At 42.1% G+C, this 144179-nt stretch overlaps 1 protein-coding gene, 2 long non-coding RNA genes, 1 other non-coding gene and 1 pseudogene across 4 annotated transcripts in view; 2 read left to right on the top strand and 3 right to left on the bottom strand.

Moving 5' to 3' along the window:
- LOC131273088 (uncharacterized) overlaps positions 1–61276 on the bottom strand; it is a 61828-nt gene extending 552 nt beyond the window's left edge. Inside the window, exons 1-2 of the long non-coding RNA XR_011645563.1 lie at positions 61137–61276; positions 15290–15389 (exon numbers count right to left, since the gene is read on the bottom strand). This is a non-coding gene — a long non-coding RNA (uncharacterized lncRNA). The remainder of the gene's footprint in view (positions 1–15289; positions 15390–61136) is intronic.
- LOC101433223 (lysine--tRNA ligase-like) lies at positions 34482–38440 on the top strand (annotated as a pseudogene).
- Positions 52801–52933, bottom strand: LOC111762334 (small nucleolar RNA SNORA1). Its single transcript, XR_002795464.1, has one exon. It is a non-coding gene; the product is annotated as a small nucleolar RNA SNORA1 (small nucleolar RNA).
- A 17863-nt stretch (positions 61277–79139) lies between the features above and the next one.
- On the bottom strand, positions 79140–130895 carry TRAF5 (TNF receptor associated factor 5). The gene is made up of 11 exons (XM_058275163.2): positions 130735–130895; positions 105164–105390; positions 104161–104218; positions 100902–101003; positions 98378–98542; positions 97673–97750; positions 97259–97333; positions 94915–95007; positions 91563–91703; positions 89542–89710; positions 79140–88913 (listed from the first exon to the last, which is right to left on the bottom strand). Exons 2-11 carry the CDS (start codon positions 105379–105381, stop codon positions 88336–88338), a joined length of 1677 nt encoding a protein of 558 aa, XP_058131146.1. The 5' UTR covers positions 105382–105390; positions 130735–130895; the 3' UTR covers positions 79140–88335.
- On the top strand, positions 115217–116444 carry LOC131273087 (uncharacterized). Its single transcript, XR_009180233.1, has 2 exons — positions 115217–115472; positions 116122–116444. It is a non-coding gene; the product is annotated as an uncharacterized lncRNA (long non-coding RNA).
- Positions 130896–144179: the final 13284 nt, after the last annotated feature.

The following is a 144179-nucleotide window of genomic DNA, read 5'->3' as shown; positions in this document are numbered from 1 at the left end:
AAGCACATTAATGATTGTTTTAGTTGAAAAAAGACACATAGACCTTTTCTATGTAATTACATTAATTACATTCACACAGTTCAAAATTTAAAAGGTAAAAGTGTCCTTTCCACTCCTCTCAACTAGCCATCTAATTTTTCCCAAAGGCAATGACAAATATTACTAGATTCTTGTGTGTATTTTCAAAGATATTTTATGCATTTACAAACTAGTAAGTACATTCTTCCATCTACTATCACTTTTTCCATATTTTACACTCTATGTATACAACTTGAAGGCAATTCCTAATTAGTGTGCAAAGGATTCCTCAATATTTTTATGACTGCAATGTATTTCATTGTATAGATGCACCAGACTTCACTTAATCAGTCTACTATTAAAGGACATTGATATCATTTTAAATCTTTTACTATTACCAACAATATTACTACAAGTAACCTGTACATGTGTCATTTCACATATACGTGAAAACATCCATAGGATAAATTACTAGAGGTGGAACTGTTGGCATCCTGCTGTCTGTGTAAAACTGTCAAGAGGCACCAAAGAGTTGTCAATTCTTTCCAATACAGGTGTCAGGGTCGCCAACAACAGTATGACTCACACTGGCACTGGATGGAAAAACATTTACTCATACAGCGAAGACAAAGTCAGCTTTACTAGCAGGTGTCGGTCTCCTATGGCCAGCAGTTCTCAACCAAGGCCAATGCAAGGAAATGGTTTATACACACATCTTTCCTAGTAGAAGGAAACCACTATCTCCCTGCCAGGAACAGCTACACTAGCAGGGGTAAGCTGGGTAACATACAACGGACATACTTTAGCCAGACTGTCCTCAGTGAATGTTTATGTAAGTGCAGGACTAAATGAGAAGACATGTGCCAGCAGTCTACTATCTGCTAGGGGATATGTTTTACCTCAAGGCACTCCAGAGAAAGGAGGCAGCCTGTACTTATCATCCTGTTCTCGGAGCCAGACTAACAGTCCCAGGCACAGGGTTTATTTGTGGGTCTCAGGAAAAGATGGCAGAGTATGCTCCCACTGTCCCCTACCACAATATACATTTCTAATTTTAATAGGTACTGTCAGATTGTATCCCAAAGAGGTTGGATCAGCTTTCTTCATTACCAGCAAAGAAAGTACCTGCTTCCCCAAACCTTTATAAACACAGTATGACAAACTTTTGAATCTTTGCTAATCTGACAGGTGAAAAACATTTTCAGGTAATTTTAAACCACATTTCTCTTATGAGCAAGTATGAGCATCTTTTTCAAGAGTCATTTGTATTTTCCTTTTTGTGAGTTGTCTGGTCATATCTTTTGCACATTCATCTATGGCATTATAGGGCTTTTCCTTATTGATTTAAAGAGCTCAATTCAAATTTCCTTAATTTCTTCTGTGATATGAGTTCCAATTTTTCCCCCAGACTCATTTTTCCTTGAACTTTCCTTATAGACTTTTTAAAAATGAGATTTAATAAATACAGAAAAGCACATAAAACATATGTACGGTTTCATAAGAAATTATTTAAAAGCACCACTCTGACCACCATCCAGGTGAAAAAAGAGACTATTGCTGATATCCCCAGAAGTGTCCCCACATGCCCCTCCAATCACAATCCCTCTTTGCCTCAGGAAATCACATTATCCAGATTTGTTTAAATAAAACTCTTTTTGCTTTTCTTTGTAGTTAGAGCAGAGTTTTGTTTTGCTTGTTTCTGACTTTTATATAAATAGACTTATACTATATATGTTCATCAAATTTTTTTTCATATATTTTAAAAATTATCATTTGTATTTTTAGTATCAGTTTTGACTATTCAATGTGATACAATCAATTCCTATCAAGTTATTTAATTTGATACTCAAATTATTTTACTAGTGAGAGCCCTTTAAGCTGGCTCTTGTGGGGTTTTTTAAAGATTTTATTTATTTATTTCTTCCCACCTCCTTGTTGTTTGCATTTGCTGTGTCTGTTTGTTGTATGCTGGTCTTTTTTTAGGAGGCACTGGGCACCAAACCTGTGACCTCCCATGTGGGAGGGAGGTGCCTAATCGCTTGAGCCACCTCTGCTCCCTGCTTTGTTGTCTCTCTCTCATTACATTTTCCTCTGAGTGTCTCTTGTTGAGTCATCTTGTTGCATTAACTCACCACATCAGCCCATTGCATCAGCTCACCACATCAGCTCACTGCCTCAGCTTGCTGTCTTGCTCATCTTCTTTAGGAGGCAACAGGAACTGAACCCGGACCTCCCATGTGGTAGGTGGGAGCTCAATCACTTGAGCCATATCCGCTTTCCTCAAATATTCTTTTGTGTTTTGCTTCTTTTGCTCAAAATGTTTGAGAACCATCTAGTTGTTGTGTCTGTCTACTTTCATTGCTATGTGGTATTACACGGTATGCCCTATACCATAATTTATTTATTCATTCTGTTGTTGACAGATTGAGTTGTTTCCATTTTTTTTACTATTATGAACAATGCTCCATGAATATTCGTGTATAGGTATACTGATGCAAAATTGGATGAATTTCTCTTGAGCATATATCTAGGTATGGGTCTGCTGGGATTTGGGGCTCATGATACATATGTATGTAATTTACAATGTTTATTTCATGGCTAATCAGTTTTATGACATATACAGAAAGACACCTTCCCCACCCCCCCATGACTCTGATCCATCTAGAACCTATCCTAATATAAAGTTGAGGTATGGATCCAGACTTATTTTTTTCCTAGATAGCTAGTTTCTAAACACTACTATTTAAATAAGTGAGCTTTTCCCTATTGGTCTGAGATGACTCCTTTATTTTATATCAACTCTGGATGCATTGGGGTTTTTTTTTCTGTGCTGTTTCATTGATCCCTCCATCTAACCATGTGCCACCAACTCAATTTGTTATTTTATAATATTTTCCAATATTTGGTATGACTAGTTCCTCCCTTATTAGGACTTGCTTTTCTTATTTTTATTAGAACTTTAGAATAAGTTTACTAGTTTTCCCTTTAAAATTCTGTGATTTTTTTTTGAGATTGTATTTGTATTAAATGGCTTTAAAATTTTACCATCTTCATGATGTGCAGTATTCCTATCCAAAAACAATAGTACATCTTTTCATTTTATTTCAAGTACTGCTATAGCATATCTATGTTTAATCATAATATTTTGCGTATTTCTCGCTTATTTCTGTTTTTCGAATTTCCATTGTAGGGAAATGGATGTGGCTCAAGCAGTTGGGCTCATGGCTACCATATAGGAGGTCCAGGTTTCGATGCTGAGGGCCTCCTGGTGAATGCAAGCTGGCCTGTGTGGTGAGCTGGCCCACGTGGAATGCTGCCCCGTGCAGGAATGCCGGCTGATGCGGAGAGCTGGTGCAGGAGGATGATGCAACAAGAGACACAGAGGAGAGACAATAAGAGACATAGCAGACCAGGGAGCTGAGGTGGCGCAAGAGAATGATCGCCTCTCTCCCACTCTTGAAGGTCCCAGGATCAGTTCCCAGAGCTGCCCAATGAGAATACAAGCAGAAACAGAAGAACACACAGCGAGTGGACAGAGAGCAGATAACAGGGGCGGACAGAAATAAATAAATCAATCTTAAAAAAAAATTCCATTGTAAATGGGATTTTCTTCTCTATAATATCTTTTAACTGGTTGTTGTATGTCTAAAGATTATTGATTTATAAATACAAGTTTCATATAGAAATCTAACTGAATTCTATTTTTTAAATTCTTTAGACTATTTTTAGAGTAGTTTTAGATTTACAGAAAGATTGTGCAGAAATCACAGAAGTCTCATATATCCTCCTCCTCTGCAGTTTCCATTAATGGGGTATATTTTTTATAATTGATGAACCAATATTGATACATTACTAACTAAAGTCCATAGTCTGCATTAAGGTTCACTCTCTGTTACAGTGTTATGGGTTGTGACAAACGCATAATGACATACAGCCACCATTATGGTATCATACAGAAGTTTCATTGACCTAAAATGACCTGTGCTCCACCTATTCACCCTGCCCCCACTTGCACACCCAAACCCTGACAATCCCAGCACCAGTGATCTCTTACTGTTACTGTAGTTTTGCCTTTTCCAGGATGTCATATAGTGGGAATCACATAGTATGTAGCTTTTCCAAACTGGCTTCTTTCACTTAGCAATATGCATTTAAGGTTCCTCCATGTTTTTTCATGGCTTGGTAATTTTTTACTGTTGAATAATAATCCATTATAGGGTATCTATTCACCAATTAAAGGACATCGTAGTTGCTTCCAATTTTAGGCAATTGTGAATAAAGCTGCTATAAACATTTTTAAAAAATTTATTCATTTCTCCCCATCCCCTTGTTGTCTGCACTTGCTGTGTCTGTCTTCCCTGTTTCTTTAGGAGGCACTGGGAGCTAAACCTGGGACCTGTTATGTGGGAGAGAGGTGCCTAATCACTTGAGCCACTTGTGCTCCCTGCTTTGTTGAGTCTCTCATTGTTTTCCTCCCCACATCTCGTTGCATCATCTTGCTACGTCAGCTCAGCACGCCTGCCTGTCACGACAGCTCGCTATCTTCTTTAGGAGGCACTAGGAACCTCGGCTCCCTGCTTTTCTTGTGTCTCTCATGTTTTTTCTTCTTGTGTCTCTTGTTCTGTCATTTTGCCACACCTGCCTGTTGCGCCAGCTCAGTGTCTTCTTTAGAAGGCACTGGGATCCAAACCAGCGACCTCTCATGTGGTAAGCAGGAGCCCAGTAGCCTCAGCCATATCTGCTTCACTGCTATAAATACTTGTGTGCTGTTTTCTCGTGTGCGGACATAAGTTTCAACTCATTTGGGTAAATACCTAGGAACATGATTGCTGAATCATATGGTAAACCTATGTTTAGCTTTGTAAGAAGACAAACTGTCTTCCAAAGTGGGTGTACCATTTCATATTTCCACCAGCAATGCATGAGCGTTTTGGTGTTAGTACTTTGGATTTTAGCCATTCTAACAGGTGTATAATGGTATCTCATTGTAGTTTTAATTTGTAATTCCCTAATGACATATGATGAGCATCTTTTAATATGCTTATTCGCTATATTTGCTATCTGTATATCTTCCTGATGAGGTATCTATACAGATCTTTTGCTCATTTTGTAACTGGTGTGTTTTCTTATTGTTGAGTTTTAAGAGTTCTTTGTATAGTTTGGATACAATCCCTTTGTCAGATATATGCTATGCAAATATTCTAAGACTGTGGAGCGTTTTTTCATTCTCTTAACAATATCTTTCACAGAGCAGTTTTAATTTTAATGAAGCCCAACTTTTCCATTTTTTCTTTCATGGATCATGCTTTTGGTGTTTTATCTGTAAGTCATCACCAAACACAAGGTCACCTAGATTTTCCCTATGACGTCTTCAAGAAGTTTTATAGTTTTGTGTTTTACATTTAGATTTATGATCCATTTTGAATTAATTTTTGTGAAAAATGTAAGGTCCATGTCAAGATTCATTTTTGTTCTGCAGGTGGTAGTCCAGTTAAGGCACTATTTGTTCAAAGACTATACTATCTCCATTGGAAATCCTTTGCTCCTTTGTCAAAGATCAGTTGGCTATATTTATGTGGGTCTATTTCTGGGCTCTCCATTCTGTTCAACTGATTTTATTTGCCTATTCTTTCTCCACTAACATGCTGTCTTTATCACTGTAGGTTATAGCAAGTCCCAGTAAGGTAGTGTCAGTCCTTTTCCTCAGTATTGTGTTGGCTATTCTGGGTCTTTTGCCTTTCCATATGTAGTTTGTCCCTCCACAAAACGACTTGCTAGGATTTTGACTGATAATGTGCTGAATCTATAGATCAAGTTAGGTAGAAGTGACCTTTTAATAGTAGAGTCCTTCTATTCAGGAATATGGAATATCTCTCCATTTACTTAGATTTTCTTTTATTTCTTTCATCAGGTATTTTGTTGTTTTCCTCATATGGATCTTACACATATTTTGTTAGATTTGTACCTAAAGTATTTCATTTTTTGGTGCCAATGTAAATGGTGGTTTTTTTGTTTTTGTTTTTCAAGGAGGTAGTGGGGATTGAACCCCAGTTCAGTCCCAGGAGGCAGGAACTCAACCACTGAGCAATATCTGCTCCCCAGTGAGAATTGTTTTTTTTTTGTTTGTTGGTTTTTAGGAGGTACTGGGGATGAACCTGCGACCTCGTACATGGGAAGCAGGTACTCAACCACTTGAGCTACATCTGCTCCCTGGTGTTGTGTTTTAAATTTCAAGTTCTAATTGTTCATTGCTGGCATATAGGAAAGAAGCTGGCTTTTGTACATTAACCTTGCATTCTGTAACCCTCTATAACAGCTTATTAGTGCTAGGAATTTTTGTTGTTGTTGTTGATTCTTTAGGGTTTCCTATATAGACAATCATATCGTCTGTGAACAAAGACAGTTTTTTTTTTCTTTCCAATATGTATACTTTTATTTCCTTTTCTTGTCTTACTATATTAGCTAGGACTTACCTTGTTTCCAATCTTAGGGGGAAAACATCTAGTATGATGTAAGTATGATGTTGGCTGTAAGATTTTTATAGATGTTCTATACTACGTTGGAAGTCTCCCTTTATTCCTAGTTTGCTGATAGTTTTTATCATGAATCAGCATTGGATTTTGTCTAATGCTTTTTCTGTATCTATTGATATGATCATATGATTTTTATTCCTTAGACTGTTGGTGTGATGGAATTCATTATTTGATTTCCAAATGACCAGTCTTGAGGACCTGGAATCCCATTTGGTCATGGTGTATAATTTTTTTATACACTGTTGGATTCAAGTTGCTAATATACTGTTGAGGATGGTTGCATCTATCTTTACTGAGAGACACTGGTTTCTAATTTTCCTTTCTTAAAATGTCTTTTGTTTTGGTATTAGGGTAATGCTAGCCTCATAAAATGAGAAGTGTTCACTTTGATTCTATTTTCTATTGTAGAGAAATGGTATCATTTCTTCTTTAAATGTTTGGTGGAATTCACCAGTGAAACCAACTAGGCCTGGTGTTTTGTTTGGGGAGTTTACTATTGACTCAATTTCTTTAATAGATATAGGCCTACTCAGATTATTTATTTCTCCTGATTTAATCTAGGTTATAATATTTGTGGGTACAGTTTTTCATAATATTTATTATTCTTTTAATGTTCATGGGATCAGTAGAGACATTCCTTCTTTGATTTCTATTAGTCATTTGTATCTTGTTTTTCCTTGGTTAGTCCTGGCTAGAAGCATATACATACATATATACATGTTTCTTAAGATGGAAGATAAGTAATCTTTCTTTTTTTTCTATAAATTTCCATCTGTATTAGCCAGGATTCTCCAGGGAAAAAGAACTGACAGGAGAGATATATGTATGTATATAAATATTCTCAGATTTATTATAGGAATTGGTTTACATGACTACGGGGATTGGCAAAGCTAAATTCTGTAGGGCAGGCTGCAAGCTGGGAACCCTTACGAAGGTTTCAATGAATTCTCCCAGGAGAAGGTGAGCTGAAGTAGATATAAAAATTCTTCTTTCTGACTGCTGAAATACTCAATTCTCTCTATAAGGCCTTCACTGGTAGGATGAAACTTCTTTCATTGCTGAAGACATTCTCCTTTGTTGATTTTAGATGTAATCACTAATAGATGCAATCAACTGATTAATGACTTAAATCCACGAAATATCCTCACAATAACAATCATGCCAGTAATTCCTTGACCAAACAACTGGACCCCATAACCTAGCCAAACTGACACATGAACTTAACCATCACATCATCTATGCATGGCTTTGTGGCATCCCACAAATTTTGATTAGTTGTATTTTTATTTTCATATAGTTCAAAATATTTTAAAATTTCTTGTGAGATTTCTTTGATCCACGGTGTCATTTAGAAATATATAGTTTAATCTCCAAATATTTTGGGATTTTTCATCTGGCTTTGTTATTGATTTCTAATTTAATTCCAATGTGACCTGAGAGCATACTCTATATGATTAAAAATTTTTTTGTTAAGTTTTGTTTTATGACCAAGGATGTGGTCTGTCTTGGTGAATATGTTCCATGTAAGCTTGCGGAATGTGTACTCTGCTGTTGTTGGATAAGGTATTGTATATATATCAATTAGATCCAGTTGATTGATGGTGCTGTTCAGTTTAACTATATTCTTACTAACTTTCTATGTGCTGAATTTATCAAATACTGACAGAGAAGTGTTGAAGTCTACAACAGTGGATTTGCTTATTTCCCCTTGCAGTTCTATCAGTTTTTGCCTCATGTCTTTTGATGCTCTGGTGTTAGATGTGCACATATTAAGGATTGTTATGTCTTCTTGAAAAATTGACCCTTAATCATTATGTAATGTCCTTCTTTATCCCTGATAAATTTCCTTGCAGAGAAATCTTTGTCTCAAATTAATAGTTACTCCAGCTTTCTTTTGATTAGTGTTAGCATGGTGTAACTATCTCTACCCTTTACTTTTAATCTGTCTCTTTATATTTAAGCTGCGTTTCTTGTAGACAGCATATAATTGAGTCTTTTTTTAAATCCATTTTGATAGCCTCTGTCTTTTAACTGATGTATTTAGACCACTCACAATTAAAGTAATTATTAACACAAAAATGTCTATACTAATCCAATTGTAACTTCTTTTCTATTCATGGTTCCCTGTCAATTGTGCCACCTCAGTTCCTGGTCTCTACTGTGCTTCACCTTTGCCTCTCTCTTGTTGGATCATCATCTTGCTGTGTGACTCATTTGCACAGGCACTGGCTCACTGCACGGTCACTTGGCTTGCTGCGTGGGCAGTTGGCTTGCCGTGTGGGCAATGGCTCACCACATGGGAACTTGGTTCACTGTGCAGGCACTCATGCGGGCACTTGGCTCACTGTATGGGCACTCATATGGGCACTTGGCTCACTGGTGGGCATTTGGCTTGCAATGCAGGCACCCACATGAGCCCTCAGCTCACCATGTGGGCACTCAGCTCGCCACATGGGTGTTGGCTCACCATGCAGGCATGCTTTCTCTTCTTTTTCACCAGGAGGCCCCAGGGATCGAACCTGGGTCCTCCCATATGGGAGGTAGAGGCTTATCTCTTGAGCCACATCTGCTTCCCTAATGGTATATTCTTTTTTTTTTTTTAAGATTTATTTATTTATTTAATTTCCCCCCCTCCCCTGGTTGTCTGTTCTTGGTGTCTATTTGCTGCGTCTTGTTTCTTTGTCCGCTTCTGTTGTCGTCAGCGGCACGGGAAGTGTGGGCAGCGCGATTCCTAGGCAGGCTGCTCTTTCTTTTCACGCTGGGCGGCTCTCCTCACGGGCAAACTCCTTGCGCGAGGGGCTCCCCCACGCGGGGGACACCCTTGCATGGTACGGCACTCCTTGCGCGCATCAGCGCTGCGCATGGCCAGCTCCACACGGGTCAAGGAGGCCCGGGGTTTGAACCGCGGACCTCCCATATGGTAGACGGACGCCCTAACCACTGGGCCCAAGTCCGTTTCCCCCTAATGGTATATTCTTAATCCACCTCCTTCATCCCTTATAATATTGCTGTCATTCATTTCATTTATCCATAAACTATAATCATCTAGTATATTGTTATTGTTTTTGAACACTTATCTGTTAGATTGGTTAGTAATAAGAAAAAGAAAAGATTTTATTTCACTGTCATTTATTCCTTTTTAAATGCTCTTCCTTTCTCTACATGTATCACTGTATCATTTTCCTCCTCTCTAGATTCCTCTCACAAATTTTCTTACATTCATAAGGCAGATCTACTGGTGAAAAATTCCTTCGATTTTTGTCTGAAAAAGTATTTCTCCTTCACTGTTTTTTTCTATTTTTTAAAGTGTTACGTTCAAAAAATATAAGAGGTCCCCACATACCCCCCACCCCCTCACCCCACTCCTCCCACATCAACAACCTCGTTCATCATCGTGGCACATTCACTGCATTTGGTGAATACATTTTGGAGCACTGCTGTACCATATGGATAATGGTTTACATTGTAGTTTACACTCTCCTCCAGTCCACCCAGCAGGCCGTGGCAGGACTTACAATGTCTAGCATCTGTCCCTGCAGTACCACCCAGGACAACTCCAAGTCCTAAAAATGCCCCCACATCATATCTCTTCCCTCTCCCTACCATCAGCAGCTACTGTGGCCACTTTCTCCACATCAATGCTACCATTTCTTCCATTACTAATCACAATAGTTCCATAGTAAAATATCAGTAAGTCCACTCTAATCCATACTCTATTCCTCCATTCTGTGGACCCTGGTATGGTTATGTCCACTCCACCTCTATATTGAGAGAGGGTTTAGATTCCACATGGATGATAGATGCAATTCTACTTGCAGTTGTAGGCACTCCTGGCTCCCTGGTGTGGTGGTTGACCTTCTTCACCTCCCTGTTCGCTGGCTGGGGTAAGTCCAATAAACCAGAGGGTAGGAGTTGCAAGTGTCCTGAGGCTCAGGGCCTGGCTGTCACATAAACAGTCCAGAGATTCAGGTCTCCTGAGTATACACCAATCCCAGCGCCAACTACAGGTTCAACAAAAGTGACAGAAGAGGCATGTGTAGAAAGGTCATATCTGAGTCCAACTCCATCACACTCAGGAACACAAACTCCAAAGAGGGCCAACTGACATGGCACTGAACTCCAGAGCCATCTGTCATAACCATAGAACCTGTGGGTCTCTATGTAGCCCTCAGGAGAACCAGTACCTGGGGTTGTATCTACTTTGGCTGTCTCTGGGACCCTGCTGAGGCGTGGGTAAGCGCAACCCCTCTGATGACCTCCCAACTCTTTTTTGGAGACTCATAGCCATAGAAACTCGTAATTTTGCTGAATACAGAATTCTAGGTTGGTGGGGTTTTTCCTTTCAACACTAATATTTCACCCCACTCTCTTCTTGCCTATGTGATTTCTGTAAAGACATTAGATATAATTCTTTTATTTTTACCTCTATAGGTAAGATCCTTCCATCCTCTCCCTCTGGTCTTATTTTCAAGATTTTCTCTTTGTCTTTGATTTACTGCAGCTTGAATATGACATGCCTACATGTAGTTTTTTTGCTATTTATTCTACTTGGTGTTCTGAGATTTGTGGATCTGTGGTTCATTGTCTGTCATTAAATTTTGCAAAATTCTCAGCCATTATTACTTCAAATGTTTCTTCTGTTTCTTTCTTTTTTTTTTTCTCCCCCTTCTTCTGGTATTCTAACTTACATATATGCTTCAATTTTTATAATTGTCCCACAGTTTTTTTGACAGGCTGCTCTATCTTTCATAATTTTTCCTTTTGCCTTTTAGTTTTGAAATTGCTATTTGCCTATCTTCAAACTCACTAATTCTTTCCCCAGCAGTGTCCAATATACCGACAAGTCCATCAAACACATTCTTCATTTGTTAGTACTTCTGATTTCTAGCATTTTCTTTTGATTCTTTCTTAGAGTTTCCATCTTTCTGCTTACATTACCTACCTATTCTTGCACTTTTTCCATTAAAGCTTTCAGTATATTAAACATAATTATTTTAAATTCCCAGTCTGATTATTCCAAAATATCTGCCATATATAAGTCTGGTTCTTTCTTTTTTTGAGATGTCAAGCAAAGACTTTTATTATTTTTATTTTTTTAATATATATACATTTAAAGATACTTAGATTACATAAATGCTACATAAAAAATATAGGGGATTCCCATATGCCCCACCCTCCACACCTCCCACATTTTTCTACATTAATAACACCCTTCATTAGTGTGGTACATTCACTGAAATTGATGAACACATTCTGGAGCACTGCCACTAAGCATAAATTATAGTTTACATTGTAGTTTACACTCTTTTCCACACAATTCTGTACATTATGGCAAGATATATAATGACCTGTATCTGACATTGCAAAGTCATTCAGGATGATTCCCAAGTCCTGAAAATGTCCCTGAATTACACTTGTTTTCCCCTCTCCCTGCCCTTAGAACCTCCAGTGGCCACAGCCTCCACATCAATGATATAATTTCTTCCATTGGTAGAATTACAATAAGTCTACAGTGAAATACCAGTAAGTCTACTTTAGTCCATAGTTCATTCCCCAGTACTGAAGATTCTGGGATGATGATGCCCACTCTCCCCCTAAATGAGAGGGGACTGTGATCCCATATGGCTAATGGATGGGACTCTCTTAAAGTTGTAGACTCTCCTGGTTCCTTGGTATGGCAGTTGTCCATCATGACCTCTTTGTTAGTTGTTCTGGGTGAGTCCAATGAACTGGAGAGTAGGTGTTGCAACTCTGTTGAGATTCAGGGCCCAGCTGGCACATGGACAGCCCAAAGATTTAAGTCTCTTGGATGTACACTTGCCAACTCTAGTACTAATTATAGGTTCAAATAGAAGGGACAGTAGAGCCATGTGTAGGGGAACCACAACTGAGTCCAACTCTTTCACACTGGGGAACATAAGTTCCAAAGCAGGGTCCACTGGCAAGGCACCAAACTCCTGAGCTACCTGTCCTGACTATGGTGTCTGGATGTCTTCAGAGCCCTCAGGAACTCTGCTATTTGGGGTAGCATTTACTTTGGCTGCCAATGAGATCCTGCTGAGCTGTGCCTAAGTATAACCTCTGGAATGACCTCCTGACTCACTTTGAAATCTCTTAGCCATATAAACTCATTTGTCTTTACCCTTTTCCCCTTTTGGTCAAGGTCTTTTTCCAGGTGTATTGCTAGCTGGTGCTTGTTAGTAATCCCTCAGTGCCAGGGAGGCTCATCCCCAGGACTTACGTCCCACACTGGGGGGAAGTTAATGCATTTATATGCTGAATTTGGCTTAAAAGAGAGGCCACATTTGAGCAACAAGGAGGTTCTCAGGAGGTAACTCTTAGGCACCCTATAATACTGGGCTAAGTTTCAATTTCAAGAGTAAAGGTTCATAAGCACAGTCATAAATATCAAGGGCCTTTTGATGGACCATCCTTCTTTACTAGTCATTGCCCCTGTACTTGGGGGATTCTTGCTACTCCATTAGAGAATGAGGCAGAGCTCCCCAGGATGGGAATTTGATTTCTTTTGGTTATTGTGTGAATCTCCATCCACTGTGACAATGCCCCATGAATATATGAACACATTTATATGCCTTATATGTACACCCAGGTGAACTCCCTCCCATGTATGCCCCATCACTGACACCCTGCATCAATGATCCTCCCCTGCCACAGTTGTAACCCTTCTGTGATCCAAAACTTCAAAAGTGGAGCCAATAAAATAGCCAAATACAATTAATAGGAAAATGAAATAATGATAGTTTTAAAAATAAGATATAAAATACAAAAAAAATTTACAAATAAAAAATAAAAGTAAAAAAATTTTTGGATAATAAAAACTAGTGAAAAATATATACTTTTTTTTTTTACATTTTGGCTTTTATCACTGTAAGATCTGTTGTACAGTATAAGTCTGGTTCTTATGCTTGCTCTTTCAGACTGTGATTTCTGCCTTTTAGTAGGTCTTATAATGTTTTGTTGAAAGCCAGCCGTGATCTACCAGATAAAAGGAACTGATGTAAATAGGCCTTAGTATGAGATTTTAACTGGTTGTATTTACTGTTTGATGTAACTGAATGTGGCAGAGACTAAAATTTCTTCTGGTGTCCTTGTTTGTTCTGCCCTGTTGTCTTTGGGTTCCATATTCTTAAATAAGGTCTGGGCTTCGTAGTTCTTTTCATTGTAATCCCGTTATTATACAGTACCCCTATCGATGTGGTGGTAAAGCGTTGGGAGTAGGGAAGCATTCTGTAATTCTATGATTTGGCTCAGTCTTTTGTAAGCCTGTGCCCCTGTGCTGTGACCTGTACAAGTGCTTTGTTTTTTATTCCTACCCTCCACTTAAGTTAGAGAGTATGGTAGATCAAACTATGCATCTCAACAAAAAACACATCCCTAACCTTAAGCCATATTCCTGTGAATTTATTTGTAAATAAGGATCCTTTCAAGATGTATTATCGGTTAAGGTATAGACTCTTGTAAATCAGATCTTCTAAGAGCCTATTTAGGTGCAGTCAAATGGAATGAGGGTGGACCTTAATCCATATCGCTGTAGACCTGATAAAAAACCAGAGGACAGAGAAAGACACAGGAGGAGACCAAGGACATTGCTATGTGACAGAGGCAGAGATGCTGGCCAAAGAACCCCAAGAATTGTGGCAAGCCAGTATCACAACACTACCGACTTAAGGGAGAAAGCATACCTTGCCAAAACCTTGATTTTTGACTTCTATCAATATTTTCCTGATGTTAAGTCAACACACTGTATTGTCATAGCATCCTGGCAAAGTAAGACAGCCACGAAGCCTAAAGGGGCTAAACTTGGATATTTCCCTTCCTCCATGCTGTTTAGGTTCTGATAAAACCCAAGTCAGTTAGGCTATAGTAAAATAGTCTTTTGAATGCAGTCTTTTGCCAAGGAGAACAGAATGTTCTGGACAGGTTCAAAATGGCCACTTTATTCCCTTCCCCTGCTGGATGCATAATGGGATTTTCCTCCAATATTCATGGTGAGAAACTGTGGCGCTCCTGGACGTAAACTCACAAAAGCTTGGCGACTCACATCCCCAAGACTAGGTTTTTCTAAAATGAGTTGGGAACTCCTTCCTCCTCATTTTCTGCATAAATTTGTATAGTACTGGTATTATTTCTTCCTTAAACAGTACATAGAATTTGCCAGTGAAGCCACTTAGGTTTTCCCTTGTAAGATTTTTAAATTACCAATTTCTTTACTTGTTATTGTTCTATTCAGATTTTCTATTTCTTCTTGAGTCAGTTTTGTTAATTGAATTTTTCTATTAATTTGTCCATTTACATTTTCTAATTTGTTGACCTAAAGTCAATCATAATACTGTCTATAGTCCTTTTAATTTCTATAAGGTTGGTAGTGATGTCTTATCTTTCATTCCTGATTTTGGTATATTGTCTTTTCTTTTTGACCTGATTAGAATAGCTAAGGCTCACCAGTTTTGTTGATCAAAGAAAAATTCCTTTTGTTCAAAGAGTCAACCTTTGGTTTCACTGATTTTCTTTAATTGTTTTCCTATTTCATTTATTTTGGCTCTGATCTTTAGTGTTTCTTTCTTTTTGCTTGCTTTGGGTTATTTGCTCTTTTTTCTTTTCGAGTTTATGTGACCTGGCTTTAAACAGCTTTGCTTTAGTCTCCAGCATGGCAGTGAGGAGATTATGCCCATGTTCCTACATAAGATGTGGAAGTAAGAGAGCGAGAACCACCATACCTGAAGCAACCAGATGGGTAAGAATGAAGACATCTCACTGGCAAGTAATGTGTATTGATGACTGAGGACCAAACAGAATGATGGATGTTTCAGAAGACACCTGCATGTACAAATAATATTGAGGACTAGGTAAGTACCCTTCCATCCCCACCATGTTTTGTAATATAGAGAACAGCCTCCTCATTCCCTGAAATTAGACTCAAAGAAGTAAACTCAAAACTGACTGAAGAAAGAAAATTTTTTAAAAGACAAAAATAAAGATAAAAACAACAAAAACAAAAATTAAAAAAGGAACAAAGGAAAAAAAAAACACTGATAGATCAGATTTCCATTCCTCTCCAATGAAAAAGGGTTTCAAAATGAAAATGAGATAAATTATAGAAAAATATATTTCTTACACAGCTATGTATGGACAGATTCATATGTACTCTATTAGCACAGAACTGTTCATATTATTCTCTGTAAGTTTTTAAGACTGTATCTGTTGATGTATTTCTATTTTCCTTTTGTTTGTATATCCTTTGTTTTTTAAAGTACATGTTTGACCAATTTATTGGGATTTTTAAAAATCTAGCCTGGTTTTTTTCCTGTTTTCAGAATTCACTATGTTTTTAACTTTATTCCTTTCTCCTATTTTCCTTTGAGTGGTGTTTTCGGTGTTCTTTTTTCTAACTGCTTGATTTGAAAGCTTATTTTGTTTCTTTCATATTATTTTTAAATAACAATAATGTTTACACTTCTGACTTAGGGGGAAAATGTTCTATGGAGTTTAAAATTTATATGAGGAAGGCATAAAGGTCATAGGACTGTAATAGAGTCAAAGTATTCCAAAGTCCTTCCTTTATCTAAGATGAAGGAAAAAATGCCAATTAACATTACTCTTTGATAAGGGAAGAATATATGTTGTAATTTCTAGGAAAGGGAATACTAAAAGAAGCCCAAATTGCAGAAATATCAAAAAGAAGGCAAAGAAGAAGGAAAAACAGGAAATATGAACTAAGTGGAATATACAAAAACACATTATAGAATGATAGATTGAAAATGAAATATGAAGGTAATGATATTACATCTAAATGTCCAGATAAAAAAGTGAAGATCATTAGACTGGATAAAACCCTAACTATAAACTGTTTCCAAGAGGCATCTAAAACTAAGGATACAGAAAAGTTTAAAGAAAGAGAATAGAAAAAGATATACCAAGCAAACACTAACCCCTTAAAAGATGATGTAGCTATATTATCAGCAGCTAAAATTGACTTTGGGGCAATAAACATTACTAGAGATAAAAAAGGTCATTTCATAATAATAAAAGATAAAATTCAAAAGAATAATTAGCTAGATATACCTAATAACATAGCTTCAAAATATAAGAAGCAAACATTAGAAAAATTATAAGGAGAAATATACAAATCTGCAATCATAATGCAAGATTTAAAAATACCTTTTAGTAATTGATAGAAAAAAACAGACAAAATATCAGTAAGACTATACATGTTTGAATAAACAAATTAAATGTATCAGACAGGATCATTTGTATTATAGTAACAAACAACCCTAGAATTTTAAGCAGCTTTTATTTATTTATTTATTTTTTTATTTAATCCCCCCCCCCGCCCCGTTGTCTCTTTTCTGTGTCTTTTTGCTGCGTCTTGTTTCTCTGTCGTCTTCTGTTGTTGTCAGCGGCACGGGAAGTGTGGGCGGCACCACTCCTCGGCAGGCTGCTCCCTCCTTTGCGCTGGGCGGCTCTCCTTACGGGGTGCACTCCTTGCACGTGGGGATCCCCTATGCGGGGGACACCCCTGTGTAGCACAGCACTCCTTGCGCGCATCAGCACTGCGCATGGGCCAGCTCCACACGGGTCAAGGAGGCCTGGGGCTTGAACTGCGGACCTCCCATGTGGTAGACGGACGCCCTAATCACTGGGCCAAAGTCCGTTTTCCCTTTAAGCAGCTTTTAACCATGACTGTTTATTTGCTCCCTCCACATATCCATTGAAGAATTCAAGGAAGGTCTTTTCACTACTTATTCAAAGACCCATGTTGACAGAAGCACCACTCCATAACCACCTAAGTAGGGTTTCACTGCTGTAGGAGTATAACCCCTTTGGGAGATAGTTTGTCTTTATCTAGTAAAGCTGAAGATATGCACACTCTATGTATTCATCAGCCAAAGAGGTGCTGATGCAAAGTACCAGAAATCTTCTGGCTTTTTTAAAGGGTATTTATTTGGGGTAAAAGCTTACAGTTACAAGACCCTAAAGAGTCTAACTCAAGGATGCTTTCTCATCAAAGTCAGCTGCCTCGTGTTAAAGCAAGTTGGAGGGTGATTTCTGCCTGGTCTCCATCCTTCTTCCTCTTAAGGCTCCATGGACCCAGCTTCTTCTGATCTCAGCTGTAGGCTGACATAGGGCCAGTCTCTCAGGGCTTCCTATACCAGTCTGGCATAGACCTTGTTCCAGGCTTTCTCAGCTGCTCAACTGCAAACTATCAGGTGAATGGAACATGACAGAGGTCTATCCTCTTCCGTGTGTCTTCTTGAGTGAGTTTATATCAGCCCACCAAGGGGGCGGGGACTCAATCTGAGTCATGCCCTACTGATGTGGTCTAGTCAAAGCCCTAATTTTAGCAGGTAATATAATCAATACATGTCAGCTGAATTTAATATTCAAAGAGTATCACACCCAGAGGAATAGATTAGATTACAAACATAATCTTTCTTTTTGGGATTCATAAATAATCTCAAACTGCCAAACTCCACCCTCTGAATCTCCAAAAGACATTACAATACTCAAAAAACCTTAAATCCTTTCAGTTAGCAATGCTAAGTACAAAATCACATCACAGTTACAGAAATACAGTTTGTCTGTCTTGGGGCAAAGTCCCCTCTGGCTGTAGATCAGTGAAACTTAAAAAACAAGTTATCTGCTTCCAATATACAAAAGGACAAACATAGGATAAACATTTGCATTACCAAAAGAATTTGGGAGGGAAACATGCTTCACTGGTCCCCGGCAATTCTGAAAACCTGCAGGGCATACTTCATTAGACTTCAAAGTCAGAGTCAGTCTTAAGATGATGGTTTTTTCTTGGGGCCTACCTTTTTCACAAGCTTGCCCAATGCCATTTTCTTGGTTCCACCCTCATGAAGCATCTGGGTGATGAATGAGCTCCAGTCCTCGCCCCCCCAAGAACACAGGGGTGATGGTCACTCTTTCCCCAATCTCTGGGGTACAGTCTCAACCCGCTTAGTACAGTGAGGTGGTGGTAACATTCTCCCTAACCTCTGGGATATAGGCCCAACCTTCTCAGAACAGTGAGGTGGCGATCTGGCCTTCTCTAATCTATAGGAACTGTGCTCCACCCTCTCTGTAGCCTGGGGCGGCAAAAACTCTCCCTGAACCACGCCTGGAACATCTACCCTATTCAAATGCTGGAGTAAACTTACTCTCTCCCTACATGTGGGTGGGGTCCCTCTCTTGGTCCAAGGAAATGTCTTAATTCCAGACCTCAGCTTCCATGGTTTTCCTCTTAAAGCTGTTTTTCTCTTCCGTCTGTCTCCTCCATGTCCCTTTTAGTCCCGGCTGACAGTGGTTTTGTTCATACAGAGCTCACAAAGCTTGTTGGTTTAGCATGCAGGAAGCAGGGGTTCCAAGCCTTCAGGCAGTAAGAATTTCTACAAGTCTTTCCTGGAAAACTGTATTTTCAATCTTGACTTACAAGTTCCATGTTTAGTTAATTCCTCAAATAGGCAAATAGGGCACTAATATTTGGAGGCTTGATTTCCAGAGGTATGGAAATTTCAGGAATCAGTTTCTGGTTTCTTTGTACCTAAGAATTCAGTAATTGGCTTATCTCTTTCTTCTAACATTTTGCTATAAGCTGCAAGGAGAAGCCAGGCTTTGGCCTTGAAAGCAGCAACTTCTTGCTTTCTGATGTCATACAAGAGACCTGGAGAGAGAGTGCATTTTTTAATTTTTCCCTTGTTTTCCTTTTTTTGTATGTGTGTGTGTATTTGTCTGTTGGTATATCTCCTTTTCTGTTTTTCCCCTCTTGTTCTCTCTCTTTCCTTCCTTCCACCTGCCCCTTTTTTCCCTTAGTCTTACAGACTGAAGAATGAGAGAACTAATATTTCCAGAGTGACCAGAACTTAATATTTAGAAAATTCCAGTTTACAACAAAAAATTTACCAAACATACAAGGAGATAGGAAAGTATAGCCCAGTCACAGGAAGAAAAAAGGAATTCAACAGAAAATATTTCCAAGAAAGCACAGTCTCTGAAGTTACTAATCAAAGATTTTAGAACAACTCTCACAAAGAGGATCAAAGAACTTAAGGAAAACATGGACAAAGGACTAAAGGTAACCAGGAAAACAATATATGAATAAGATGAAAATTTCAATAATAAGACAGAAATTATAAATGAAGAACCAAATGGAAATTCTGAAATTCCAAAGTGCAATCTAAGAGCAGACTGGAGAAGGCAGACAAAAGGATTGGCAAACTCAAAGACAAAGCATTTGAAACAGTCCAGGTTGAGGAGAAAAATGAAAAGAAAAAAAAAAAAGAACAGATCCTTAGGAACCTGTGGGACATATCAAGCATACCAATACACACATAATAGGAGTCTCGGAAGGAGAAGATAGATAGTTAAAGGGTCAGAAAAAATTTCTGAAGAAATAATAGCAGAAAACCTACCAGGATTTGACCAAAGATATAAACATACAAATCTGAGATGTTCAATGAATGCCAATCAGGACAAACCCAAACAGATCCTACACTGCAATATGTTATGATCAACTGCCCAATGCCAAGGACAAAGAAAGAATCTGAAAAAAGCAAGAGAGAAGCAACATATCACATATAAAAGATCCTTAGTAAGATTAATATTTGATTTTGGAATAGAAATCATGGAGAACAGAAGGCAGTAAAAACATATATTTATATATGTATACTATGTATACATAATAATACATACTATTACCCAATGTTGGCAAAGTTATCCTTCAAAATTGGGGAAGAAATTAAGACATTTCTGGACAAACAAAAACTGAGGGAGTTTATTACCACTAGATCTGCCTTACAGGAAATGCTAATGGGAGTCCTCCATGTTGAAAGGAAAGGATACTAGAGAGTACCTTGATGCTACATGAAGAAATAAAGATCTCTAGTGTCAGTAAGAATATGGATAAATGTAAATGCCAGGATTATTTCATTTTTTATTTGTAATGCTGTCTTTCACTTCTAATAAATCTTTGTTACTGGGCACACAATGAATAAAGATGTAGTTTGTCACATAAGTAGCAAAAAAGGGAGGGCTGGAGGGATGTTGGTACTGTGTATATGTAGATTACTGAAGTCAAGCTGGAATCAACACAAACTAAACTGTAATAGATTATGCTAAATGTAATCCCCATGATAACCATAAAGAAATTTTTAAAACCTTATGCAAACAGAAAGGATACATAATCCAAAGTGGCCCATTATAAAAATAGGAAAAAATCACATGATCATCTCAACTGATGCATAACAGGCATCTGACAAAATCCAGCATTGTTTCTTTTTTAGATTTTATTTTATTTTTAAAGAAGCTTTAGATTACATAAATGTTACATTGAAAATATAGGAGATTCCCATATACCTCACCTTCTCCCCCTGCCACACACACATTTTTCCCCATTAACAACATCGTTCATTAGTGTGGTACATTTGTTACAATTCATGAACATATATGAAATATTGCTACTGACCATGGTCTATAGTTTACATTATGGTTTATACTTTGCACTGCACAGTTATAGGTTTGGACAAAATGTATAATGGCCTGTATCCATCATTACAATGTCATGCAGAACAATTCCAATATCCCAGAAATGCCCCATGTTACATGTATTCTTCCCTCTCCCCTCAGAACTCCTGGTGACCACTGCCTTTATATCAGTGTTACAAGTTCTTCCATTACTAGAATAATAATAATTCTACTTTGTCCATAGTTGCATTCTGCCCTTATGTTTGTATATCCTCAATCTTGAGGTTTTGGGGATAGTGATGCCCATTCTGTTTCTGATCAAGAGGGGGGTTAGATCCCATGGGGCAGATGGATGGCACTGTCTTGCTTTTAGTTGTAGATATTCTCTTTTTTGGGATGTGAAGATATTCTGTTTTTAGTCTTGCTTTTAGTTGTAGATATTCTCTGTTTTCTGCGATCATCATCCTTTTTAGTTGTCCTGGGTGAGTCTGATGAACCGGAGAATAGGTATTGGCTGCAACTCTGCTGAGATTCAGTGCTCAACTGGCATAAGAACAGCTAGAAGATTTGCATTTCCAGGACATATTTTTAACAAGTATAGTGCTAATTATAGGTTCAGAATCAAGGAGCACAAGAAAATTATAAATGAGTCTAACTCTTACACACTGGGGAGTGGTTATATATTCCAAAGGAAGGCCCACTGATAGGTTGCCAAATTCCTGGGATTGTCTTCCCTGCCTATAGTGTCCAGATGTCCTTAGAGCACTCAGGAGCACCTTGGCTTGGGGTACTGTTTACTCCAGCAGTCAGTGAGATCCTCCTTAGACGTGCATAAGTGTAACCTCTGGAATGACCTCCCGACTCTGAAATTGCTTACATAAAAACTCATTAGCATTTAATATTTCTCCCTTTTGGTCAAGGTCATTTTCCCAATGCATTGCTAGTTAGTGCTTATAATCCCTTGACACAAGGGAGGCTGATCCCAGGGAGTTATGTCCCACACCTGGGAGTCTGCATTTTTTATCCTGCCATGTGATAAGGTTCAAACAGCTGAGGCCTGGGGAGAGATGAGCCATTTGTCTGTTTGCTTACAGCTGAAATTGGGAAGAAAGCAACAGCTGAGACTGATATACGCAGCCCAGAAAGAAACAAGCCCTACAGCAGAAGAGAGAGGACTGCAGGATCACTTAAGCACAAAGCCTCAAGAGAAGGGCCCACAGAGCTCAAGAGGAAAAGGTGAGCCTGGAGAGGAAGGCTGAGATCTGGGCAGAGATTGGTGGTCATCCTACTATCCTACATGGCAACATGCCGGAATCTACAGTAGCTGACTTTGGTGAGAAAGTATCTCTGATGGTGCCTCAGTTTGGAATTTTTATCCTGGAACTGTAAGCTATTACCCCAAATAAATCCCTTTATAAAAGCCAACAGATTTCTGGTACTTTGCATTGGTAGCCCTTTGGAAATCTGAAACAGATGGAAAAAATCATTTCATGTAAATAGTGATCAAAAGAAAGCAGTGTGGCTATATTAATATCAGACAAAATAGACTTAAGAACTGTTACAAGAGACAAAGAAGGATATTACAATATCAATGAAGGGGTCAATTCAACAAGAATATTTAATAATTATAATGATATATGTACCTAACAGCAGAGTACAAAAACATATGAAGAAAACATTGACAGAACTGAAGGGAGAAATAAACAGTTCTGCAATAGTAGTTGGCAATTTTGAACACCCCTTTAAACACCAGATAGAACACCTGAACAGATCAGTCAGGAGACAGAGGACCTGAACAACATTATAAACGAACTAGCTGTAACCAACATATATAAAACATTTCACCCAACAATGGCAGAATACACACTCCTTTCAAGTGCACACGGATCATTCTCTAGGATAGACCATATGTTAGGGCACAAGAAAAGTCTAAATAAACTTTAAAAGTAACCTCTCTGACCACATGGATGGACGCTAGGAATCAATAACAGAAGGAAAGCTGGAGAATTTACAAATAGTAAAAAATTAGACAGCATACTTAACCACCAATGGATTAAAGAAGAAATTACCAGGAAAACTAGAAAATATTTAAAAATAAATAAAAACAGACACAACATTCCAAAATTTATGGGATGCAGCAAAGGCAGCACTCAGAGGGAAATTTATAGCTATGAATGCCTAAATTAAAAAAGAGGAAAGAGATACCTACCTGAATGAAGGGGGGCAAGATGGCAGCAGAGTAAGGAGCTCCAAGAGTTAGCTCATCTACAGTTCAATTAGTAATTAGCCAGAGTTATCTAAAGCATCTGTCTGGGGAGCCCAGGAGACCAGAATAGCATCCTGAAACATCCATGTAAGTACAGGAGGAGGAGACTGCCCATCTGCGTGAAGATTTATGAGCAGAACACTCCACACTGCAGAGGTCAGTGCCCATCCCCCGCTGGTGGCACAAGACACCTTGGGAGCTATTCTCTGACTGGAGTTGGAAGCTCCATTTCAAAACAATGGGGGAGGAAGAGATGGTTGGGCACCAATTTCAGCTACTCATTAGTAAATTCAAATGGCTAAAGTCCAATCCTAAGAACAGCTAAAGTTTGAACCTAAAACAGAAAGAGGCTGGTAGCCTCCATTTAAACTCCATCCCCAGCATGAGGGTAAAGAGGAAAGCAGGGCAGATTGAAAATCACAGTGAAGGTAAGGACTGGCTTCTTTCCACTCAGGATGGATTGCAGCCCCAGCCTAGGCTGCAGCCTCTGCTCCAGCAGAGAGAAAGTTGAGGGGACATGTATCAGCCTCTCCAGGCAACTGCAGGTGCTGCTGACCCATCTGGACTAGACTGGTGTGCAAACCTGTAGAAATATCTCCAACCACAATAAGATAGGAGGGGGGCAGTGTTTCCTCAACCTCTCAGGACAGCTTCAGGCACTTTTGGCCCACATAAACCAGATTATTGGAAACATTTGTGGCTCCATTCCCACCCCTGACAGAGCGGGAGGAGGGACAGTGCTCCCTCATCCTGCCCAGGCAACTACAGTTGCTTTCAGCCTGAAGACTAGATTGCTGGGCACATCAGAGGCTTCATCCCTGCCCCAAAGAAGGATGCAGCATGGAGATTTATCAGTCTCTCCAGGAAACTACAGATGGTCTTGGTCTACACATTTTGGATTACGGCATGTGGCTGTGGCTCCATCCCAAACCTTGGCAGGGGAGAAGGGTGGGAGAAACTTAATCAGTTCCTGGGGCAATGCAGGCAGCTTCAACTTCCATGGCTTACATTACCAAGTGCATCCTTGGCCCCTATTCCACACCAACAAGGGAGAAAGGGCAAGAAACAGATGAAAAAGAGCTGGAAAAATTCAGATTGGCTAAACATAAGCCACTATATAAGTTTCAAATTAAGTTGAACCAAGTATCAAAGAGACATTGTAGCAGAAAGCCAATCAAATAGGAAGCCCTCGACTAAAAAGACAAAAGGGGCCAAGAATAAATAAATCTAGCAAATCAGATGCCAAGATAACAAAAAATTACAGTCCATACCAAAAAGAAAGATATGGCCTAGTCAAAGGAAAAAAACAGCCTCCAGATGACATAAAGGAGTTAAGACAACCAACCATAGGTGTTCAAACAAATCTCCTTAATAAACACAATGTGATGGCTAAAGAGATTAAGGACATCAAGAAGACACTGGGTGAGCACAAAGAATCCGAAGGCATCTGTATTAGTCAGGGTTCTCTAGACTCAACAAGGGATATCTGTCGATAAGAGATTTATCAGAGTCTCTCATGTAGCCGTGGGGATGCACCAGGTTCCACAGGCGGGCTGCAACCAGGACCTCTGATGAAAGTCCAGTGAAGATTCTTGACAAGTCATCTTGCTGTGTCAGCTCTTCATGTGTGCATCACCACTCCTGGGCAGACTGCACTTTTTTCGTGTGGGGTGGCTCTCCTTATGGAGCACACTCCTTGTGTGTGGGGCTCACCTATGCAGGGGCCACTTCTGCGTGGCACAGCACTCCTTGCACACATCAGCACTGCACGTTGGCCAGCTTCACCACACAGGTCAGGAGGCCCTGGGTTTGAACCCTAGACCTCCCATGTGGTAGGCAGATGCTCTATCAGTTGAGCCAAATCCACTTCCCTGATCCTTTCTTCTGCCTCCTCAAATCTGTTGTTATATGCCTCCACAGTATTTTAATTTCATTTATTGTGCCTTTCATTCTCATAAGAATGGCTGTTTTTCTATGGGTGCTGTGATGGTTAGGCTATTGTGTCAACTCAGCCAGGCAATTGTGCCCAGTTGTTTCCTCAAGCAAGCACTGGGCTAACTGTAATACAAGGGCACTTACGGACTTTAGTCACCATTGACTTTACTGCAGTGGTAAATCATAGATAGCTCGTTATAATTACATCAGTCAGGGAGATTGCCATCAGCAATGAGTGATGCTTAACCCAGTCAGCTGGATCCCTTAAAAGGGGAATTGATTCCAGCATTGAGTGAGAATTTCCCAGCTCATCTTCGGACAGTCAAGGTAAAATCAGATCGTGATTCTATAAGTAGAATGACACCTAATGTTTTGGTGCTCTCATTTCTTGAGGACCAATAGCAGATTTGACGACAAGTGTTGGCTTGAGGTCTGATTTTTTTAAAGTAGAATTCAACCTAATGATGTAAGTACACAAGTTTGTATGGGAAAAACTGTACGAAAACGAAAACTTAGATTGAATAGTAATCGAAATCTTATTGTGATAGAGAATGGGAAGTTTTGGTGCCATAAATTCTCCCTTCATGGTGGTGAACTTAAATCAGTTGAAAAGTATTTCTGTACCACAACTCACTCTTCAATAAAAGTTTGCTTTAAGTCATTGTAACATTTAAAAAAAAAAAGTGAAGGTTGGGAGAAGATATTCCATGCATACAGTAACCAAAAATAAATAAGTAAATAAATAAAAAGGTGGAGGTAGCTATACTTCTATTGGATGAAGTACACTTTAAAAGCAAAACTGTTATTAGAGACAGAGAAAGTCATTATAAACTGATGAAAGGGCCAATTACCTGGAGGAAATAATCATAAATGTATATGCATTGAACAAGGACGTCCCAAATTACATTGAGCAAATACTGGCAAAACGGAAGGGAGAGAGAAGCTGATGGAGCTCAGGTGATTGAGGAGGTCTTGGGTTTGGTTCCCTGTGTGCCTCATGGAGAAGACAAGCAGGACAGCAAGCTGGCATGATAGGGCTGGCATGGTGAGCTGATGCAATAAGATGATGTAACAAGGAGACACAGAGGAAAGACAATGAAAGACACAACAAAGCAGGGGGAGGAGGTGGCTCAAGAGATTGAGTGCCTCTCTCCCACATGGGAGGTCCCAGGTTCAGTTCCCAGTGCCCCCTAAAGAGAAGATAAGTAAATGCAAAGAGCACACACTGAATGGACAGAGAGCAGACAGCGAACACAAACAAGGGGGAGGGGTCCTACATAAAAATCTTAAAAAAAAAAAACAAAAAAAAACTGAAGGGAGAAACAGATATCTCTACAACAATATTTAGAGGCTACAATACACCACTCTCATCACTGGATAGATCACCTGGGCAGAGGATCAATAAAAAAAGAGAGTTTGAATAATATGTTAAATGAACTAAATCTAACAGACAACATTACACTCTCAAACAGGGGGATATACATTCTTCTCAAGTGGTCCTGGATCTTTCTCCAGGATAGACCATATGTTGGGTGACAAAGTAGATGTAGATCTCAATAAATTTGAAAAGACTGAAACGATACAGGGAAGTGGGTGTGGCTCAAGTGAATGGGCTCCCGTTTACCATATAGGAGGTCAAGGGTTCGATTCCCAGGGTCTTCTGATGAAGGCATGCTAGCCTACGTGGTGAGCTGTCCCAAGCAGAGAGCTGGCCAGTGCAGGAATGCTGGCCCACATGGAGTGCTGGCCAGCATGGAGAGCTGGTGCAGCAAGATGATGCAACAACAACAACAAAGATACATAGAGGAGAGGCAATAACAGATGCAGCAGACCAGGGATCTGAGGTGGTGCAAAAAATTGAGCATGTTTTTCCCACTCCAGAAGGTCCCAGGATCAGTTCCTGGTGCCGCCTAAGGAGAAGACAAGCAGACACAGAAGAACACATAGTGAATGGACACAGAAAGCAGATAGTGAGTGTAAAACAACAAGGTGGGAGAGAAATAAATTTTTTTCTTAGGATTTATTTATTCTCCCCTGCCCCCCATTCTCTGCTCTCTGTGTCCATTTGCTGTGTGTTCTTTCATGTCTTCTTGTATTCTCATTAGGAGGCTCCAAGAACTGATTCTGGGACCTTCTGGAGTGGGAGAGAGGTGATTACTCTCTTGCACCACCTCAACTCCCTGCTCTGCTACGTTTTCTAATTGTCTCTCCTCTGTGTCTCTTGTTGCATCATCTTGCTTTGCCAGCTCTCCACATTGGCCAGCCCTTCTGTGTGGGGTGGCTTTTCATATGCAGGGCGGCACTCCTACATGGGGTGGCATTCCCATGTGGGCCAACACTCCGTTGGGCCAGCTTGCCCTCACCAAGGGCCCTGGGCATCAAACCCTGGACCTCCTATATGTAATGGGAGCCCATTTGTTGAGCCACATCCATTTCCCAGAACTAAATCTTAAAAAAAAAAAAAAAAAACTATACAAAGCACTTTCTCTGATCATAATGGAATAAACCTAAAAATCAAAAACAGGCAGAAAAAGGGAAATTTCACAAATATATAGAAATGAAACAGGTATATTAGTTAGTCAAAGGGGTGCTGATATAAAATACCAGAAATCAGTTGGTTTTTATAAAGGGTATTTATTTGGGGTAGAAGCTTACAGCTACCAGGCCATAAAGCTTAAAGTTACTTCCCTCACCAAAGTCTGTCGTCACATGTTGGAGCAAGAGCTGCAGATGTTCAGCCTTCCTTTCTCTCTTAAGGCTCTATGGTCCCAGCTTCTTCCAATGTCAGCTGTAGGCTGGGATAAGTCTCATCTCTCTTCCAGGGCTTGTTTCTCTCGGGGCTCAGCTGCTCTTTTCTCTCCATAAGATCAGCTGTAGACTACCAGGTTCTCTAGGCTTTGCCTCTCTGCTGGGGCTCAACTCTCTCCTGTGTGTTCACTTCCCAGGCTCTGGCTCAAAACTCCCAATGCTGTCTTTTGCCATGTCTTATCTGTGAGTTGCCACCCACCAAAGGGCCGAGACTCAGTGCTCTACTAATTTGGCCCAATCAAAGCCCTAATCATAATCAAATAAAAACCTCAGGCAGACCAGTTTACAAACATAATCCAATATCTATTTTTGGAATTCATAAACAATATCAAACTGCTACAATGGTACACTATTAAATAATCAGTGCGTCAAAGAAGAAATTGCAAAGAAATCAATAAATATCTCAAGACAAATAAAAACAAGAACACAAGATATCAGAACCTATGGAATATAGCAAAAGTAGTGCTGAAAGGGAAATTTATAGCCCTCAATTCTTGGATTAAAAAGGAAGAAAGAACTAAAATCAACAACCTAACTACACAGCTGGAGGAACTAGAAAAAGAACAGCAAGCTATGCCCAAAGCATGAAGAAGGAGTGAAATAAAATCAGAGCAGAAATAGATGAAATTGAGAACAAAAAAATAAGAGAATTAACAAAACTGAAAGTTGGTTCTCTGAGAAGACTGACAAAATTGACAAACCCTAAGCTAGACTGACAAAGAAAAAAAGAGAGAATATGCCTATAAATAAAATCAGAAATGAAAATGGGAACATTACTACTTACTCCACAGAAATAAGAGAGATCATGAGAGAATACTATGAACAACTGGACACCAACAAACTAGACAATATAGATAAAATGGAAAAGTTCCTAGGAACATACAACCCACACTGATCCTGGAAGAAACAGAAGACCTCAACAAACCAACCATAATCAGAGAGATTGAAAGTTATCAAACAACTTCCTAAAATGAAAAGCCCAAAACCAGATGGCTTCACAGATGAATTCTACCAAATATTCAAAGAAGATTTAATTCCAAACCTACTCAAATGCTTCCAAAAAATGAACAGGAAGGAACATTACCAAGCTCATTATATGAAGCCAATATCACCCTAACACCAAAACCAGGTAAAGATATTACAAAAAAAGAAAATTAGGGAAGCAGATGTGGCTCAAATGATTGGGCTTCTGTCTACCATATGGGAGGACCCAGGTTTGATCCCAGGGGACTTCTGGTAAAGGCATGCCCACGCGGCAAGCCACGTGCCTGAGCAGCAAGCCACACAGCCAGATGATGGCACAAAAAAGAGACAAAGGGGAGAGTCAAGGGGAGATGCAACAGAAACCAGGAACTGAGGTGGCACAAGTGACAGGGGACCTCTTTCCACATCAAAGGACCCCAGGATCGAATCCTGGTGAATCCTAGAGGAGAAAATGAAAAGAGGAGACAAAAAGAGAAAGACACAGAAGCTCACACAGCGAATGGACACAGACAGCAAAAACAGCTAGGTAGGGGGTGGAGGGAAGAAGGAAAAAACCATTAATTCAAAAAATTTATTAAAAAGGAAAAAAAAAGAGGGAAACGGATGTGGCTCAAGCAGTTGGCCTCCCATCTACAAGGTCAACGGTTCGAGGGCCTCCTGGTGAAGGCAAGCTGGCCTACATAGACTGCTGGCCCAAGTGGGAGTGCCACCCGGTGTGGGAGTGCTGCCCCGCATAGGAATGCTCCCCTGCACAGGAGTGCCAGCCAACGTAGAGAGCTGGTGCAGCAAGATGACACAACAAAAAGAGACACAGAGGAGAGACAATAAGGAACACAGTAGTACAGGTTGCTGAGGTGGTACAAGAGAATGATCACCTCTCTCCCACTCCAAAGGTCCCAGGATTGGTTTCTGGAGCCACCTAATGAGAATACAAGCAGACACAGAAGAACACACAGTGAATGGACACAGAGAAGAGACACCAAGGGGTGGGGGTGGGAGAAATAAATAAATACATAAATCTTAAAAAAAAAAAAAATTAGAGACCCATTTCCCTAATGAATGGTAAGGGAAAAATCCTCAACAAAATACTCACTAATAAAACCCAACAACACATTAAAAGAATTATTCATGATGATCAAGTGGGTTTTATCCCAGGCATACAAGAGCAGTTCAACACAAGAAAATCAATCAGCATAATACACCATATAAATAAATCAAAGAAGAAAAATCACATGATCATCTCTATTGATACAGAAAAGGCATCTGATAAAATCCAGCATTCTTTCTTGATAAAAACACTCCAAAATATAAGAATCAAAGGAAATTTCCTCAACATGATAAAGGGCATTGCATTAGTCAGCTAAAGGGGTGCTGATGCAAAATACCAAAATTGGGTGGTTTTTATAGAGGGTATTTATTTGGGGTAGGAGCTTAAAAATACCAGGCCATAAAGCGTAAATTATTTTCCTCAGCAAAGTCTATTTTCACATGTTGGAGCAAGATGGCTGCTGACATCTGTTATGGTTCAGACTTCCTGGGTTCCTCTGGGCTCAGCTCCTGTTTTCTCCACAAGGATAGCTGTAGACTATGAGGTTCTACAGGCTTTGCCTCTCTCCACAAGGTCAGTTGTACACTATCAGGTGAATGGCTCTCTCTCTTTCTCCGGGGCCCAGCTTAAGACTTCATCATCAGACTTCCGAATCAAACTCCAACATCAAAACTCCAACATTAAGAACCCCCAACTCTGTCCTTTGCCATGCCTTTTATCTGTGAGTCCCCACCCACCAAAGGGTGGGGACTCAATGCCCTACTGACACAAGAGATTTACATAATTACTTAATCAAGTAAATCCAATATAATCTAATATGCCCAGAGGAAAAGATCAATTTACAAACATAATACAATATTTCTTTTCGGAATTCATCAATAATATCAAACTGCTACAGGCATATATGAAAAATCCACAGCTAACAATGTACTCAATAGTGAAAGATTGCAAGCTTTCCTGTTGAGATTGGGAACACAACAAGGATGCCCACTGTCACCACTGTTGTTCAATACAGCACTGGCGGTTCTACCTAGAGTAATCAGGCAATAAAAAGAAATAAAAGGTATCCAAACTAGAAAGAAAGAAGCAAAATTTTTGTTATTTGCAGATGATATGATCCTATATCTAGAAAATCCAGAAAAACTACAACAAAGCTACTAGAGCTAGTAAACAAATTCAGCAGGGTGGCAGGATACAATATTAATATGCAAAAGACAGTAGTGCTTCTATACACTAGTAATGAGATAGCTGAGGAGGAAGTCAGGAAAAAAAATTCCATTTACAGTAGTGACAGAAGGAATAAAATATTTAGGACTAAACTTAACCGAGGATGTAGGCACTTGTATTCAGGAAACTACAATGCATTGCTAAAATAAATCCAAGAAGACCTAAATAAATAGAAGAACATTCCTTGTTCATGGATGGGAAGACTAATTATTGTTAAAATGACAATTCTACCCAAATTGATATACAGATTCAATACAATCTCAATAAAAATTCCAACAGGCTTTTTAGAAGAAATGGAAAACCCAATTATCAAATTTATTTGGAAAGATAAAGGACCCCAAATATCCAGAAACATCTTAAAAAGGAAGAATGAAGTTGGAGAACTCTCACTTCTGGACTTTAAATCACATTACCTAGCTTTAGATGACATTTTATTTTTTTATTGGTAGAAAAAATAAAAATAAAAATAACCCCAGCATGGTACTGGCATAAAGACAGACATATAAACCAATGGAACCTTACTGATGGTTCAGAAACAGACCTCACATTTATGGTCAAGTGATTTTTGACAAGGCTGTCAAGCCCACCCAGCTGAGGCAGAACAGTCTATTTAAAAAATGGTGCTGGGAGAACTGGATACCCAATCAAAAAGAAAAAAAAAAAGAACCCTATCTCACACCTTATACAAAAATTAACTCAAAATGGATCAAAGACCTAAATATAAAAACAAGAACTATAAAATTCCAAGAAGAAAATGTAAGGAATCATCTTCAAGACCTGGTGGTAGGTGGTGCATTCTTAAACCTTATACCAAAAGCAGGAGCAATGAAAGAAAAAATGGATAAATGGGACCTATAGCAGTTTGATATGGTTATGAATTCTAAAAACAGATATTGGATTATGCTTGTAATCTGATCTGTACCCAGGCATGATTGAGTTATGATTACATCAAGGGGTGGGGACTCACAGATAAAAGACATGGCAAAGAAGAGAGTTGAGGGTTTTCTAATGTTGGAGTTTTGATGTTGGAGTTTGATGCTGAAGACTTAAACTGGAACCCTGGGAAGGTCAGCATGTAGAGGAAAGAGAAGCCAGCCCCAGGAAGGAAGGAAACTTGAACCCAGAGAAAAGCAAGCCCCAGGAATGTGGGAACCCAGGAAACCTGAACTCCTGCAGACGTCAGCAGACATCTTGCTCCAAATAGACTTTGGTGAGGGAATTAACTTATGGTTTATGGCCTGGTAACTGTAAGCTCCTACCCCAAATAAACACCCTTTATAAAAACAACAAATTTCTGGTATTTTGCATTAGCACCCATTTGGCTGACTAATATAGGACCCCTTCAAACTTAAATACTTTTGTGCTTCAAAGGACTTTGTCAAGAAGGTAGAAAGGAGAAAATACTTGGAAACTACATTATCTGATAAGGGTTTGATTTCTATGCTATATAAAGAGATCGTACAATTCAACAACAAAAAGAGCAAGCAACCCAATTTAAAAATGGGCAAAAGGCTTAAACAGATATTTCACCCAAGAGGAAATACAAATGGCAAAAAAAGCACATGATAAAAATGTTCAATATCAATAGCTATTAGGGAAATGCAAATCAAAACTACAATGGGATATCATCTCATACCTCACAGAATGGCCATTACTAAAAATAAAAATTAAAAAAAACAGAAAAAACAAGTGCTGGAGAGGATGTAGAGAAAGAGGTACACTCCTTCACTGTTGGTGGGAATGTAGAACTGCCATAATTTCATCAATTCCTCTAGTAGGAACATATGCAGAAGAAGTAAAAACAGTGTTGTGAACAGACATTTTCACACTCATGTTCATGGGGGCATTATTCATTTTGCTAAAAGATGAAAATAGTCCAAGTACCCATCAACCAAATAATGGAAAAACAAAATGTTGTATATGCATATATGGGATACTAAGTTGTTATAAGAAGAAAGGAAATTGGGATGTATATGATAACATGGATGAACTTTGAGGACATTATGCTAAGTGAAATAAGCCAGATACAGGAGGGCAAATACTGTATGGTCTCACCAACATGAACTAAATATGAAGAAAAAAACACATGGAGTTAAAACCTGGACTACAGGTTACTAGGAGATGGGATGAAAACTGAGAAGGGGTACTCATGCTTAGTATATGTAGAATTTTCAATTAGCTTCACTGTAAAAGTGTGAAAATGGATAGAGTTGATAGTAACACACTACAGTGAGTATAACTAACAAAACTGGTTTATAAATGAGATTGTAGCTGAAAAGGGTAGTTTAGGGATGTAAATGTCAATTGAAAGAAAGCTAGAGAATTATCTGGGGACTGAATAAAGCAGTGAATCCATAGGTAGATGAGGATTGTGGTTAATAGTACAAATACAAGAATGTTCTTCTATGAACTAGAACAAATGTGCCTCACATAATGTGATGCATGGGAAAAATACAAATAATGTAACTTATGGACTATAGTTAACAGCAATATCGTACTAATATTGAACAAAGTCAAACATACTATATCAACATTAAAGGTCAATAATGGGGGTATGGGATTTTTTCTTTTGGACTAAGGAAAACGTGCAGAGGTTTACTGAAGGGATGACTGCACAACACTGTAAGGAAAGGGAGAGCCACTGAGTGTACACTTTGGATAGAATGTACAAGACAAGGGACTGTATAACATAATAAACCATGTGGTGGAAGATGGACGTGGTTAACAGTACAATTATGAGCGTGTTCTTTCATGAACTATATAACAAAGGTACAATAATAATACATGGTGTTAATAATAGGGAGTGTATGGAAAAATATACCAAGTATCCACTACAGACCACAGTTAGTGGTAATTGTCTGATCATGTTCTTTTATAATCTGTAACAAATGTTCCACAACAATGTAAGGTATTGGTGGAGAGGTCACGTATCGAAATTCTGCACATTATACATGACTGTTTTGTAAGCTCACAACTTACCTAATAAAAAAAAAATAGTACCTACATGACAGGGCATACAATAAGTTACCTTTTATATTCATTATAAAAAAAATTTTTTTTTAAAGGAAGGAGGCCTTTGAGAAAGCTGGCTGCAGTGCAGGGTGCCAAGATGAAAGTGGATGGCAATAAGCTGAAATTGAGCAAGAAGCAGTGGTAATCAGGTCCAGCGTATTTTGCCATGTTGACACAAGCAGCTGTAAGGCTTATGAGGGAGTCCCTGCACCAAACCTCTTGGGCAAAGTGGGGTCAGAGGGAGCAGCAAGTGGGTCAACTTGTTCCTTACACAGCACTTAACAAAGACAAGACACTTTCTGATAAAAGTGAGTTAAAGGGATGCCTGAAAGCTGAGAAGTAAGTAGCAGAAAAGGAGGCCAAATAGAAGGACTTAGTGAGAAACAGCTAAACCAGGTGGCTGCTGCTAAGACCAACTATACCACTGATAATGGTGTGGGTACCAAGGAGGAAAGCCTGGACCCAAATCAATATTACAAATTCCACAGTCAAGCAGTCCACCAACTAAAGGTAGATGGAAAAGACTTGTACCCATATAAGTTCCATGTGGACATCTTACTCTTCACCCAAGAGTACCTGCAGCCTGGGGACTACCTGACAGCTCCTTAAAGATGGACATAGTATCCATATGAACAGTTTCTGGGGGAAAGCTCATCTTCTACAACCTTCGAGGAGAGCAGATCAAACTGCAAGTCATGACTAATTCTAAGAATTATAAATCAGAAGATTTATTCATAGTAATAAATAAACTGCATCAGTGTGACATAATTGGAGTTCAGGGGAATCCTGGGAAAGAAGGGTAACCTGAGAATCATTTCCTATGAGCTCACAATACTGTCTCCCTACGTATGTTACCTCATCTTCACTTTGGCCTCAAAGACAAAGAAACACAGTATCATCAGAGATACTTGGACTTGATCTTGAATGACACTGTGAGAAATTCATCATCTATTCTATGGTCATCATATATATAACAAGTTTATTGGGTGATGTATTAGTCAGTCATAGGGGTGCTGATGGAAAACACCAGAAATTTGACCTTGAATAAAAAGGGGAAATGGCAACGACAAATGAGTTTATTATATGGCTAAGAGGCTTCAAAAAAGAGTCGGGAGGTCATTAGAGGGGTTGTGCTTATGTACACCTCAGCAGGACCTCAGAAAAAGCCAAAGTAGATACAACCCTAGGTACTGGTTCTCCTGAAGGCTATGGAGATCCACAGGGTATATGGTCATGGCAGATGGATTGGAGTTCTGTGCCATGGCAGAGGGCCTTACTTTGGAATTTGGGCTCCTGAGTGTGATGGAGCTAGACTCAGATGTGACCTTTCCACACATGCCTCTTCTGTTACTTTTCCTGAACCTGTGGTTGGCGCTAGGGATGGTGTATTCTCAGGGGACTTGAATCTCTAGACTGCTCATGTGCCAGCTGGGCCCTAAGCCTCAGGAGAGTTCCAACTCCTATTCTCTGGTTTGTTGGACTTAAACCCAGGTCAGCTAACAGGGAGGTGAAGATGGTCAACCACTACACCAGGGAATCAAGAGTGCCTACAACTGCAAGCAGAATTGCATCCATCAGCCATGTGGAATCTAAGCCCCGTCTTGATCTAGAGGTGGAGTGGACATCACCATCCCAGGATCCACAGAATGGAGGAATAAAATGTGGATTACAGTGAACTTACTGCTATTCTACTATAAAAATATTGTGACTAGTAATAGAAGAAGTTGTGCATTGAGGTGGAGAAATTGGCCACAGTAGTTGCTGAGGGCAGGGAGAGGGAAGAAGATATGTGATGTGGGAGCATTTTGGGGACTTTGAGTTGTCCTAAATGATACTGCAGGGTCAGATGCTGGATTTTATATATCCTGCCATTATCCACTGAATGTACTGGAGGAGAGTGTGAACTACAGGGTAAACTATTATCCATGTGGTGCAGCAGTGCTCCAAAATATGTTCACCAAGTGCAATGAGTATGCCACAATGATAGGGGAGGTTGTTGGTGTGGGAGGAGTGGGTTGGGGAGATGGGGGGGTATACAGGAACCTCTTATGTTTTTTAATGTAACATTTTTTGAGCTGTATATATCTTAAAAAAATACAATTTACAAAAATGATGGGGTGGGAGGTGGGGAGTGGGTTACATGGGAACCTCATATATTTTTTAATGTAACGTTCTTTGTGATCTATTAACTTTAATTATAAAAAGTGTAAAAAAAAAAAATTCCAAAAATTAGTTGGTTTGTATAAAGGGTATTTATTTGGGATAGGAGCTTACAGATACCAGGCCATAAAGCACAAGTTACTTTCCTCACCAAAGTCTATTTTCACATGTTGGAGCAAGATGGCTGCTGATGTTGGTGAGGGTTCAGGCTTCCTGGGTTCCTCTGGGCTCAGCTCCTGTTTTCTCCAAAGCGGTAGACAATGATGCTCTCTAGGCTTTGCCTCTCTCCACAAGGTCAGCTGAAGACTATCAGGTAAATGGCTCTGTCTCTTTCCCTGGGGCTCCAGCTTAAGACTTCAGCATCATTAAGAACCCTCCAACTCTGTCCTTTGCCATGCCTTTTATCTGTGAGTCCCCACTCCTTGGTGGGTGGGGACTCCATGCCCTAATGATGCAGCCCAGTCAAAGCACTAATCATAACTCAATCAGGAAAGCGGATTTGGCTCAATGGGTAAAGCATCCGACTACCACATGGGAGGTCCAGGGTTCAAACCCAAGGCCTCCTGAACCATGTGGTCAGCTGGCCCACTAGCAGTGCTAATGCACCCAAGGAGTGCCCTGCCATGCAGGGGTGTCTCCCGCATAGGGAAGCCCCACATGCAAGGAGTGCGCCCCGTAAGGAGAGCTGCCCTGCGCGAAGAAAGCGCAGCCTGCCCGGGTGTGGCGCCACACACACACACAGCTGATGCAGCAAGATGATGCAACAAAAAAAGAGACAGATTCTTGGTGCCACTGACAAGAACCAAGTGGACACAGAAGAACACACAGCGAATGGACACAGAGAGCAGACAATGGGGTGGGGAGAGAGAAATAAATTTTAAAAATCTTTGAAAATAAATAACTTAATCATGCCCAGGTACACACCAGATTACAAACATAATCCAATTAACTATTTTGGGAATTCAATACCATATCAAACTGCTACAGATGGGTGGGGATTCTTAGAGATCGAAATTCCCATGATGATTATTATCCTAGGAGGACCTGTGGCCAAGCCTTTCCTCACATACCACAATGAGGTAAATATAAACTTATATATGAGAATTGCTCCAGAACTCTACCATTAGATGCTGGAGGTTGGTGGCATTGACCAGGTTTATGGTTCCAAAAAGAAGGAACTAATTTGACACATAATTCTGAGTTCACCACCTGTGAGTTCTACATGGCCTATCCAGACTATCATGATCTTATAAAATCACAGAGAAGATGATTTCAGGAATGGTAAAGCATATTATAGGCAGTTATAAGGTCATTGACCATCCAGATGGCCAAACCTAGGAGACTGACTTCACCTACCATTCCACAGTATCAGTATGGTAGAAGATTTTGAAAAAGCCATGGAGGTGAACCTGCCAGAAACTAACCTCTTCAAAAATGAAGTAACTCACAAAATTCTTGATGAATCTGTGTGGTAAAGATGATTAGGATGCCCTCTATCTTGAACCATAGCCAGGCTCCTTGACATGCTTGTCAGGGAGATCCTGGAGGTGATGTGTATCAATTCTACATTCATCTGTGATCACATGCAGATAATAAGCCCTTTAGCCAAGTGGCATCACTCTAAAGAGGGTTGAACAGAGTGTTGTGAGCTATATGTAATGAATAAGAATGTGTAATACGTACACTGAGCTGAACAACCCCATGTGGCAGCGGCAATTTTTGAAGAACAGGTCAAAGCCACTGGTGATGATGAAGCCATGTTCAGAAATGAAAACTTCTGTACTACCCTGGAATATGTGCTGCCCCCAACAGCTGGTTGGGGTATAGGCATAAACCACATCACCATATTCCTCACACACTCGGATAATATTAAAGAAGTGCTTCTGTTTCCTGAAATGAAACCCAAAGATAAGAAGGAAAACCACTGATAGACTAGAAAATACAACAGTTGGCAGGTCAGTATAAAAAATAATTTCAAGTCATGTAACTCCAGCATCTTTGCATTTCTGCAAAAGGTCAAGGTCTGCAAGGGAATTCTTGTGTGTTGCTACCTATTAGATGATCTGTTCAGTTCAGAGAAGAGGAATTAAAAATTCATTTTTACTAAATAAAGCATTTGTCTCAAGAAAAAAAATAATCTAACTTTTTATCTTGAGGAACTACAGGAGCAAAGTAAACCCAATGTTAGCAGAAGAAAAGAAATAATTAAGATTAGACTAGAGATAATGAAGTACAGAATAGAAAACCAATGAGAGAATAAACAAAACAAAAGGTTGGGTCTTTGAAAGAAATCAATACAATTGACAAACGTTTAGCAAGATAGACAAAGAAAAAAAAGAAAAAAGAAAACATGTAAATAATTAAAATCAGACAGTAAAATGATGATATCACTAATCACAGAAATAAAAAGGATTATGAGAATACTATAAACAATTGTAAGTTAACAAACTAGATAATCTAGAAGAAATGGAAAAATTCCCAGAAATATATTAAAAAGGAACTGACTCAAGAAAAAATAAATAACATCAACAAACCTATAATAAGTGCAGAGATTTAATCAAATATCAAAAAATTCCCAACAAATTCTTGTTTTAAAGAAGAATTAATAACAATAATTTTCAACCCTTCTAAAGAATTCAAGGGGAGGGAACTCTTCCTAATTCATTCAATGAGGCCATCATTACTCTGATAACAAAGCCTGATAAAGAAAATTATAGACTAATGTCCTTTATGAATGTAGATGCAAAAATCTTCAACAAGATACTAGAAACCAAATCCACCTACATGTTAAAAAGGTTATATACAATGACCAAGTAGTATTCATCTCAGGAATGCAAGGGTGGTTCAACATATGAAAATTGAATGTAATACACTACATAAATGAAATGAAGGGGAAAAAAACATGATTATCTCAAAAGATGCAGAAAAGGCATTGGACAAGATCCAGCAGCCTTTCTTGATTAAAAAAAAAAAAAACCACTCAGAAAAATAGAAATAGAAGGCAACTTCCTCAACATGATAAATACCATTTATGAAAAACCCAGTTATCATACTCAGTGGTAAAAGACTTAAAACTTTCCCCCTAAGATCAGGAATGGGATAAGAATGCCCACTTTCACCACTGATATTCAATACTGTACTAGAAGTTCTTTCCAGAGCAATTAGGCAAGAAAAAGAAATAACACTAGTAATGAGCAATCTCATGAGGAAATTAAGAAAAAAATCCAATTTACAATAGTATCTAGAAATAAATTTAACAAAGGATACAAAAAGACGTGCATACTGAAAAACTACAAAACACTGCTGAAGGAAATCAAAGAAGACCTAAATAAATAGCAAGGCATTCCATGTTCATGGATTGGAACAGTTAACATAGTTAATATATCAGCATTACCCAAAGCAATATACAAATTACATGCAATCCCTATTAAAATTCCAACAGAAATAGAAAAACTAATTCTCAAATTTGTGGACGTGCAAGGGACCCAAAATAGCCCAAACAATCTTGATATAACAGGGTTGGAAGACTCACACTCCAGGACTTCAAATTGTATTACAAAGTGACAGTAATCAAAACAGTGTGATCCTGGCACAAAGAAAGAGATATCAATGGAATGGAATTGAAAGTACAGAAATAGACCCACACATCTATCGTCAACTGATTTTTTTTTTTTTTTTTTTTTTTTTTTACAAAGGAGCTAATTTTATGCAGTGGGGAAATAATAGTATCTTCAACAAAAGGTGTTGGGAAAACTGGAATATGCACGCCATGGTCGATCTCCTACCTCACACTATATACAAAAATTAATTAAAAATAGAGCAAAGACCTAAATATAAGAGCTAAAACTATGACACTCTTACAAGGAAACACAGGGTCAAATCTTTAAGACTTGGAATTTGGCAATGGATTCTAAGGTATGACACCAAAAGCATGAGCAACAAAAGAAACAATACATACATTTGATTTCATCAAAATTTAAAACTTTCGTGCATCAAGTTTATCAAGAAAGTCAAAAGATAACCTACAGAATGGGATAAAATAGTTTCAAACCACATATTGGATAAGAGTTTAATACCTAGAATATATAAATAACACCTACAATTCAAGAACAAAAAGACAAATAACCCAATTTAAAAATGGGCAAAGGACTTGAATGGACATTTCTCCGAAGATATACAAATGTCTAATGTGTCCAATACACACATGAAAAGATGGCCAACATCTTTAGCTATTAAGGAAATGCAAATCAAAACCATAATGAGATACCACAACACACCTACAAGGATGGCTTTAATTTAAAAAAAATGGAAAATAACAACTGTTGGAGAGAATGCAGAGAAATTGTAACTGCAGTGCATTGTTGGTGGGAGTGTAAATTGGTGCAGCCACTATGGAAAGCAATGTGGTGGGGTTCCTCAGAAAGTTAAATACAGAATTACCATTTGACCCAGCAATCCCACTTCTAGGTACCCAAAGCAGTAAAAACAGGGCACAAACAGATACTTGTACACCAATATTTGTAGCAACATTATTCACAATAGACAAAAGCTGAAAACAAACCAAATGTGCATCAACAAATGAATGGATAAACAAAATGTGGCACATTCTCACAATGGAATATAATTTGGCCATAAGAAAAAATGAAGTTATGAGACATGCTGCAACATGAATGAACTTTGAAAATATTACGCTCAGTAAAATGAGCAAGACACATAAGGACAAATGTTGTATGATATCACTTATGAGACGACTAGAAATTGTGAATCCATAGACATAGAACGCAGATTAGAGGTAACTGGGGGAGGAGTGAGGGCAGAGGGGGAAATGTGGTGTGTTTGTAAAAACAATTTTTTTAAAATAATAATGAACTCTAGGTTTTGCCTGAGAAACTGGGTAGAAAGCACTTAATGCCAACATTAGTGAAGGAATATATTTGGACTATATTCCAGTAATATATAGAATAGATAATCAAGTTCTGTTTCAGGTCATGCCTGAATAATAATACAAATAATAGATTCCTATTAAATATCCAAGTAAGTATGTCATGTACTTAATGTTAGTAAAGATGATATGAATGGAGAAAATGCTCTGTCATTTAGCACTGGAAGTATAAATTTGAGAGTCTTCAACAGAGTATTCAAAGCAATCAGATTGAATGAAATCACAAAATAAAAGAACACAAATGGAGTGTTAAATCCTCAACTTTCATAATTAAAGTCAAAAGATAATGTTATGGTAATGGATGGTAGTATTGGTTGTACAACATTGTGAAAACTATTCACACCAATGAATTGTGTACTTGAAAGTAGTTAAAATGGGAAATTTTACGTTTTATATAGGTTACCACAACAAAAATTTTAAAGAAACCCATAGTAGTACCGTACGATACACTGAATGAACCCTAATTATGGGCTTTAGTTAATTATATAATTATAATGACATTGGTTTATCAATTGTAACAAATGTACAACAGTATCACAAAATGTCAATAGGAAAAACTGTATGTTGGGGTGGGATGAGATAGTATGGGAATTCTGTACTTCCTGAAAAATTTCCTTAAACTTAAAACTACTCTAAAAAATATAGACTATCCAAATAAAAGATAATATCTAAGATGCATAAGTTAGGAAATACCAGCATAAACATATTATTTAGAAATATGTAGGTATATCAACAGAAAAGAGCTAAAAGAATTGAAGGCAACTGCCCGTGGAGAGTGGGATGGAATATTATATTTGTAATTTTTTTATATGAGAAGAAAGTATTGTTTTGATAAAAATATAAAAGTTAAATAAATCCCTCCTCTCTTCAAAACATACAATCAGTGAATGGGGGCCTCTCATTTAAGATGGCAGAATTCCCTTCTAAAGTCATATTAAAATGATAGTTAAGCAATAAAAAGTTATACTTCTATTACAGGAAAAATAAGAAGGATCCAAGAAGGAAACATGTAATTCAACTTAAGTCTGAAAGTCAGAAAGCAGATTCAAGGGTGCTGATACAAGAAACTAAGAGTGGTGTAGCCCAGAATATCCGAGAAAAATATTACAGTAGGGATGACCTGCCTACCAGCACCTGGCAGATGCTTCTTTGATTTAGAGAGCCTACAAAGGTTGGGAATAAGAAGCATTGCTGAAAACAGAAGGATTATCCAACATCTGTTTTTGTGTTTTTTTTTTAAGATTTATTTATTTACTTAATTCCCCCCCCCCTCCCCCGGTTGTCTGTTCTCTGTGTCTATTTGCTGCGTCTTGTTTCTTTTGTCTGCTTCTGTTGTCGTCAGCGGTGCGGGAAGTGTGGGCGGCGCCATTCCTGGGCAGGCTGCACTTTTTTTGTGCTGGGCAGCTCTCCTTACGGGCACACTCCTTGCGCGTGGGGCTCCCCTACGCGGGGGACACCCCTGCGTGGCAGGGCACTCCTTGCGCACATCAGCACTGCACATGGGCCAGCTCCACACGAGTCAAGGAGGCCCGGGGTTTGAACCGCGGACCTCCCATGTGGTAGATGGACGCCCTAACCACTGGGCCAAGTCCATTTCCCAAAACATCTGTTTTATACCACCGAACAACTCATTGAATACTCTCAAGCAAAACTCCAAAGGACTGCTGAAAGAACGTGAATGAAACATATGGAGCATTCTGAGGCAGCAAGTACTATTTTTGATCACTCAGAGCAATGCCTTCTTCAGTCCCATTTTCAGCTGGCTCCCTAATGAAACACACAACTCCATTCCATCTTTCCTTATTAATAATACTGAGCATTAAATAAGTATTTTCTATGTCAGGCACTGTTCTAAGCACTTTGCACACATTATTTCATTTAATACTTGCAACAAAACAATATTGAACAAAAACAAAAACAAAAAACAATATTGAACATATCACTATATCATTTTTTCAGATGAGATACCAAGTCAAGTAATTTGACCAAGATTACATAGCTACTAAGAGGCAGGGTCCTAGAAGTGAACAAGCTGTCAGTTAACAAACTTCATTCATGTATAAAAAGATCTTGTGGGAAGATGGCAGAGTAGGGAGCTCCTGCACTCAGTCCTTCCACCAGAACTGCTATTAAACAAGCAGAGATTGCCTGAAACAAATATTATAAAACTCTGGAGGCCAGAACACTGTACAGCATACAGGGAAGAGCTGGAAGAAGAGGCTGATATATTATGGTAAAGAACAGTAAACTGCCCTCTCCACGTGGTGACTACGGGTGTCCATGCCCCACCCTCACAGCAGGCGATAGTGAGGTCCAGCCCTGGCTGGCTCACTGGTGACAGAAAAGGACATAAAAATCCTCTTCCCCAAGACTAGTGATGGGCATGGCTGATCACTAATCACAGTTCTCGATTAGCAACTTGGCATTGCTGGTGGCCTGGCTCTGAGGGCAACCATTGTTTCAACTTGCCCCAAAGTCAGTGGCAGCCATTGTTTCAACACCCTTCAGAGAGGGTGTTGAAAGAGCGAGGCTAACTATACTAATATTGCATAAAATACACTAAGTAAAAAACAGAGAGACAAAGAAGGACACTATATTAATAAAAGGGTCGTTCCACCAAGAAAAAAAAAATCAAATATTTATGCACCTAACCACTATGCCCAACAATATCTGATGCAAACACTGGCAAAACTGAAGGGAGAAACAGACACCGCTACAATAATAATTGGAAACTTCATTATACAATCTTATTAACAGATAAAACATCTAGAAAAAAGATAAATAAGGAAACAGAGAACTTGAATAATATGATGAACAAACCAGACTTAACAGACATTTACAGGACACTGTACCCCAAAACAGCAGGACATATATTTTTCTCAAGTGCATACAGATCATTCTCAAGGATAGACTATCTGCACCAGTTGGATCAAAAAATAATTTGATGCTGGATGGACCCCAGAAAATCATGTCCTTGGAGCTAATGCATTCCTGTAGGTATGAACCTATTGTAGGTGGAACATTTTGATAAGATTACTTCAGTAAGGCATAGCCCAGGGTGGGTCCTAATCCTCTTACTTCATCCCTTTATAAATGGGATGAATATGGAAAGAGAAACTCACTGGAACTCAGTGAGAACCCTCCAGAATCTGAAAGTGAAAGACTTGAAGCCAGAAGATAAAACAAAACCCAGAGAAGGGAAGAGAATATCAAACATCACCATGTGCCCTGCCATGTGCCTTGTCATATGACAGAGGATTCTAGGATTACTGACAATAGTCTTTGGGAAAGAGTATCTCCTGATAATGCCTTGGTTTGGACACATTTTCAGTCTCAGAACTGTAAGCATTCAAGTTATTAAATTGCCATTGTAAAAGCCAACCCATTTCTGGTATATTGCCCTCATCAGCTTAGCAAACTAAAACACAAGTCTCAATACATTTAAAACAAAATTATACAAAGCTTCTTTTCTGACCATAATAGAATGAAACGGGAAATCAATAACAGAGAAATGGAAAATCCACAAATACATGTAAATTAAATAACACATTCAAACAATCAGAGGGTCAAAGAAGAAACTGCCAGAGGAATCAATAAATATTTTGAGATGAATGAAAATGAGAACAAACATATCAAATTTATGGGATACAGCAAAGGCAGTACTGAGAGGGATATTTATAGCCTTAAATGCTTTTAATAAAAAAGAAAAGCAGGGAAACGGACTTGGCCCAGTGGTTAGGGCGTCCGTCTACTACATGGGGGGTCCGCGGTTCAAACCCCGGGCCTCCTTGACCCGTGTGCAGCTGGCCCATGCGCAGTGCTGATGCGCACAAGGAGTGCCCTGCCACGCAGGGGTGTCCCCCACGTAGGGGAGCCCCACGTGCAAGGAGTGCACCCCATAAGGAGAGCCGCCCAGCGTGAAAGAAAGTGCAGCCTGCCCAGGAATGGCGCCGCCCACACTTCCCGTGCTGCTGACGACAACAGAAGCAAACAAAAGAAACAAGATGCAGCAAATAGACACAGAAAACAGACAACTGGGGGGGGGGGGAGAGGGGACTTAAATAAATAAATCTTAAAAAAATAAATAAATAAATAAAATAAAAAAGAAAAGCAAAAACCAAAGACCTAACTGTCCACCAGGAAGAACTAGAAAAAGAACAGAAAAATAAATTCAAAGCAAGTATAAAGAAGGAAATAACAAAGATTGGAGCAGAAATAAATGAGATTGAGAAAAAAATAAAGAAAGCATTAACAATACCTAAAGATGGTTCTTGGAAAAGATTTTAAAAATTGACAAAGCCTTAGCTAGACTGAAAAAAAGAGAGGAGACACAAATAACTCAAATCAGAAATGACAGAGAGGACATTACTATGATACTATTTAAGTAAAAAGAATCATAAAAGGATACTATGAACAACTGTATGCCAACAACACAACCAAATGAAATGGACAAATTCCCAGAAACACACAGGCAACCCACACTGACTCTTGAAGAAATAGAAGATCTCAATAAACCAATTACAAGTAAGGAGATTGAATCAGTCATCAAAACCTCCCAACAAACAAAAGCTGAGGACCAGACGGCTTCACAGGTGAATTCTACCAATCATTCCAAGAATTAATACCAATCCTGCTCAAACTCTTGCAAAAAATTAAAGAGGAAGAAACACTATCTAACTCATTCAATGAGGCCAACATTACCCTAACACCAAAGACAGATAAAGATGCTAAAGGAAAAGATATTTAAAAATCAATATCTCTAATGATATAGATGCAAAAATCCTCAAAAAATGCTTGTAAATCAAATACAACAACACACTAAAAGAACTATACACCATGATTAAGTATGTTTTACCCCAGGTATGCAAGGGTGGTTCAACACAAGAAAATCAATGTAGTACACCACATTAACAAAATAAAGGGAAAAAAACCACGATAATCTCCACTGACATGGAATAGGCATTTGACAAAAAAAATTAATAAGAATAGAAGGAAACTTCCTCAACATGACAGTGGCATATATGAGAAACCCAAAGCTAACATCACACTCAATGGTAAAAGACTAAAGGCTTTCCCTCTAGGATCCAAAACAGGGCAAAGATGCCTACTGTCACCACTGTTATTCGACATTGTGCTGAAAGTTCTATGACATGATCCTATATATAGAAAGTCCCAAAAAATCTACAATGAATTTGCTAGAGCTAATAAATGAATTCAGCAAAGTGGTGGGGGTACAAAAGCAACACACAAAAGTAGTGTTTTTACACACTAGTAACTAGCAAGCTGAGGAGGATATTAAGAAAAAATCCATTTACAGTAGCAAATAAAGAATCAAATATCTAGAAAAATTTAACCAAGGATGTAAAGGACTTGCACACAGAAAACTATAAAACATTGCTAAAAGAAATCAAAGAAGACATTCCAAAGACATTCATGGATTGGATGACTAAATATTCCTAAGATGTCAAGTCTACCCATATTCATATTCAATGCAATCCCAATCAAAATTTTCCAACAGCCGTCTTTGAAGCACAGAATAGCCAAAAATATATTGAAAAAAAAGGAGGACTCATACTTCCTGACTTGAAAAGCATATTACAATATGAACATATCTCAATAAAATCACTTAATAAATAAACAATTGTGCAAGAATAGCCAGAAATAGCATCTTTGATCAGCAGGAGAAGCATAGAGAGACTGAGAAGTGAAGAATTTTCTTGTCTTTTTTGTTTATTATTATTATTATGGAAATAATGAAAATAATAATGACTGAAGTGATGAGTGCACAACTATTGTGATTATTCCAAAAACCATTGATTGTACAGTTTGGATGAATTATATGCTTTATTAATATGTATCAATAAAATTGATTTGTTAAAAAATACATTTTAAAAAAAGCATATTACAAAGCTACAGTGGTCAAAACAGCATGGTACTGGCACAAAGACAGACATATTGATCAATAGAATAGAGCTGAAAATTAAGAAATAGACCCTTACATCTATGGCCAATTGATTTTTGACAAGGTTGCCAAGTCCACTCAAATGGAAAAGAATAGTCTCTTCAACAAATTATGCTGGGAGAACCGGATATCCATAAGCAAAAGAATGAAAGAGGACCCCTATCAAACACCATACATAAAAATTAATTCAAAATGTATCAAAGACCTAAATATAAAAGCCAGGATTATAGAATTCCTAGAAGAAAATGTAGGGAAGCATCTTCAGGATCTTGTGTTAGGCAATGGTTTCTTAGACTTTACACCCAAAGCACGAGCAATGAAATCACATGTCCAATAAGGGTTTCATATTCAGAATATATAAAGAAATCCTACATCTCATCAATAAAAAAGAAAAACCCAACAAAAGGGGGAAATCTAAAGGACAAATGAGTTTATATGGCTATGAGTCTCCAAAAAAGAGTCGGGAGGTCATCAGAGGCGTAATGCTTACGCAGGGTCCTAGAGACAGCCAAAGTAGATAGAAGCCCAGGTACTGGTTCTCCTGAAGGCTACAGAGACCCACAGGTTCTACAGTCATGGCAGATGGCTCTGGAGTTCAGTGCCATGTCAGTTGGCCCTACTTTGGAGTTTGTGTTCCTAAGTGAGATGGAGTTGGACTCAGATATGACCTTTCTACATATGCCTCTTCTGTTACTTTTACCAGACCTGTGGTTGGCGCTGGGGTTGGTATATACTCAGGAGACCTGAATCTCTGGACTGTTCATATGACAGCCAGGCCTCGAGCCTCAGGAGACTTGCAACTCCATCCCTCTGGTTTATTGGAGTTACCCTGGCCAGCTAACAGGGAGGTGAAGAAGGTCAACCATCACACCAGGGACCCAAGAGTGCCTACAACTGCAAGCAGGAGAATTGCATGCATCATCCATGTGGAATACCCCTCTTGATACAGAGGGGGACTGGACATAACCATCCCAGGGTCCACAGGATGGAGGAATAGAGTATGGATTAGAGTGGACTTACTGGTATTCTACTATGGAACTATTGTGATTAGTAATGGAAGAAATTGTAGCATTGATGTGGAAAAAGTGGCCATGGTAGCTGCTGAGGGTAGGGAGAGGGAAGAAGAGATATGATGTGGGGGCATTTTCAGGACTTAAGAGTTGTCCTGGGTGGTACTGCAGGGACAGATACTAGACAATGTATGTCCTGCCATGGCCCACTGGGTGGACTGGGGGAGAGTGTAAACTACAATGTAAACCACTATCCATGTGGTGCAGCAGTGCTCCCAAAATGTATTCACCAAATGCAATGAATGTGCCACAGTGATGAAAGAGGTTGTTGATGAGGGAGCAGTGGGGTGAGGGGGGTGGGGCGTACATGGGGACCTCATATTTTCTTAATGTAACATTAAAAAAAAATAATGAAGGAAAAAAAAGCACATGAAAAGATGCTCAACATCACTAGCTATTAGGAAAATGCAAATCAAAACCACAATGACATATTTCATACTTATTAAAAAGGTGACTATCAAAATAACAAAAAACTACAAGTGTTGGAGAGGACAGGTGGGGAAATAGGAATACTTATCACTGCTGCTGGCAGTGTAAAATGGTGCAGTAACTGTGGAAGTCAGTTTGGCAGTTCCTCAGGAAGCTAAGTATAGAATCATCATATGACTGGGCAATCCCACTATTAGATATACCCAGAAGTGTAAGCAGGGACTTGAACAGATATTTGCACTCTGATGTTCATAGCAGCATTAGTCACAATTGCCAAAAGATAGAAGCAACCCAAGTGTTCATCAACCAATGAATGAATTAAAAATATATGATATACACACACAATGGAATATTATTCATCCATAAAAAGAAATGAAATCCTGATACATACAACAACATGGATGAATCCTGAAGACGTCATGTTGAATGAAATTAACCAGACATAAAAGGACAAATATTGTATGATCTCACTTATTTGAAATAATTAGAATAAGCAAACCCATAGAGTCAGAATCTAGAATATGGGTTACCAGGAGATGGGCAGGGATATTGTAAATTAAGACTTAAAATGTATAGGGTTCCTATTTGCAATGATGGAAATGTTTTGGTAATAGATGATGGTGCTGGTAGCACAACATTTTGAACTTATTTAATAGCATATATCACAAAAATATCTAAATGCAATTAAAAGGGGAAATGCTAGATTGCATGTCGTAACAGAATTTTAAAAAAATACATGGAACTACACTATATCAAAAGGGAACTCTAAGTTAAACCATGAACTAGAGCCAATAGTACAATTATAAAAATGTGCTCTCATCAATTGTAACAAATGCAACACATCAATGCAAGGTGTTAATAGGGTGAAATATGGGAATTCTGTACTTTATACATCTTTGTTCTGTAAACCGACAACTTTTCTAATTAAAAAATTCCAAAAAAAAAATCTCTAAATCATCCTTCTTATTCTCTCATTCTTCCATATGATGACCAAAGTACACCAGATAGTTTTTTGAAAACCTACAACATAAAAAAGACCAAGATAAACAGAGAAACAAAAATATTATGATCTAGTCCTTTGAGAGGTTTAGAGAACATTGTATACATTACATAAAAATAGGACACTAAGAAGGAACTGCTCTCAGAAACTAAGAGCAAGATTTTTAGAAATAAAATATTATTCAGAAATAAACTTAAAAGAGGGCATAAAAGATAGTTAAATTTAAAAAATGATAGAAAAAAAATCCAAGAGGCCTATTACAATAACAATTACAGAGTTAAAAGAGATAATGGAGAGGAGGAAAATCAAATAAAAATTGGAAAATTCTCCAGAGCTGAACAAGAAAAGAACTCAAGTTGAGAGAATTCACTGCCTGCTACACAAAATGAAAGAAAGAAAAAAACTAAACCTAGAGACATCATGGTGAAAATTTAAAGATAAGTTCCTAAAAGCTTCCAAAGGGGAAATGGCCACAAAGAAAAAGACTCAAAATAGCATGTCTTTTAATTAACAACCCTGATGGCAAAAAAAAATAAAGACTTTCATAGTTCTGGGAGGAAATTATTTTAAATACAGAATTATATATCTAGCAGGGTATACCAAAAATATATAAAGGTAAAATCAAGCCATGCAAAGATTTGGAAAAGTAGTTCCCATGCACCCTTTCTGAGAAGATACTTGAGTATGTGCTCTAGCAAAATAAGAGTGAAAATTAAGAAAGCACAAAATAAGGAATTAAAAAAGTATGGAATACCCCAGAAGTTCAAAATCTCAGGAAACGAGTTATCCAAAGGCCTAAAAAGCAGTTGGTCCAATTTAGAACAAAATGTAAGTTTTACGAAAAATATTCTCTAGAACGAATTAATGCTAGAAACATTATCCTAGAAACCTGGCCCTGTAACATACAAGCACATTACTAGGACTTGCAGTGAGCAATATTTACAAAATCACAATAATAAAAATGTTCTTATTGTTTTCCAACTTTTAAATACAACTTACTGAGGAAAACAAAGAAGTTCTAAACCTAGTTATAGAATAGAAAATAATTTATCCAATTATAATGGTATAAATGAAAAGGAACAGCAGAGAGAACATGAAAATGGCAGAGGGAAAAAAAAGTGGAGAGAAAAGCAGAGGTGCTAATATCATCCTAGAAAGTCAAGAGATACCGAGAAAAAGTTGTTGGAACAAGAAATATATGTTCAAACATATTAAGGTTACAAGGGTAAAGAGAGGAAATAAAAAGAAATTTTTAAACTGTCAAATCCAGGGAGAAGAAAGCCAGCATAAGTAGAAGGTGGTATAAGTAGAAAAATCCTCATCTATCTTAGCAGAAAGTCAGAAATAAAAAGAAAGTCATTTAAATTTCATTAATCGGGCAGCAGACTTGGCCCAGTGGTTAGGGCGTCCGTCTATCACATGGGAGGTCCGCGGTTCAAACCCCGGGCCTCCTTGACCCGTGTGGAGCTGGCACATGTGCAGTGCTGATGCACTCAAGGAGTGCCGTGCCACGCAGGGGTGTTTCCCGCATAGGGGAGCCCCATGCACAAGGAGTGCACCCCGTAAGGAGAGCCACCCAACGCGAAAGAAAGTGCAGCCTGCTCAGGAATGGTGCCGCACACACGGAGAGCTGACACAACAAGATGACACAATAAAAAGAGACACAGATTCCCGGTACCGCTGACAACAGAAGCGGACAAAGAAGATGACGCAGCAAATAGACACAGAGAATACCCTTAAACCTTGGCAGCCACTGATTACTGTCCCTTACTTTTGCTCTTTTCCTGAAGGTCAAAAAATGAAATCATACAGTATGTAACCATTTGCTTCCTTGGTATAGTACCACACATCTGAGATTCATCCAAGTTATTGTGTATATCAATAGTTCGTTCCTTTTTATTTCTGAGTACTATTTTTTATTGGATGCACCACCGCGTGTTTATACATTCACCCACTGATGGACATTTGGGATGGTTCCAGTTTTGGGCAATTATGAATATTGCTGCTATTAACATTTGTGTACAGATTTTTGTGTTAACATGTTTTCATTTTTCTGGGATAAACACGTAGAAGTGTGATTGCTGGGTTATATGTTAAGTGTATGCTTAACATTATAAGAAACTGCACAACTGTTCTCCAGATTGGCTGTACGATTTTGAATTCCCAAAGCAATGTATGAATGGTCTGGTTGTTCTATATCCTGCCGATACTAAGTTTTGTTGATTTTTAAAATTTTACCTATTCTAATATGTGTGTATTAGAATATCTTGTGGTTTTAATGTGCATTTCCCTAATGATTAATTACACTGGGTTGTTGCCTTTTTTACTGGGTTGTTGCCTTTTTTTTTTTTGAAGTTGTTAAATTTTTTATTTTTTCTACAGAAAACATCACAGAAACTTTGAGCCAAAAATACATTGATTTTCTACAGTTTTAAGAGTTTTTTTTATTATGTATAGCATAAAGCAATAAGTCAATAAATTTTTATTCAAGGAATTCAATATATTGTGATCGTTCCACTGCTCATCAAAGTCACCTTGGTTTCCCTGAAGCTTGAAACAAGATACATCTTCAAGTTAGCCCTTTTAAGAAGAATCCACAACTGTTGTCATTCAGCCCTTTTAGATGGGCTTCTCTTCATCTCCACTTGTGTATGGACACACTGATGTATATACTTCAGAAATTCTCTGCCTATTTACCAGAATTCTTGGAACCTAATATCGTCAAATTATTCACTTTAGGTCTCTAGAAAGAGTATAGTTGTATTTTGGCAAATGATCTAAAATGCACCAGCCTTTAAGTTGTTTCTAATTTTGAAAAATCTTATTACATCCATTCTGTTACTCATGACTTCAGCAAAAAAAAATATATATATATATACTTATATATATATATATATATATATAAAAAGTTTTTACATATATATGTATTACAGGTCTCACTGTCACCACTACAATAAATTTACTGTGATGGAAGAATAACCTATGTCTCAATTTAGCCACATTAACAATTTCTGACAGCCTGGTCAAGTGTGCCCATTCTCATATGGAAGAGGCTACTTTGCTTTGCTTTGTTTTTTTTTTCTTTTGAAACTTTTTATATTGAAATAATCTAAAACTTAAAGGACAAAAACAATACAAAACCAGTAACTATAGCTTCAATATACCTCCTCCCCACAAACTCAGATTTACCAACTTTGAACTTTTTACCACACTTGTTGTATCATTCTACCTACCTAAACATAAATTGATCTATATATCTACCAATCCACTGATTAATCTATTTTCTAAACACTTGAGAGTAGGTTGCAGATATCATGCTTTTAAATACTTCCATGTATATTTCCTAAGAACAAAGGTGCTCACTTATGTTACCACATTAAAGTTACCAAGTTCAGGAAATTTAATATTGATATAAAGCACACAGTTTATATTCCAATTTTTTCAACTGCCCCAATAATCTTCTTTTAGGCATTTCTCCTACATTATTAGATCTAGTCCACATGTACATACCTTGCTTTTGTCACCATCTCTTTAGTCTCTATCTTAAAAAAAAAAAAAAATGCAACAAAAAAATGCCCCATTTTAACTACTCTTAAACATACAATTTAGCACATTCTCATTGTTGTGCTACCCTCACCATTATCCATTGCCAAAACTTTTCTATTACTCCCAAAAGAAATCCTGCACACATTATGCATTAACTCTCCATTCCCCCTTCCATTCATCCCTGGTAACCAGTACTGTACTTTCTGTCTCTACGAATTTGCATATTCTAGTTATTCCATATAAGTGGATATGCCCTTTTGTGCCTAACTTATTTTACCCAACATGATGTCTTCAAGGTTCATCCATGTCATAGCATGTACCAGAACCTTCATTCCTTTATAGAGCTGAAAAATATTTCACTGAATCTATATACCATGTTTTGTTTACCCATTCATATGCTGATGGACATTTGGGTTGCTTCCACCTTCTGGCTACAATGAATAACATCAGTGTGCAAATATCTGTCTGAGTCCCTGTTTTCAATTCTCTTGGGTATGTACCTGAACGTGGGATTACTGGTTTATATGGCAGTTCTATGTTTAACTTTTTGAGGAACCACCAAACTATTTTTGCAAGTGGCTGTACCATTTCACATTTCCACCAACAATTCACATATAAAGTAACTTCTGATATGTAGGTCTTAATTCTGCCATTCTGCTCTTCGGATTTTGCTTATCTTATTTTTTTGTTCCTCAATTGTTCCATTACTGCTTTTATTTTTGTATTCTGTAGAATGAACTCTTTAGAATCACTTTTATTTCCTTCTGTGTTTATTTTTCCAATAATTTTCTTTGTGGTTACCATGGGGCTTATATTTAAGGTCCTAAATCTTTAACAATCTCATTTGATTTGATACCAATCTAACCTCATTAGCATATGCAAATTCCATCCCACCTTTATGTTGGTCTTCTCACAAATTACATATCTATACCTTAAGAGTCCAAAAATTTCGATTTATCCATTGTGTTTAATGCTTTCGCCTTTAGATTCTGTAAGAAGTAAAAAGGTGGAGTTACAAACTTAAAATACTAGTTATCCCTTTCATGTTGTGACTCTCCCCATCACATTTCAATATATTGAGGGTTGGCCTGAGAAACTAAATGGGAATTTTCTAGGAATTTTGCAGAAGGCACAGATGACACACGAAGGCCAGCAGACGACACAGAAAAAGTTTAAAAACTCAGAAATGCATAAAATATATGTATTGTATAATATCAACACATATTATCTTTTAATACCATAAATATACCCAAATTTTACAATATGGTACTGTAAAGACCCCACGAAAGAAAAAACTCAGCCTTCTTCTCTGGTATGAAGGGGGGGTTAAAAATTTTACATGGATTTTCCAGACCATGGGGGCATCACACCCCAAAAACCCTTGATGTGGAAGGGATTACTATACTAGCATTTATATTTACACATACCATTACCTTTACCAAAGATCTTTATTTCTTTATGCAGCTTCTATCTACTGTCTAGTATCCTTTCCTTTCAACCTACAGAACTCCCTTTAACATTGCTTGTAGAGCTGGTCTAGTGGTGATGAACTCCCTCAGTTTTTGTTTATCTGGCAATGTATCAGAATCTCTCTATTTTTGAAAAACAGTTTTGCTGGGTACAGAATTCTTGGTTGGCATTTTTTTTTTCCATTCAGCATTTTCCTAATGAGAAACTGACACTGATTCTTGAGTTTTCCTTGCACATGATACATTGTGTCTCTCTAGCAGCTTTCAGGTTTGGCATTCAACAGGTAGATTACAATGTGTCTCAGTGTGGGTCTGTTTATCCTGTCTAGAGCTGATTGATGTTCTTGGATGGGTATATTCACGTCTCTCATTAAATTTTGGAAGTTTTCAGCCTTATTTCTACAAATACTCTTTCTGCCCCTTTCTCTCTTTCTTCTCTTTCTGAGACTTCCATAATTTATATATTGGTATGCTTGATGGCATCTCACAGGACTCTCAGGCTCTGCTCAATTTCCTTCACCCTTTTTTTTTTTGTTCTTCAGACTGGGTAATTTCAATTTTAAAAATTTTCAGATTCACTGATTCTTTCGTCTGCCAGCTCCAATCAACTGTTGGGCCCTTCCAAGGGATTTTTAATGTTACTGTGATTTTCAACTGTTAGGTTCCTTTTTATGATTTTCATCTCTATTGATACTCTTCGTTCATCTGTCATTTTCCTGATTTCCTTTAGTTCTTTGCCCATGTTTCCTTTCACGCTGTTTTTTGTTTGTTTGTTTGTTTTTAACACCTTTGTCTGGTATATCCAAGGTCTAGTCCTCTTCATTAATGGGTCTAATGTTCTATCTTGCTACTTTGCATGGGCTATCATCTCCTGTTTCTTTGTATGTATTAAGAGGTTTTGTTGCACACTGGACATTTTTATATTTGATGTATTATCTCTGGAATTTAGTTATCAAGGCATCTGTTCCTTAAGGCTGATCCAGCTTGTGTTATAACAAATTTCCTTGAATGCCAGGAGCTAACAAAAGAAAAAAGAAAACACCTTTCCCAGTCTTGGCACATTGGCTTGTGCAAGTGTTCTACAGAGCACAGCCATCATACAAATGGGTCTAATGAACAGCCATCATACAAATGGGTCTAATGAACTTGAGGCCAAAGTTAAGAGTCTTCTTGGTCTTTTCTGAGTATGCATCTTGCCCTGGGCACGTGTACATAGTTTTTGAAATTCCACCAGTTACATGGATATGAATGCTTCCTTTTCCCCTAAGAAACAGTTTTTCCTACTGTACTAGGTGCTACAGTATGTATTAAAATTGCGAATCCTCTGTCCCAGGCCAATGCAATTTCATTGCTTACTTACAGTGTATTAGTTACTCTGTGGGTTACCTTTATGTGCTAGACAAGTTCTGGGCTTGTGGACCTGTGATAAATATCTTGTCTTATTCCTTCAAACTCCCACCAGACAGATTGGTACAGACATAGATATTCCCCTGTATGTATACTAGGGTTACTAAGCTCCTCTGGAACCAGGACCAGGGACCCATCCTGGGAGCACAGCCTAGCTTCTAAGAAGGGAAGAAGAGCCAGCAAGGGTGTCATGAGGTTTTCATACTGTTTTTAATTTTATTTTTAATTTATTATATTTTTTTGAAGACAAAAGATCACAAAAAATGTTACATTAAAAAATATAAGAGGTTCCCATATACCTTCCCACACACATCCCACTCCTCCCACATCAACAACCTCTTCCATCAATGTGGCATTCACTGCATTTGGCGAATACATTTTTGAGCACTACTGCACTGCATGGATTATAGTTTACATTGTAGTTTCCACTTTCTCCCAGTACATTCAGTGGATTATGGCAGGATATATAATGTCCAGCATCTGCTCATGCAATATCATTTAGAACAACTCCAAGTCCCAAAAATGCCCCCACATCACATCTCTTCTTCACTTTCCCTGCCCTCAGCAACTACCATGGCCACTTCTCCACATCAGTGCCAGTTTCTTCCATTACTAGTCACAATATTTCTATAGTATTTGTACTCTTTTTAAACCTTTAATAATTTCCCAGAGCTCTGAGAAAGATGGTTCTGCCAGGTTTTTTGCTGTCTTTTAAAGCTTCGAGAAGTGGTGCAAAATACTGGAGTATCTATCTATGCCATCTTGGTGACTGTCACTCTGCTTGCTTACATTTTGAAAGTTATTTATTTTGGATACAAGTCCTTTGTTGGATATGTGATTTGAAAATATTTTCTCTCAGTTTATGGCTTGTCTTTCATTCTCTTTACAGGGTCCTGCATATAGCAAAAGATTTTAAATTTTATGAAATCGAGTTTACCAGTATTTTCTTTTTTTAATTGTGCTTTTAGTGGTGTATCTAAGAATTCTGTCTAATCCAAAGTCACAAAGATTTTCTCCTATGCTTTCCTCAAGAGTGTTATAGTTTTATCTCTTATATTTAGGTCTATAGTCTATTTTGAGGTAATTTTCATATATGGTGTGAGGTATAGCCAAGGCTCATCTTTTGCATATAGATATGCAGTTTTTCCAGCCCCATGTGTTGACAGGACAACCCCTTCTACACTGAATTGCCTTTGTGCCTTTGTAAACAATCAGTTGGCCTTATTTGTATGGGTTTATTTCCAGACTATTCTGTTCATTGGTCTATGTGTCCATCCTTTTATCAGTCCACACTGTCTTGATTATTGTAGCTTAATATGTAAACTTTAAAATCAGGTAATGTGAGTCTTTCAACTTTTTTCTTTATTTTCAAATTGCTTTGCTATTTTAGTGTCTTTAGATTTCCTTAAAAGCTTTAGAATCAATAAATCTTTATCTACAAAAACCCTGCAGAATTTTGATGATTTTAATTGGAAATGCATTAAGTTCATAGATCAAGTGGGGAAAAACTGATGTTAACTATACTGAATCTTCCAATCCATGAACATAGTGTTCTTTGATTTCTTTCATCAGGGTTTTGTAGTTTCAGCATATAGATCCTGCACATAGTTTATTAGATTTATAATAAATATAATAAATTTTGTGGGGGAGGGAAATGGGCTAGTTTCCAATTGTTCATTGATAGCATAGAAATATGATTTTTATATGTTGACCTTGTATTCTGCAATATGCTAAATTTACTTATTAGCTCTAAAAGCTGTTTTGTAGATTTCTTGAGATTTACTATATAGGTAATTATGTCACCGGAAAACAGGGCTAATCTTTCTTTCTTTCCAATCAGAATGCCTTTTATTTCTTTTTCCTGTGTTACTGAAGTTGCTGGGACTTCCAATAAAATATGAAATCAGAGGAAAACAGTCATCCTTGCCTAGTTGCCAATCCTTAGGGGAGTATTCTTTCACCATTAAATATGATGCTATCTACGGGTTTTTTTGTTTTGTAGGAGCCTTTTATCAGGTTGAGGAAGTTCCTTTCTATTCCTAGTTTGCTGAGTTTTAAAAATCATGAATGGATACTGAATCTTTAGTTAAATATCTTTTTCTCAATCTACTGATGTGATCATATAGTTTTTCTTGCTTATTTACGGGTGCTTATACTGATTAATTTTCAAATTCTGAATCAGCCTTAAATTCCTGGGATAAAGAATTGATCACAATATATTATTCTTTTTATATTTACTGAATTTAATTTTTTTTTGTTTTTTAGTTTTTTTGCATCTTTGTTAATGGGGGATATTGATTTGCAGTTTTCTTTTTGTGTTATCTTTGGTTTTGGTATCAGGATAGTACTGGCTTCAAAAACGGAATTGGGAAATTATCCTTCCTCTTCTATTTTTCAGAAGAATTTGGTAGAACTATAATTATTTCTTCCTTAAAAGTTTGGTAAAATTTGATGTCATATAATGAAATTAGCTGGGCCTTCAATTTTCTATGTTTTTATGGTTTTAACTACAAATTCAATTTCTTTAATAATTATAGGACTTTTCAGCTTATCTGTTTTTTCTTGGGTAAGTTTTGATAGTGGTCCATTTCATCAGAGTTGTCAAATTTATGAGTAAAGAGTTGCTCATAGTGTTCCCTTATCTTTTTTAATGTCTGTAGGGTCAACAGTGATATTCCCTCTTAGAGCATATGCTGTAAGAATGATATAGTACAATAAAAACTTAAGACAAAAGAGAGAAAGGGCAAAACTAGCTATACTGATCTCAAATCTTGTTTATCACTGACTTTTTTCTATTTTTCAATTGCATATCCAGTCAAATACAAGTTCTTTTGATTTGTTCTTGCCAATGTTTTTTGAAATTTACCCCCATTTCCAGTGCCTGGCACAGTTCTTTAAGATCTTCTATCCAAGCTCTTCCACCTGCCACCTAATTAGTCCCACTGCCTTTTCCTACTTAATTTCATCCTTCACATTGTGGTCAGTTTTATCTTCTTGGCCCTCTAATTATTTTCTACTGCTTATAAGATAGAAGCCCTCTACCTCTGGCTCAGTACTGTCTTTTGAATTTTCACTTTATTTCTCTAAATCAGAGATTTTTAACATTAAAAAAAAATTTTTTAACAGGGATGGTGTTGGTACTGAATCCCTTAAAACTCAGTATAAAATAGTTCATGAATGTGCGTTCTAATTTCAGAGCAGGATCTGTAGCTTTTATCAGATGTTCAACATGATTTTAAAAAAACAACAAAAAAAGTGCTAGATGAAACCTTAATCCTTATCTCTTTATCAAGAACACACGACATTGCCTCCCTTCAACAGTTCCCACTTCAATACAGTGATCACTCCTTTCTCTGAACTTAGATTCACAAAATGATCTAGCCTAACTTTAACATTTTATAGATAAGGAAACAAATCCAGCACTTATTTGTCCAAAGTCTCTCCTGTAATACTTATTTACTGTGCAAATGAGTTGGTATTTTATCTGCTATTTTATGTAGTCTTTTTAAAGTAAAGGACATGTCTTTCCTTGAGGTCAGGAACTAAATCTTTGATGTACCAATTATCATCGATGTCCTACATAACCTAGATGCTCAAATGTTTGCTAAGAACAGTGGTGATGATAATGAGGGTCATACTGAGGTAGGGGAAGGGGACTACTCAGTGGGTACTGGGTTAGAGGTACATCCTCAAAGAAACCCAAGTACATCTGAAGATGCAAAACAGTAACAAGCTCAGAGCTTAGGACAGCTGAAAAAACACGCCATGGTCTGTGTGAGGAGAGCACTGAGAATTCTAACGCAGAAGCCAAATATACAGAAACAGGGACATGATGAACAGCATTCAGGAAAAAATTTTCAGGAGAAGCACATAAAACGGGATGTCTAGAGTATTTGAGAAAGAGAAAGGAATGAAATACTATCAACTCTGGAGTCAGCTCCACAGTGAATTCAAATATCAACTCCGCTTTATCTATGTTCCCCTGAGAGCTTTCCTGGAGGTTCTAGCAGGCGAGCGCAGCTACCCGTACACCCTGGACAGAAGAACGGTCCTCCTCGAGCGGGGAAGGTCGCCCTGCGGGACCGAGCGCGCAGCTTCGGGAGGGACGCACAGCAGCGGCCACGGAGGCAGGGGACACGCGCCTCGCCGGCCGCAGCAGCGAATCAACCCTGGCGATCCACGGGGTGAGATGCCGCAGGCAGATGCCCTCACATCCATCCTTGAGCAAATTATTTAACGTTCTGACGCCTCGGTTTTCTCATAAATGAGAATAATAAAAGGATCTAACCTCAAGATTTGTGAAGATTAAATAATGCGTGTAAAGCTTTAAGTCAGTGCTTTACTTCTCAGCCACTCTTTAGTTAACTGTCATTAATAAAGGAAGCATTTTTTGTTTGTTTTAAAGTAAGGGGAGGAGGATCGCTGAGAGAGATGGTCCCTGGTGGAGATTTTTGTTAGAAGAGGGAAGATTCTGAAATATACAGGGAGGGTATAGTCCCAAAGGAAGTTTCGAGAAGTGGTTGGCAGGCAGTCATTTGCACGGTGTTGTCTGCGGGACGGATCACCACAGTGGGGAGAGCGGAAAGAAGCGGCAGCCCGAGGACACACCCCCGCCAGAGAATATACACGAAGTTGGCGGTCGTCTAAGACGAGCAAAACGTTTTAGAGGAAGGACATGGGGAAACCTTTAAGCTGGGCGCGGCCTTACGTGGGAAAGAGAGGAGGCGGAGGGACCCGACCGGGGGTGGGCGAGGTAGGAAGAACTGCAAGCGCTGCTTCTACCGGCTTAACCTCTCACTCTTTCTAGCCACAGCCCCGCCTGGGAACGTCACTTACTGGAAACCGAAGCGGAAACAACCTTTCTCGCGGGGGCCCAGGGCCCCCGCCTGAGCCTGCTGAAGATTGCCGCAGCACCCGGCAGCCGAGCGCGCCGTGACGGGCGGGCGGAAGGAGACAGCCGAACGCGCGCCTGCCAAGCCGACGCACACGCCCCGCCTACGGCACGGGGGGGCGGGGGCGGAAGGGGCTTTTCCGGCCGCGCGGGCCTCGAGAAGCGGCGGCAGCGTGGGCTGCTGGGAAGGTGGTGGGTCCGCCCTCGAGCTTCTTCCGTGGCGCGGAGCGTTCCCACACTCTGAGCAGGAACGCAGGCCCTTGGGCTCGGCTCTGTAAAAGGCTGCAGCCAAATGGCAAAGTCTTAAAGAGGGGCTGGGGTTGTCCTCGGCAGGGTTCCTTCCCTCGTGGTCTTGGTGGTATGGACAGCACAGTCACCGAACTAGGCTAGGAAGGAAAAGAGGATTTATTCGCTGGCGGGAGGCCGGAGATATACCATCTCAACCCAGTCTCTCAGAACTGCAGGCATTCTCATATTTTATACCATTGGCGTGCTGATGGGTAATTGGGGCGAAGCTGGACACAAGTGCTTTCAGTAATACACATTAAAAGAGGTTGAAAATGGTGAGGTAGGTCCCAACCCAGCATGCGTTAGTTGCAAGGTTACAGTCATTAGCAGAGATCAAGATTCTGAGGCAGTAAAGTGTAAAGTAGAGGTTAATTAGGGGGCGTTCCGTATGGGTAACAAACAGGAGGTTATATACACAAAGGAGAGGTTAAGTTTTTTTTTTTTTATTTAAATTTTTTTATTTTTTATTGACTTTGTAATAATATTACATTAAAAATATATACGTGAGGTCCCATTCAACCCCACCCCCCCACCCCCCCTCTCCCCCCCCCCAACAACACTCGTTCCCATCATCATGACATATCCATTGGATTTGGTAAGTACATCTTTGGGCACCTCTGCACCTCATATACATTGGTTCACATCATGGCCCATACTCTCCTCTATTCCATCAAGTAGGCCCTGTGAGGATTTACAATGTCCGGTGATTAAGAGGTTAAGTTTTGAGTAACCACAAACAGGGATGAGGCTTGTTTAGAATGACCGTTGTAATAGTAGGTCTAGGTTAAATCCAGCCAGTTTCAGCAATTTCAGATATTAACCGTTTGCTATTTTTTATTATATAAAGGCATCTATATAATTAATAACCCCTGTTACAAAGGTTCGGTACAATCCCTCAATATTTAAGCTACACTGGGTTTTCTAGTACTACAGTCTTAGCCGGGTTTGTAGATTTCCCCAGATTTGATACAAGTACAAAATTAAGACTTCATTTAGGGAAACAGACTTGGCGCTGTGGTTAGGGCTTCTGTCTACCACATGGGAGGTCCAGGGTTCAAACCCCGGGCCTCCTTGACCCTGTGGAGCTGGCCCATGTGCAGCGCTGATGCGCGCAAGGCGTGCCCTGCCACGCAGAGGTGTCCCCCGTGTAGGGGAGCCCCACTCCAAGGAGTGCACCGTGTAAGGAGAGCCGCCCAGCGCGAGAGAAGGTGCAGCCTGCCCAGGAATGGCGCCACCCACACTTGCCATCCTGCTGAGGACAACAGAAGCGGACAAAGAAACAAGACGAAGCAAATAGACACAGAGAACTGGGGGGGGGGGGGGGGCGGAATTAAATAAATAAATCTTAAAAAAAAACACTTCATCTATGAATGTGGTTACTTTTCCCGTTAATTCAAGTCTTCCCTCCTTCTTCAGGCGAGGTCTTGCTGTTTTCTTCGTGTTTTGCACGTTTTTTATTGTTTTCCATAGCTATTTTTGTTGCTATTGTAAGGGCAATTTTTTTCCGCCTAATGTGCTATTACTGTACTTCATATACCTCTGTCTTTGGTATGGTTTTTATCTGGTCGCTTTCTGAACCTTTGTATTTAAAAAATTTGATGGATAATTATCTTGGGTTTTGTAGATGAGAATTCATCTGTAAATAACAATTTTGCCTTTTCCCAAGAATCCAGTACAACTAAATACTCTCAGGGCTACTTCCTGGAAAGAAAGTAGTCTCAAGGGTACTTCTTGGAAAGAAAGGGTATTTCTTTCCAGACATTATTTGGAATGTGTCTTGTGTTTCATTCCTGTGTTCAGAAGGCTTCTGGTATATATTTTTTAAAAATAAAATTAAAGGCAATGCATTCTTTTCTTAGTTTGCCAGGCTGTTTTATTGATTCTTAAACTCAGAAATGGAGGCTGAATTTTACCAAATACTTTCAGTATTTTGAGATAATCCTATGACTTTTCTCCATTATGCTACAATAGAACTACGATGAGTTTTCTAATGTTGAGCTATCCTTACAATCCTTCTATGTATTTTTTCAATACATTGCTGGATTAAATTGCTGTGTATTTTAGTTATGGTTTTTGTATCCATGTCCATAAGTGAGATTGGCTTATGGTTTTCTTTTGCAGTCCTTGTTTAGTTTTTTCTTTTTTAAAGATTTATTTATTTCCCCCCACCCCCACCCCATTGTCTGTTCTCTGTGTCTATTTGCTGCATGTTCTTTGTCCACTTCTGTTGTTGTCAGAGGGACGGGAATCTGTATCTCTTTTTGTTGCATCATCTTGTTGTGTTATGTCAGGTCTCCGTGTGTGTGGCACCATTCCCGGGCAGGCTGCACTTTCTTTCACGCTGGGCGGCTCTCCTTACAGGGCGCACTCCTTGCGCGTGGGGCTCCCCTACACGGGAGACACCCCTGCGTGGCAGGGTACTCCTTGCGTGCATCAGCACTGCTTGTGGGCCAGCTGCACATGGGTCAAGGAGGCCCAGGATTTGAACCACGGCCCTCCCATGTGGTAGACAGATGCCCTAACCACTGGGCCAAGTCCACTTCCCGCTTATTTAGTTTTGATATCAGATTGTGGTAGATCTCAAAATGAGTTGGATAGATTTTTTTTTTTTAATATGCCCTGGAATAACTCAGCATGTAAATGATCCATTCCTTAAAGGTGTGGTGGTATTTTAAGGAATATATATCTTCCATGGTTATTGATCTAGCACTTTTTGTGTGTTTTCTTGGAACAATGCCTGAATTTCTAGAGAAGTATCCATTTCATCAACATTTTCTAATATTGGTATAAACGTATACATGGTATTCTTAAATTTTTTTGAAATCATATTGTTCTCATTCACATATATTCTAAGAGTCTTTTTTCTTTTTCTTGATCATATTTATCATAGCAGCTTTTTCCTGATTTTTGCCATTACAACAGGAGTTAATGGGTGTTATTGCACATATCTTGGACACATGACACGAATTTCTCTAGGATATAAGTCTAGAAATGGAATCACAAAGTAGAGGGTTTGCACAATTCACTTTATTTTATATTATCAAATTCATATCCAGTTTACTCTTCAACCAGCAGTGTATGAGTATCTGTTGTTCCTCATCCTTGTCAACACTTAGCATTTTCAGATTTTTACATTTTTGCCCATCTCATGGGTGTGAAATGGTATGTTACTGTGGTTTAAATCTGTGTTTCCCTGATTACTAGTGAGGTTGAGCATGTATTTTTTGTTAATTTCCTGTTCATATCCTTGGACATTCCCCCTTGTTAATTTGGTTTTTCTTTATCATTAATCTGTATGCTCTTTGTGATTATACTAATCCTCTATGTTATAAATATATTTTTGCATTCAGTGACTTTTCATTTTACTCGAGGTATCTTTCGATGAACAGAAGTTTAAAATTTTAATGTAGCCAAATTTATAAATCTTTTTTTCCTTTTATTTGGTATTTATATCTTGTTTGATAAATCCTTCCTTAGCTCAAAAAGATGTTTTCTGTTTTATTCTAAAATATTTAAAGCCATTAATCCCCCTGGAATATGTTTTTGTTTGCTATGATATAGGAATCTAGTTTCTTTTCTCCATGTGCTTTATTCTTTTCCAACTGGTTGAACTGTTCATTCTTCTGATTGTCAGTGCCCCTCCATTATATATCACATTTCCGTGTGTGTGTATCCCTTTATGGTCTGTCTCTTCTGTTCCATGGGTCTACTTGTCTATCCCTGCACCAATGTTACTGTGTCTTAATTATTATAGCTTTAAAATAATGCTTAATGTTGGGTCACTATGTCCTCTCATCCTGTTCTGTAAAAATTCTTTATCTTTCAATCATGTTTTCTAATAAATGCACTTAAATCTATACATTTACTTAGGTACAATGTATAGATTTATATCCAAACTGGGGAGTTTGGCTCCAATTCCCCAGTTAGGATATAAAGTGCTCTCATCATATTTCAGTTTTAACTAAATTGTAATTTCAACTTTCATTTCCTCTTTAACCAGTTGTTTAGAAAGGTGGCATTTCTAAGTGTTTAAATTATTTTTCCCCTATCTGTTGTTTCTGACCCTTCAACATCCCTTCCTCCTTTAATTGAGCCTTGTTTCCCATAGAAATACCTCTTTCCCATTCTCAATCCTTGTGCTTCAGATGGAGCTAACTCCCACATGCTGGCCAGTGAGAGAACTACCACCTGCTGACCAAGGTACTGGTCTGAGCAAGGACCCAGGACCCAAGCAGGAGGGTAGGTCTGTCCCAAGACTTGAAGTTATTGAGTTCTCTTTCATCTGGGGTTGCTGGAACTGATAGGACATAAATCTAGAGATCTGCTTGCCATCTTGCTTTTGTGAGGGGACGTGCTTCTGAAAAATGAAGATAATACAAGGAACATAAAATCAAGAGATGGAGAGTAATATTCCTGCTGATATCATTTAAGAAACTGGACTCAGCCATACCTGCAGCCAGTTAAAGTGAATTTTCATTTATATGAGTCATAAATTTTTCTTCCTCTCACTTCTCCTTTATTTCCTTCTTTTTTGTTACAGTTGTCATGTTTAGTATTATTTGCAACTACTTCTAATTTAATGGCACCAGGAACACAGAATGTGTCCTCTATAATTTCTCCTATTTGGAATTTATTGAAATTCCTTATGGATTATGAGGCGATTTTTATGAATGTTTCATATGTGCTTAAAATGAATTTTCTTTTTTAACTGGTTCTCAATTAAATGCAAATTAAGAGTTATTTAAATATTCTGTAGTCTGATTTTTTTGTCTGTATTATGTTGCTTTATGAGAGTGATATTAAGTCTAACTATGATTGTGGGTATATCAGTTTTTCCTTGATTTTTGTGAAGAATGTTTTAGGCTTTCTATATTTTAATATATTACAATTCATTGCAATAATAACTTCTTGACCAGTCCTAACTGAGCCTTTTATCATTATAAAACATTACTCTGTCCCTTTTCCTTTTTTTCCACTGAAATTCTCTTTGGTCTGATATTTACAGGTTTATACCAATTTCTTTCTGTTAACATTTTGCCTGGTATATCTTTTTCTTATCAGAAGTTTATTATGAAATGTTTCATAAATAAATAATATGACAATGTATATACAGTGCCCCAAAATAGTAAGTGCCCAGTACAAGGTTCTTTGAAACTCCTCTCTTTACCTCATGAACCCCATCCTCTCAATTTTGTATTTGTCACTCTCTTGCATCATAGTTTGTTATATATATAGGTACGCCTAAACAACATATTCTTGAGTTTTGTTTGTTGCTGTTTATATAAATAACATTGTATGTGTGTGTGTGTATAAATATATATATATATATATATATATATTTTTTTTTTTTTTTTTTTTTTGAGGTACTAGGTCCAGGGATTGATCCAGGAACCTTGCATATGGGAAGCCGGCACTCAACCACCAAGCCACATCAGCTCCCCCGAGCTGGCTCCTTCATTTGCTTGTTTTGTTTTTTTTCAGGAGGCACCAGGGACTGAACCCAAGTGGGAAGCTGATGCTCACCCCCTTGAGCCACATCTGCTCCCCTGACATTGTACTTTATATATTTTTTCCTACTTGATTTTTCATCCAACATTATGAGTACAACAATCATCTATGTTGAAGGGAAAAACTGAAGTTTATTTCTTTTAAATGCTGTCTAGTAGTCCATTGTATGGATAGATATTTGTAGGATTTCTTTCCTCTAGTTTTTGCTATTACAATCAGTGCTGCTAGTAAACTTTCTTGTATTTGTCTACTGGAGCACATGCGCAATGTTTCTCTCTATATACACCTAGTAGAGGAGTTGTTAGCTCTGTTTTGCTCTAGATATATATTTTTTAAAGATTTATTTATTTATTTATCCCTCTTCTCCCCATTGTCTGCTCTCTCTGTGTCCATTCACTGTGTGTTCTTGTGTGTCTGCTTATCTTCTCTTTAGGCGGCACTGGGAACTGATCCCGGGACCTTCCAGAGTGGGAGAGAGGCAATTACTCTCTTGTGCTACCTCATCTTCCTGGTCTGCTGCATCTCTTATTGTCATTCCTCTGTGTCTCTTTTTGTTGTGTCATCTTGGTGTGCCAGCTCTCTGCTCAGGCCTGCTCACTGTGCCGGCCAGCACTCTGCATGGGTCAGCTCTCCACTTGGGCCAGCCTGCCTTCACCAGGAGGCCCTGGGAATCGAACCATGGACCTCCAATATGGTAGATGGGAGCCTAATCACTTGATCCACATCCACTTCCCTAGATAAGTTTTTTAAAGCATATTCATGTCTGCCCCCTCTCCATTAAATAGTTTTGCACTTTAAATAGTAAAATTTATCTCGCATTTATGTGCTTGGACTTATTTCTAAATTGTTATTTCTATTTATCATGCTTCCTGTTGTTTTCTGTCTTTGGCTTAATGGATTAAAGTTTCTTTTTCAGTTTTTTTCTCTCTGTAGTAGTTTCAAAATTATACTTTCTATTTCTAGTCAAATGGTTATTCTTACATTTTTAACTTATTTACCTCTTAATACAAACATGTAGAGTTGAGTGGCCATATCAGACAGTCTTGCATTGTGTTTAAGAGTAGAGGCTCTTCTGCAACAAATGATGCTGGGAGACCCAGATATCCATATTCGAAAGAATGAGAGAGGATCACCATCCCACACCCTTTACAAAAATTGACTCAAGATGGATCAAAGCCCTCTTAATATAAAAGCCAAGACCATAAAGCTCTAGAAAGTGTAGGAAAGGGTTAAGTTTAATTTTCACAAAGGGGAAGCCAGAGATGGCTCTGCCATCAGAGGAGGGAGGGAAAGGGGTTCTAGCAGCTTCGGTGTGCCAAAGAATTTAAAAGTGGCACTGAAATGAGGGTGGTGCCAAAGCGAGAAGAGTCAATGGTGAAAAGTGGGAGCAGGGCCAATAGTGAAAGTGGCACCAAATTTGAAAAGTACCCAGGAGTGAAAGCTGTTCTGAGCCCGCCCAGCCTGCTGGAGTGTAGAGAGCATGGGAGCAGCAACTGAGAGTGGGAACCATGTAACTTAGATGTTTCGGAAAGGCTGTAACCCCTGAAGTACCCAATCAATGGGGAGCAGGGGAAGGACATGTGTGTTAGATTTAGATTATAAATATCACTGTTTCTTGTTTGGCACACTGGCCATTTTATCTAGGTCACACACCTCTTTTTGCAAGATCATTAATAAAATTCTTTTCTCCTCCACAATCGGATGAGCTTTTGTTCTCTTACAGGTGCAGCATTCTTTCTAACAATCTTGGGGGCTCATCCAGGATTCAAACCTTTGGAGGGGGACTCCCATAGTGGACAAGGGGAAGGCATGCCCCACTCATCCAGCTGTCTTGGACTCCGCCACTGGGGGCCTGCCTTTAACAGCTGGAAGGACCAGAGACCAGACGCTTGGATCTGCCAATTGTGGACAAGAAAAGGGGAAGGGAAAACCTGCCTCATTGACCAGGCAACCCTGTGCACAGGCCAAGGTAAGAAAAGGGATATTAAGTATTGCTTTAGTGATGGGGAAATACTGATGAGTCTGGGTTTGATTGTGTGACGTGCGACATACTACACGAAGTGAGTGCAGAGTCCTAATTAGCATTTCCTTTCTCCCGCGAGGGAAAGGGCCGGAGATGGACAAAGCGGAAAGATCTGAGAGAAAGAAACCCAGACAAGACCCAGAATGGGGAATAGAGGCAGTCGGTCAGCCAGGGAGGAGATATCTGTAAGATCACCTAGGAACATTCCTCCAGATAGTCCATTGGGAAGATGTTGAAACAATGGATTGATAATGACTGGACCAAGGGAAAGGAAATGACTACCCAATGTTTTCTGGCCAAAATACAGGGCAGATGAGAACTGGCTCCATGCCAATCTTCCTTTCATAATTCTTTTTGTATTTTACTGTTTGTTCAGTGTATGTTTTAATACTTCTGGGTAGTAATATTAAATTGACAATGAAAATTCTTAAAAGAGCTCTATTTGAAATGGCTAAAATCTTTTAAAAAGCACATATATTAATAAATTATGGAAATTTTTGAAATGCCAAATTTGAGATGAATAGTTTATTCTTTTTTCACAGAACAGAATAAGGGATATGAGACTTAAGTAGATATAGAAAGGCATATAAGGTTTGTGGGAGTGCTGACTAAAATTTGATGAGTTGTTTAAAATAATGTTTTTTTCCTAAGATCAGATAGCTGGTTTTCATAAAATCAGGATGGAAGGATGTAGGACAAAACTTGAATGCATATGGCAAACTGTAGAAGGTAGCATTAAGTAAGGGAATGTGTTTTGTGAATGCAGAATTTGTCTTGATATGAAGCAACTATTCTCTGTGTGGTTGTGGATTGTTTTAAGAAGTTTGTAGAAACAATGTTTAAACCATAATATTTGAATGGCTAATTCTAGTAATTAATTATTAAACAGAAACTGAATTGATTTTAATAACAAAAAGTAGTTTCATAACAGGAAAAACTGTCAGAGTCCACCTCAATCTGCATATTAAAGTGGTAGTAAAGGAAGATAATCTTGATTCCATTGGACACCTGTATTGCTGAAGTAAAATACTTGTTAATTAATGTCATCATGGTCAAGGTGTAGAATTAAAAATCTCCATGATGCTGAAGGATGCTATGCACCAGGCTGGTGGAATACTGGAGCCTACCATCCTAGCTTCTCTCTAGGGTCAATGGTGCTGCAGCATGCTGACTGTGTGAAGGGCATGTAAGTGGAGCAGTGATTACCAGAGTGCTGTGAGTAGAACTTAAACATAATTGGCATTATGGCCTGTTCCCACATAGAGACAACTTGTATGGTGTTGCAAACATGGAACTTAGATCTATTGCAACTCAAAAAGAAATGTATGCATTCATTAGTGCATTGATTGGTATTAAGTACTGTACCTATCTCTCTCCTATTTCAGATATATACTTGATGATTATGGTGATATCTTTTCTAGATCATATGCAGAGGGATACTGAACATATTAAAAGGTTCTGGTAAACTTCATTTTCTAAGTAGTTAATGAACATGCTTAATCCAAGTCTCCCTCCTAGCCCTGTCCCACTCACATCCTGGGGAGGATTGGCAAACCCACATGCCATCCTGCCAGGGCTAAGCATTTTCCCACCAGGAAGGAAACAGTAAATGAGGTGGCTGGGATCCACTTCAGCTTAACCCCATCCAGATAGTCTATGGGTAACCTTTCCTCTCCTAGGACCTGGAAACCAATTTCTGATGAAAACCTGCAAAATAAAGCCCATTAACTTTGAGGAGATGCAGCCTTTAGGCACCTGGCCTTTTCTATTTTTAAGGCCCAGCATCCCTTCAGTGAACCCTATATCCTCAAAATTCTAATTAAGGTTATTTATTCCATGTTGTTAACCATACAGGGATTTCAGCCAGTTTCACCCAGGAGGCAATAGTCGTCTTCCTCCAATCATGATAGAATAGCAGAAGGGTTTTGTACCTTGTCAAGTAAGGCCTACTGCCCCTAACTAGTGGGAAGCAGTTACAAAAGAGTGACCATCATCCTTCAGCACCCCTTTAAGAATGAAGGTGTCAGCTCTCAGGGGGAGATTGAGGCTTTAGAGGGACTCAAACAGGCACTGGGTTGGGTGCAGACCCCTGTTCTAGCCCTGCCTTCCCTTGAGAAACATTTCCACCTGTTTATTATGGTAGATAAAGGGACAGCCTTTTGGGTTCTGACCTAAATCTGGGGAGGTCAAAGGAGACCTGTAGCCTTCCTTTCCAAGATTTTGGATCCTGTCTCCAGGGGATGACCCGGATGCGTTCAAGCTGTGGCAGCAACTGCTCTCCTGGTAGAAGAGAGCAGGAAGCTGACTTTCGGGGGAGCCTTAGTCATTAAGCATCCCTCATCAGGTCAGAACTATTCTGTCTCAGAAAGCAGTAAGGTGGTTGACTGATTCCCGAATTCTGAAATATGAGGCTATCCTAATGGGAAAAATGACTTGGTATTGACAATAGACCATAGCCTAAACCTGGCCTCCTTCCTTTGGAAGGGATCTGACCAAATGGAGGCTCCTGAGCATGACTGTTTAGACCTGATTATCAGACCCAAGTCCAATCTGACCTTGGGGACCTTCCCCTACACTTGGGGTGGGGTGGGGGGAGGGAAATTATTCATAGATGGGTCCTCCAGGGTCCTAGAAGGAAGGAAACACAATGGCTATGCAATTGTGGGTGGACTAACTTGTGAGGTGAAAGAAGCTGGCCGATTGCCCAGTGACTGATCAGCTCAAACTTGCAGACTATATGCAATAAATGAAGCCTTAAATTATTAGAGGAAAAGGATAGTACAGTCTACACTGACTCTAAGTATGCCTTTGGGTTAGCCCACACCTTGGAAAAATTTGGGAAAAGAGGGGACTAATTAACAGCAAAGGAAAAGGGCTAGTCCCCAGGAAATTAACAAAACAGGTATTGACCAATCTCCTCTTACCAAGGGAAATATCAGTGGTGCATGTAAACGGACACCAGAATGGTCGTATGTTAGAGGCAAAGGGCAACAGGTTAGCAGATGAAGAGGCTAGGGAAGCTTCCCTTAGTTCCCCTTTGAAGTTGATGATCCTGATACCCTCCATTCTCAAAGAGTTTGGCGTCCCTACGTTCTCTGAAAAGGAGGTGAAAGAGCTGGAACAGTTAGGAGCAACCTTATATGATCAAGGAAGGTGGCTCCTCCCAGATGGCAGGCAAATGTTGAATTAACAAGTGATGAGAGAGGTATTAGCAATCATACACAAAGGGAGGCATTGGGGGGGTACAGGCCATGTGTGATCTAGTTCTTAAATATTTTAGAAGCGTGGACCTTTATACTGTAGCTAAACAAATAAATGAATGATGTATAATTTGCCAAAAGATCAATAATAAAGTTTTAAGCAAGCAAGTGCCCGGGGGAGGAAGCCTGGCTTCAGACATTCCAGAGTATTCAGGTTGACTACACTGAAATGCCCCCAATGGGTCGGCTAAAGTATTTTTTTTATTGTAGATCATTTGACAGGATGGGTGGAGACATATTCTCTGGCCTCAGCTACAGCATCAGGAACTTCTAAAATTATCCTCGAATAAATCATTCCTTGTTATGGGTTAGTGGAAAATATAAATGCAGACAATGGTAGCCACTTTACTTCCTGCATATTCCAGAATATTATGCGAAGCCTGGGTGTTACATGGAACTTCCATACATCTTGGCACTCGCCATCTTCAGGGAGAATGGAGAGAATGAATCAGACTTTAAGGAAGCATCTTTCTAAGTTGGTCTTAGAAACAAAGTTACCCTGGATTAAGTGCTTACCCATAGCCCTATTGAGGATTAGAACTGCCCCTAGGAAAGAACTGGGAGTCTCTCCTTATGAAATGCTTTTTGAGTTGCCTTTTCCTAGGAGGACTAGAGTCCTCCCTTCCTTACAGTCAAAGGATCTCTTCCTTAAAAATTATATACTGGCTTTCTCCTCTTCTTTGTCATCCCTCAGGCATTGTGGTTTGCTGGCCCAGACCCCACTTCTCAAATTCACTCTCCATCAACACCAACCCAGCAGATGGGTCCTAATCAAGTCACGGAAGGAGTCCAAACTTCAACCAACCTGGGAAGGACCGTATCAAGTCTTGCTGACAACTGAAATGGCAGTCCAAATGGCAGAAAAAGGCTGGACTCACTACACTGAATACCTGAACCAGACGATAAGTACCCAACAACTTCGTCCAAGTCTTGGAAAATAATTTGAGCCCCAGATCCTTTAAAGATCACAATGAAAAGACAATAATTGGGGGTGGGGGGAGGGGTGGGTTGAGCTGAGTATCGCCCTAATCAACAATGGCCCTAGTCCTCTTGGAATACCAAAGGAGGAATGCAGATCTTAAGTTACAGGTGAAAATAATCTTACTAGCCATGATGTTTTGAACCTGAGAAGCAACTAGCCCCATTAAATTACTTATAAACGTAACAGAAGGTCTGGAGTCCCAGACCGTGCAATTTAATGCCTGCCAAGTAATAAACTGTGGGAATGTGGAGTACCAGCAGTGGCTGAGTGAGGAAAATAAATACCTATGCCCAGAGCCAGTGGGGAATGGTTATAGTCAAGCACCCCCCTTGCCCTTCCTGGGACGATGTATGGTGGACTACCCAGTATAAGGGATGGACCATGAATATGGGATGGGTCTCACTAAGTTCAAGGCCATTAAAGGGTAAAATAGCCTTTTATAAAGGTAATACCTGCCAGACTGCAAAAGTCTTCAGTGTAATCCAGTAGTAGTAACTATTAAGAAGGCAGACAAATTAGAAACTGGGAGCAGCACCAGGGACCAAGTAGTTGATACAGTATATGGAATGGGAGCAGACGTTACAGGTAAAGATCCTCTGGGGAGGTTCAGTATCCGAGTCCTTCTTCCCCATGTAGATATGACATCAACAATGCTCTCTCCAGCTAATCCTTCAGAAATACCACAGGAAAACCCACCAAAGGCCAGTTGCCCGATGCAGAATGATCCCAAAGCAGTCAGGATACTTAAGACAGAAGATTTAAAGCAAACCATAGAAATAGAGACAGGATATGAGGACACAAATGCCTGGGTAGAATGGGTCAAATATACAGTCCAGAGTCTGAACAAAAGCAACTGTTAGGCTTCTGCAATAGGCCGACCCACAGCTCATATTGTACCCTTTCCACTAGGTATGGAAAAGCATGAAGGGGAGTTTAAGTGCATGATACTCCTCTTCTAGAATGCTACCCCTAATGAAAATTGTAGTATGTTGTCCTCTCTCTTCCTTCCTGTCAAAAAGGGAAACATCAAAGCTGTACCAGCTTCCCACCTTGATCCAAGAAGTCAGTCTGCTTGTCTCTCTAGATGGGGACAAGGGCTCCAGGACCTTGGGACCATGGCCTTGTGTACGCAAGTATGGAACTTGAGTGCGGATAGTACTGGCAATTTCTCCAGTTTGGCCATACCCCAGCTGACTTTTGGTGGTACTGCGCAAAGGGTGACCTCCAACTGGTGTTACCTGAGAAGTGGGGAGGAACCTGTGCTCTGATTCAATTGGCCATTCCGTTTACCCTGGCATTTGAAAAAGAGAAACACTAAAAAGAAGTTTACTTGGTTCTTTTGATGACAGAATTTATCTAGATAGTATGAGTTCCCCAGGGAGTCCCTGACACATGTAAAACTAGAAATGAGAAAGCTGCAGGATTTGAGTCATTCTTGTTCTGGTGGGTCACCGTTGACAAAAATGTGGATTGGATTAACTATATATATTATAATCAACAAAGATTTATCAATTACACTAGGGATGCAGTTAAGGGAATACCAGAACTGTTGGATGCTACCAGCTGAATGGCATGGGAAAATAGGATAGCCCTAGACATGATGCTAGCAGAAAAAGGTGTCTGTGTTATGACTGGAGATAGTTGCTCTGCCTTCATCCCCAATAATACAGCCCCAGATGAGACTATCACCAAGGTCTTGCAAAGCTTAACAGCATTGTCTGAAGAGTGAGCAGAAAATTCTGGCATTGACAGCCCTCTCACAGGATGATTAGAGAGCTCAATTGGAAGATGGAAAGGAGTGGCACTGTCTGTCCAGACCTCCCTTATCATCGTGGCTGGGATACTCGCCAGCAGTTGGATGTTGCATCATCCCATGTGTTCAAAGGTTAGCTCAAAAACTCATTGAAATGGCCCTAACCAAACAGATATTCATACAGTAAAAGCAACACAACTTGTACCCCCTTAAAGAAGAAGATGTCTATGATGAAGAATGTGAGGAGGCTCTCAGCAGATTTGAGAAACTAAACTGTGAAAACTAAGAGTCTAAAAGAAAGAGGGGGGATTTGTAGGAAAGGGTTAAGTTTAATTTTCACGAAGGGGAAGCCAGAGCTGGCTTGCTGTTGGAAGAGAGAGGGAAAGGGGTTCTGGCGGCTTTGGAGTGCCAAGAATTTGAACAGTGGCTCTGAAATGAGGGGGCACCGATGGTGAGAAGTGAGGGCAGGGCCAATAATGAAAGCGGGGCCAAATTTAAAAAGCACACCAGGCGTGAAAGCAGCTCTGAGCCTGCCCAGGCCGCTGGAGTGTAGAGAGCGCAGGAGTGGCAACTGAGAGCGGGAACCGTGTAACTTAGTTAAACGTTTCGGATAGGCTGTAACCCCTGAAGTACCCAAACAATGGGGAACGGGAGGGACCTGCATGTTAGGTTTAGGTTATAAATATCACTGTTTCTTGTTGTTTGGTGCACCACCATTTTATCCAGGTTGTGCGCCCATTCTTGGAAGATCATTAATAAAATTCTTTTCTTCTCCACAGTCAGGTAAGCCTTTGTTCTCTTACAGGTGCAGCTTTCTTTATAACAAAGGTAATGTAGGAAAGCATCTATGAAATCTTGCAGTAGGAAATGGTTTCATAAACTTTACCCCCAAAGCAGAAGCCACAAAAGAAAAAAATACACACACCCTCCTCAAAACTAAAAACATTTGTGCTTCAAAAGAGTTTGTCAAGAAAGTGGAGGGAAGTGGATGTGGTCATGCAAATGAACTCCTGCCTTCCACATGGGAGGCCGTGGGTTTGGTTCCCAGTGCCTCCTGGAGAAGGCAAGTTGGCATGATGGGCAGGCACGGTGAGCTGACACGCAAAAAGATGATGCAACAAAGAGATGCAAAGAGGAAAGACAATGAGACGCAACAAATCAGGGAGCTTAGGTGGCTCAAGTGATTGAGCGCCTCTCTCCCACATGGGAGGTCCCAGGTTCAATTCCCATTGCCTCCTAAAGAGAAGACAGGCAGGCACAAAGAGCACACAGTGAATGGACACAGAGAGTGACCTCAAACAATGAAGGGAGGGGGGAAATTTTTTTTTTTTTTTAAGTAGAAAGGCAGCCTACTCCATGGGAGAAAATATTTGGGAACCACTTATCCAAAAGGGTCTAATATCCAGCATATATAAAGAAATCCTACATCTCGAAAATAAAAAGACAACCCAAGAAATGGGCAAGAGATTTGAATAGACACTTTTCCAAAGAGGAAATACAAATGGCTAAAAAGCACATGAAAAGATGCTCAAAATTACTATTAGCGAAATGCAAATCAAAACTATGAGATATCATCTTACCCTTATAAGACTGGCTGCTATTAAAAAAACCCAGAAAACTCCAAGTGTTGGAGAGGATGTGGAGGAATGGGACCACTCATTCATTGCTGGTGGGAAGCCAACTATAGAACTGCCATATAATCCAGCAATCCCACTGCTGGATGTATACCCAGAAGAACTGAAAGCAGGGACATAAACAGATACATGCACACCAGTGTTCATAGCAGCATTATTCACTATTGCCAAAAGTTGGAAGCAACCCAAGTGTCCATCGACAGATGAATGGATAAGCAAAATGTGGTGTATACATATAATGGAATACTCTTCAGCTGTAAGAATGAAATTTTGACATATGTGAGAACATGGGTGAATCCTGAAAACTTTATGTTGAGTGAAGTAACTCAGTCACTGAAAGACAAATATTGCATGACCTCACTGATATGACCTCAGCTTACTGAGCAGACTCACAGAGATGGAGTCTGGAAGATAGGTGACCAGGAGACAGGGAGAGTGGTGAGCTGATGCTCAATGTGGACAGAATCTATGATAAGGTGGAAGGTGGATGGTTTGATGGGGGATGTGGTGGGGGATGGGGGTGATGGTGGTGAGATGTGAATGGGGTGGACAGTGATGGAGTGTGAGGGTGAGCAGGGTGTGGGGGTTGGACTATCCATGGAACTGAGGGGAGGATTGGAGGAAGGAACAGGTGAACTTGGGGGGAGGTGGAGGTATGTGGTTGAAAATACAATTGTGGGAATGTTCTTTTGGCAGATATGGCAGGTGAGGATCATTGGTGCAGGGTGTTGGTGGGATGTCTGAAAGGGTGCACCTGAGGCATGCTTCTGTGGAATATGAATGTGTTCATCTTGTCATAGGGTGTTCTTTCAGTGGATGGAGACCTACACTATAAACAACAAAATATTAAATTCCCATCCTGGGGAATCTTGCTGGCCTCTCAGACAGACAAGAATCTCTTGAGTACAGAGGCAGTGCCTAATAAAAGACAGTAGACCAATATGTCAAGCCCTCAATATTAATGCTTATAACTATGAACCTTATTCTTGTAAAATTGAAACAGCCTATAGTAACTATTGCCTAAGAGTTACCTCCTGAAAGCCTCCTTGTTACTCAAATGTGCCTCTCTCTAAGCCAATCTCAGCAAATAAACACAGTACCTTCCCCCCAGCATGGGACATGTCTCCTGGGGATTAGCCTCCCTGGCACCGTGGGATTAATACCAAGTACCAATCAGTGATGCATTTGGAAAAGATCTTGACCAAAAGGGGGAAACATCAAATATAAAAGAGTTTTTAGGTGGCAGACTTGGCTCAGGGGTTAGGGCGTCTGTCTACCACATGGGAGGTCTGCAGTTCAAACCCCGGGCCTCCTTGACCTGTGCGGAGCCGGCCCATGCGCAGTGCTGATGTGCGCAAGGAGTGCTGAGCCACGCAGGGGTGTCCCCCGCGTAGGGGAGCCCCACGCGCAAGGAGTGCACCCCGTAAGGAGAGCCACCCAGCACGAAAGAAAGTGCAGCTTGCCCAGGAATGGCACCGCACACACGGAGAACTGACTCAACAAGATGACACAACAAAGGGAAACACAGATTCCCCTGCTGCTGACAACAACAGAAGTGGACAAAGAAGACAAAAAGACACAGAGAACAGACAACTGGGGTGGGAGAGGAAGGGGAGAGAAGTAAATAAATCTTAAAAAAAAAAAAAGTTTTTACAGCTAAGAGATTTCAAAATGAGTCAGGAGGTCATTCCAGAGGTTACACTTATGCATGTTTCAGGCAGATCTCACTGCCACTGTGAACAAAGCCTCAAATAGGGGTGCTCCTGAGGAATCTAGAGCCATCCAGACACCACAGGCAAGGCACACAATCCACTGAAATCAGCACTCTGTCAGGGGCCTAACCTTGAAATATATGACAACCTATTTCCCCAATGTTAACAGAGTTAGACTATTTATAATTTCTCTACACGATTCTTTTACCCCTTGTATTTGAGCCTATAATTTAGCACTATACTCATTAAGTACTTGTCTCAGAGACTTAAATCTTCAGTCTGTCATATACTGGTCAAGCTCTGAATCTCAGAAGAGTTGCAGCCAACACCCACTGTCCAGATCATCAGACTCACCCAGGACAACTAACAAAATGATGATGGGCAACCCTCATCCCAAAAACAGAGAGTATCTACAACTGCATGCAAAACAGTTCCTTCCATATATTCACTTTTCTATCATAAAACCTTGAAAATATTAGTCTTTTGTTTTCCTAGGAAAGAAAATAAAATGAAAAGTAGGGTATCAGCTTCAATACTGAAACTTTGTTGATTTTCCTTTTTTTCCCTCTTTCTCTAGAATCTTTTTAGCACTTACTGTTTATCCTTGGTGTTCTAAAATTTCATCTGTGTAAGTATGAATCTTTTTTATAATTATTCTGCTTGGTATAGTGGAATCTGTGTAATCTGAAGGCTACTATCTTTGATTTTGCAAAATTTTCTATTAAGTCTTTGAATCTTTGCTTCCCTACAGTCTTTTGGTATTCTTAAAAATAAATTAAAAAAAAAACTATTTCAAAATTTCTCTTTAATAAAGAAATGACATTTTCTCAGAAAAAAAAATAACATCTAGAAATTCCCAAGACCACAAAGAAGTTTTACCACATGTGATTTTATATTACATTTTTGTGATTTTTATTACATATTTATAATTTTATATTTTATATGACACATTCATAAAACATAGTCCTATTTTCTGCTAGTTAACTCATTTCTACTCTATTTAAGGAGTGATATTATAGTGTAGTGGTTAAAATTAAAGGCTCTGGATTCACATGACCTGGGTTCAAATATCAGCTATAATTATTAGCCGTTCACATTAGGCATGCTATCTAAAGACTGTTTACTCAGCCATAAAATGTAGATAATAGTACCTGCCTTTACATGTTTATTTTTTAGGATAAATGACATAGTACATATAAATGATAATATCTAAAACATAGTAAACACTTAATAAAATAAGCAATTTGTATAATTAAATCTGATATAGCTCTACAGTAATTCATGGTATTGGGCAAAGGACATGGTGTTTCAGCAAGAATGCCACAATTTCAGGTGTTCAGCCACCTGAACAAATTTGCTTAGTTTAAAACCTTGGCCATTGCTTTAAACATCTCAGCCCATCATGATCTGACACCCCACCCCACCTCCTAGCCTGGCCTTCTTCTCCCACCTCATAATGCCTTATATCAAGATACTCCTACCATGCACCTGAAAGTCTATCTAAAATGAACTTCTGGGAATATCCAGAAGGCAGTGGCTGTCTTGTACCCAGTCTCACACGTGTACTTCCCTTTCTGCAGGGAGCATCCTGGGCACATAGGACTGGCATTATCACTGCAATTTACAGATGAGGAATTAGAGGCTCCAGGAAGTGAAGGGACTTGCTTATGGATACATGGGTAGTAAAGGTATATAAGCCAGATCTTTTGCCCGCTGACCATTACAGATGACTATCTTGAAAGTGGAAGAAAGTCTTGTGTTAAGTGACTGATGATCCTGAAATAACCAATAACTGGAAAAACATGAATATAATCAATCAGATATAGACAATGCACAGTAAATTGGCTGGTTTAACTGATCAAAACCAGACCACTGGAAAGTTCTTCATAAACACCATGATTGGGGAAAGTTTCAATCTGATTAATCTGAGTTGTACTATTAGTCATCGTAGGGCCCATATTTAGTGAGGAATCCACTAACAACACTCATCTTGCTAATCAGAAAATCTATAAGGCAATGGACACTTGTGTATACATTACACATATGTGGAAAAACTGTCAGTATTAGTGAACATGACTTGAGACAATTCTTAGGAAGAAAAAGTCTAATAACCTCTTTGCTGCTCTCATTCTGAGCCATATTCTTTTGTCATTACGGAGACAGCCTCTCATGTTTGAGAAGCAAATCAGATGCTTTCAAGGTCTTTGCAAGAAAGAGAAAGACAATGGGGGTGGTGGAGAGTGCAACCTGGGCTTGTATACTTAGCCGAATGGGCCAGCCGCCACTGAGCCTGGCCTTTCAAGGGATGAATGTGGGCTCTGTGTTAAATAGTTTTTTCAAGAGAAGTTGTAAATCTGGAATTTCACATGAAATTGTTTAGTTTTAAAAATGGTGTGCAAGCCAAACATATCCATGGGCTGGATATCTGTGGACTGCCAATTTGCAGCCCCTGGTATAATGAATTAGAGGACCTGGACTTGAACTTAACTGTACAATGTGCTCTAATATGCCTTAAGACAAGTTAATCTCTCTGATAGCCAGTGTTTTATCTACAAAGCGGGCATAATACCTGCCTAATAGAGTTATAAAGGTTCAATGTCTTTTAGGGTATATACAGTTTAGTTTAATAGGCTGAGCACCTGCTATGCACTTGAATGAGACATGGTTTTTGGCTTCAAGGAGTTTACAGCTTTATGTAGTAAGGGAGCAAACATGTAAACAAAAGGTTGGTGATGCAACCTAATGACTCTTGCCATGTCCTCTCCTGCTCTACTCCTAATCTATGTTCCACATTCCATGATCTTTTTAAAAACATCAAACAGTTCATTCCCTTGCCAGAAACACATCCTTTCGTGACACTTTACATAAACCACAAACTCCTCAGCACTACACATTCATCAAAGGCCACTCTCCTCTCTCCCTGGGCTCCAAGCACACTGGCCTCTTTCAGTTCCTTAAACCAACTCTTTTATTCCTCAGTGTCTTCTGCCCATTCTCATCCCACCCGCTCTTCCCATGGCTGACTCATCTTTCAGGTCACAGCTTGATTCAGACAGGTTCTTAGTTACAAACAAATAGGATTCACTCTTGCTAAGTAAAAAAAGGGACTCATAAACAATAGGATATAGCCCACAGAATCTCCAGGAGGGCCAGAAACCTGATCAGGATGCAATACCAGATCCAACACCCAAACACACCAGGGGCTCTGTGAAAATCTACTACTGCCATCACCATTTGACACCCAAAAGTACAACTTCCACAACCACTGGTGGTCACGTTTATGAAAATGAAGACTGGGTACTGGAAGCTATGCCTTGGCACACGACCACCAGGTAGCCAAGGAGTTGAATGTGTTTCCTTCTTCATCTTGCTCACTTCCAAGGTGAGGTTTTGCATAGGTCTGCCTGATTGGCAGGCCTGGGTCACATGCCTGCACTGCAAAGAGGTCAAGGAGGCAAGTTCTCACAGGAAATTGCTCACATACTAGAAACTTGTTCAGAAGTGCTGGGCATTCAGAAAACATATCACATGAACAATAAATATAGTGTAACCGTAACACAAAGGACTTCCCCATCAGCCCTAAGTACATTCTCTATCCCCTGCCTCCTGCCATTATTCTTTCACTACACTGTTATTTTATTCAAGGCACTGGCACAACTTATTATATTGTTATATATTTATTTGTTCAAATGACTTATAAATCATTGAACCACAGACTCTTGTCTCGGTATGGAATTTCATGCTAAGTATAGCTTAAACAGCCAAAAAAACTATAAAAATGTATTTCAGGGAGCCAATGTGGCTCAAGAAGTTGAGCGCCCGCCTCCCACATGGGAGGCCTTAGGTCTAGGTTCCCAGTGCCTCCTAAAGAAAACAAGTGAGTAGAAACAAATGAGCAAACAACAAGCAGACAACAAGCAGATAATTCAGGGGAGCAATGTGGCTCAGTGGTTGAGCGCCAGCCTCCTGCATATGAGGTCCCTGGTTCCATTCCCTGTCCCACTATCTCAAAAAACAAAAAAACGTGTATCAGGGTACAGATGTAGCTCAGGTGGTTGAGCACCTACTTCTCATGTACAAGGTCCCAGGTTCAATCCCTGGTACCTCCCCAAAACAAATGAAAAAACCAACTCTCATTGGGGAGCCAGTTTAGCTTGGTGGTTGAGAGCTGGCTTCCTACATACGAGTTCCAGATTCTATCCCTGGCCACGGTATCTCAGAAAAAAGTATGTCAGTCTTTAATGTAACTTTCTTGGAAGAAAAAAGTATCAAAGGATCTCCAAGTCCCAATTCCCAACAAGAGTTCCCATAGTTACATATTCCATTTTCTCTCTTAATTCTTCCCAATCCTTAAGTGGATCTGTTTTCTCCAGAAATCTTACCCTTAGGTCTCTCCAAATGTTTTTCTACCCGTATTCTCTTATTTCACATCACAAGCTTCTAGAAAGGTTCTGAGAGAGATTTTTCCTAGAGCACAGGGGAGAGAAGTTGAGCAGCAAAGTCTTTATCACACAGAAGAGGCTGGGAACACTTACACGTTGATTGTTCTGTGACCCACTTGTCCACCTCCAGATTATAAATTTTATGAGGACAGGTACAATATATGATCTACTTGCATCTAACACTGAATCTGACAAATAACAGTCAATTAACAGTTTGCTTGCTTTCTGGGGGGAAAAAAGTTCAGTAATTCACTGAGGAATGGCCAAAGAACTGTGCAGCACAGAGCAGGGCTCTCAGCCTAGGGTAGGGTGGGGGTGGGCATGCCAGAGGAGATAAAGCCAAGGCACACTCCTACAGACAGGAAATCACCAGGCAAAGCAGCAGGTTGAGTAGTACAGAAGGAATATTCCAGGTAGAAGTGTAGCCCAAGCAAAGACAAACGTGAAACAGCTGCATGTGGTATCACTAAATGCAAAGTAGTAGAAGCGCCAGGTGAGGCTGCTGGGGCAGAGGTGGGCATTGAGGGCCAGTACTATACCAAGGGGACTGGGCGTTAGCCCATGGGTGGGGCAGGGCGACGAAAGCCACCCATGGGCGGCAGTGTGGAGGTCAGCTTTGCAAGAGGGAAAACTAAAAATAGGGAGAAGAATAAAGCAAAAACAACACAGGCCTGAAGGAGGGGAGGACAGGTAGTAGGGGTAGGTAGGAGTAGTTTAAATAAGCACTGCAGGTAAAATTGGCAGTGCTGGCGCCTCAGCAGGTTCCCAGAGAGAGCCAATGTAGATACAACCCCAGGTACTGGTGCTCCTCAGGGCTAGAGACACACAGGTTCTACAGTCATGGCAGATGGCTCTGGAGTTCAGTACCTTGACAGTGGGGCCCATTTTGGAGTTTGTGTTCCTGACTGTGATGGAGATGGATTCAGATGTGACCTTTCTACAAATGCCTCTTCTGTCACTTTTAGTGAACCTGTGGTTGGTGCTGGGGTTGGTGTATACCCAGGAGACTTCAATCTCTGGACTGTCCATGTGCCAGCTGGGCCCTGAGCCTCAGCAGAGTTGTAATTCCTACTCTCCAGTTCATTAGACTTACTCAGGTCAGCTAACAAGGAGGTGAAGAAGGTCAACCACCATACCTGGGAACCGAGAGTGCCTACAACTCCAAGCAGGAGAATTGCATCCATCAACCATGTGGGATCTAAGCCCCCTCTTGATATAGAGGTGGAGCAAACATCCCCATCCCAGGGTCCACAGGATGGAATAATAAAATATGGATTAGAGTGGACTTACTGGTATTCTACTATAGAACTATTGTGACTAGTAATGGAAGAAATTACAGCACTGATATGGAGAAAGTGGCCACGGTAGTTGCTGGGGGCAGGGAAAGGGAAGAAGAGGTGAGATGTGGGGGCATTTCTGGGACGTGGAGTTGTTCTAAATGATATTGCAGGGACAGATGCTGGACTGTATATATCTTGCCATAACCCACTGAATATACTGGGGTAGAGTGTAACTACAATGTGAACTATAATCCATGAGGTGCAGCAGTGCTCCAAGATGTATTCACCAAATGCAATGGATGTGCCGCAACTATGAAGGAGGTTGTTGATGTGGGGGTAGTGGGGTAGGGGGCGTATATGGGAACCTCTTATATTTTTTAATGTAAAATTTTTTGTGATCTATGTATCATTAAAAAAATACAAAAAAAAATTAATGCTCATCAAAAAAAATTGGCAGTCCTGGGTGGGTAACTGGATGCGGAAGGTGAGGAAGGAGTGGAGAATAATGTCCAAATTTCTGGCTTGGATGCTGATGTCATTAACCAAGAACACATGGGAAAGTCACAGGTTAGGCAGGGTCGGAAGAGTGGAAAGATTTCCAGTTCAGGTGTGGTGAAGCTGGCGGTACAGTACCTGTGGGACTCCTACAGTTAGGTGTTCAGCAGGTCTTTGGACATACAAGTCTGCAGTTTAAGGCAGAGGCCAGGCTCAGAGGTACAGACTGAGGAAGGAGCAGAACGAAGGTGACAGTAAGCTCAAGGGTCAGCTGTGGGGTGCACTGGGAGGCACCGCTGTTCCCAGGGTGGCATCTGGCCATGACATTCTTTTCCTTTGGCCCCTATGACCCACCTCCCTTGGTACTTCTCTCACCTCTGATTAGTCTTTCTCCAAATGTTCTGCAGGCTCCTCTTCCTCCTCCCCTAAAATGTGGTGTTCTGGAATGACTTCACCACCTGGCTCCCATACTGTGCAGCCATCAAAACTTTCCCCCCAACTCCGAATTCTTACATAGGTTTAAGATCTCTCTCTCCAACCCCCTAATAAAGATCTTAAAATCAGTAGTGTGGGCTGACTCTCCAGGGACCACACGAAGTGTCTGTACTTCACTGTCCTATTTACTTGTATTCAGGACTGACAGTGTGAAATGAACCTGGCTGTGACGATTTCTTGTTTTCCTAAAGACATCAAATTTGTAGATCATGGGCCAGAATGCAGACCTGGTAATATGTACTCGTATGCACATTCACCTCCATCCTACCTCAATCCTGTGCATGCTCTTCTCGATATCAACTCCCCCTTATACCTAGGGTGTAGTTTCCTTTTTATCAGTGTAGGAGTTTGATATTATGGATGAATTCCAAAAAGAAATACTGGATTATGTTTGTAAACTGATCTCTTCCTCTGGGCATATTAGATTATATTGGATTCATAGGTTTACCTAAGTAATTATATAAACCTCTTGTGCCAGTAGGGCATTGAGTCCCCATCCACCAATGGGTGGGGACTGACAGATAAAAGTCATGGCAAAGGACAGGGTTGGGGGCTTTTAATGTTGGAGTTTTGATGTTGGAGTCTGATGCTGAAGCTGCAGCCCCAGGGAGAGAGACAGAGCCATTTGCCTGATAGTCTGCAGCTGACCTTGTGGAGAGAGGCAAAGCCCAGAGAGCCTCATAGTCTACAGCTGAACTTGTGGAGAAAACAGGAGCTGAACCCAGAGGAACCCAGGAAGCCTGAACCCTTGCAGACATCGACACCCTTCTTGCTCCAACACTTGGAAATAGACTTTGGTGAAGGAAGTAACATATGCTTTATGGACTGGTATCTGTAAGCTCCTGCCCAAATAAATACCCTTTATAAAAACCAACCAATTTCTGGTATTTTGCATTAGCACCCCTTTGGCTGACTAATACAATCAGATAATGAAAATAAAAAATGTAAATCCTATTGATATGGAATAAAAATAACTGTTCAATCATAAAAGAGGAAGAGTAGTTTACATGGATCCACTTTTTAAAAGTATAAACCACAACTCCTGTATATACCCCAGAAAAATAGGTTCTTAAATCTAATCCATTCCTGTGGGTGTGAACCCAAAGTAAGGAGAACCATCTGATGTGTCACGGTGTGACCCATCTCAATGAGGATGGGCCTGAATCCTATTACCAGAGTCCTTTAATAAGAGGATGAAATTCAGACAAAGAAAAAAGCCACAGGAAGCAAGAGCTGAAATAGGGCCCAGAAGAGAAGGAAGAGAGAAGCCGCCATGTGATAAACTAAGGACCAAGTGTCGCCAGCAGCCAGTCCCAGGATGCCACAGTCATGGGGAGAGGGCACTGCCTACAAGATGCCCTGATTTGGGTATTTTCCCTGCCTCAAAACTGTAAGCTAATAAATTCCCACTGTTTAAGCCAACCCGTTTCATGGTATTTGCTTCAGCAGCCTAGAAAAATAAAACAACTCCTATTTTGAGAAAAAGGAGTGCTTTTTCTTCCAGAATTCTTTCTTCTGTGATCACTTAATCACTCTTTCAATGACGAAGGGACTCTGAACTTGTAAGCAAACCATGCCATGACTTTGTTATGTATAGAAGCTGGTTAAAACACCAAACCATTATTTTGACAAATTCACTTTAAAATGGTTTTCATATTAACTACTTAAAGCAACTTACCCACAACAACATGATTTCCCACTTCTGAAGAGCACGAGTATGACCTTGGATTTGATTGGAAACACTGAAAACAGACAAACAGAACCACCTGTGTCTGGTCGGGTGGACTAGAAAAATGCTTCCTGGGTTTTCTGAGGTGAGAGGCTGACCATCAACTGTACCACAACTCACCAATGGCTATTGGGTAGTGCATTTATTAGGCTTTTTCTATTGTGAATCTATTTCTTTAAATTTATTCCTATTGGATGATTCCTGCAGTAAGAGTCTTTACCACCTTAAAAAATTTCTCGGATGAGATTAAGGAGGTTTCTGTCATTCCCAGAAGACACACACATAAATGGTGCTTCTTTTACCAGGTTAACGGCAGAAGCTGTGAGGCACATGGTCAAGACCCGTGAGCTGCTGGAAAGTGGCCTCTGCCACGCGGCCTTTGTCCTTGCATGCCCAGGTGGCCAGCCCACATGTGAGCAGTGGCGGGGCATCATCAGGAGTCATCTTGATTTGTATATACACCCTTAGAGCTATACAAACAGATGCCTAAGGACATGATCATCTCCGTTCTTCACAAAAGACTCAGGACTCCACAGGGCATCTCTCCAGTTTAAATAAATACTCATTTCAAACCATTCCATGAATTCTAAAGTTCTGTTCTCAAAGAGAACAGAAGATAATGTTTAGACAATCAATTTTGGATGGGAGTACTTCTGAAACTATAATGGTTTTCAACCTAGATTTTAAAGCTCTTCTATCCATTTATGACATTTTCCCCACCATATATTAAATTCTGCCTATCTTCAAATTAATTTGCTATTATTACCAAAATACCTTTAAACTATTTGTATACTTATAAGTGCTTATATATTTATTAGGTTGAACCTTATGAAACTGCTGATATTTGACCACCTTTGACCTATGAAAACAGTTTTCTGCCATGGTTGAACTTAATAAAATCTTACCTTTAGCTGGCTGGCTACATTTCAATATGTAACCATTTTATAGTACGTTCTGGTTTACTTCAGCAGGGAGAATGAAAATGCTTGCCTCCTTCACCAATTCCTTTGCAGCCTTACAAAACTGTGCTTGTAGACTGCTGCTGAATTTCTTGATATATTTAGAGGTGTAGTAATTTCCACAAGTTTAGTATTTAACCAAAAAAAGTCTGGTCCAAATGGGGCATACTGTCTTTGTAAGTATATCATTCATCTACTTAACCAGAGCTGCCTACTCTAAAAGATTGCTTTTGCAGGTTTTGGACCAACAGGCCAGAATTGGGAATTTTGTTACCCCTATCTCCTCAATAACACTCGACATTAGAATGCCTGCCTGAGACACTGCTAAGCATCAATAAAACAAGATAAGCCCCAGATCTTGCTTTCAAGAAAGTTACCATCTATTTTAAAAATATAAATAGCGAGAGGGACATTCTAAGTGTTTCAAGTTTCAAACTGGGACAGAGTAGTAAAAGTAAAAAGCACACTTCAGAAATTTTGAACTGACTTCAAACATAAAGGGCAAAAAGCCAAATACAATATGATCATCGAAGGTGTTTGTTCTCCATGGTCTGGAGAAGTCCTCTTCTCCCCCTAGAAAAAGACTAGAGATCCTCCAGGTCACTTAAGTCTACGGTCACTTTGAAGAACAGGGTGTCGTCTTTAATGTAGGTGTTCTTGGCATTCTCCAGTGTAGAATGAGCCACAAAGCGGGGACAACCCGAGGCGATGTTCATCTCCCCATCGGGTCTTTTAAAGCTGCTGCTGTTGGGGTCAGCCTTAAAGGTCTCCACAACGTGGTTCTTTTTGCTACTCTGGTCCAAAAGCACCAGAGTCACCCTCTGCTTGAATGGCCACTGCAACAGTGAGTCAAACTCTCCTCGCATCACCACAAAGTACAGCGACAGGTGTGTCCCCTTGCCGGACCCGTCTCCGTTCAGGTATGCTCGGGCGCAGAGCCTGTAGCCACACCGGCTGGTGTAGAAGGGCTGGCTGAAGATGGACACTGTGTGCCCGTCCACCGCCTCCCTCTTCTTCATCCTGTAGTCTGTCACCTTCCAGATGAGCTTTCCGTTATAGCAGGCACCCTCTAGCAGCTTAAATCGCTCTTCATTTTTATTCAGCTGTGCTTTATGAACATTAATGTGGGCATCATGTTTGTTCGTCTGCCCTTCCAAAACAACTGCATAGAAAAAAAAAAAGATTCCATAGGCCTGAATGTTGTGTTTAGACCTTGCCCAAAGCAGAAATTTGTTACCTCAAGAGGGCCCCCAAAATTCTGACATCCTAAAGATGAATTTAATCCAATAGCCACATACGAGTCGTTTATATTAATAACAAATATCATGTCTTGGCTAATACGGCACCAAGAACACCTGAATGCATACTCGTAACCTGAAGCTCGCGGAAGTGTAGGTAAGGTACGCTCAGCATTCAACTAGCACGAGTTAGCCTGGTGGCCCCACTTCTAACTCTAAAGTAATTTTAAACAGCCAAACCCTTTTATATGTTTCCATACTTTGAAAATAGGTTCCCACCACATCTCTCCCTTAGCTTCCTGATTATTTTCTCAAAAACCACCACCCCCGTTCTTGGAATTTTCTGGCACGTTTCCACCCCTTATCTTTTTTCGCTATGGTCCTCTCTCATTTTTGCCTGAGTGGCCAGAATCTCAGGCTCTCTTTTCTGTATGTCAGATTCAACCACTGTTTATGAGAGCTGAAACTTCCCATTTGGCCCAGTGTTTGCTTGTTTCATGAACACTCACAGACGAACAAGCCACCAAAAGAGAAGTAAAATATTAGACATACCTAATCTTTGATCATTGGTTTCTAGCTGGGTGATTTTCTGTTTAACTGTATCAATCGCTTCCACCAAAGGTTGCAGGTCCAATTTACTTTGTTGCTGGTTAGCCGTTTGTAATAACTGACGTACCTGAGCTTCTAACCAAGCAGATTTGTCAATGTGATGGGCAAGAACCTTTCAGTACAAAATGAATCATAATGTCAAAAAATTAGTTAATATTTTAGTAATTCGTTGAGATAAAATTTTTTTCAAGGCACACATTTCACATTTAATCAAATATTGAGATGAAAAATAAACTGCCCAGAGGAGAAAATTCACTGAGATCATAGAGATGAGCCATCTCACATCTTCCTCTTCCAACTTCCCTTCATCTGACTTTTACTCCTCCCTCAGTTTCTCCCACTTGGTTCTCTAACTCATCATTGTATCTCTTCTCATATTGTTTCTTCCCTTGTCTGATCACTGCCTTCCTATCTCAGAAGTGCCCTTTCAGCCACATGTCCATTCACATCCCATATGTACCCTGCCCAGCAAGACAAGACAACTTCTACTTCCCATCAGGCCCTGCTCTCTCAGACATTGCCCCTCTTCTTCCGGCAGGCAGGAGAATGAGCTGGAGGTAGCCCACCTGCTCTGGCCTGAGTACCACAGCTGGGTGCAGAAGTGCCCTGAGGGGAGGCTGGAACTTTTGTCTGCTCTGTTTAAAGGGAAGAGATTAAGTAAAACTATCACCACATTTCTCCTCCACCCTTGCTCTAAGTGCCTTAAGACTGGTCATTGTATTAGAAACAGGTCTGCACTGAAATAGTTTCTGGATTCGTACATATAATTATATGTATTTATGCAAAGATTTTGATAAATTATGGAAATTATATAGCCTAGATTTCCTGGGATAATCCAAATTTCATATATATATATTGCTTACATCACATGTCTAGAAATTTTTTTCACTGTAAATTTTATAAACATGATAAAGATATTATTTATTAGGCTTTTATTTGTGATTCTTTAACATTCATGTTTTACAAAGTTGTGGGTTTTTTTTCACTCTCTTTTAATGCTGTTTATTAAAGGATCTTCTTCCCAAGGGAGTTAATAGTTTCATTTTGTTAACTACAAATGCAGAACTACAACTGCTCTCAACAAATCTGAAATCAAGTGACTCTAGTATAGGCCCAGCATAAATTTAAAACCCTAATTGCCATAGATTATGTTAAGGTATTATATCAATGTTAAATTTACTGAAGGGCGGTGAACTTGGCCCAGTAGTTAGGGCGTCCATCTACCACATGGGAGGTCCAAGGTTCAAACCCCGGGCCTCCTTGACCCGTGTGGAGCTGGCCCATGTGCAGTGCTGATGCACACAAGGAGTGCCGTGCCACGCAGGGGTGTCCCCGCACAGGGGAGCCCCCACACGCAAGGAGTGCACCCCGTAAGGAGAGCCACCCAGCGCGAAAGAAAGTGCAGCCTGCCCAGGAATGGCGCCACACACATGGAGCTGACACAACAAGATGACACAACAAAAAGAAACACAACAAGATGATGCAACAAAAAGAAACACAGATTCCTGAGCTGCTGACAACAGAAGCGGACAAAGACAACGCAGCAAATAAACACAGAGAACAGACACCGGAAGGGTGGGGGGGAAGGAGGGGGAGATAAATAAATAAAATAAATCTTTTAAAAAAAATTTACTGCATTTGCTAATGTACTGTAGTTATGTAAAAAAAGATCTTTATTTTTAGAAACTACACAGTGGAGTATGTCGGGGTAAAGAGACATAATATATGCAGTTTACTTCTGAACGGTTCAGAAAGAACACACATGGAAAGAGAGCACAAATGATGGAGCCAAAGGGACACAATGTTGACAGCAGGTGAATGTGGGTGGAGGGTATGCAGATGTTCTTTGTGCTAGTCTTATTCTGTACATAAGAGATTATTTCTAAAATAAGAAGTTAAAAGAAAAACTCTCACTGCCACCCAAAAGCTAAATCTTGGCTTTGAATGGAAAGCCCATTTCTCACCTGGATGTTTGATAGCAAGTTTCCATTTTTCCCAAACAACTGTGTAAACTGCTTGAAGTCCTTTTCAAATTTCTTTACAGTTTCTGCTAGCTGCTGGATTTTACTTTCTTTCTCTTCTAGGCTCTTATATAAATCAGAAATCTAATAATGGGAATGGGAATGAGGGAAAATAAGGTCATTTTAAAAATACATATAAGTTAAAATAATTTTAAAAACAGTTACAGGAAAATACTTGCAGATAAAGTGTTTCTAGGAAAAAAAAAATATTTAGTTCCAGGAAAATACTTATATTTAAAATAATATACTATATACAATTTTAGAAAAATGTTTGCAGGTTGTTCCAAACAGATCCACAGACTTAGTTTTTTCTAAACTTGACCTATTATTATGATGGTTCATCTAATGATGGTAACATTATTTGACTAAATTTACTGAACTGGTTTTCTTTATTCATTCAGTTTGTACTTACGTGATCACCATATGTTAGATGCTATATGCACAGTATCAGGAGTCATAAGGATAGCTAACATTTGCTGAATGTCTGCCATACTCTCTTCTATCTTTTAATCCTCAAAGAACCATATAAGGTAGGTATGAATATTAGTCCCATTTTTTCAGATGAGGAACCAGGCAAAGAGTTAAAGTAACCTGCCCAGCATAGTTAGTAAGCAGTAGGTAAAGTATGCTACCCTCAGAATTTATCATTTGAGGAAACAACCAGAAACCTGTAAGTAATCCTAGATGACTCCTCTCTCATTCCCACATCCATTCAATCAGCAATACTTGCCAACTTAAACTCCCAAAAGACAACAAAACAAAAACTCTTAAAATCCAGTTCTCATTCCATCTCACTTTTCAGCACGAGTTTCAGCATTTATCGTTTCTCACCTAGGCTACAACAGTTTCCTAACGGGTCCTGCACTAGCCCTCCCAGCTCACACACAGCAGAAGCTAAACCCCCTGGAAGCCAGGACTGGCATGGAGCTCAGCATTCACTGCTGCAAACCCAACATGGCACCACTAGGTGCTTGATCAATATTTGTGAAGTGAATGAATGAGTGAATGAATGAATGAATGCTCTCTTGCCTCTAGTCTTATTCTCCTCCAACTCACACTCCATACTGTGATGGGAATACTATTAAGAGACAAATCTGATCCCCCTTATTTGAATGTCTCTAGTTGGCTTTCTTTGGCAGGCCACACAGGGCCATACGTGAAAGGGTAGCCCTGGCTACCCAAGGTGCTCCAGCATCTTGCCTCCACCTACTAGTGAAATGCTTCTTATGTGCCAGGCACCGTGTTAAAAGCTTCAATGTATCATCTCATTCACCCCTCACCATAGGACACTGGAGAAGAGGGAGGTCAAGCAGCTTGTTCAAAACTCAAGAGAGCTGGTGTGCAGCCGGGCCTGGGCCCGGGCATTCCGGCTCGAGCCCTCACTCCCATCCGTGACAAGGATCTGCTGCTACACTGGCTGGATGAGGGCAACATCCTCAGCCTGCTCCCTCTGTCCTCGGTCTCTCCTCTCTCTCCAATCCATCAACCACATTTCTGCCAAGTGTCTTCCTGTCAAAAAGCCAAGCAATTAGCTGGCCAAGCTTTTTCTTATTTAAAAACCTCAATTAACTCCCTATTACTTACAAACACTAGTTCAAACTTACAGCCATTAAATTCTTTCGGAAGCAAGACAGAATATGAATGAATTAAAAAATAATTGTGGCTCAAGCGATTGAGCTCCCACCTACCACATGGGGGAGGGGAGGTGCAGTGCTGGGCGCCAGGGGTCCCGGGTTCCATTCCCGGTACCTCCTAGAGAAGGCAAGCAAGTCAGGGAGCTGGCACGACAAGTTGATGCAAAAAGGAGACACAAAGAGGAAAGACAATGAGAGACACAACAAAGCAGGGAGCTGAGGTGGCTCAAGTGACTGAGCACTCCCACATGGGAGGTCTCAAGTTCAATTCCTGGTGCCTCCTAAAGAGAAGATGAGCAGACAGAACACACAGTGAATGGACACAGAGAGCAGACAGCAAGCACAAAACAAGGGGAGGAATAAATAAAAATTTTAAAAAAACAAAACTGAATGCACCATCTTCTAAACCTCTCAGCTTCCAGGCCATCACGATCTGGACCCAACACATCAACTCTCCAGCCATTCCCTGTCTCATACCCCAGAGTCCATTCACACTCTAACCATCAGCCTCTCTCAGGCCTCTCTGCCTTGGCACAAACTTTTCCCACAACATTTTACCCAACCAATCTTCTCTTCTTTCAAGACCCAGCTCAGATGCCCTCACCTGAGTGGCCTTCCCAGACTCCCCCGAGGAACTGCTGCAGCCTCCGTGGCCCCGTGAGTTACGGCATGTTCTGGGAGTCACAGCAACCTACTTGCTTACATTCTGTGAGCTCTTCGGGGACCGGGGCTGTGTCTTCAACTAGGTACCCCTAATAATGAACACAGCCCTGATGTGGTAGGTATTTATTGCGTGAATGAATGGGTGAATGAGACGACTGATGCAGAAAAGGTAAAGAGGCAGTGTGCCTTACGCCAGTTATGTTTTCAGGCTTTCTAATATTTTCCAGGCTCTGACCCTGGAACCCACACACCTACTTTAATACAGACTCAGAAGAGCCTCTGCAGAAGGAAAACTCAGCTCCCTTTCTGCAGAGGGATGGTTTTCTTCCCTGTGTGGGCTTGAAAGGTCTGACCCTCTGAGGAGGTTCTAAGAAAAATAACTAATGCTCTTAATAATTATTCGAGGGAATCAGCATTTCTTGAGATCTGCTGTGAATGTCCCAGGTATTGTGGCCAACATTTGCATACCTAATTTCACTTGATTATCACAAATCTGTGAAATAAGTATGCACGTAGGCATTTATCAGGCTGTAGGGTTCCCAGAGGCGAAAAATTAAAGCCATAACACAAAATAATAAAACCCATAGTGCTTAGAACAGATAGTCAACCACTGATTCATTGTAATATTGATTTAATTTTAAAACATCAAATACCTAGTAGGTGCCAGGCATCAACTGGAAGGTTGGGGAAAGCTGGAGAAAGGCAGTATGGAATACCATGAGGAGATCCAATTCCACCCCTTCTGAGTTACAAACCCCTCTATGAGCTTAGTAACTTCATCTGCTGAAGGATGGGGCTGGACCCCATCAGCTCACAGGCACCTTCTAGTTCTAACATGCCATAGTATAATCCTATCAGTTACCACTTAGGAAAACATCTTCCTCCAGCTGATTAACACCAAAATAAAGACAAATATAAAATCACCAAGAGAAAGCAAACCAATCAGCAACTCTGTTGTCCCCCCTCCTTTACATCTGAATCCCTGAATATTTATTTACCTCTTCTTCTAACTGGAAATTCTTTTCTAAAACCAGAAGCATATGGTCCCGCAAGGCTGAGTTTTCATGCTCCGTTAGGTTCCCCCGTTTATCCTTCAAAATGAAGAGAAAACAAGTCAGGGTGTTGAAAGGCTTCAAAAATGAGGGATGTTCGAGCAGAACGTAAACAGCTTTGCCTACTTTAAGAATTTTTTTGTTGTTGTGTTGTGTTTTGTTTTGTTTTTGAGACACTGGGGCCAGGGATTGAACCTGGGACTTTGTACGTCGAAAGCTGGCGCTCAACAACACTGAGCTACATCGGCTCCCCCCAGCTGGTTTTTTTTCATTTGTCTGTTGTTTGTTTTGTTTTTAGGTGGTAGCAGGGATTGAACCTGGGGCCTGGTACATGGGAAACAGGCGCTCAACTGCTCAAGCTCCATCCACTCCCCTCCTTTAATAGTTTAAACTTTCACCTATCTCAAGGAGGGTTACAGAAAAAACGACTCCTTTAGATCCCTTTTCCAGCTTCAAGATTCTACCCTGAGGCAATCATTCACAGAGCCAGAGAATCAGGCTGCTATCAAAATTCTCAGCGTTATTTTCCCCCCCTTGCCCTGGAAGTCTATGGCTGTGGGGTAAGAGCAGTTATCATCACCTCTCAACTATTCCCACATAAAAATCTATCTCCTGAGTGGATTATCTCCAGATCAGTTTTAATCCTAGACTAGCTCTTCCAAATGAGAATAACTCCCCCAGACATGCCCAGCTCTGGCACAAAGGCCAGCTCTCCTGTAGTACAACCCACCTAGCAGTATGCACCTAACTGCAGATGCCTTTCTGAGCTGGAAAACTCTTCCTACAGCAGCCAACACCCCCTATCCTTTTATGCAGCCAAGACACCCAACTATCAGTTTGATAGATGACAAATTTATGCATTCTTCACTGATTTTTAAAAAGACTTATGTATTTTTTTCCAAACCATTTTTTAAAAGGAAAGAAATATATACTTATGTCAAACAATGTAGCAAGATGTAGAGTGAAAGTCAGTCATCTCAATCCCCTAGCCTGACTCACCAGAATCAGTGAAAACATTGAACACAAATGAGATCATGATATATTTAATATTCTGCAACTTATTTTCCACTGAATAAAATTGGACATATTTCTATTATCAGCACAGAGGTCTACCTCATTCTTTCTGTCAGATGTATAGTATTGTAAAGTATGAAAACACAACTATGTAATCTTTGCTTTAGTAATGGACTTATAGGTTATATTTAGTTTGGGTGGTTTTTTTTTTTTCGCTATATGAACAGAACAGTAATAAACATCTTTTGCGTACATATCTGTATGTGTATAATTATTGCATAATATGAAAGGCTTATCTATGAGAAAAATTTCTACCAATGGAATTTTTAGGTCAATGTACTGGTTCATTTTTAATTTTTACAGATGTAACCAAACTGCCCTCAAAAGAGTTGGATATTATCAAGTGTTTTCAAATTTGTCAATCTAATGGTGAAAATTATATCTTATTACAATTTACATGTATTTCGCTGTGAGATTGAGCACCTTTTCTTACATCTATCAGTCATTTGAAATTTTTCTAGAACTGCCTATATATTCCTTTGCCTATTTTTCTATTAAGTTGAATAACTTATTCACATGGAAGAATTCTTTGTATATTATGAAAACAGTCCCTTTTTGTCTGGTATATGCTGCAAATATTTCCCTCTACTATGTAGTTTGCCATTTGACTTTATTTACTGTATTATTTAATCATATAGAAGTTCTAAATATTTGTGTTTAAGCTTACCAAAATGATGGCTTTTTGGTTTTATGTTAGATATCTTAGAAAGATCTTCTTTATTTCAAGGAAAAAAAAAACCTCACTCATATTTTCTTGTATTTTCATGATGCTTAAAATAAATTTTCAATTTGGAATAATTTTAAATTTACAGAAAATTTGCAATGATAATACAGAGCATGATATATTTTATTATGTAAAACTTTGATTCATCTGAAATGAATTTGTTAAAAGGCCTAAGTTATGAAGTGACCTGTATTTTACACAATTTATTGAACAATACTTTTAAAGCTACTTAACACGAATAATGTATATTTTAAAGCATGATTTCAAACCACCTTTGTTTCAAAATATCAGGTGATAGTCTGGGGTGTCATAAAACCAGGCTTTGTAATCCTAGGAGGAGCGATTCCAGAAGGTCCCAAATTCTGGTGGGAGCAGCTTAGTCAGAATCAGAAAAAACTGCCAACCTCAGAATTCTCAGAACTGCATCCTGAATGGAACTGACTTGTCAAATGAACTACACAGTAGAAGGCAGAAGCAGGAAACTCACCATACCTTGACAGTGCAGCCGTAGTGCTTAAAAGGGCAGTCCTGTTCTGCTTCAGGACACACAGCAAGGTGTTTGTCCACCTATGAAACAGAGAGCCTCAAGCTACAGAAACTCATCGCTGCTTCTCCCACTGCCTGGTACAGCTGCAACAAGCAGGGAGGCAAGGCAGCTTGGGAGAAGGGAGGGAACGTGGGAGCTGCATGGGCATCGGGAGAGAGCACAGTCACGCTAAGGTCCAGTGGAGGAAAAGCAACATGAGGACCGAGGACAGCTAGCCAGGGAAGGGAAGCCAAGACACACGGCCACAATGGCCCTAATTCAAGCCTCCGGCCTCTGCCTGTGGCATTTAGTCAAGCACACACCACCATACTAAGATTCTGTCTTACATAAAATCCCCTGAGTGGATTATTCACGGTTACCTCAGTTCTTGGAATAATCTGCAAACACTTGTTGGGACAAGATATCGGGTACTCAGGACATAAATTTTCCTCATGGTTCTGAAATAGAGAATGTGTGATGAGACAAAACCAATCTTTGCTTCCAGGGGTTTCGTGGCCTCACAGTGTTTATACATCGACTCATTTGGAGATACATGTTATGTGGCATACCCTCAACAGGTAGTTCTGGCTCGGTTCCTAAAGGATTTAAGATGGATGATTTCTTGGTATAAATTGAATTTAAAAAATTAAAAATTTCCAATTATTCCAAAATAAGGTCAGAGGGCATGGAGCTCACAGAAGACCGACTCTTCTGGCACATGTGAAAGGCAGCCATGGTCTCTCTTTATGCCCACACCCTGCCTCTCCTGTTAGGTCAGCCTGAGGGCAGCCTCCTGAGGGCAAACTGCATCCTCACCCCAGACAGCAGGTCACCCCAGGGCCTAGCATTACCCCTTCCACACTTGCACACAGTAGGTGCTCAAATAATATTTTTACCACAGGTAAATGAAGAGAGTCCTTCCAACAAGGTTAAGCTTTTCACAGGACTTCTCTTAGATAATCTTATTCTTCAGATCGGATCCTGTACAAATACATCCAGAAACGTGCTCCTGATCTAACATCTGAGTCACGGTCACCTGGGTAGAATTCGGCCCATGAAGTTGATCGGGTGTGAGGGGTTGTTACCTGTAGATTGATTACCACCACATTCTTTTTGCAATAAAGGCATTTCTCCTCTCGGAACTGACAGGATAAGCTCAAATGCTCTTTCAGATCCTTCCGTAGGACTGGTTCCCGACAGTTCTCATTAGAACACTGCACGGCTTGAAACAGGCACTGCTGAAGGTGGTCCTGCAAAGGACAGGCAGCGGGACCAGTAACCAGGGCAGTGGGAGGGAGACAAGGGGAAGGCCGGTGAGGCTGGAGGACAGCGGGCGGCAGCCGGCACCAGCCTCCACTTGCAGACTCTTAGTGGAGGGCACCTGCTGCTTCTGCCGAAGAAAGGGCCCGAAGAGCGCTCTTGGGACTGGAGGCTGGGAAAGCTGACCTAGTCTGGGGGGAATTAGGCAGACAGGGACAGATGGCTGAAGAAGGCAGACCTGCCGAGTAGCTCTTAGATTATCTTATAACGTGCTCGTATTCTCTGGTTAGTTCTTGAATATTTCTCTTAGGCTTTCCAATTCACTAGTTCTTCAAAGACATCTTTTATTTCTTTTGTGCATCCTCCATTTCCCTCCACACCCCAAGTACTGGTATCTGCACAGCAGATGGTAAAAGACAGGACAGAAGGGAAAAAGGGGGAGAAGGGATGGGTATGTCCTAACTAAATGAATGAAGGGAAAGGAGTAAAAGAAAGAAAAGCAGAGGAGAAGACGTTGGCCCAGAAATGGTAAAGACAAGGAGGTAGAGGAAATACAGAATCACAGGCCTACGAGAAGGAGAGAATGGCTGAACTTGTAAAATCAGGATATTTCCTTAACCAGTCTATCAGAGGATGATAACATGGGCAATATTCATTCCAGTGTTCTTCGTATTATACATTTTTTGAAAAGCAGACATTTCTTAATAAAAGCCTTTAGACCACTAGTAAGTTATCTGTGATGCTGACAAGTTATGAAAAACCTAGTAAAACCATCTCCCTGCAAGATTCTTCAAAACGGGGGTTGGCAACCTAGGGTCCAGGGCTAAATCTGGCTTGCCACCTGTTTTTGTAAATGAACTGGAACCCAGCCACACCTCTTCATTTACATGTGGTCTAGCTGCTTTCCCACTAACATGGCAGAGTTGAGTAGCTGCCACAGAAACTGGTCCACAAAAGCCTCAAGTATTTACTATCTGGCTCTTTACAGAAAAAGAATGTAGAACCCTGCTCTAAAGAAATGCAAACGTTGCCTTTACAGTGAGAGAAATCATTGTAATAGCTATTCTCCTTTGCCTCTGGTAGTAAGAAGCAAATCATAATGGCAAATGAAATTCTTATCTTCTCCAAAATTGATATTATCCCTCAACCCTCATCCAAACAAGTCAATGTTCAACAAGTCTCTGTTTCCTTAAGATCCTAAACTTATCCATGCTGAGGAAAGCAGTGGAGAGACCAGGGTATCAGGGAGATACAAAAGAAATAGGCAGAAAGAAAGAAATCATTCTCAGGAAGCTTATGGTCTGGTCACTAAAGCCCTTCAATGGCCCATTTTCAGCCTCATTTCTTTTTTAGGTTTAGCAACAAAAAAGCTGGAAAAAGGCCCAGTTGTAGAGCCTGACTATCCTATTTAAAATAAGTGTCCATGGACTTTCATAAGAAAGCACAAAAAATTCCTTGAACCTCCAAAGAAATCCCTGGCTTCACAAGGAAATCATTTACCCATTTATAAATTCAGTGTCTGGGGATTTGGAGGTGTGATGGAGAAAAGAATGAATCACCTGAAATACCCGTTCCAAAACGTATGGGTGTGAAAGGAAAATTCAGCAGCCTCCAAGCAATTCCCTAGAAGCTCGCTATGCCTGTGCAGCATTCATTCAGAGTGTGATTGAACCTGATGTGGACAGGCCGGCCAGGGCAGAGCCACATGTGTGCAGCTTTCCATTTGACAACCAGCTTCCCCAGCTGGGTAGAAGGGCAAGGTTTCATTTGAAAGAAACTCAACTCCCCTTCACCTGTACTTCCCCCACACCTTGTCTGCATCTCACACCAATGCCTTGCCTTTAAGGTACACTCCATCTCTGCCCTGGTCACAAACCCTAAGAAGTTGGGGCTCACGGCTCAAGGAAACACCCCCACACCCAGGAAGGAGAGCAAGTGCTTTGGGGGAGGGCACCTCTCAATCACAGCTCACATCTGCAGTCATCCTCTGGCTCCCACTCCAGGCACCTCAAATCCTCCATGGTTCCCCCAATATGACATGTCCTTGCCTGAGCATTCCTTTTGCTTAGTATATCCCATGCCTCCTCTTCTGCTCTCTCACCCTTATCCCAGAATTTAAAGCCTAATGCACCTGGCACGCTCTCCATGTGCTTGTGCAGAACGACCCTCTTCACCCACACCTTCTCCAGCATGCCGCACTGCAGCTAACCGTGTGGCGAGACTGAATTTTATGAGCACAAACCCACTGAATCTCCTACAATGCTTAGCCCAGTACTGTCACCTTCAGGCATTCCATACATGTCACTAGAAAATTGGCACAGGCAAATAGTGTTCACGAGTAATACCAACCTGGTATCGCCCCAGAATAATCTTGCCATTACATCCAGGAGCATTTTTGCAATATACATATAAATTGAGGACTTCTCTTTTGCAGCAATTGTCTTTAAACACCTAAAAGAAAAACATTACGGGTCACATACACTCCTGCAATTCTACAGCAATGCAAAGGAAGAGGTTATTAATTTGGTCTCCCCAAAGACAGGGAGAATCTTCCAGACAGTGGTTGGAATGTAAATATCAGGCTTACCACCACACTAAAAGAAAAGGCTTTCTCAGAAACAAGTCAGGTAACTCAACACCCAGTGGAGCAGGCTGCAGCTGAGGGAACAGCCAGGCGAATTTGACCCCACATGCTCAAAGGTCAGGAGGCAGGGCTGTGGTCAAGGTGATGCTTTCACCTTCCTGGCTCAGGGTAAACATTTGTATTACTCATCAGTAGTCGCCTGAGCTGTACTGATTTGCTATTTCAACATAAACCAGGAGACGGCAAACTTCCCCTGTGAAGAGCCAGACGGGGAAATAGTTTTGACTTTGCACATTGCAAGTCCCTTACGAGATATATAATTTGCTAGTATTTTCTCCCATTCTTTGGGTTGTCTTTTCATTTTCCTGATAGTGTGGCTGCTTTAGAGCAGATAATAAGTGAACAAATGTACATGGTGTATTCCAATAGCACTTTATGTATGGACACTGAAATTTGAGTTTCATTTCATTTTCATGTCATGAAATACTCTTTGATTTTTAAAAATATTTACTGTGAAATAGTTTAGGACATAAAAAGCTGCAGAGAGTGCACAGTGTTTTCAGACATCTTTCTTTTGTTTTTTTTTTTTTTCATCCATTTAAAAAATGTAAAAAAAAAAAAAAGATAAGAGATTCTTAGCTCATGGGCTGTAGAAAAACAGGTGGCAGGCTGGATTTGGCCCAAGGGCTATAGTTTGCCAACCCCTCCCTGGTCTAGTATGTGAGACAAACAGTAAGTAGACCACAGACCTCCTGCAGCCATTTGCAAAGCACACAGTGAGCTGAGCATATAGAAAAGCATACACCAGACGAGGTATGAGGGGAAAGCTTCCTGGAGGAGGTGATAATTGAACAGAATTTTAAAGGAAGAAAACTGAGGCTAAAAGGACATAGTTAAGGAATAAATCTTCATGACCTTGGTCAGGCAATTGTTTCTGAGGTGTGACACTAAAAACAAGTTAAAAAACATATATAAATTGGACTCAACCAAAACTAAACACTTTTGTGCTTCAAAGGACACTAGCCAAAAAATGAAATGGCAAGCCAGGAATGAAAGAAAATATTTGTAAATTATATCACTAATAAGGGACTTGTATCCAAAATATATCAAGCACTCTTACAACTCAATAAAAAGGCAAATTACCCAGTTAAAATATGGGCAAATGATTTGAACAGGTATTTTTCCAAAGAAGGTATTCAAATGGCCAATAAGCATATGAAAAGATGCTCAACATCATTGAAATGGAAATCAAAACCACAATGAGATACCACTTCAAACCCACTAGGATGGCTAAAATAAAAACGATGGACAATCACAAATTTTGATGAGGAAATGGAGTCATTGGAACCCTCATACGTTGCTGGTGAGATTGGAAAATGGTGCAGACACTTTGGAAAACATTTTGACAGGTCATCAGAATATGAAACATAGAGTTACCATATGACCCAGAAATTCCACTCCTATGTATAAACTCAAGAGAAATGGAAATAGGTGTTCACACAAAAACCTATACATGAAAGTTCAGTCCAGTATTATTCTTAATAGCCAAAAGATGGCATGTCTGTCAACTGATGAATAGTAAACAAAATGTGGTATATCCACACAATGGACTATTTTGGCAATGAAAAGGGATGAAGTTCTGATACATGCGTCAACATGGATAAACCTTTAATACATTATGCTAAGTACAAGAAGTCGGTCACAGCATAGGTAAGTGAGTGGTCACCAGTGGCTGGAGAGAGGGGAGAATAAGGGGTGATGACTAATGGGCATGGCATTTCTCTTGGTGGTGAGGACAACACTCTACAATTAGACAGTGGAGATGGATGCACAACTTGGAATATTACTAAAAACCACTGACCCGTACTTGTAAAAGGTAAACATTAATGGCATACTGAGTTCAACAGTGTCCCTCCAAAATTCAAGTCCACCTGGAACCTCAGAATGTGACCTTGCAGATGTAATCAAATTAAGAAGAGGTCTTACTGGATTTGGGGGTGGGTGAGCTGTAAATCCAATAAATCGTGTCTTTACAAGAGAAAGGAGAGGGAGATTTGGATACAGGGACACAGGGAAGAAGGTCATGTGATAAGAGTCCAAAATTAGAGGGCTGCAGCTCCAAGCCAAGGAGGGCCAGGACGGCCAGCCACCACCAGGAGCGAAGCAGAGCAAGGAAGGATTCTCCCCTCGAGTCTTCAAAGCGAGCACGACCCTGCCGAGACCTCGGTTTAGGACTTCTGGCCTTCAGAACTGTGAAAAATATGTTCCCCTTACTTTAAGCCACCAAGTTAGTGGTCATTTATTATGGCAGCCCTGGGAGACCAATACCTATGGAATGTGAATCGTATCTCAATAGAAATGTTATTAAAAATAATAAAGTGGGTGTAGCTCAGTGGCGAGGGCCTGCTTCCCATGTCTGAGGTCCCAAGTTCAACCCCCGGTATCTCCTAAAATTAAAAAATTAAAATAAATAAAAGTCAAGGCTCTTTGGAGCGGATGTGGCCCAAGCAGTTGAGCTCTGCCTCCCACACGGGAGGCCTGAGGATTGGCTCCCAGGGCCTCCTGAAAAAACAAAAACAAACGACAAGCAAAACAAACGGAAACACCAACTCCAGGAAGCCTATGTGGCTCAGTGGTTGAGCACCAGCTTCCCACACAGGAGGTCCCAGGTTCAATCCCTGGCCCTGGTACCTCAATAATAATAGTAATAAATGAAATAAAAAGACGTTTTAGGAACTGACCAGATGAGAAGGGGTTTTCCAGGAAACGGAAGGTTTCCTTTCTCCCAGCTGTTCAAGAGGGCTGGAGCTAGTGTAAGACAGGGGGAAGGAAGAAGCAGAAGAGGAGGCTTCCTCAAAAACAGGCAGGAACAGGGTCTGACCTGAGTCCACGGCAGAGGCTGTGGGCTTTGAGGAGGCCCCCACCTCGCCCTCTCCAGGTCCAGCCTTCGTCTCTGATCCAAACCAGGACACAGGCTTCTCCACCGCCCAGAGAGCTGCTAAACCAAAGCAGGGATTTCCTTACCTCCTGAGATCTGATGATCTCCTTATCCACGGGGCAGATTGGCACGGCGTTCAATTCTCTGGAGAGAAAAATAAAAAGGGAGCCGAAGGTAGGCGATTACTTCAACAGCACCACATTGTGACTGGGATTGATACCACTGCACTTGATTGTATGCCTGGGAGTGGCTGAGACGGGAAGTTATCTATGGATATGTTAGAGACAAGGACAATTAAATGGAATGGAAGATTCTGGACCGAATCTAATAAGGGAGGTGAAAATGTCCAAAAGAACATTACTGGGACATCTGAAAAACGTGGAAGGCAGACTGTATGGTTTATAGCAATGTTAAATTTCTTGAACTTGAGATCTGTACCGAATGAGGGTACAGAAGTGAAATATCCTTGTTCATAGGAATTAGTCATGGAAATAGTAAATGTTAAAGGACCATGATGGATGTAACATAATCTCAAATGTTTAGAAAACAGAATGATAGATTGAGAGAGAGGAAGGAAAGAGAGGGGAGAGAGGGGAGAGAGAGGAAAGAGGGAAGAGAGGAGAGAGATGGAGAGAGGGGGGAGAGGGGGAAGAGGAGGGGGAGGGAGAGGGAGAGAGGGAGAGAGGGGGAGGGGAGGGGGAAAGGGGAGGGGGGAGGGAGAGGAGCAGGGAGAGAAAGAAAGAGGAAGGAAAGAGGGAGGGAAAGGGAAAGGGAAAGGGAAAGGGAAAGGGAAAGGGAAAGGGAAAGGGAAAGGGGCCAGGGCAACCACAGCAGCCCTGTGAGCTGCGGGTCCTCCCAGCAGCTAACTGCCCATGACCGACTGGGCATCCAGGTCTACCCTCGCATGCAAAACAGGTGTGGTCTGAAGTGCAGGGAAGAGTGAAGAGCTGTAAATGAGTGGCAAAACATGAAACTGTGCAGGGCCCCCTCAAACTCGCGGTTGTGGCCAACCACAGCAACTCCGAAAAACGCTCGCCGGCGAGTGGCCGTGGCTGGCACGCCTGGCGCAGGCCCGGGCGAGCTGCTCACCTCAGGGACAGGATGCAGTGGTGGCAGAAGCGGTGCCCGCAGCCCGTCTGGTGGGGGTTGTGGAGCACTGCGTGGCAGAAGGCACACTTGTAGCGCTCTTCTAACTGTTCCACAAACCGATACTCTGTGTTGGGCTCAAAGTCCAAGGAAACAGAGTTCCCGGAATTCTGGCGGATGAAACCAGAGGGGACACCTCCTTGTGCCTCAGGATAAGCCATTCTAGGAGACTGGGGGCAGAGAAGGGAAATAAAGTGTTCAAACACCAAAGCACCTGCAGCCTGCAAGCGTTTTCACGAATGGTTTCATAAGTCATGAACGCCGCCCACTTAGCAGTTCTATTTATGTAATAGCCCCTGCCGCCGGGGGCCTCCCGTTGTGACTTCTAGCAAGCGTATACACTCCTTCAGCTCTTTGTTCCTCAACGGGCCTAAAGTATTACATCAGACTGGCCCTATCCTTGGACAAAACCTATAGCCAAATGTTGACTACATTCTAAGCAAACAGTTTTGGGTTTTTTTTCTTTTTTTCATTGTAAAAAGTACGCTAAATCTTTTATTTTTTTTCACTTCTATTTTCTCTTATAAATGCATTTTTTAAATTGCGTTTTTTGAAGATACATAGATCACAAACCATGTTACATTAAAAAATATAAGGGAAGTGGATTTGGCTCAATGGATAGAGCATCCACCTATGACATGGGAGGTCCAGGATTCAAACCCAGGGTCTCTTGGCCCGTGTGGTGAGCCGGCCCATGCGCAGTGCTGATGTTGCACAAGGAGTGCCCTGCTACGCAGGGGTGTCCCCCACGTAGGGGAGCCCCACACACAAGGAGTGCACCCCATAGGGAGAGACGCCCCATGAGAAAAAAAACATGCAGCCTGCCCAGGAGTGGCGCCGCACGCACGGAGAGCTGACGCAGCAAGATGATGCAACAAAAAGAGGCACAGATTCCTGGTGCCACTGACAAGAATACAAGCAGACACAGAACACACACAGAATGGACACAGAGTACAGACAACTGGGGGCGGGGGAAGGGGAGAGAAATAAAAAATATATACAAATATAAGAGGTTCCCATATACCCTGCTCCCCTCCCCCCGACTTCTCCCACATCAACAACCTCTTTCATCAGTGTGGCATATTCACTGCATTTGGTGAACACATTTTGGAGCACGGCTGCACCGCAGGGATAACAGTTTACATTACAGTTTACACTCTCCCCCAGTCCATTCAGTGGGTTATGACAGGATATATAATGTCCAGCATCTGTCCCTGCAATATCATTTAGGACAACTCCACGTCCCGAAAATGCCCCCACATCATAGCTCTTCTTCCCTCTCCATGTCCTCAGCAACTACCATGGCCACTTTCTCCACACCAGTAGGCAGTTTTTATGGATTTTCTTTTCACTCACTCGAAAGAGTGACCTAAACAAATGTTTCAGCATCTAGGTAAAAATTTTCAGAGGCAAAAATCTTGCATGCACATCCATTTACTTCTTGCAATATATATTACCACCACCAAAACCACGAGTTCTTATTCAAACTAAGAGCCTGTTAAGTGCTTTCCCCTCCAATTCATCCTCTGTACTGTAACTAGGATGATTATTTTCAAAATGCAAGTATCTTTCACGGTTACCTTCCCTGCCTAAATACCTGTCAGTAGCTTCCCAGAGCTCTGAGGTAAAGTCCATAATCTTAAACAGGTTATAAGACCACAGCTGCCTCTGTCCACTCCCCAGCAGTACCCGGGACCACTCTTCACGTGCTTTCTGCATTCCAGCCACACACACTTTCAGTTTTTCTAATATACCATGCCTCTCTCCTGCCACAGGGCCTTTGCACAAGTCATTTCCTCTACCTAGAATGCTTCCTCCACCCCCTCCAGTCACTCAGTAAATGCACATTTATCCTTCCAATTTCCAGTGCCTTGTCCTCAGACAAGCTCTCCCTCACCCTCAGTCTAACAACAGTAGGTTTGCTCAGCAATCTGTAAAACATTTCTGGCCAACAAAAGCGAGAGTGAGATTCTTCACTACTAATCCTTTCGGGCCTTTGAACTATATGATTACATTACCTATTCAAAAACAAGCATCCATTAAGTTATATCCCTCACAGGATGAGGTTCCTTTCCTTCAGAGCAATACTTGGTTTGAAACTAGATACACGTTTGTGTGATTACTTGATTTATATTTAAAGACACACGGATCATATCTGCTCTTGTTCATCACTGTATTCTAGGCCCTAGCACTGAGCCTGGCATGGAGAACAACTTAGCTGTTTGTTGAATTGATGTTACTGAATGAACTTTTGGGGGGAAAACTTCATAGAGCAGCTATAACTAGTATGGGCCTCTAAGATAATGATTCTTTTTTTTTTTTTTTTAAGATTTATTTTTTATTTATTTAATTCCCCTCCCCTCCCCTCCCCCGGTTGTCTGTTTTCTGTGTCTTTTTGCTGCATCTTGTTTCTTTGTCCGCTTCTGTTGTCGTCAGCAGCACGGGAAGTGTGGGCGGCGCCATTCCTGGGCAGGCTGCGCTTTCTTTCGCGCTGGGCGGCTCTCCTTAAGGGGCGCACTCCTTGCGCGTGGGGCTCCCCTACGCGGGGGACACCCCTGCGTGGCAGGGCACTCCTTTGCGCACATCAGCACTGCGCATGGGCCAGCTCCACACGGGTCAAGGAGGCCCGGGGTTTGAACCGCAGACCTCCCATGTGGTAGATGGACGCCCTAACCACTGGGCCAAAATCCGTTTCCCATGATTCTTAACCTTTCTTGAGCAAGGACCTCTCCCAACTTTCTTTCGAAAGTTGATGAAAACTCTAAAGACTTTCTTCCCCAGAAAGAAACACCACACAAGGACATTTAAGGATGCTCTGAATTCATCCATGGTCCCCAGGTTAAGAACAGCTCTAGGGAAGTGGATGTGACTCAAGCAATTGAGCTCCTGCCTACCACATGGGAGGTCTCGGGTTCAGTGTCTCCTTAAGAAGACTAGCAAGACAGTGAGCTGACATGACAGGCTGGTGCAGTGAGCTGACACACAAGATGATGTAACAAGAGACACAAGGAGGAAAACATAATGAGAGATGCAAAAAAGCAGGGAGCAGAGGTGGCTGACGTTATTAGGTGCCTCTCTCCCATATGGGAGGTCCCGAGTTTGGTTCCTGGTGCCTCTTGAAAGAGAAGATGAGCACACAATGAACAGACGCAGCAAGTGAAAAGAATGAGGGGGTGGGGAGAAATTTAAAAATAAATATTAAAAAAAAAAAAAAAAGAGCAGCTCTGCCTCCCCGGAAGAAAGCTGTTACTTTTGGGTACAATGTACAGAGTGGCTTTTAGGGTAGTTGGCACATGGTTCATAGATGGGAGGCCATCTGGCGTGGTCCCTGGGGACGTTTCCTTCCACATGGCTGGGCACAGGAAGGCCTGTTCTTCAGGCTCACTTGCTTCAGCCCGCTCTTGGGATCCCTCCTAACGAGAGATGGGCAGCCCCATTCACACTCAGAGCTGCCTAGCTCATCTCTGACCCTTCTCTCCTCACTTGCCTGTGTGCTCTGGCTGGCCTGGTTCACTACATGAATGGGGGAGAGTTTGGGTAAAGGGAGCCACTGGAGTCTTTCAGCAAATAAAGTTTTCTCCCTGGAGGGCCCAACAAGCCGGGGAGTTTTTTATTATTATTATCATCCTGGGGTTTGAAATCAAAGCCCTAGCCTTTCCTCTCTGCATGTGTTTCCTGCCACAGTTCAAGGGTGGTAGGTAGGTAATACAAGGTGTGCGTGTTCCCCTTTTAAGAAGATTTACCCTTGGGATTTAACAGAAGTTGTAATTATGAAGATGAAGAGGCACAGCATTTGATTTATAAGCTCAACCCTAAGAGTGAAGACCCACCTTTCGCTCAGAGGCGGGAAAAACCATCTCAAATCGTCCTAATCTGCCCTGTGTTCCCTAGTCCCAAAGAAGGTGGCTGCGTCGTGCCCTGGGCCCCTCTGGGATTCTCTCACGAGATCAAGTTCAAGTCTGTGACCAGCGCATCTAACTCTGGGCTCCCAGGGATGTCCACTAAGGCAACCGACTCGAGCAGCCTCCGGAACAAGGCTGCGGGATGTATAAACCTCAGCTCGGGCTTCCTTGTACCACATTCCGTCTTCCTCCCTCGCACCACAGGGGTCTACTGACGCAGCTCTCGACGTCCCTCTTTCTCTACGACACCCGTTCTCAAATTTTTTGGACTCAGGATGCCTCTACACTCTTAAGCGTTAAGTACCCCGAAGAGTTTTTGTTTGTGTGGGTTATATCTACCAATATTTACCGGGATTAGAAATTAAAACCAGAGATTATTTTTGAAATATAACTTCATTCATTCACCTTAAAATTATAAACGAATTAGGTTAACATAAATAACACATTTTTATGAAAAATAACTATTTTCTAAAACAAATAGAATTCCTGAGAAGGGTGGCACTGTTTTACATTTTGGCATCTCTCTTCAATGGCCAGTTTACAGAAGACAGCTGGATTTTGGATCTGCATTCAGTGGGGTGCAGTATCACATGCCACGTAGCATCTGGAAAAGTCACTGTACTCTTGTGAGAGAATTAGAGTGCAAACAGACAAACGACACCGTCGTGTTACCATGAACACAGTTTAGACCATGCAGATCCCCTGAAAGGGGCAATCGTGTGCTGGCAACGGTTACCCACAGGTTCTCCTGAGGGAAAAGCCCTGCTCTGCAGCACCTGCCAATTCCTGTGGCGTAAATACTCCCACCACGGCCGATTCCAAGCCGCCAAGGCGAGCCGTCCCTGAACTTGGCGTTGGGAAGGGACGTGCGCACGGGCTCTGCGAGCAGCTCCAGCACCCTGGGGTCCCTGAAGCCCACCTGGGGCACCGCCGCTCTGCCACCCTGCCGGGCGGGTCTGTATCCCCACGGCCTCTGCGCTGGCAGGGCCCAGCACCCTGCGACCCTCGCGGACAGTCGCTTGGCTCCTGCGGATGAGCCAGGAGAGGCCTGAGGACTGAGTACCCGCCATCCCCTGCCCAGCACCGTGAGCCTTTCCCAGCCCTCCCGCCACTCAGCCCTGCCTGCGTCCTCGGCTGGCCTCACCCACCCCATCTGCTGTCGTCTTGCCCAGTACTTTGCTGGAGAGGGTTTCTCTAACCACGCTTTTAGAAAACAATCACTTATGTTCGGACACGCGATAGGGACTTTAGCCGTTTCAGGGCTGTGTTCTTGCCCAGAACCGAGGTGGGATGGCTCCCAGGAAGGGGCTGCCTCCTTCTTCTGGAGCTTCCTCACGCCCCTGCCTGGGCTCTGAGACAGAATCACTGCCCGCTGTTCACTGGCGCAGGGCAGCCCGACGGCAGAAACAAAAGGGCTGATGTTTCTTCACCTAACAAATACATCTAAGCAATGGAATGTTTGCAGCTGGCATTGTCATTCCCAGGCAGCTATTTAGAGGAAATGAGTAAGAGCTCCATTTTATTAAATATCGTTCCTCTTTGTGTATATCTTATTATACAAAAACAATAAAGGGGTTCAGTATTCTCAAAGAAGAAATAAATTATCAAAACTACTAATATTGGACTCCGTCCATCCTTCTGGGATAAATAGTGCCTTCTTCCTACCCCTGACTGAATGTAAAATATGGCCCTCCCGCTAAAGAGTTATTAACTCAAAACAGAAGATTAGAGAAAATTACAGCCCATCTGTTCCTAAGAATCCTTACTGAGCGTTTCTTTTACATGCCATTTTTTAGCTTCACAAATTCATGTGTCATTCCCATGTGGATTTCCTAGGAATTCCAAACCAAAGCCATGGATGCTATGACTTAATTCTTCACTTACACAGGTTATGTCTCCTCTGATTCATTTCTGGGGAACTAATAACAAATAGCCTAAGATTCTGAAGCAGCACGAGCTTAGCTTTTAGGTACAAAAAAGGACACATATCTTATAGAGCTCAGTCTCAGGTTTAACAAAGAAAGGTTCTTATCTCTGTGTACAGTACATCCAAACGCTCCGACATTCTGTTTAGATTAATGAAGGTTTGGAAAACTTGGGAATTTTTCTTTACATTATAGTTAGTAAGCTGTAAGCCCAAGGATTATGTTGCCAGGGTTTTCAAGTTCTGCTTCTTGAGGAGTTACCGGTTACTACAGAAGAAATCCCAGACAGTACAGCACACAGGACCAGACACCTCCGTCCCTGCTCTGCCACCCACCAGTGTGAGCCCTTGGGCAGCACATCCCTGCAACCCCGGCCTGCCCATCCCTCCACTGATTCCACATGTGCATATCCTGGGCCAGGTCCAGAGAACAGAGAAACATGGGACATTGCGTCTACCCTCGAGGCCCTCCAAGCCGAGAAGAGGCAATCAGACGCGGAAACGATAAATTACAATATCCTAGTGGCAAGTACCATAAAGGGAGATTTAAATCAAGAACCGCTGGAGCCCGGATAAGGGACAGCTAACACTTTCTGGGGTATCTGTACTGGTTGCACAGAGAAGAAATTATCTCAGCTGGTTCTAAAGAAAGAGGAGGTATTTTCTAGATGAAGGAGATAAAAGTATTTCCCAGAGTGTATCATAAAAGTTCTGGAATGGCTAGTAAATAAGCACAGTGGAATGAGGGGAACGTGCCAATCTTCTGTCTGTTTGTACCAGCAGGGCAAGGAGGGTGGGTGAAGCCAGGGTCCGTCTCCCCATGCCTTGGTGCTGGGCAGCATCTCCGGCAGTGCCCGGGCCTCCCCATGGCCTCACGACCAGCAGATGGCCCTTCTGGCTGTGGATGAGGGCCCGCAGCTACTAAGCTCTGGAAACACCACCCCTCTGCCCCTCAGCTCTAGGGCCGTGGGGCAGCTCCCACTGTGGCTCACTGGAGTTGCCCACTGAGTGCCCTGCTCGGATTCTCATCTCAGTGACCAACTCCTGTTCACTAGAAACACCTAGGAGGTGTCTGTGTGATCCAAGTGTGGAGGGGGGCGGGGGAAGCATATCACGAGGAACCCTGGACGCAGCCACAGTTGGGAATTTCGTTGTCCTCTGAGGTTTGGAGCTTCTAGGGATGATAAGCCTGGAGGGCAGACCTGAGCAGGGTGTGTAGGGGAGAGACAAGTTCAACAGGCCAAAGGAGGACAACAGTGGCCCGAGCCAGGGCAGGGCAGAGAGAAGCCGTGCTCATGAGGCACTTCTGAGATAAAACGCAGAGACGTAGAGATGGGCTTGGTGGAAGGGCTCAGGGAGAGGAGAATGAGGGACGCCTCCCACCTCCCAGCTCGGGAGCCTAGGCAGACAACGGCACCAACGAGAACGGAGCAGATATGCAAAGGCCGTGGGTGGCAAGAGACGGGGGGTGCCTCGGGGGTGGTCTCAAGTGCGAGGGTTGGGTCAGACAGCTGACATCTAACATCTCTTCCGGGACAACTTATAGGGTTCCCAGGAATGGACACATTTCCTTTCTAGGATCAATGGCTTTTAAAACTCCCCAGGGGAGGGAAGCGGCTGTGGCTCAATCGATTGGGCTCCCATCTACCAACTGGGAGGCCCTGGGTTTGTGTCCCAGGGCCTCCTTGTGAAGGCAGGCTGGCCCATGTCCATGGAGAGCTGACGGCCCGCACCTGCAGAGAGCTGGCGCAGCAAGATGATGCAACAAAGGGAGACAAACAGACAAAAAGAACATGCAGCAAATGGACACAGAAAGCACACAGCAAGCAAGTTGCAAGGGGGGAGAATAAATAAATAAGTTTAAAAAAAAAACTACCCAGGGGAGATGTGGCTCGAGCAGTTGGATGCCTGCCTCCCACATGGGAGGTACTGGGTTCGGTTCCCAGTGCCTCCTAAAGACGACAAACAACAAGCAGACACTGAGAGAGAAAAAGAGCAGACAAGCAAAAACAACAAGTAGACAATAAGAGAGAGAGGGAGAAAAAAAGCAACCTCTCCAGGACATTAAGTATTTTTCATATTTCAGATCATTTTCTTGTTGTTTTAATGATGGTATTTGATCTGTGCCAGGAAAATAAGATCTAAAAAGGGAAGAAATCTGAGAGGCAGAGCATGGGAGCGCGTGAAGCCAGGACTTCAAGGTCTGCTGCCTAATCCCTCCCCCTCCCACCCGCTTCTGGAACACAGCTCTTGTGCTGCACCTAACGGGATTTCACTGGTGCTGTTTCCACCAAGGCTTCTCCCTTCAGCCTTCATGACCCACCCACCCCCTTATAGGCCTGTATTCCCGCTAGTGACTGGATTAGACAAAAGCTCAGAGGCTCTACAACTGCTGCTAAAACTACGGTGGCGCCTGGGAGGAGTCTGAGGACTCCTACAGCCTTTTCCCCAGGCTCTCTATAAGGCAGAATATGCCGGAGAGTGGAGAATGCTTTCATTGGGAGCTGAAACTTACAGCGATAAGGTGTAAGGCGGGGGAACAAAGGCTGGTCCTTGAGCCACGGGCAGCGAAGGAGTCACAGGGTACTGGCCAGTCATGCGAGAGCTGCCAGAAGGCAAACTGCCCATATGTCCGCTCTGCTCTGTCTCTCCAGGCCCACCACCCACATTTAGCAATACGATGAGAAGGGCGCTGTTATTCCTCAAACCTACTCAAGACCCAGCGAAGGGTCCTGGGCTGTACGAAAGGAGGAGAAACTGAGGTTAGAGTAAGGAAAGCGGACATGTCAAGCCCCCAGGTTGCAGAGACCCAAGGAGACTGGATCTGTGCCCTCAGCAGTGTCCTAGAAGAGACCATCCCCAGCTCGGACTTCCTGCCGGGAGGACAGACAAGTTTCCTCTCTCAAGGTCCCTTTCAGCCTCTGCATACTGTGATTCTGTTCTTCCAGGAAGAGGCACAGTTATTATCAGAAAAGTTAAAAAAGAAAAGACGAAAAATCTCAACAGGATCTAGACACATTATCTCTTAGGTTTCTAAAGACCGTCTGCAAGACCCAGAGATCTTCCCTGAGCCTGAAGAAGAAATGCCTCAAGACGACGGCTCGCCTCTGCTCCAACCCCTCAACCTCCTCTTCCTTTCCACCGGTGAAGAGATTATTCCCACAGGCACTAACAAAACAAAACACCTTTGCGTGACCTCTGGGGGAAAATGGTTTGGTTTTCACTGACATTTAAATCCTTCAGATTGGACAAAGAGGAAGGGCCCAGAGAAACACAGAAGTAGCGACTCCATTTTACCTCAGCCCAAAGCGGTGGAGAGACCGTGCAGAGCAGCTGACGGCCACAGCAGCCCACCAGCCGCCCTCCTAGCGACGGGGTGACTGGCCCCGGTGTCTCAGAGGCAGAGATAGGGGGGCTTTTCGTTCTCTTAAAACTGTCACAGAATTGAGTTTTCTTGGAAGCAGAATGAAGAACGCTGTGGGTAAGATTTTAATTCCCTGAAAGAGAAGTGTGATTTCTTTCCAAGTTGTCAGGAAACCTCTGGTTCCTCATTTTCCTGGCACTGCAGCACAGCGCGGCTGTTGAGGGGAAGGGGTCAGAAGGCTGAAGGCAGCGCTGCCCCCTTCTGGGCCCGACACCCATGCGTCCCTGAGGGGCGGCTGCGCAGCCCGCACGTCAGCGTCACGTCGGGGAAGCCTTTAGTGGAACTACCTCGCTCAGGTAGTTCTCTCACCACTCCAAGCGATGCTGCAGGAGTCCTTAGGTTTGTTCTCAGAATTCGGTCCAAGACAAACATAAGGAAAACACTGCCGAGATTTCCACCCAAAAGCTCTCTTTCAGGAAGTGTTGCTTGGCCGGGCCGTGCAGGCCCTGCCCTCAGCTTCCTCGGCTCCCACTCCCTTACAGTCCCCTCTGCTTGTCTGGGAGCAGCTCGGCCGGCGCCCTGAAGGGCAGGGCTGTCCGCGTCGGTCTCCAGATCCTGAGAGTCAGGGCTGTGCCTGGCACAGAGGACTCGGTGAATGTTCAGTGAATAAGAAGAAATTTAGGATGAGTGGGTGAGGCCACCACGGACGCTGGATACAGATACAGGGCCGTGAAGACAGCCTATGACAAATGTGTAAGGAGGCGGAGGGCAAGCAGGGCTGGATATGGGTTAGCCTCACACTCCCTGCGGCGATGCTCAGGCACAGGGCCAGGCGAGTCACATGCACCAGCTCATGCAATCCTGATGACAACCCTACGTCTACGGTATTGATAGACGCGTCCCAGTTTTTCAACGAGGAAACTGGGACTTGGTAGAGATGAGGAGCGGAGATTCCTCCCCCGCTCTCCAAGGTCTGCCTTGACTAGAAGCATGGACTCAGGATTGGACCTGCCTGGATTAAAATCCTGGTTCTATTCCGTAACAACCACGTCAGACCGTATGGTATGTGAATATATCTCAGTAACACTGCTTAATAAATAACTGTGCAAGAATAGCCAGAAATAGTAGCTATGTACAACAGGGGAAACAGAGACTGAGAGGTGAAGGATTTTCTTGTTTGTCTGGTTTTTATTATTACTGAGATAATGAAAATGCTCTAATAATTACTGTCGTGATGAATGTACGACTGTGATTACACCACACACCACTGATTGTATACTTTGGATGAACTGTATGCTTTATTAATATGTAGCAATAAAATGGATTTGTTTAAAAAAAATTGCCATGTAAACTCAGGCAAGTTACATAGTCTCTGTGCTTCTCAGTATCTCATCTTTAAAACTGTGATAATGACAATAGTAGTCACCTCAGAAATTTGAAGGATTGAGTCAGGGTTTGGCTGGCCCGCTGCCTCCTTTTGTACACAAAACATCTACTGGAACACAGCCATGTATCAGCTACGGCTGTTTCTGTACTAAAAAGGCAGAACTGAGTAAACTGTGCCATAGGTCATATGACCTGCAAAGCCTAAAATATGTACTATGTGGTCTTTTATAAGAAAGTTTGCTGACCTCTGCTATATATGAAGAGCTTATAGCAGTGGGACATAGTGGGTGCTAAGAGGCTAACATTATTATCCCTCCATCAACAGCCTCCACTCTGAAGATACCCTGTCTATTGTGTGCCAGGCTTTGGGGTTCAGCAGTGAACCAGGCAAAGATGGTCCAAGCCTGCTCCCATGCCACTTTCAGTCTAACAGAGTACCCAAGATCATCACATATGGGAAAGGGAGAAAGGAGGAGGATGTTCAAATCTTCTTTGAAGACAAAATGAGAAAAATAAGACACTGGGAATAAACAGAATAAACAGAATAGACAGAAGAAAACATCACCGTACATACAAGACAACAGATCTTACAGTGATGAAAGACATGTTAAAGCTTTTTAATTTAAAATTTTATTATTTCTATTTAAATTTTTTTTGTATTTTAGTCATTATTTTTAAAACTATCATTTTTCTTATTAATCGTATTTGGTTATTTTGTTGGCTGCATTTTTTATCACATTTTGATCACAGAAAGGTTACAACTGCAGGAGGGCCAGATCTTAGGTGCAGGGTGTTCAGTGATGGGGCATATGTGGGAGGAAGTTTATCTGGGCCATACCTATAAGGCATATGAATGTGTCCAAGTGTTCATGGGGCATTGTCACAGTGGGTGGAGATTTACACAATAACTGAAAGAATGTCAGGTTCCCATCCTGGGCAGCTCTGCTACATTCTCTAATAGGACAGCAGGAATCCCGATTACAGTAACATGCCCTTGATAGTGATGACTATACTTATGAACCCTCCCTTCTGGAGTTGAAATTTAGCCTAGTATTGTAGGGTACCTAAGAGTTGCCTCCTGGAAGCCTCCTTGTTGCTCAAATGTGGCCTCTCTCTAAGCCAAACTCAGCATATAAATGCATTGCCTCCCACCCCTCCCCCCCACCCCTTCCACCCTGCTCCCTGGCAAGGGACATGACTCCCAGGGATAAGCCTCCCTGGCACCAAGGGATTACTACCAAGCACCAACTAGCAATGCCACTGGAAAAAGATGTTCATCAAATGGGGAAAAAGGGTAAAGACAAATGAGTTTATATGGCTAAGAGACTTCAAAGTGAGTTGGGAGGTCATTCCAGAAGTCCTGCTTATGCATGTCTCAGCAGGATCTCATTGACTGCCACAGTAAATAGCAATGCTCCTGAGGGTTCTGGAGACTCCAGACAGTATAGGCAGGGCTGAAAGCTCAGAATTTTGGCACCCTGGCAGTGGGCCCTACTTTGGAATTATATGCTCCCCAGTGTGACAGAGTTGGACTCAGTTGTGGTTTCCTAAACATGGATCTTCTGCCCCTTCTATTTGAACCCAGAGTTAGTACTAGAGTTAATAGGTGTATGTCCAAGAGACTTAAATCTTTGGGCTTTCCATGCACTAGCTGGGCTCTGAATCTCAACAGAGTTGCAACACCTACTCTCCAGTTCATTGGATTCACCCAGGACAACCAACAAGGAGAAGATGATGGACAACAACCATCTCAAGGAACAGTGAGAGTATACAACTATAAGCAAGATAATCCTATCGATCTTCCCCTTGGGATCTAAGCCCCCTCTCCATTAGAGGTAGAGTGAGCATCATCATCCCAGAATCCTCAGGTATGGGGAATGAGCAATGGACTAGAGTAGACTTACAGTTATTCTACTATAGACTTACTGTGATTCTAACAATGGAAGAAATTATATCATTGCTGTGGAGGCAGTGGCCACTGGAGGTTCTGAAGGGAGGGGGAGGGGAAAAAAAGTGTAATATGGGGGCATTTGGGGGACAGTGGAATTGTCCTGAATTACACTGCAATGACAGATACAGGCTATTAAATATCTTGTCATAACTAAAAATTGTGTGGGAGAGAGTGTAAACTACAATGTAAACTATAATCCACACTTAGTGGCAATGCTCCAAAATGCATTCATCAATTGTAACAAACATACCACATTAATGAAGTATATTGTTAATGTGGGAAAATATGGGAGGGGTAGGGAGCAGGGCAAATGGGAATCCCCCATATTTTTTATGTAAACCAAGTATCTTTCAAAAAAATTTTAAAATATATTATTAAAAAAAAGTCATCACAGACTGTGATAAATTCTTTGAATAAAATAAGCAGGATGCAGAAGAGAGAAATGGGGGATGACCATGTCAGACTAGAAGGCCTCCCAGAGGAGGTGATATCTGAGCACAACCTGAAGGACGAGGAAGAGCAACATGAAGCACGGGGGAAGGACATCCAGGCAGAGGGGACCGCGAGGGCCAAGACAAGTTCTGGGAAAGGGTTTGCCACAAGTGAGAAACAGAAAGGCCAATGCTCTGAAGTGTCATGGACAAGAGGAGGGGCGGTAGGAGGTAAGGCAGGAGGTAAGGCACCAGAAGGAGTCTGGATTTACTCTAAGCACAGAGCAATGGGAAGCCACAGGGAAGGCTTAAGCAGCCAACGGTAGTGTCTACTTTCTGATCTAAAAGCTCCCTTCCACATGCTGAGGAAGGTCAGGGCTGGGAAACCGCTGATCTGGGTGGCGCTGCTACAGGAGCCCGGAGAGATGTGGCAGAGGCCTGGACTGCAGAGGTGGTGGGGAAACCGAGCCAAGCTGGGGGATGTAAGGCGCATTTTCACAAGAGACTCAGGAGGACCTGGTGGCGAGTGGGAGGCTTGAAGGCACATGTGGAATCACCCCTGGGCAGAGGCACTGCTTCCCGAGCTGGAGAAAAGGGAGGGAATTCAGGAATTGTTCGGGGCGAGGAGAGGAAGCCTAATCCCTGTTCCTGACACGCACCTCTTCCAGGGAGAACAGCAATGGCCCCCCTGAAACTCTCCAAGGTAAAACATTCCCATCTTCTTCCTATGTTCCCTGCATGCTTTAATTTGTCCCCTCACTCACCTGTTGGCTGTAAATGGACTCTGCTTTTCCTGTATGCCCGAATCCCATGCGCACCCCCGTCCGGGCCCAGAAGTGCGTGTGACCCACAGAATCGAGGCCTGTGGATCTCCCACCACCCCACAGGCCACAGCCACCATCCTTTGAAGGCCCAGGGGCACCTCGATAGCCTTTTGGGGGGACACAGCACACCACTGACTTATATTCATTTGTATTCACCACGCTGTACAGATTTCTGTGTTTTTTCCAGGTATAAATCTACCGCCTTTTTCATTAGACACCCTACCCCCCCAACACAAAGCACTGCGCCCCCTCATCAGGGACCCTTCCATAAGCTAACCGCTCTCCCTCTCCCCACAGCTGCCTTTCTGCTGCCATTTTTCTCATTTCCCTGTTACAGCCTCCAGTCACACCTCCTCACTTTACTCAACGTGTCGTTTTTAATCCATGGTTACACCAGACGATCTCCCACTAAGTATTCATGGATTCAGTGATTTTTCATAAATCAGTCTCTTGCTGAGAACCCACCACGTGCGGACACGATGGGGAAACTGTGGTGCACCAGGGCTGGGCCTGGCTTCCTCCGGCCCTGGGCTACCCTCTCCCCACCTGCTTCACCACCCCCGCCCTTCCATCCCTGGCTGGAAGGAAGCCCACCCTCCAGAAGGCATGCTGCAGACCCCTGCTCCTCATCAGATCCCCTCGGCACCTCCCGGCATCGCCCCTACCCTCCTGAGTTCACCCATGCTCTGCCCTGGAGCTCAGCTGGCAACAAATCATCTGGGGACGGGGGGTGTGCTGAGCTCTGTGTGGTCTGCAAAAGCCTATTATATTAGTTTAATGATCTAAACTGTAATCACATAATCTCTCCTAAATACTTGCTCTCCTGCTCTTTATATGGCAGTTGACACTTCCTTCTTGAAACTCCCCGGTCTCCTGGCCCTGGGAACACTGTATTTTTTGCTTCTCCTTCCACCCCGACCACACCTCTAGAAGGCTCCTTCTCAGCAGCCCTCTCCCTGCGGGGCTCCCCGAGGCTGGGCCAGCCTTCTGCTCTTGGATCTTGCCTCAGCTCTAACCTCACCTCACTTGAAAGGCTCCCTCAGCCCCAGCCAGGCTGTGCTTCCAAATGCAGGCAGGCATCCCCGCTTCCTCGTGGGATGAGGCATTATCATCGCAGACCCACAGTTCTCCCCCCTGCTCCCTTCCTGACCACCCCATGCTCACATGCAGACAGGCAGGCAGAGCAGACACTCTCAGAAAGTGAATGAGATTCCAGGGGCCCCGCAGGAAGAGGATTGTGAAAGCTCAGGCACAACGTTCAGATTTAGCTTGAAATTTGGAAGCAGTTTCAAGAGAGGCCTGGGTGCTGCTTTTGCCCAGCCCATCACCCATGGCCTAAGCCGTGCTCTGAGCAAAGGGGAGAAACCTCAGAACACCTTAAAGAAGCTACAGGGAGCGGACGTGGCTCGAGCAGTTGCACTCCTGCCTCCCACCTGGGAGGTGCCGTGTTCGATTCCAGTGCCTTCTAGAGAAAATGAGCAAACACTGAGCTAACAACAATCAGACGAGGGAGCCAGGAGCCAACTCAGGGAGCCAATGTGGCTCAGTAGTTGAGCACTGGCCTTCTGCATATGAGGTCCTGGGTTCAATCCCTGGTCCCTCCCAGTATCTCAAAAAAAAAAAAAAAAAAAGCTACGGGGCACACATGCTGGTGAGTATTCAGAAAGTCCTGGCTTGCCTTGTGACTTCTGGTGACTCTCATGACCAAAGGCCAACATCATTCTCGCTGGGCCCACAGCTGGACTCCCAGTCGCCTTTGCTTTTTGTTTCTCTCTCCCAAGCTGACCACACACACATGTTGGGGAAACCACAACTGGCCCAGAGCCGGGCGGGTCCGTGGCTGGGGCAGAAGCCCGTTTCGTGAGAGGCAGACACAAGCCCTTCCTGAGCAGAGCCAGCCAGCTGTGTCCCAGGCCCAGCAGGACGCCGAGGGGACCGGAGGCAGGGCCCTCCTACCCCAGCCAGGAGCGATGTGGCTTCCGGAGGTCGGCAGCCCCAGGCACACCCCCGGCGCCCCACCCAACCGAGGCACCGAGCTAGAGATGCTGCCCCTCTGCACAACACTCAGCAGAGCAAGGGGTGGCTGGGGACCGACAGGGCGACAGAAGAGGGAGGAGGCTCGCGGGAAGACTGCAAGCAAGGGGAGCGGCTTACACACACAGCTGAGCCAAGCAGCTCTGGGAGGACGTAAGGGATCAGCTGGCCAAGGCTTTTGCCTTTTTTTTGGAAAGCAAACTCCAAACCAAATCTAATGCAGAAACCTCAAAAAATAAAAGCACACACAGAGAAGCTGCTCTGGTTGAAGCAGGGACTGCTGGGTCTCCCCACAATCTCCATCCCTCTGGCAGCCCTTTTGGGTAATCCTAGGGGTTCCACAGTTTTGTTTTTCAAGTTGTTAATAATTAATAATAATAATAATAATACCTTACCTGTATCAGTACTTCCCAGTTTGTACTTTTACATACAAGATCACACCCAGGCCTCCCACTAACCTTGTGGTGACATCATCCTATTTCCAATGAAGCACCCAAGGTCAAGTTCTTGAGCAACTGCCTCTGAATCTCACAGTAATGGTGGGGCAGGAATTTGATTCTAGGGTTTTGGATTCTGAATCCAGTGTTCTTTGCTCTGTGCCATGGCTGGGAGAAAACGCCCTGCGGGCCAACCAGCTCCGAAGAGGAGTCTCGGGTCTTGCTGAGAGGCAGTGCAGCTGTTAAAGACCAGCTCAGGAGTCAGACTGCTGGTGTTCAAGTCCATCTGCCGTTCACTCACCTGCACCACCTTTCCCCAACCTAGAAAACGGGGTGATAACAGTGCCTACCTCAAAGGCTTAGAACTAAGATTTGTGTTAAACCACGTAAGTTATTAGCACACAGAGCCTGGCACATAAATAAGCACGTAATATCCGTGCATGTCTATTTTTCCCTCCTCACCAACATTCATTTAGAGCTGTGTGCAGACAGGGTGAGGTGGCGGAGGAGCCCAAGCTAGCACACAGTTCCCATTCTCAAGTTTTCTGTTAGGTGGGCACCCTGCCTATACTAAAACTACAGCAGCAGTTCTCAGAGCAGCAGGCCCCTGGACGTTCTGCCTGGGAATCTGCACAGAAGCAGGGAAAAAAGCTGACTGGCTACCTTACCCAAGAGAAAAAGATCTCCGCTTGGGGAGGGGTGGGGGGGCGTCCATTTGCTACAGTAGTTTAGCCTTCTACTTCTGATCCACTTCTGAATCAGGATCTCTCAGCAGCACCCAGAAGTCTGCTCTGTTATCACGCTCCCAGGCTGGCTTCTGCAGCCCCTGAGAGTGTGGGCAGCCCTGGGTGGGCCCATCATGCCGGCATCTAGGCCGTTCTTCACGTGCCCACTCTCCCGGGGCCCCCGGCCTTCGGGCGGCACCCTTCCTCTCCTCCTCCTACACTCTGAGTGGTGGCCTCCCAGCTCCAATTCCTACCTGCAGTGTGGACCTCTGCCCTGAGCTCCACACTCATCCCAACTGCCCAGTCCATCCCTCCACACGCTCAACACGCATCTCCAGCTTAACACACGCAGCCCCCCAAACCTGGTCCCCCACATCTCCTTCCATCTCAGTAAAATGATGCCATGAAGCACCCTGTTGCGCAGATGAAAAACACTGGAGTCATCCTTGCTCCTCTACAGTCTATTCACAACCCAGCAGCCAGAGTGACCCCTTTCAATGGGGAAGTCGGGAACGTCCCTCCTGAGCTCCGGTGGCCCCATCTCAGGGTAAAGCCACTGTCCTTACAGGACAGGGCCCTACAAGGAAATGCAACATCCCCGGGGCCTCCACCCCCTCTGCATTTCCCCCCAAGCACTTATTGCCCTCTGACATATTATGGGCTTCATTCTTTATTATCTTTGTCCCCCTACCAGAATATAAGCTCCTTGTGGGCAGGGCTATTTGTCTCTTTTGTTCACTGATGTTTCAACACTTTGAACGATGAACATGACAGGTCCTCAATAAATAATTTTTGGAAAAATGAATAGGGAAGTGGATGTGGCTCAAGCAATTAGGCTCCCATCTACCACACAGGAGGTCCAGGGTTCAATACCCAGGGCCTCCTGGTGAAGGCAAGCTGGCCCGTGTGACAAGCTGGCCAATGTGATGAGCTGGCCTGCGCAGAGTATTGCCCCGTGCAGGAGGAGTGCTGGCCCACATGGAGAGTTAGCGCAGCAAGACGACGCAATGAAAAGAGACACAGAGGAGAGATAATAAATTAAGAAGCAGCAGACCAGGGAGCTGAGGTGGCACAAGAGAATGATCGCCCCTCTCTCACTCTGGAAGGTCCCAGGATCGGTTCCCGGAGCAGCCTAATGAAAATACAAGCAGACAAGAACACACAGTGAAGGGACACAGAGAGCAGACAACAGGGAGGATAAAAAAATAAATTAATTAAAAAAAAAAAAAAAAGAATGAATAGCTGCCTTAGTGGTATCCTAACAGAAAGCAGGAGAGCCTCTCTCCACAGAGCTACCAGTAACATGTAGACAGGGTAAAGCTGGCTAATGAAGGCTACCTTGGGGTAGGGCGGGGGACTGGAGCTGGGGTAAGGGTAAGAGGGGGGCAGTCAGTGCAAAGAAGGGGGGAAAGTCTAGCCATTTGGGGATGAGCTCTGAAATATAAATACTTCTGAGAGACTGGAGCTTCTGCAGTTCCTTGTTCACATACTAATGTGAATTAGTCCCAGGCGAGGGGCCCCAGTGGAGAGCTCTGGGCAGCCGGAGGGTACCAGGGACTTGGAAATGAGGGTCCAGAAAGGAAGACGGGCCAGCAACTCAACTCAGTTAACACTGATGGGGCCCTCACAGAGGTGCTAGGGATGGAAGGACACTTCTACCAGGTTCTATCTCGGAAGCCTTCACCAAGTCAACAAGTAATATGGTTCAGCTCACTCTTGTTTTCAGAGCCTATTTCAGACCTTTCTCTTCCCCCAGACCTTGACCACTCCCCCTCTCTCACCAGGAAACCTCACTTCCTACTGCACAGAAGAAAACAAAAGCCATCAGAGCAGAACGACTTCCTGCACCATGCCTGCAGGTCTCCCCTTTCCTCCCAGAGCAGCGGCAGAGGGCACCCCCACCTACCCTGGAGCCCAGCTCCCAGTACCTCAGGGATCTTGTGCTGTCAATTATTACCCACCTCCACCCGCTTTACCATCAGCCTCTCCCTCGAAGGCTGGCTCTTGCCCATCAGCATTTAAACAGCCCGGAGTCGCTCCTAAGATTTGGTAAAGGAAAACAAAACAGAAAGTTCTCACTCTCCTATTTTCCTAAAACGTTTTCTCTCCTGCCCCTCATAACCAAATTCTTTGACTTCTTCTCACCCCCATCTCCACTGGCCTTTCTTCAATCCAGTCTTCGGTCCGCTCCAGCCTGGCTTATACCCCACCAACCCATGCAAAACTGCTCTCACCAAGGTGGCCAGTGACCTCTGGTTGCTAAATTCAATGCTCTTCATCTTACCAGACCTCCCTGCAACTTGTGACATTGCTGACGCCCCCACTCCCACTCTAAAACACTCCTTCCACTTAGCTTCCTTGAAACCACACTGTCCTGGCATCAAAGCCCATGGATAAACTGACAACTGCCAAATTCCTCTCTCCAGCCCAGACTTCTCTGCATCTAGATCCAAATATGCTGCCGACCACCCAGGGACCCACAGCCCCTCCAAAACCAACCCACCCAGACCTGAACCCATTCGGCCCTCTCCGAGGCTCTCCAGAGCTGCTTCTCCTAAAAACCCGCTGTTCATTCTGCTACTGCTGCCAGACAAATGACATCATTCCTGGAAACGGCTTCTCTTTCCTCCTGTCCATTCCCTCAGGCCCAGAAGCCTCCTGGATGTGCCTCTTAAACTCCACCCACTTCTCTCCATTCCCACCGCCAGCCCCCTGTTCAGGCCCCCACCCCGGCGATCAAGACCCAGTCCAAGTGGAGTGAAACCCTCAAAGCCATACATATGGAGTGGCTGATACCAAGGAAGGATAGCGAGGGAAGATGTGTCTGGCTGTGCATGGCTAGTGTGTGGCACTGGGCATTTCTGAGCAAGGTCTGTTAAATGCAGTACTGAGGGCTGGAGGCAACATCCCAACAATACACTTTTTTTTTTTAATACACCAACTCAACTATCTCAAATCACTCTGCTTTGAACTAATCTACCTCCATCCATTAAGCATGACTATCCACTCCTTCCTCTACTTCTCTTTCCTCGGTTCCCCTCTGCATGCCAGGGCTTCTGGGAATAACCCCATTCCTTTTTAATCCCTTTTTTCATCCTGTATCTATTTGGTATTTAAGCAGTCGTGTTGTGTTAAGCTAGAGGCATGGTAAGTTTTCCTAGTGTACATCACAGGTGTCTGCCTAGCCCTTCCCTCAGTATTCTGCTTACATGGTAAAGGCAGAGCCGGGGCGTTCAAGACCTGCTTAGCTTAACTCCACTCATCTGCCTCCACCCACCAGGTCCAGGACCTCCCTAGCCAAAAGCTTCTGCCCACCCAGGCTGCTCTAAGCCATTCATACCCCTCAGTAAGGGAGAACCGAGGGCCCTGCCTGGCAGCTCTGCATCGAGCCACCCTCCCTGCTCCTCCTCTGACTGCCTATTTGCAGCCCACTAAAGTAACTGCTCTGCTCCTGGTGATTAAGCCAGTGCCTGTGTTCTGCTTCCCAAATCTGTTTGATTTCTTCTGCTGGGTCCCTGGGTTGACTCCCTGCCCAGCGCGTCTCTTCCTCCAAGGCTACCGCCTCCTTTGCCCACAAGTCCTTCTAAGGACTGGAATCCTGCCCCTGAAACCCAACTCTGTGGCTGGGTCTTCATTCTCTGATGCTTTCTGCCCTGCTCTCTGCCCACTCCTGGCCGAGGGCTCATCCCAGCATACCCCCAACAACCCCCAGGCAACCCCCGGGGCCTGCCTGGTCCAGAGACTGCGAACTGGCAGCAACAGGCTACTTTAAATGCTGGTCGACCCTGGCAATTGGTAGTTCTTTTGCTTGTCTGTTTTTAATTTAAATGTGAGTGCCTTTAGGCTAAGTATTTTCCACTCTCCAGAGATCCCCACAACACCCTATTAGTGCTATTAAACACATGGAAGATGAGAAACAGCTTTACTGTGTACCCACGGAGCACCAGGCTCTGTGTATATATTGTCTCGTTCAATCCTCCCAGCAACCCCAAGTGGGTGACGTTGCAAAGATTACAGAAATACAAGCAGTAAGTGGTATGTCCAGATTTGAATCCAGACCTATCGGATTCTGAGGTCCACACTGTTTCCACTCTGCCATTAGTGAAGCAGTAGGTCTTGACTGGGCCGCGGGTTAAGAGGACTGCCTGCGGCAGTGTGGAAGAGGGATTAGGACCCGGGGCAGGAAAGCAAGGAACTAGCAAGGTTGTCCAGGAGGTCATGTGGCTTGACCTCAGAACAGCCGCCCTGGGACTCGACAGTAGCTCAGGACTGGGCTTAACTGGAAGGACACAGGGCAGAGGTGAAGGAGAGCAGCAATCTCTGCACAGGTAGGGAGAACAGAGAAGAGGCGGCGGCTCAGGACGAGTGTCTGAGATGCTCCAGAGATATTACGGTTAAAATGCTGTATATCACAAATGAAAGTGGCCAAGGAGGAGAAGTGGATGAGAGATGGGCAGTTGGTCAGCCTTTTCTTAAGCATGATGGTTTTAGAGCAGATGTGGCCAAGCAGTTGAGCACCCACCTCCCACCCGGGAGGTCTGCGGTTCGGTTCCCAGTGCCTCCTAAAGGTGGCGAGCAAAGACAACGCATGCGACGAGGGAGCCATGGGGGCCGAGAAGGATGCTGGTTTAAGCCTCAGGAATAAAGGAGAAGAGCACAGTGAATAGAAAGCAGGCCTGAGTTTGGAGCACGGTCCCACTCAAGTAGATGAGAAGCTCGGGGTCAAGGCAGGGAACACCAGAGGGGTGAAGTGGTACCCTGCAAGCAGACGGACAACAGCTGCAGCGAGAAGAGCCAGCTGAGGATCACCAGGCCCTGGACACCTTCAGAGGCAATCTGAGCAGCGCGGCAGGTGCCCGGCACCCTCCGAGTGGAAAGCGCAAGTGCTGCCCGCTCTTGTCAGAAGCTCGTCAGACAAAGTGGGGGAAGAGGGACAGGCAAGCATGGGGTCTTCCTGTTAACAGAAGACTGAGCAGGTGGGAAAGGAAGTCAGTCAAGAGGGAACGATGGAGGGAACGCACCCCAGAAGGAACAGGAGGGCAGGACTCTCCCCTTGTACAGGGCCAGTGTGAGCCTTGTCCTTGACCGAGAAGCCACGGGGGAATTCCGGGGATGGTCTGAACTGGTGAGGAGGGCAGCTCCTGGAGCCCATGCAGAAGGCTGCGGTCAAGACAGGAGGCTTGGGGATCCGCTGAAAGTGAGATGGGCACCCCCGCACACGGACACCCTGGAGAGGGGCGCTCACTGGCCTCTGCCTTGACGGTGGGGCAGCCGTGTCGAGGTTGCACCTGCCCGGTCATTTAGCACGGGGTCCCCAGTGTCCAGGTACGTTCAGGCACACACTGCTTTGGCTACAGCACAGCCTAAGCACGCTGGTATCACCGCCCACCTGCGGGCAGCTAGAGGTGAGACAGGACCCGTGCAGTCACCCCAGACAGACTTTGAATTTCTCTCTCAGGCCTGAAGATGTCGTTCCCTTTTCTCTCCTCCCCACAGCACAGGGCTTGCTGGAGGCGGTCTAGGTCAAGGCTGCTGTCTGGCCCCCCAGCTAAAGCTTAGGAGCCTCCCAGCCTGGTGATGGCTTCCTGGGAACAGCTGCAGCACACTCTCCCTTTCCCGACACACACACACACAGATCCACCTGTTGCAGCTTCGCTTGGGCTGAGCTGCTGTCCCAGGGGAACCCCAGAAAAAGCCATGACCTGGGCAGAAAGTGGGTCTGCCACCCTCCCCCACTGCCTCTTAACGCTCAAATACGCCTAATCAGCGACCACGATGTCGGGCAGCTGTGGCCCCCACCCCTCCTGATGGAATAGTTCTCTCACCCTCTCCCTACCTAGACCCCCCGCTCCCACGAGCCAAGATACAGGAAGGGCAGCAATCAGTCAGAAGCATTGGACTCAGGTCATGATCCCCGCCGCACCCCACCCCCCCATGTGGTGTAAGATTTTGCAAGAAATTTCTGAGCCCCAGCTCACAACCAGGAAGGAACAGCACCTGCCTCTCCCCTCTCATGGGAGGAGGAGAGGAGTAAGTCAAATGAGAGGAGTAAGTCAAATGAGAAATTGTACATACTCTTCTGGTTTCTGAGATTTAAGCAAGTGTGGCTGGCAGTGCAACCTCTCTCTTCTAGGGAGCCCCAGGTCCCCCACAGCTCATGGCCCAAAGAAGGTGCCTGACAAATGAATTCGGTGCAATCCAGCCAACATCTGTTTATGCCTGGTCTATGCCAGGCTCCCAGATACAAACAAGAACAGACACCCGCCTGGCCCTGAGCTGGCTCAGCTGGGCAGAGCTAACACAGCGGCCAGTGCCGCCTCCAGCAGGGAAAAGGTCATCTGGGACCACCTGCTGACCCCTCAGACTAAGCAGGAGGTGGGTGGCCTCGGCTCCCTGAGAAACCAGGGCGAGGAGCCTGGAGCAGGAGCAGCCCAGGAGCGGCCCATGCCCGGCCCGGCAGAAGCTCAAGGGCTTATGTGCACTCCTGGTGCTTTGCCCTTGCTATCTGGGAGAGGTGGAGAATAATCCTGCTTTGGCCTGACTCACAAGGGTATCACAAGGGTGAAATGAGAACAAACTGACATAAGCAGCACAAAAAGGCTTTGAAAAGGAAAGACCGTTACAAACAAGGAATTTTTTTTTTTCTTCAGGGTCCTCTCAACTAAAGCTTAATCAGCAAAGGTTTGTTCGTCTAAATGCTGACAAGCCTGTCCCACTGCTAGCCTAACGGGACTGACTCCAAGTCAGGCAGGGCACCTGGCTCCCTCACTCTGCAATCATCTCGGCTGAACTGTTCCAATGACCAACGCTGCAACTTCCAGGGGATGGGGCCAGAGTTCCTGTTCCTAGTCTTTCCACCACCCACCGCCCACGTCCGATGGGCACTCAGGTGGGGCCTGCTGGCCGACGGCAGCACCACTCACCCCACCCCCTTTGCTACAGGCCTCAGTCCAAAGGACCTGGAAAGTCCTCCTCTCGCACCTCCCCTCTGGCAGGACTTCTAGACCTTTCTCCTGCCTATGTCCGAGGACCAGGGAGGGAGATTCCAGAACCTGAGAACCAACCCATCCCAGAGTTAAAAGCAAAAACCACCACAAAAACAATAAAAAATCTTTATAGAGGCTAGACAAATTATTCTCCCATCTCACACCCATCTTTTCCTACAGCAATCTGTCTTCCTTCAAATTACAGTGAAGTTGGGAGCAGGAGTGTTTAGATAATAAGGTCTTCACCCGGATCTTTCCAACACCCCTGTCCTGGCGGTGTGTGTATGAGGCAGAGCAGACAGCTGCACTTTGGGTTTGTGAGGCTCTAGCTCAGCTTTTCCTGCTAAAATATCACACACACACCCAGATGGGTTTTCGTTCCTCAAGCACCTCCAACAGTTTCTTTGCATTGTTCTGTCTTCCAGAATCCTTTTAAAATGCAAATATCCCTGGAGGAAGGAACCACATTCCACTGACCGTAGCCTAGCTCCCACTCGGCACCTGTGCCCAACAAAAATTTACGGATTTAAACTGGTGGCTAGATGCCTGTCCTCACAGCACAGAGGTCGGAGCCACGGTGGGTGGGGGTAGGGTGGGGTGAGCAGGGGCGGCCCAGGCAGGACGCCTCAGTTCACCAACTTCACCACTCCCTACAGCAGCGCTGCCTGCCTCCGCGAGGTAACTGAGTTGAGAGGAGAGTAAATCTGAAATAGCCAAATATGGAAACTCTGCAGGAGGGGCAGAATCACCGTCTGCCACGGCGGCCCAGCGGGGCCAGCAGCAAGAGCGGGGCCCTGATATTCACTGAAAACTAACCGAACTGCCCAAACTCTGCAGAGCGGTAACAAGGGGAGACGGATGCGCAGAGAATCCAGCAGTTCACGAATTCTCTGGTTGCCTCTGGGCAACTCATTTCACTTCTCTGTGTCTTAGTTTCTTCCGAGACCCCTCTGAGTTCACCTTCTGGGGTCCCGTGTTTCTAAATGAGCACGCGCAATCGGAGAGGCGTCTACTGGACGCCACGTTCAAGTTGCATCCTGGAGGAGCTCGGGTTGGAAGGTCTTGCAAAGGCAGAGAGGACGCCTCCGGGTGCGGGGGGGAGCAGGGGTTTGCAGTGCGGGTGTGCGGGCGTGCCCGAGAGTGGTGCCCGCCCTGCGCACTCCATCCTGACCCTGCTCCCTCCAGACCACTACCGCGCCCCCAGGCGCCGGCCTCGCCACACCCCTCCACCGCTAAGGAGACCCGCTCCAGGACCCCGAGCCCAGCGCCCAGGCCAGGGCGCTGCAGCCAGCACCGCATCTGCTCGCCCGCATCAGCAGCCTCGGGCCCCCCACCCCCCAGGTCACGCCCGGCCCCGCCACGCCCGGCCGGCCCGCGCCCTCCCGAGGACTCGCCCGTCGCGCGGGGGGCAGGCAGCCAGCACCCGGGACCCCGCAACCGGGGGTGGGGGCGGGGGGCGGCCGGGGGCTTCTCGGGGCTGCCGCGCTTTCGATTTCTAAAGTAAACGCGACAAGCCGAAAAGTAAAAGACACAAGACTCGGTCTCCTCACCCTGAAGTCGCCGGGCTTAATCCCTGCAGCGCGACCGCCACCCGGGCCTGCCGTCTGGCTCGGCGCTCGGGGCCCCGCCGGCGCGGTCCCGGGGCGCGCGGACACTCCGGGCGCTGAGCGGGCGAAGCTCTCAGCGCGGGCAGCCGCGGGGCGCGAGCGCAGGGCCCGGGGGCGGGAGGGGGCGGGAGGGGGCGGGAGAGGGCGGGCCCGGCGGGAGGGGCGGGGCGGGCCGAGGGTGGGGCCGAGGGGCGCGGGCCCCGCGAGGGGCAGGGGCGCGGGCGCGGGCGCGGGCACGGGCGGCGGGCGGGGCCGGGCGGACGCGCGCGGTGCTGCGCAGAAGGCGAGGAGACCGTTACTCAAGAAGTCACAAGGTTAATCTACCATCTCCAGCGTCATTCAAACCTACAGATGAAAACCCTTTGGATTTCCCCCAGGTGCTTTTGGATTGTCCGCCTCTTGCTCTTTAACCCGGGTAATCCTTTCTTGTAACCCATTCACCTCAAAGCCTGAGGTCAGGCTCAGCCTAGTCCCCGACCTGGCAATAGTGGACCTTTGCCAACCCTCTCTCCCTGCTGTGGAGCTAACACTAGCTATCCCTTAGGCTTTAGAGCTTGCCGTTATACAAGAGCTTCCCAGACATTTCACTGGAAACTCAAAACGACCTTGCAAAGTAGACTTGGACATTCCCATTTTACAGAGGAGATATCGGAGGCTCAGAGCAGGGACATGAGGGACATTGTCAAGGCACTTAGCCAGTGCCGTATGAACTTAACCTGGCTCCTAAAGGTAAGGCTTTCTTGTAATACATTCGCCACGAGCACATATTGTGAAAAGTTTTTATTTTCTCTATATCCATCTCTTCTATGAAAATTTGAGGAGCACATAGAGCATGGAGTTTGGAGCCAAATAGACCAGAATTCCAAACCTAGCTCATTCACTTTTAGTTTGGCAAAGAGAAAGCTACTTAACTGCCCTAAGCTTCAATTACTCATCAGTAAAAGGAGATAATATTAGCTACCTTGGGGATCAACTACTCAGGTGTGCCTAGGAGCCGGGCAGGAAAGCTATAGGACAGAGGCCTGGTTGGTAGTCACGGGGGGAGGGGGTGGCGATCAGGGGGAGGAATTCTACGGGAGCAGCCACTGCTTGGCTCCAGCCTCTTGTGGCCTGGCCTCCTGTTTTTCAACAAGAGCCAGAAACCCAGATTCCAAATCTTTTCATTTGTGAGCCAAATTAACCACTCTTTGGAGGGATAGGACCCGTGGGCATGAGTTTGGGACTCCAGATCCACCTCACCGTGATCTTGTGAGAACTAAGAAGATGACGTTTTGATTCCTCTCCTGCTCCCCGTACAATACCCTCCTCTGGTTGCCTGCTTGTGCCTGCCTTCTCATTACACCCACCACATAATACAAGTCATTTGTCTTTAAAAAGTTCAATCTCCTTTCATCAGTGTCCAGTATGCACACATGCAGGGGTGCTCAGGGCCCCTCGTACTTTCATTGTACTTCCCTCCCCGGTCCTTTCCCCACAACTGAATAAAGCAGTCCATTTGTTGCAAGAATGATACCCAAACTTTAAATATCATGGAATCAGAAGCTGAGATGGATAGTGACTCTTTAGTGTGTTGGGAAATGGGAACCCCATAAATCTAGGGGACTTTAGTTGGGATCAATAATATGTTCCCAGTGTCTCTTGTCAATCAAAGACACCCGTGGGCAGGGTGTCTGAGAGAACAAAGAAAGACGCTGGTCTGATGGAGGAGACATCCCTTCCCGAAGGATTTTGAAGGTAGACAAGAAAAACAGGAGATAATGTGCACATAAAACAAATGTGAAATCCTTGAAATGATAAATTTTTTTTTTTACGATTTACTTTATTTCTCTCCCCTTCCTCCCTGTTGTCTGCTCTCTTGTGTCCATTCGCTTCACTGTGTGTTCTTCTGTGTCTGCTTGCATTCTCGGTGGCACCAGGAATCTGTGTCTCTTTTTGTTCCATCATCTTGCTGCATCAGCTCTCTGTGTGTGTGACGCCCCTCCTGGGCAGGCTGCGCTTTTTCCACACAGGGCAGCTCTCCTTGCAGGGCACACTCATTGCGCATGGGGCTCCCCTACACGGGGGACACCCCTGTGTGGCAGGGCACTCCTTGCACGTGGTAGGGCAGCATGTGGGCCAGCTCACCACATGGGCTGGGAGGCCCTGGGTTTGAACCCTGGACCTCCTGTATGGTAGGTGGACACTCTATCAGTTGAGTCACATCTACTTCCCGATAACTAACATTTAAGTCATTTTCATATGCTTTATACAGTGCTGGGTGCTTTCTCTCTATTAACCCATTTAATCAGTAGCCCTGTTTAGTAGATGAGGAAACTCATCTATTCAACAACTTGTCCAAGATTGCAAAACTCTTCAGTTGGGAGAAATGGTATTTGAACCTAGAGAGTCTGATTCTGGTGCTCTTTGTCACTACACCAACCTGTCCCTCAAAGAAATGGCTGGGTGTGAATTAAAAAAAAAAAGCAGTTTCAAGAAGGAGACCTATTTTAGCAGTTTTTAAATTGTTGGGCATTAAATTCTGCATTAGATTTAACACTGTCTTGTTATGAACAGAAGTCAGTCTGCAAACTAAATTTGCTTACAAAATACAGGAAGGACTGGACTTAGGCTAAAATTTACACAGAAGAAAAGGGTTAACCCGTCTGTCTGCCCTAAGGTTGCCCTAGACTTGAGAGAGTTGTGGCTTTCAGTTGTTAAATTGTTGGAAAAATTGGTAGGGCAGGAAACCGCTGTCCTGGCTGTCGAGGCAAACATGGAGCTGATAGAGAGGTGAGGCTGCCCCCTACTGGAACAGTGGGCGGATGCATTATCTTCCTCAGGCAGCTTTTCTGTACTAGACTGGACCAATCTAGTGGGTTAGAGCAGGGTGAAAAGGTCATATCTAGAAACCAGTCATCACCTAGACATCAGTAAGATCAGACAAGGAAGAAAAACCCATTCCTCGGGCGTTAGATTGCACCCCTAACTTCCATTGCAAGTTACAATGAAAAGTCTGCCCATGATGGAACCACGTGTGGCAAGTGTGATGTAGCAGCAAACCACTCCCAGGCAAAAAGCAAAACCTCAGGGCCCCACAGAATGCTCACTTGCTCACTAGGTACTGCACTGAGAGAATAAATGAATGGATCCCTAGGTGGGTTTTTTTTTTTTCCTGTTTTTAATTTCCTGAGCCACTGATATGTGATCCCTTTGCTTCCATTGAATAATTTTTGTCCCAATTCTGCCTATCAGTGCGCTGACATGCATGATAAGAAAGGCAGGACCACGGGGGGCTTTCTCCCAGGAGCAATGTAAATTAAAAGACCAGCCACCCTCCTCTTCCAAAGGCGTCTACCTGTGTGCAGCCAGCAGCTGCTGCTTTAGCTTAGGAGTTCAAGAAAGACCCGTGTTTCTTACGTTCTGCCTTCCTTCACTCTATTCTTATCTGCTCTATGTAGGTTCAGTACCAAATTGAAAAAAGTAGACCTACCCTGTGCCTGTGGCCATATGTTCGATGTTTGCTCCAAGGGGTCGCCCACCCCATACGCACACAGAGAGAGACATAAACAAACGCCATCTCTGTTCATGGTTTTATTGTCTGAGAATCAGCCTTTTGGTTGGGGAAGTAAGATTTTTATCGTTTTAAAGTAAGGTTTGCTCTCTTTATTTACATGTCTAGGGAAAAGTGGATTCTGTCCGTTTTGACAATTCCTTTAATAAGATTCATGCATGCCACTCCCGTCAGTGTTTCGAAAGACATTTTAATGTATTAATTCTGCCTAGTCACTGTAAAGCATTAAAATATAGATTTTTAAAATTGTTTTTAGGCTTAGGAATGATAAAGTAAGATCATAGGTTTGATTGGTACAATTTGATTTTGTTCAGTTCTGTAATAGGTTGGTAACAAGGAAGACCATTCATTCAGTTTATCTTCATTTTGAGAAATGTGCCTGCTCTATAAGGAGAGATTCCAAACAGTAGTTTTGTAACCCTGATTAGTCCATCGTGTCCATTTCACAGAAGACAAGACAAAAGTATTAGGGAGGAAAGGCACAAGCTCAGGGAGGACCCAGCCCATCCTGGGCAAAATTGGCAAAGTTCACGTAGCTTTGACTCTGACCCCACCTCAGTCTCCCATGACCTTGCCCCGCTATGCTCCGACGTCCCAGGTCATCTTCTGTGGGCACAATGAGGACCCACATTGTGGTAGACCATCCGAGGCTACCTTATCCATTTAGAGCCCCTCGTGTTCCATACCTGCTCTTTTTTCATAAACATCTTACTGAGTTATGCTTTCAGTACCAAAATATTCGCCCAAACAATGAGCTCTAGTAAATGTATACCACTGTGCAACCATAACAACAATTAAAATTTTAGAACAAACCCATCAGCCCATAAAGTTGCCTTGTGTGCATTTGCAGCCAGTCTCTACTCTCAGTCCTGGCCTCAGGGAACATCAGATCTGCGCTCTGTCTTTATTAGTTTTGCATTTCCTGGAAAATTTGCATAAATAGTATCATGTAATATGTAGCATTTTGTGTCTAACACCTTTCAGTTGTGTATTTTTGAGGTTCATACATTTTATGACATACATAAATCCTGTTTAATTGTGGTATCGCATTGTATGGATATAGTACATTTTATTTATCCATTCACCAACTGGTGGATATTTGGATTATTTCCATTTGCTGCTATGAAATTTGAATGTGAGTTTTTATGTGTAACCGTACATTTTAATTTCTCTTTAGGTAGATAACTAGGAGTGGAATTACTGGGTCATATTTTACGTGCACAGTTAATTTTTTCTTTTTTTAAAGATTTATTTTTTATTTCTCTCCCCTTCCCTGCCCACCCCCCGCCTCCCTCCCGTTGTCTGCTCTCTGTGTCCATTCACTGTGTGTTCTTCTGTATCTGCTTATATTCTTGTTAGCGACACCAGGAATATGTGTTTCTTTTTGTTGCATCATCTTGCTGCGTCAGCTCTCTGTGTGTGTGGCACAACTCCTGGGCAGGCTACACTTCTTTTGCGCCGGGCAGCTCTCTTTACGGGGCACACTCCTTGCGCATGGGGCTCCCCTATGCAGGGGATACCCCTGTGTGGCACGGCACTCCTTGCACGCATCAGCACTGCGCATGGCCAGCTCCACATGGGTCAAGGAGGCCCAGGATTTGAACCGCGGACCTCCCATGTGGTAGACGGACGCCCTAACCACTGCGCCAAGTCTGCTTCCCTGTCCATTTTAATTGGCTTTTTTTTTTTTTTGGTCTTCTTAAGTTGTGAAGTTTTCTTCATATATATTATGGGTACAAACCCTTTCATATATTTGTTGTGCAAATAATTTCTCATAGTCAATGCTTTGACTTTTTGTTTTGTTTTGTTTTTCTTAATTATAAAAACGTGTTTATTATTTTCAAAAAAGTTTGGAAAATACAGAAAGTCTTTGGAGAAAGATAAAATTCCCCTGAATCATCAGTGACACTTGAAACCTTTTTCTCTGCAGATACATCTTTTGCATATGTATAATACACGTATTTGCATGATAAGCGAAAAGAAGGGAACAAAACTACACTGAACAATTATACTTTAAAAACATATGGAAATGATGCATAAATAGGGATCATATTCCACATGCATCGTGGTTTTTTGGGGTTTTATTTTGTATCATGGTTTTTAATATAACATTATGTAATGAATGTTAAATATCATTTTCCCATGTCATTAAATACTACCCAGGAACCTGATTTTTAACAGCTACATATTTCCTTGTGTGAATATCCTATCATTTAATTTTTATGTTGATTGCTTTTTATCATAAATAAAACCAGTGAATATCTTCTACATAAATTTTTTTTAAATTATTGTGGTAACATATATACAACATAAAATTTCTCTTTTTAACTACTTTCAAGCATACAATTCAGTAGTATTACTTACAGTCACAATGTTGTTCTAGTCTTACCACCATCCATAACCAAAACTTTTCCATCACTCCCAAACAGAACCCTGAACCCATTAAGCATTAACTCCTAATTCTCCCTCCTCTTCATCCCGTGTTACCTGTAATCTACTTTCTGTCTCTATGAATTTGCATATTTTTGTTATTTCATGTAAGTGAAATCATTCAATATTTACCCTTGTGTGTCTGGCTTATTGTACTCAAAATGATGTCTTCAAGGTTCATTCATGTTGTCACATATATCAGAAATGCATTCTTTTTTTTGGCTGAATAATATTCCATTATATGTTTATACCATATTTTGTATATCCATTCATCAGTTGATGGACACTTGGGTTGCTTCCACCTTTTGCCTATTGTGACCAAGGCTGCTAAGGAACATTGGAATACAGATATCTGTCCAAGTGCCTGTTTTTAATTTGTTTACCTAGCAGGGGGATTTGAAGGTGATGTGGTAATTCTGAACTTAACTTTCTGAGGAACCACCAAACTGATTTCCATGGTGGTTTCACCATTTTTTGTTCCCATCAACAATGGATAAGGGCTCTGATTTTTTCATATACTTACTAACATTTATTTTCCATTTTAAAAATAATAACCATACTAATGGTGCAAAGTGATATCTCATTGTGATCTTTTTTAAAAAAATTATTGTAGTAGCATATAAACAGCTCAAAATTTCCCATTTTAACCACTTTTAGGTGTACATTTCAGTAGTATTGATTACATTTACGATATTGTGCTATCATCACCAGTATCCATTACCCCAACTTCTTCCTCACCTTAGACAGAAACTCTGCACCTATTAAGCAATAACTTCATCCCCCACCTTCTGGTAAATTATAATCTACCATCTGGCTCTATGATATTTACTTCCCACATGTATTTCATATAAGTGAGATTATACAGTATTTTCTGTGTCTGACTTATTACACAGAACATGATGTCTTCAAGGTTCATACGTGTTGTACTACGTGTCAGAACATCATTCCTTTTTACAGCTGAGTAATATTCCGTTGTGTGTATATACAACATTTTGTTTATCCATTCAACTGTTGACAGACACTTTTGGCTATTTTGAATAATGCTGCTATAAATATTGATGTATAAATATCTGTTTGAATCCCTGCTTTCAGTTATTTTGTGCATACTGGGTCATACAATAATTCTATTTCCAACATTCTGAGGAACTACCAAACTGACTATTTATATTTCTTCTTTGGAGAAATATCTATGCAAATCCTTGGCCCATATTATAATTGGGTTGTATCTTCTTTGGGGAAATATCTATTCAAATCCTTGGCCCATTTTTTGATTGAGTTCTTTGTCTTTTGGTCACTGAGTTGTAGGAATTCTCTTTATATGTCTATATTAAATCCTTATGAGGTATATGGTTTCCATATATTTTCTCTCATTTTGCAGGTTGTTTTACAATTTCTTGATGTCTTTTCATTTTCTTTTTCTTTTTTTTACAAATCAATTTCATTGTATATATTAATAAAGCATAAATCTATCCAAAGTATGCAATCAATGGTATTTGGTATAATCACATAGTTGTGCATTCATCACTTCAGTCATCATTAGAATATTTTCATTATTCTAATAATAATAAACAAAAACAAATAAACAAACAAAACTCATCTCTCAATCTCTCTATGCTCCCCTGCCATACATAGCTGCTATTCTGTTTCCATCTCTCTAGTTTATTTGTGTTTATATTTTGTAAAAAGTCTTATATATGCAATATCACCCATATTATTATTTCACAGGAGGTTTCAGTATGTTATACAGTCCCATGTTACCTTTTTTTAGCTTTCCTTCTATCAGTATGCATGATCATAGACTTTCCCTTTCAACCACTGTCATACCCATATAATAGCTCTGCTAGTTACAAACATTGTGATGTTCTTTCCCCATTACTATTCATTACCAAGGATTTACAAACAACCTTTTTTACCAGTTCTGCACAGATTTACCCTCAGCTGTCCATTCTCTACCCTCATTCTATTTTCTGGTGACCTATATTCTAATTATTAACTCCATGAGCTTACACAATACATTTAGTTCATAACAGTGCAATCATACCTTATTTGTCCTTTTGTGTCTGGCTTGCTTCACTCAACATAATGTCCACCAGGTTCATCCATGTTGTCATACGCTTCACAACTTCATTTCTTCTTAAAACTGCATAATATTCCATTGTGTGTATACACCACAGTTTATCCGTTCATCTGTTGATGGACACCTGGGTTGTTTCCATCTTTTGGCAATAGTGAATAACGCTGCTATGAACATCGGTGTGCAGATGTCTGTTTTGTCACTGCTCTCAGTTTTTCTGGGTAATGGCATTGCTGCCTCACATGACAGGTCTATATTCAACTTCCTTAGGAACTGCCAAACAGTTCTCCACAGTGGCTATACCATTCTACATTTGCACTAAGCATTCCTATCTTTCCACATCCTCTCCAACAATTGTAGTTTTCCAACTTCTTAAAAGTAGCCATGCTAATAGGTGTGAAATGATACCTCATTGTAGTTTTGATTTGCATTTCCCTAATCACTAGTGATGTTGAACATTTTTTCATGTGTTTCTTCACCATTTGTATTTCTTCTTTGGAAAATTGTCATTTTAAGTCTTTGGCACATTTTAAGATTGGGTAGTTTTTCTTTCCATTGTTGCATTTACTAATCTCTTTATATATCCTGAATATTAAACCCCTATTGGATATATGATTACCAAATACTTTCTTCCATTGAGTCGCCTTCCTTTTCATCCTTTTGACAAAGTCCTTTGAGATGCAAAAGGGTTTAATGTATTTATTTATTTTTTTAGGTACCAGGACTGGGGATTGAACCCAGGACCTCATACATGGGAAACTGAAGCCATAGCCAGTTCTCAAACCTGAGCCACATCTGCTCCCCTGAGATGGTCTTTTCATTTGTTTTGCTTGTTGTTTTTTGTTTGTTTTGTTTTTAGGAGACACTGGGAATTGAACCTGCGACCTCCCATGTGGAAAGCAGGCACTCAACTGTTTGAGCCACATTTACTTCCCAAAAAGTGCTTAATTTGCAGGTGGTTCTATTTCTCTGTTTTTTCATTTGTTGCTCATGCTTTGGATGTAAGGTGTAAGTAACTGTTGCCTACTATAAGATCTTGAAGATGTTTTACTACTATTACTTCTATAAGTTTTATGGTTGCCGCTTTTATATTAAGGTCCTCAATCCATTTTTAGTTAATTTTTATTTTTATAAAGTATGAGATAGGGATCCTCTTTCTTTCTTTTGGACATGGATATCTGGTTCTCCAGTACTATTTGTTGAATCCACTGTTCTAGACTAGCTGGATGGGCTTAACAGCCTTGTCAAAAATCACGTGACGGACAACCAGCAAGATGGTGGCAGAGTAGGGAGCTCCTAGAGTCAGCTCTTGCTACAGGGCAGTTAGCAAACACCCAGAGCTATCTGAGTTAGCTGAAGCACCTGTTTGGGGGCTGCAGGAGGCCAGAAGGGCATCCTGCACATCCATGAAGGAATGGAAGGAGGAGATACCTGTCTGCAGAGAAGACTTGTAAGTAGAGCACTTCATGCCCCGAGGCCGGTGCCCATCCTCCACTGGAGGCACAAGCCGCCTCAGGAGCTGTTCACGGCTGGAATTGAAAGCTCCACTTCCCAAAAACGGGGGTGGAAGAGATGGTTGGGCACCAACTTCAGCTGCTGATGAGTAAATTCAGTGGGCTAAAGTGTAATCCTGAGAACAGCTAAAGCTTGAGCCTGTCCAAGTAGAAAGAGGCTGGAGCCTCCACAGTAACTCCGCACCTGGCACGAGGGGAAGCGGGGCGGACTAAAAATCCTAGTGCTGGTCAGGACCGGCTTCTTTCCATCCAGGTCAGATTGCAGGTCTACCCTGAGCCCCAGTGCCACCTCCGACAGGGAGGAAGCTGCAGGGACCTGCGCCAGCCTCTCCGGGAAATTGCCAGCCAAGCCACAGAGGCCGGTGACTGTCCTACTCTGGTGGTGTGAGCTGCCTCAGGAGCTGTTCTGTGACTGGAATTGGAAGCTCCATTTCCCAAAAACAGGGGAGGAGGAGGCGATTGGCTGCCGATTTCGGCTACTGATTGGTAGACTCGGATGGCTAAGGAATAACCCAAGGAACAGCGGGGGTGTGAATCTGCCCAAGTTGGAAAGGAAAAAGGCCTGTGGCCGCCATTTTGACTCTGCCTGCAGCCTGAGGGGAAGCCACGCTGACCACATATCACAGTGACAGTAGGAACCGGGTTCTTTCATCCAGATCAGCCTGCAGCCCTAGCCTAGACTTCAGCCCCACCTCTGGCAGGGAAGAGGCTGGCTAGCTCTGCACTATCCAGGTTATATTGGGTACCTTTGGCTGCCACAAACTGAATAATCTAAAGGCTACCAGGGCAACTGTGGTCATCTTGGACCCACAATGCATAGATTGCTGCCCACACCTGCAGCTCCATCCTGCCCCAGGCAGGGGAGAAAGGGGCGTGAAGCTTCTTCAGTATCTCTGGACAACCACAGTCTAGGCCTGCATGACTTGGATTATTCCACACCACTGTGACTCTGTCCCTACCTCTGAGAAAGGAGAAAGTTGGGACAAGTTTCATCAGTCCCCAGGGCAATAAAGGCAGCTTGAGCCTCCACAGTTTATAGTACCAATTACAAACTTGGCTCTTACTGCACAACCAGCAAGGTAGAAAGGGCAGGAAGCCCTAAATTAAAGAGAAAAACTGCACCCAGAATAAATACTCCAGTAAGCCAGATGCCAAGACACTAACCAAAAATTACAGGCCACAACAAGAAACAGGAAGATATGGCCCAGTTAAAGGAACAAGATAAACCTCCAGATGACATAAAGGAGTTGAAACAACTAGTCATAGATGTTCAAACAAATCTCCTTAATAAATTCAATGAGATGGCTTAAGAAATTAAGGATATTAAGATGAGCACAGAGAAGAATTGGAAAGCATGCATAGAAAAATAGCAGATCTTATGGGTATGAAAGGTGCAATAAATGAAATTTTTAAAAAATTGGAATCATATAATAGCAGATTTGAGGCGGCAGAAGAAAGGATTGGTGAGCTTGAAGAAATAGCCTCTGAAAGTGAACATACAAAAGAACAGATGAAGAAACAATGGAAAAACTTGAACAACGTCTCAGAAAACTAAACAATAACAAGAGATGTGCAAACATATATGTCATGACTGTCCCAGAAGGAGAAGAGAAGGGAAAAGGAGCAGAAGGAATATTTAAAGAAATAATGTTAGAAAATTTCTCAACCCTATTGAAGGACATAGATATCCATGTACAAGAAGCACAATGTACTCCCATATGAAAAAATCTGAATAGACCAACTCCAAGACACATACTAATCAAAATGTCAAATGCCAAAGACAAGGAGAGAATTCTGAGAGCAGCAAGAGAAAAGCAATGCATAACATATAAGGGATACCCAATAAGATTAAGTGCTGATTTCTCACCAGAAACCATGGAGGCAAGAAGACAGTGGTCTGATATATTTAAGATACCACGAGAAAAAAACTTCTAGCCAAGAATTTTATATCCAGCAAGACTGCCTTTCAAAAATGAGGGCAAGATTAGAATATTCACAGATAAACAAAAACTGAGAGAATTTCTAAGCAAGAGACCAGATTTTTAGGAAATACAAAAGGGTATACTACTCTGGACTGATAATATGACACCCAGGCCCAGAGCCTCAACAGACTTCAGCTCCTACACTTTGACTTATTGGACTTACTCCACTCAGCTAACATGGAGTTGAAGAAGGTCAACCACCACAACATGGAGCCTAGAGTGTCTACAACTAGAAGTGGGAAGAGTGCATCCAGTACCCATGTGCAATCTAAGCCCTCACTTGACATAGGTGTGCAATGGACACAACCAATCCAATGTCCACAGAGAAAATGTGGAATGGGTGTGGGAACGGTAGCCATGGGGGCTGCTGGGTGTGGGGAACGGGAGGAAGAGATGAGATGTGGAGGTGTTTTCGGGACGTGGAGTTGTCCTGGATAGTGCTTCACGGACAATTACAGGACACTGTAGATCCCCCCAGGGCCCACTGGATGGAACGTGAGAGAGTCTGGGCTATGATGTGGACCATTGACTATGGGGTGCAGTGATGCTCAGAGATGAACTTACCAGGTGCAATGGATGTATCATGATGATGGGAGAGAGTGTTGCTGTGGGGGGAGTGGGGGGCGGGGGCGGTGGGGTTGAATGGGACCTCATATATATTTTTTAATGTAATTTAAAAAAATAATAATAAATAAATATTAAAAAAAAAAAAAAAAAAAAAAAGGGTATGCTAAAGCCTGAAAAGAAAAGACAGGAGAGAGGAGCCTGGACGAGAGTCTAGAAATGAAGATTATATCAATAAAAGTAACTAAAAGTGTCAAAAGAGTGGTGAAAATAAAGTATGACAGATAAAACTCAAATAGTCAGGAATAAACTTAACCAATGATGTAAAGCACTTGTATTCAGAAAACTGCAACCCAATGTTAAAAGAAATCCAAAAGTCCTAAATAAGTGGAAGAACATTCCATGCTCATGGATTGGAAGACTAAATATCATTAAGATGTCAGTTCTACTCACATTGATATGCAGATTCAATGCAACCCTGATAAAAATTCCACCAGCATTAAAAAAAAATTGAAAACACAATTATCAAATTTATTTGGAAGGGTAAGGGGTCCTGAAAAGGCAGAAACATCATAAACGGAAACGCCAACACTCATCTCCGGACTTTACATCATATTGTCAAGCTACAGTGGTAAAAACAGCATGATACTGGCATAAAGACAGATACATAGACCAATGGAACCAAATTGATGGCTCAGAAACAGATTCTCACATGTACAGTCAAGTGATTTTTGACTAGCCTGTCAAACCCACACAGTTCAGGCAAAAAAGTCCATTCAGCCAAATGGTGCTGAAACAACTGGATATCCATAGCCAAAAGAAGGAAAGAGGACCCTTATCTCACACCTTATCCAAAAATTAACTAAAAATGGATCAAAAACCTAAAAATAAAAGCAAGAACCATAAAACTTCTAGAAGAAATTGTAGGAAAATATCTTCAAGGAAAATATCTTCTAGAAGAAATTGTAGGAAAATATCTTCAATTAATAGATTATTAATGGAGATAAGAGAAGGATTTGAGATAGACTACTGATATTTAATGTATGTAGAAGTTTTAATTAGCTTTACTGTAAAAGTATGGAAATATATAGAATGGATGGTAACAAATAGTGAGTAATAGCTAGTTTATAAATGGGGATGTGGCTGAAAATGATAGTCCAGGGATGTAAATGCCAATTGACAGAATGCTAGAGTATATCTAGGAACTGAATAGCACAGTAAACCAAGAGGTGAATGAGAATTGTGGTTAATGGTAAAGATGCAAGAGTTCCCTT

Source organism: Dasypus novemcinctus, chromosome 13 (genome assembly GCF_030445035.2).
Source record: "Dasypus novemcinctus isolate mDasNov1 chromosome 13, mDasNov1.1.hap2, whole genome shotgun sequence".
NCBI lineage: Eukaryota > Metazoa > Chordata > Mammalia > Cingulata > Dasypodidae > Dasypus > Dasypus novemcinctus.
The sequence above is the reverse complement of the archived record's forward strand: the minus strand, read 5'-3'. Positions and strand labels throughout refer to the sequence as shown.

Excerpts from the sequence above, each read along its gene's own strand:
- TRAF5 (XM_058275163.2), bottom strand. The coding sequence starts at position 105,381 with ATGGCTTATCCTGAGGCACAAGGAGGTGTCCCCTCTGGTTTCATCCGC. Across the intron at positions 101,004-104,160 it reads AGATCATCAGATCTCAGGAG|GTGTTTAAAGACAATTGCTG; the intron begins GTAAGGAAATCC and ends TTTTTCTTTTAG. Across the intron at positions 88,914-89,541 it reads AACCAATGATCAAAGATTAG|TTGTTTTGGAAGGGCAGACG; the intron begins GTATGTCTAATA and ends TTTTCTATGCAG.